At 32.1% G+C, this 138,986-nt stretch overlaps 4 protein-coding genes across 12 annotated transcripts; 1 reads left to right on the top strand and 3 right to left on the bottom strand.

Annotated features, from left to right (window-relative positions):
• The first annotated feature begins 4,683 nt into the window (after nucleotides 1-4,683).
• LOC127707649 (gastric triacylglycerol lipase-like) lies at nucleotides 4,684-11,488 on the top strand. Of its 2 annotated transcripts, none has more exons than XM_052212286.1 (6): nucleotides 4,684-4,911; nucleotides 5,388-5,631; nucleotides 6,431-6,586; nucleotides 8,961-9,032; nucleotides 10,288-10,359; nucleotides 11,104-11,488. In XM_052212286.1, exons 1-6 carry the CDS (start codon nucleotides 4,820-4,822, stop codon nucleotides 11,341-11,343), a joined length of 876 nt encoding a protein of 291 aa, XP_052068246.1. In that variant the 5' UTR covers nucleotides 4,684-4,819; the 3' UTR covers nucleotides 11,344-11,488. The 2 variants fall into 2 exon arrangements, with proteins under 2 accessions (XP_052068246.1, XP_052068247.1); XM_052212287.1 differs by having other exon boundaries at nucleotides 11,078-11,193.
• Nucleotides 11,489-17,198: 5,710 nt separating this feature from the next.
• LOC127707650 (histone H2A.V) lies at nucleotides 17,199-20,483 on the bottom strand. The gene is made up of 5 exons (XM_052212288.1): nucleotides 20,373-20,483; nucleotides 20,151-20,228; nucleotides 19,897-20,010; nucleotides 18,591-18,720; nucleotides 17,199-17,602 (listed from the first exon to the last, which is right to left on the bottom strand). The coding sequence occupies exons 1-5, from the start codon at nucleotides 20,373-20,375 to the stop codon at nucleotides 17,544-17,546; spliced, it is 384 nt and encodes a 127-aa protein (XP_052068248.1). The 5' UTR covers nucleotides 20,376-20,483; the 3' UTR covers nucleotides 17,199-17,543.
• Nucleotides 20,484-46,555: 26,072 nt separating this feature from the next.
• LOC127707677 (DNA damage-inducible transcript 4-like protein) lies at nucleotides 46,556-51,859 on the bottom strand. The gene is made up of 2 exons (XM_052212329.1): nucleotides 51,532-51,859; nucleotides 46,556-48,639 (listed from the first exon to the last, which is right to left on the bottom strand). Exons 1-2 carry the CDS (start codon nucleotides 51,701-51,703, stop codon nucleotides 48,164-48,166), a joined length of 648 nt encoding a protein of 215 aa, XP_052068289.1. The 5' UTR covers nucleotides 51,704-51,859; the 3' UTR covers nucleotides 46,556-48,163.
• A 2,191-nt stretch (nucleotides 51,860-54,050) lies between these two features.
• Nucleotides 54,051-135,800, bottom strand: LOC127709438 (collagen alpha-1(XIII) chain-like). 8 transcript variants are annotated; one of them, XM_052214981.1, is made up of 27 exons: nucleotides 135,213-135,798; nucleotides 133,313-133,394; nucleotides 117,591-117,616; nucleotides 113,182-113,217; nucleotides 110,672-110,695; nucleotides 106,539-106,574; nucleotides 105,654-105,722; nucleotides 103,826-103,897; nucleotides 103,531-103,560; nucleotides 100,315-100,440; nucleotides 99,699-99,725; nucleotides 98,029-98,055; nucleotides 94,409-94,480; nucleotides 93,186-93,302; nucleotides 92,642-92,704; nucleotides 90,673-90,762; nucleotides 86,212-86,265; nucleotides 84,153-84,185; nucleotides 82,355-82,390; nucleotides 82,092-82,127; nucleotides 80,158-80,202; nucleotides 79,458-79,520; nucleotides 77,703-77,780; nucleotides 76,122-76,175; nucleotides 75,814-75,891; nucleotides 73,751-73,810; nucleotides 54,051-57,790 (listed from the first exon to the last, which is right to left on the bottom strand). In XM_052214981.1, exons 1-27 carry the CDS (start codon nucleotides 135,474-135,476, stop codon nucleotides 57,788-57,790), a joined length of 1,701 nt encoding a protein of 566 aa, XP_052070941.1. In that variant the 5' UTR covers nucleotides 135,477-135,798; the 3' UTR covers nucleotides 54,051-57,787. The 8 variants fall into 8 exon arrangements, with proteins under 8 accessions (XP_052070941.1, XP_052070942.1, XP_052070944.1 ...); XM_052214982.1 differs by lacking the exon at nucleotides 113,182-113,217 and adding an exon at nucleotides 115,545-115,571 and having other exon boundaries at nucleotides 135,213-135,786; XM_052214984.1 differs by lacking the exon at nucleotides 98,029-98,055 and having other exon boundaries at nucleotides 135,213-135,800.
• Between the last annotated feature and the right edge of the window lie 3,186 nt (nucleotides 135,801-138,986).

Raw genomic sequence — 138,986 nt, 5'->3', positions numbered from 1 at the left:
ATTTGAATTCCTTAGCTCAATTTTAAGAACCAAGGCAGAAGCTGGTCGTATGTTAATTAGGAAAAGCACTAAAAACGAACAAAGATCACATGTGACCACACTGACATGGACACATCATTCCGACTAGGAGAAAATCACACCTTCATCGGCATTCTTGCTATCAATGACCTTTTCACTTGAAGCAAACAAGATACCTCGAGACCTCATGTTGTATTTCATAATTAAAGTACAGGTTTAATGATGGGATAGCAAAGGCATATATAGACTCCAACGTATTTGTGTGTACTATACCTGGGAACAGTATATCAATATATATGTTCCTGACTATACTTAGTAGTATGTATTTCTTTAGTTTTTTGGAAGATGTTGTGACGTCTTGTTTTTTTTAACTTGTGACTTTTTTTAATGTTTGCTTTTTGCGTTTTTGCTACTCGAAGCCATTCGCTTTATTAAATATTCCCTAATATTTATTGACAGTTTCATACGATATTCCCGCCATCTTTAAATTATTACGTAACAAACATCAGTTCTCATTGGTTGCCTAATGATGTGGGAAAGATTCTATTGGCTGGAATGAGATATAGAATTGGGAACATGTCCTGGAGAGGAGAAGATATTAAATACGGACAAAATTACAGTATGAGTACCCGACCAATGATTAATTTTGCCTTTACTGGTTTACCTTGCTATATAATGTCGAGTCAATTCGTGTTGATAAATTAAAAGAGGGGCAAAGATAAACAAGTTTCTGAGTGCTCATCTGATTATGTTTTAGATACACCATAAGGGCATAATCCCGAATGGGTGTATCTAATTAATATTAAGGCATTATTGTTAATGCAGAATGATAGTTTTCAATAATTTAGGAGGGGTGTCTTTCAGCGATTTGACCATATGTTATTGAAAAGCATGATAATTGCAGTGTATCTAATTTCATTTAACGACATCTTGGTGTAAATATGCATATACACCAATACTTAAAATACACATAACTGCCAGTGATCTTCAAGAAAATTGTCAGAATACGTGTATTCCATGTTATAAAACAAAACAAAAATTGATATAAAAACACAGCTACGTCAAGACCATATGATACACTCGAATTGTGCATTAGAATTATGGTGAGAAGATCTGAAATAGTTATGCATCTAATAACAACTTAGTAACATTGCTGTGTAAGAAAACATGCATTAGGATATCCATATGCAAATAGATATTGCGACAAAATTGACTGTTGAAAGTCCCATAACTTTATGGAACGACGAACTATAAAATGTTTAAATCCAAAGTGAGGTTAGATTCGCCAATATTAACAACAACGTAAAGTAAATAGTTAATCCAAACATGAGGGTGTGGATGGGGGTTTACAGAATAGAAAATAATAGGCAAAAAATATAAAGAATAGAAAAAATGGATAAAAAAAATAATGAATAGAGAATAATGCGGTGCTAAAAGAAAAGAGACTGATGGGCAAAAAGTATAAAGAATAGAGAAAATGGCATAAAAAATTAAAGAATACAGAAATGAAGGACTTCCCCCCCCCCCCTCAGGCCCTCAACCATTTTAGATCTAGAGTATGCCATGTAGAATATTACCATAAGTCCGATAACTGTGGAATGACAAATAATAAATTTTCAAAAATCAAACTGTATCTTATGTACTGTATGACGACACATAAGAATTTTAAAATCAAAAGAAAGTTTTCGTCTTTCAATCCTAATGTTCCGTTTTAGTTTCGTGTGAATTGCTAAAAGCAAATTTAAGTTATGTAGGAAGTATTCATGAACGAACTACAGTATACCACAATGCACCCATCTAAGACGGGCTGATAAGACCACACTTGTGAGTATATGGGGGTATGGATGGGGTTTACAGAATAGAGAACAATGAGCAAAACGCGCAGAATAAAAGACCAGAAAAATAAAGAATTAGAGAAAAATAGGCCAAAAAATTAAAGCATAGAGAATTATGGAGGGTTAAAATATAAAGAATGGAGATTAATGGACAAAATTTATAAAGAATAGAGAAAAATGGCCTAAAAAAATAAAGAAAACAAAAATGAAGGACCCCCATCCAGACCCTCGAATATGCACATAGGGGATAAATAAACTTTTCTCGTACTTAAACAACCATATAAACCACACTTTACTTTATTATGATACAGCGAAGCACTCCAAAGCTTTTTAGAAAGCTGAAACTTGTAAAGACTTAGGTTAAACTGTTTTTGATATGCATAACTCAAGATTTATAAATCCAAAGGCACTGTTATTGCGAGGTAGAATGATTATTTTCACACCGGTGATGATGTCTATGACGATGTTGTAGTTTCCAGATGATCAGTGCTATATTAGGTTAGTTTTATTAGAGGTGTATCAATTTATATCTGATATGTATCATTGGTAATTTTTATATTTTAAATGACGGATATCAATTTGCTTATCAATAGCTTGAAGCTAGACTAAAATGTTGCAGATCTTTTTTAATATCATTATTTTTTCACAATAATTTTGGTCAGAGGCGATTTAGGACTTAAAATTTTGTAAAAAAAAACCTCCACCGTTCGTCATAAACGAATTCTATTTTCTTATATCAGTATAAAAAGAAATACATGCACAAAAATTTGTTTGGGGTTCTTAATGCTTCATCTGACTGGACCTATAGGAAAGAGCTTTTGTTCGTAAGGATCAGCATAATATCATAGGATTCATCAAATTTGCCTTGTGAGAAAATTGATAAGCATCTGAACTTAACAACTTTAGGTTGAATTATCTCTGCGGTCGACAAATAGTTTTATCTTGTATATAGATAAGATTAAATAATTTTCTTCTTTAATATGAATAATACCATGACATCTGATTTTGTTTTTAATTAGTCATTAGCTCTATAGTTGATGTCATCAACTTCAAATTCTTTAATTTTCCATTAATAATTTGATAAATTATTGGAAATATATAGGATTCAACCCCAAAAACATATCTTAGATAGTTTTGGCTACTTTCTTTAGACCCCTTTCGGGGATATAGCTCCTAAAATATTTGTATATCTTTGCCTTTCAAATATTTGATTTGAGCCTTCCTGATAAAAGTAAATCCAGAAAAGTGCTTCGGACGCACCAAATTATTGTTTATAATACTTATTTGTCAAACATTTTTTTAAATCTTAACATTTTCATGTACTTCGATTTATTTTCATTTCATTTTTTTCGTTTTGCAAAAAAAAGTTCATTGAATAGTCCATACAGGCCGATATTGAAATACAACCGCTGATTAAGTGTATTCAGTCTCGTGTAAGACAAGATAAGTTCACTCTTTGATAGCTGGAGGTCATTGTTATTATGTAAGATTATGGTAACTGTCATCCAATGAAAATCTACACTATTGGTTATTCTCAAATTAAAATGGTAAAAGTTGCAACATAAGAGATTTTAAAACTTCTTTTATCATTTTGACTTCTAAAGATAATGTCTGTGCATATTAGAAACATTTTAGCTTGTACCTTTTATTTGACTATTGCAACACCGCTTTTCACAAATGGAATAATCTCGGGACAGAAGATAGACCCAGATGCATATAAAAACGTGGTAAGTGCTTCAACATCAGTGGCGGATCCAGAAGGGGGGGGGGGGGGGGGGGTCCGGGGGTTGGAACTCCCCCTTTTTTTGACGATCAATGCATTTGAATGGGGACATATAGTTGGAACCCCCCCTTTTTATCCTGGGTTGGGAATCCCCCTTTTTAAAATGGCTGGATCCGCCCCTGAACATTTTAGAAAAAAACAGTGAGATATAGAAAATGCAAAGTACAAGAAATTATTTCCAAATAGAATGCACGTAATGTTATATAAGAACCCTGGGGTATCTTAACGAAGGAAGCTTACTTCAAAAGAGCACTTCAATAAGTTGAATTTCTGATATACTTTTAGGACGAATGTTTCTCAAAAGAAATGATACCATATCAATGTGAACAAACCGTGTTACTGAAATGGCTTTATCATGTACCCTCGTGACAAAATGATAAAATCTAATGAAAACATGCACACTCTCTTGTGGAGAGTGGTCTCATTGGCAATCATACCACATCTTCTTTTTTATATTATACATGCATCTCTTTCGGTTATAATTAATAAATGATCAAAAATACGGCGTCTAATAAAATGTTAAAATATTTTGTAATTTTCACGTATTTTTATTTTCTTGAGTGTCATTAATATTCTTTGTATATAAGACTCTCAATTCGTTTTCTGTCTGTTCCACTTCAAGGTTATCATTTGATGATGTCTTATTTTAGTCACAGCTGATTACCAGCAAAGGATATCCTTTCGAAGAACATTTAGTCGAGACAGCAGATGGATACATACTTGGTTTACACAGGATACCTCCAAAACATAAACAAGGTATATCGTTGCAGCTCGGGTAGATTGTCAAGCATGCATGTCATACATATATGTTTTTCTCTCTCTCTCTCTCATTTGTTATGGCTATTTCAAAATTTAGTTTAAATTAATATTAGAAAAAAAGCATCACGGTAAGGGCTAAAGTAACGTATATCTATAATATAATAACAGCCGGCATCGATTTTCCTTATTTCATGTACTAGTACTATTATATATCATACCGACGATGTCTGCTCTTGTTTGTGTTTATACACACAAAACAAATTAATCCATAGACTGTTTATTATTACATTGAAATTCTATCGTTGAAGGAAATAACCAGAGTATACCTGTAATATTGCTCCAACATGGATTGTTGTCATGTTCAGCATGCTGGGTAGAAAATCTAGCCAACCAGAGCCTCGGTTTCATCTTGGCTGACAGAGGGATGGATGTCTGGATGGGAAACAGTAGAGGAAACACATACTCTAAACGACATAAAACATTAAAACCTACAGATGAAAAGTTCTGGGATTTTACGTAAGTTTAGGAAAAAATCAACAAACAAATGTATTTGACAAAGATTAGTTTTGAGACTATCTGGACCTATCAGCCCTGGTTGATTCTTTTTTTAAAAGTTCAAACAGTGCACGGTGAAAATTCCATTAAAATGTCCTTATAGAACATATATATTCAAATGATTCTTTTCCTCACTATTAATCCTGTTGTTAAAGTATACTTTTGTTTGCTCCATTTTAAAATGATGTCTTACAGTTTAATATTGTTTGAGAGCCCATTTAATGGAAATAAAACGTCTTCTTCTTCTATACAGTCTAGATTTTCATCGGACAATGCATGGTTTTCTTTTTCTTTATGAAATTTTAAACTAAAATATTGATAACAAATTCCACTAATGTTCCGATAAGGGTTGCAAAATCAAGAATTTGAAGAAAAAAATATTCTAACTTCATTTATGTTTTCATTTTCATACAAATTATATGATTGGAATTTTGTAGATGGGACGAAATGGCAAAATACGATCTTCCTTCCACAGTAGACTACATAGTGAAAACAACCAATGTCAGTCAGATATATTATGCCGGTCATTCCCAAGGAACAGAGATTGTATTTGCTGAATTAGGGCGAAATCAAACATTGGCTGCTAAAATAAAACATTTCTTTGCTCTTGCACCGGTAGCTACAATGGGAAATGCTACTGGACCCTTCAAGGCAGTGGCTCCATATGCTCAAGACATAGATGCAAGTTTCTTGTAAACTATCATCATGAATTGCAAACCCTGGAGAAAAGATTGACAATTAAACATTTTTGTATACTTAAATCACAATTGACAAGCAACATCACATAACTAAAAAAAATCACCTAACAGCTCAGACATGAAAATAATTTCAAGAAAAACAAACATAAAACAGTTACACTTGAGACCATGTATACTATCTGTATAAATGACTGCTTGCTTCTGTATTCAATACAATTATACGGGGACTTTCTATTATAATTTTGCAATGTACATTCTCATTTTGACGACTGACTTTTAGCAAAGTATTAATTTCTACTAAGGAATTGTTTATTATGAATAAAAAGAAGATTCATGGTATTCGTCAGTGACTTAGGAATCGATCGACAGATATAACAAACATTAAAAGGAACATTTCTCAATGACACAGGAATCGATCGACAGATATAACAAACATTAAAAGGAACATTTCTCAATGACACAGGAATCGATCGACAGATATAACAAACATTAAAAGGAACATTTCTCAATGACACAGGAATCGATCGACAGATATAACAAACATTAAAAGGAACATTTCTCAATGACTCAGGAATTGATCGACAGATGTAACAAACATTAAGAGGAAAATTTTTCAATGACACAGGAGTTGATCGAAAGATATAACAAACATTAAAAGGAACATTTCTCATTTTTTCTTAATCCTTGAAATACTGTTTTAAAATTCATACAGAGCTTATGATATATGTTTATTATGCACCGACTTTGTGAATAAAACTTTTATCTTTTATACACTTTTGTAGACACTTTTCCAGCTGCTAGGCAAAGGTGAATTTCTGCCATCCTCCGACTTTATTAGCTCGAATGCGCGTGAGTTCTGTGGAAATGATTATGGCAGTATTGTTTGTGAAAACTTAATTTTCTTACTTGCTGGGTATGACTCAAAAGAAATTAATCGGGTAAGCCAGATATACGGCATTTTTGTATTTCTCCCTATTTTTAGTATGAATAAAGGAGATGTTTATTTTTTTCATTGAAATAACACAAGTTTTATAACAAAATGATGTATCTTAATTGATTCCTGACTTATAATTATTATCGTTTTTTATATAGATTAGACCATTGGTTTTCCTGTTTGAATGGTTTTACACTAGTCATTTTTGGGGCCCTTTATAGCTTGCTGTTCGGTGTGAGCCAAGGCTCCGTGTTGAAGGTCGTACTTTGACCTATCATGAATGTATGACCGGACAATTTGGACTGTGCAATGAAATTAGTTTTTAAACAACATTTTATGAATTCAATTGTTTTAATGTATATTCTTGTTTTGCATTTATTTTATTATTCTGAACTTTGTCGTAAATTTAGGCATAAGTGTTTTACACGGATTATGTGTCATAATCTTGGACAAAGGACTTAAATTCATTTACTCTATTCATTTAATTATGTTTTCTCTGTAACAGTTTAGACAATAATTTACTTATACGTGTCGGACATTAATTACTCTTCTAATCTATTGTTATTTCTATTTGGCATATGTTAATCTTCTTAATCCTTTAATTGCTTGTGCTTATATATATTGTTATTGTTTGTATGTAACATTACATTTGGTTCGGAGTTTGTTGTTCGGTCTTGCCGGACTGCTTAAAATAAAGTTTAAGGAGCGGAATATTCCTTCTTGATTTCCATTTAGCCGGAACGCCATTTTACCCGGCTATATCTGGTGTTAGAACATCCGGGCAACGCATCTATCGGATACCTTGTTCTACCTGTGAAGCTGATCCCCCAGCAAACAGAAAAATGGATACGCGGAGAACCAGAAATTTTGACCGAGACTGGAGATACCAGATGGCTGATCATGGAACTACCTTTCAGACAAGAAATTTTCACCATATGGACAACTACCTATGTAAGTTTTGTGGAAAGACTGTGAACAATCAATTTCATTTTAGACAATGTATAGCAAAAACGTCATTTTGCTATAAGTGCAGAAGTTTTGGACATTACGCCAGAATGTGTAATTTTCACAGACAACCGGACGTGAAAGTTGTTAAGGTTAAATATCGAAATCCAAGTTACGTCGTGACGCAGAAAGAATGATAAAATTCAAAGATCAGAAAGCTATGTCAATTTTTCCTTGTTCGGAACTCAATACTATAGAACTGATGGACTTCTTTCCAACCTTAGAATATAACAAGGAATTCATAGATAACGTAAGACTCAGGCACGACCGAGTGAATTCCGAGAGAGTTAAATTCAAAATTAAAAGTGTACACTATGAAAAGAAATTTAAAGAATTAAATCAAAAGCATACCAGTGTTGTTAGCAATCTAGAAAAACTTCAAAAACAAGGTGCAGATGATAAAAAAGATATGGAAAAATTACGGGAACGCATTACTGATCTTGAAGAAGCTAATTTTCGGATTTACGATCAAAGATGTGAAGCAATTGACCAGCAATACCAATTACAACGCGACAAAGAACATATGCGGGATCGAATCACCAAACTAGAAGACGAATTGGACAATTTTCGGAAAAATACAAGAGAAGATAACTATTCAAACCAAAACTATCGTTACAGAGGACGCCACAACCACAGAAGAAACTTTCGGAACAATTTCAGATGAACAGTAAGACCCGGGTCGTGTCTTCAAGGGCCGCGGGAATATATGACCGGACAATTTGGACTGTGCAATGAAATTAGTTTTTAAACAACATTTTATGAATTCAATTGTTTTAATGTATATTCTTGTTTTGCATTTATTTTATTATTCTGAACTTTGTCGTAAATTTAGGCATAAGTGTTTTACACGGATTATGTGTCATAATCTTGGACAAAGGACTTAAATTCATTTACTCTATTCATTTAATTATGTTTTCTCTGTAACAGTTTAGACAATAATTTACTTATACGTGTCGGACATTAATTACTCTTCTAATCTATTGTTATTTCTATTTGGCATATGTTAATCTTCTTAATCCTTTAATTGCTTGTGCTTATATATATTGTTATTGTTTGTATGTTACATTACATTTGGTTTGGAGTTTGTTGTTCGGTCTTGCCGGACTGCTTAAATAAATTAAAGTTTAAGGAGCGAAATATTCCTTCTTGATTTCCATTTAGCCGGAACGCCATTTGACCCGGCTATATGAATGGTTTACTTTTACAAATTGTGACTTGGATGGAGAGTTGTCTCATTGGGACGCATACCACATCTTCTTATATCTATTATAATTATTATTGTGGCTTTTGAAGTTATAAAGATATCGCAAATAAAAAATGTAATAATGCATTCATTGATTAATTGCTCTGCTTTTTGTTATACCTTTTTCCAGACAAGAATTCCTGTCTATGTAGAAGAACACCCAGCTGGGACATCAGTTAAAAATTTTCTACATTATGCTCAGGTAAATGTTCTTCATTATTCACAGGTCAACTTTCTTCTTGATGCTCAGGTAAATTTTCTTCATTATGCTGAAGGTAATTTTTTCTAAATTACGCTCAGGGAAATTTTCTGCATAATGCTGAGGTAAATTTTCTTCTTGATGCCGAGGTAAATTTTTCTTCATTATGCTCATGTAAATTTTCTATATTATGCTAAGGTAAAACTTTCTTCTTGATGCTTTAAAGATAACTTTTGTTTATGATTATTTTGCTTTATTATAGCTAAGTAAAATATCTTTACTGTGTTAATAAAAATGTCATTTACTATGCTCGAGTAATTTTTCAAAGTAGCATTTTCATAGTCCATTGTGAGCTTTTGCTATCACTTGGCGTCCGTCGACTGTCGACAAGCGCCGGGTGTCCGCGGTCCTACATATACTTTTTTCAAAATTCTTCCTTGAGCCAATTTAAACTTTTGGCCTGAATCATCCTTAGGTAGTGAACTTTTTAAAAAGTTCTTTTATCAAGATAATCCTGTAAACGAACCATCATGACGACTGTGACTAAACAGCATATATGCGTAACGTGTAAGTAGAGCATAATATATTGAAAAAAAAACATTATACAAATGTAATACTATATAGAAACTGGCATCGATAAAACACTCAAAAGACCTATAACCGTCTTGTACGAAAATTGTCAGATGACCCCTTATAAAAGATTTTGCCCTGAATGACGATTTTTCTCCAATTGAACGTTTTGGCTCATTATTTTGAAAACTTTAGCTCTTCAACCTTGTACTTTATTTGTCCTTTTTAAAAACTTTTTTGATTCCAGCGTCATTGATGATTCTTTTGTAGACGAAAAGCGCGTCTGGCGTACAAAATTATAATCCTGGTATCTTTGATGAGTTTTTTAGTAGACGGATAGAAACTGAAAATACATTTGTAAGCAGCTATACAATGTCTACCTAATGCTTACATGATAGAAACCATCAATTGCCCCATTAAAGGAGTTATTGTTCTTTCGCGACAATTTTTAATAAATTCAAGCGTTTTTTTTTGTTGTCTTTTTTAGTGAACACAAACTGTAAATAAACAAAAATAGTCCGCAATACAAGATCTGAAATTGAATTAGTTTTTCCTAAAGGGTTAGCTTAGTTCATTATCTAGCTGCAATAATGCATGTTGGAATTGTTAAATGATGATATCAAATATGTCTTTTTACAGATTTTCATTGTCAATCATAGATAAGTTTTAGATTTCAACAAATTTTCAGGCTGTTTTGAGTGGAAAATTTCAGATGTTTGATTACGGTTCACCAACAGCCAACATGGGACATTATAATCAGGTAGGTCGAGATTGACATTTGTTTTAACCTGAAAGTATCTTGAATCTCCATGCAACAGCGGGATATAGCTATAGGTCTATTCTATGTCAAAAATACATGTTACTGAGGATATGGATTTTTCAATTATCACAATAAATGGAAAGTTCGGGTATACTGAGTGCCGCAACTGTTCATCCCTACCACAAAAAGTTCTGGTACTGCTGCTAATGGACTGCCAGCCGACGAATGTTCAACTAGCCAAGTAACCAGTTATTCGGTTCTGCTACAGCTGCTATTGGACTACCACTTGATTATAAGTAGCAAGCATTCGTAATATGCGTCTCTAGTAAAAACAATGAGATCTAGTTCCATATATTTTGATATACTACTTAACTACCAGCAAACAAAGTTAAATTCCGATGCATCATTTCCAGCTTATATACATGTAATTTTCAAAATCTCTTGTTTCGTGTTTGAATAAATCATAATGGTGTATATTCCTTAATAAGGCATCAACACAGCGACACAGAAAAACAATTAAGACATCGTGAGGTCAAAAGACGGTGTGTGTTTTTTATTCATTGTACATGTATATCATTATTTAATACCTTTTCTGTCGGTGATTGAAACATAGTGACTAAATTGTATATTCCGATGTAAATTTTTTGTGGAAAAGATAAAGGCTGCTAAGTGAGCTTTTATCATCTGAAGAATCTAGCTTTGAAATTTGTTATTTCAGACTACTCCTCCTTTGTATGATTTCAGACTACTCCTCCTTTGTATGATGCGAGTTTAATGAAGAATAGCGTATCGCTATATTCTGGTGGAAATGATATAATCGCTGATCCTACCGACGTCAAGCTCTTACTACAACAGCTCCCAAACATTTATCGTCACGTTAACATTACCACTTATGAGCATCTAGACTTCATTTGGGCCACAGAAGCCAAAAGACAATGCTATGATGACATCATTTTAACAATTGTATCTCGCGAAAACCTTTAACTTGCTATAGGTATATGAAAGGGATCATGGCAAGCTGAGTGAAAACCTTTTCCGTGTACGTGTTCAGTTATTCTTATATGTGTTAATATATGTCTAATAATACTCTCTTTCTTCGGCGGTTATATATATTTGAATACACTGAATAAAAAAACGTCCATCTACGTCGAATATCTTAAACTTAAACTATTGAAAGTGATAAATTGTATTTGAACGCTACAGTTCAGAGGGAACAACTCGCAAAGGAAAGCCAAGCGTTTACGATGAATGTTAATAAACTCCATTGTTAGGTGAGGACTATTGGATTTTCTGGAGATCAGCCGGGAAGATTTTGGAAATCTATAAAAATAGTCATATAGTACGGAAGCCGATAAGGGCCATTCAAAATTAAAAAATTATGTCGTAATTACGACATAGCATGTCGTAATAACGACATAACTATGTCGTAATTTCGACATAGCATGTCGTAATAACGACATCACTATGTCGTAATTACGACATCGCTATGTCGTAATAACGACATCCTTATGTCGTTATAACGACATCGCTATATATATATATAAAATAGTATGTATAATGATTGCCAAGAGACTATATGACACAGAAATTAACAACTATAGGTCATCATAATGCCTTCAAAAATGAGAAAAGCCCCCACATAGTCAGCTATTAAAGGCCCCGAAATGTCAAATGTTAAATAATTTCATTCAAACGAGAAAACTAACGGCTTTATTAATGTACGAAAAATGAAAAAAAAACCAAATATGTTACACAGCAACAAACGACAACCACTGAATTACAGGCTCCTGATCGCTATGTCATAATTTCAACAACCTTAGCGTTGTCACTTTTTGAGGCGATAGAAAATTCAAAATGGTCGTCAGTGAGGGAAAAGTTTGAAGCGTAAACATATTCATCTTTTTTTGGAGAATAATGAACACTAAATGCAATCAAGCTTAATTAAAGTTATTTACTTGCACATATACTAGAACTTTATTTTATAATCAAGTCAAATGAGACCCAGTTGCACAGGGGAGCGATTCGGGCTTCTTGGAGCCTCTAGTTATGTTTGGCATGTACAGATTCGTGTAAAATAATGACTGCATTTCCATTGCAGATTCTGAAGAAGATGAATTTTAAGCTTTTCCAAATAAAGACTGTTAAACTTTGGACTCCTAGTCCTCAGACCCATGGACCTCTGTACCTTCATTTGTACACAATGGCCTACTGATGCTTGATGCAAATTATAACTGCATTGCTACTGTTGGTTCTTTATGAGATTCTTACAGAGTCCTCCCCATTGAAGCCTGTATTAAACGTTGGACCCCAAGTTCTTTAAACCAATGTTCCCCAGGACAACTATTCCTACAAACTTAGTGGAGGGTTGGGATCCCGTTAACATGTTTGACCCCGCCACATTCTGTATGTATGTGCCTGTCCCAAGTCAGGAGCCTGTAATTCAGTAGTTGTTGCTTGTTGATGTGTTACATATTTGTTTTTCGTTTATTTTTTATACATAAATTAGGCCGTTAGTTTTCTCGTTTGAACTGTTTTACATTTCTTATTTTGGAGCCTTTTATAGCTGACTATGTGGCATGGGCTTTGCTCATTGTTGAAGGCTGTACGGTGACCTATAGTTGTTAATTTCTGTGGCATTTGGTTTCTTGTGGCAATCATACCACATCTTCTTTTTTTATATTTAATCCTCATCATTTAAGGATCATCCATTCTCTAAGATTGATCCAATATGTCCTGTAGTTCTTAATGAGCAGATTTTCAAATCTTTTTCCATTGGAGCCTATGTTAAACTTTAGACCCCTAATAATCGAGCCTAATGGGTCCCCTGATCTTCACCTATCACCTAAGGAACTTGTGTCTCGTACTCGAAGTGGTATGCGAGCGATTGCGATCGTTTGTTGTCCGTCGTCGTCTGTCGTAAGCGTGTTTTAAAAATCTCCTTTGAAACTACTGTACAAAATTCTTTAAAAGTTAGTTTGATTTTTCCTTGTTAAATGTTTCCTTCACAAAAGGCATGCTTTGATTTTTGACTCCTTAAAAACACAGCCGCTGTTATTAACTTGAAAATATAGGACATAATGGTCACACATTAGTTTTTTCATAATGTCTCGAATATCGTTACATTTATCTCAAATCTGTTGAGGGTTCATCATGACAAAATGGACCTATGCCGAAAATTTCATTTATCATTTTCAAAAATGAATATGTTTACGATAGGGTTTTGATACAAACTTTGCCCTCACTGGCGGCCATTTTTAACTTCGGATCAGCTCAAACGTAAAAACTCTTTTTAAGGACCTGGATACTATTTACATATTGTATATTTATACTAAGTTATTTATACTCAGTCATTTCAGCGATCGTGAGAAGCAGATTTTGAACATTGATTTTTTCAAAGTCCCTTCGCGGTCATATTATGTGGAAATAACGACATCGCTATGTCGTAATAACGACATATAGTGTTTCGATGCTCACAAAGTAGCAATGTTAAGGTTGTTGTTATAGATGATATGTCGTAATTACGATATAGCGATGTCGTTATTTCCACATAATATGTCGTTATTACGACATAGCGATGTTGTTATTTTCCCATAATATGTCGTTATTACGACATAGCGATGTCGTTAATACGACATACTATGTCGTAAATACGACATAATTTTTTTTTTGAATTACCCTTATCGGCTTCCGTAATATAGTCATAATGGTATGAACTGAAAATAGATAATCTTGCCCAATTAAGGATCAAAATAAAATGTTCTGCTCCATAAAAAAACAGGATATAATTGTGTACAAAATTGAAAATACATTTTCGCGCTGTATTTAATAAGCCTGCCTTGCAACCGGTTAATTGAATAGTTTTATCTTTTCTTCTTGACATTTCTGGAGTTTAGTATCCTTTTTGGTATTTCTTTTCTTGTTGGTGATGGGTTTTCATTCCTTCTATGAGCCCATGGAGTTCTTTTGGTTTGTGTAATATATTTCCATACAACTACAAACAAAAATAAATGGGGAATGTGTCCATGGGACACAGATGATGCCCCCGCTTGCATATAAAGTGATAAAGAGACATAACTAAAGAACGGTAAAATTGACGCTACCCAAATTTGGACTTGATTTGAGTTTTGTGGTAATAAGCATTGCGTACAAGTTTCATAACATTTGATTGAGGCAAACTTAAGTTAGAGAACGGATACGAAGAACGGTAAAAGTGACGCTACCCAAATTTTGACTTGATTTGAGTTTTGTGGTAATAAGCATTGCGTATAAGTTTCATAACATTTGATTGAGGCAAACTTAAGTTAGAGAACGGATACGAAAAATTCAGCAATTTTACCATTTGTAAAGGGGCATAACTCTAGAACGGTAAAAGTGACGCCACCAAATTTCAAATCTGATCTGTATTTTGTGGTAATAAGCATTGTGTATAAGTTTCATAACATTTGGTTGAGGCAAACTAAAGTTAGAGAACGGAAACCTTTGGGACGTACGGACAGACGGACAAGGGTAAAACTTTACATATTTTCTTTTGCAAGGCGCGCCATTGGCCAGATCCATGGACGATTAAATTAATTTCACATTCAAGCTCACTTGGCCCTTTAACGTGAGTTTTTATCATCACTTGGCGTCCGTCGTCCATTACAAAAATAATCTCTGAAAATCCTGGTCGATTAGGCCGATATGGCTAAAAATTGAATATACATTTTCATGAATTATTTTAGGATCTGTAGAGATAACTATACAGAATGGGTTTTGCTCATTATTAAAACCCTTACGATGACCTATAGTTGCTTAAATCCTGGTTCTTTGGTCTCTGGTGTATAGTTGTGTCATTGCCAATATACCTCGTCTATTTTTTTTTTATATTCACTATATTCATAAGCACGATCGATCATTAATAGTATCTGTTTATCTTTAAAGTAAATTGTTAGTTAAAAGTGACATTGGTATTGCTGGTAATTTTAACTCTTCCACTTCTAATTTTTAGTATATCCGTTTTTTTTTTTTTTACTTATCTGAACAGAAGTGACCAGATTATGTTACCCTTTTCATTTATCAGTACAACAATAATAATTTTGAAAGAATTGAAGAACTTAACAATTTTTGTAATTTAAGGTGACAAATGGTTCTAATCCTCCTCTTTCGGTTAACTTCAACTTAAATTGATACATGGGTTTCAAAGCAGAAAAAAATGTGAAAAATTACACAAACTGAAGCCAAGTAATGTTTAAAGATAATACCTATAGTATAGTATTTGAGATAATAAAAAAAGTTCTCTAAAAATTACTTAATAATCATTACTTCACAATAACTCTTATAAAGAGTCATCCAATGGTCTTTTCATATCAGTATGTTGCTGATTTTAATATTGCTGTTCATTTTTGCTGTTTGTACCTAGCTTCCCATCATAGTTTTCATGATAAGACAAATAAATGGGGAATGTATGTTCGGGTTAATACCTCTGATATTCGGAGCTCCCCTCGAAAGCTGAGAGGGTACAGTGGTATTCATGAACACTCCCTAACAGGATTAATGGAGATGGGTCACTAACATATGTACAAACCACAACCAAGGGCAAATCCCCAACCCAACACCACGGGAGTGCTAGGACACCGGGAAGTCTGTTGTTATGGTGGAGGAATGTGTCCATGGAACAGTCACACAGACGATGCCCCCGCTTGCTTAAAATATTATAAAGGGACATAACTCGAGAACGGTAAAAGTGACGCAACCCAAGATCTGAGCATTGTGTAAAAGTTTCATAACATTTGGTTAAGGCAAACTTAAGTTAGAGAAAGGAAACTAAAAATTCAGCAATTTTTCCATTTGTAAAGGGGCATAACTCTAGAAAGGTAAAAGTGACGCCACCAAAATTCAAACTTGATCTGTGTTTTGTGGTAATAATCATTGTGTATAAGATTCATAACATTTGGTGGAGGCAAACTAAAGTAAGAGAACGGAAACCAATTTTGGGATGTACGGACGGAAGAGACAGCCGTATAGACGGACAAGGGTAAAACTTAATGCCCCCTCTGCAAAGGGGGGGGGGGGACATAAAAACACAAAAATGTGTTACATTTCATCTTTCAAGGACATTAACTCCTATAAGGAGTCGTTTCCAATAGTTTTAATTAATTGAAGGTCAAGAATTGCTGATAAATTTTGCTGTGTTCAGTTAATTTTAGTTTTTAGAATAGACAAAAACTTGAAAAATTCGTAAAAATTAGTCATTTCAGGGCAATAACTCTCAGAAAGAAACATCTAATAATTTTAGTTGAAATGGACATTCTGAGCATTTTTGCCCCTGGAGGATTTTCTTTATTATGGTTGTCAAGATATTTGACAAGTAAGCATTTCAACCTTATGTTCTTTATGTAGAGGGCCTCAGTGTCCAAGTGGTTTAGCTACAGTTATCACTAGCTTGTCAAAACTCAGGTTATGAGTTCCAACCCCGCTTGTGACAGGTGAGTGCGTCCCATCTTAATTGCTAGTTTTCTACCTAAGGTTCGTATTTCACTCCAAGTTCTCCATCTTCCTCCACCAATAAAAACTGACCATGATATAGCCAAAAGTGCTGAAAGTGGTGTTAAATACTAACAATCAATCAATCATCTATTTGTAGCATGATGACCATGTAAATTGTTGGCAGGAACCAATGGTTGAACTTGGTCCAGATTTTTGAAACTTTAAAAGTTTACTGAGACAGAAGCCATGTGGTGACAATGAAAATAAAAAGATAAATAAGTTTTGGCCTGGAAACGGTTATAAAAGAACCAAAACTACTACTAATACTTAATGTCTCCCTTCATCAAAGAGACATAATAAAACAATAATACAAATAACTTCTCTTACAAGTTTATTTACAACACTAACTTTTGTATTATTGTGAGCTATAATTCCTTTCATATTTGCTTCACAGGTTAAAAACATAAACATTTACACAGACATTGAACTAACACCTGTTCTCCATTTATTAACTTAATGAGTCTGAGATGAATGCTAAAAATGTATCCAAACATGAATATGGGAAAATTAAAACCAAAATAAAACAATTTTTCTCAAAATATGAACTGTAAAATGGATCTTCCACTAACAGTGATAATGAATATATGCTGTCAAACATAAAAATGTTCTAAGAATACACTAACATTTAAAGAGATTAAAAGATCTGGTTAACGAAGAGTCTATGTCTTCTGTGATCCCTTTTTGCCGATGAGTGATTTGTGAATATGTGGAATGACACCTGCAAAGAAAGAAAAAATAATAGATTATAACATCAACTCAAATGAAAAAGGGGGCAGGAAGATCACTAGCAAATATAAATCTTATCAACAATAGAACTCTGAATTGATGTCGAACATCCATTTAATAATAATTCAATCATTTTTATGACAAGAACATATTGATCAATCCTGCTGACTTAAGATTAAGTTCCACTCTGGAAGACAATATTCACAAGTACACATTTTTATTATTTTAAATGGACAAATTTTTGCTCTAGTTCCTAAATGCTGCATAGTTAGCAGAAATTGAGAAGCTGCAAATAACAATTTCTAAAGTCTTTGATTTGACCAAGCTAGAGATCAAATTCACAACACTGTACTATTCATGAGCTTCTCTACCTGGTGAAGGGGAGACAAATCCTACTCTAATATATTACTGGATAAAATCTAAAGTCATGCACTTATTTGTTCAATTCTTTCTGTCACTTTTTAAACTTAAAACATACAACATAATTTCAATATTATATTTTTTATTTATACTTCATTACTTATAACCACATGAATTTAATAGTGAACCAATGATAAAACTTTTAATAATAATTACAGAAAAAATAATGTAATCATTTCTCACATTGTAAACTTGAGGTCATGGAAACTCTTAAATTAGAAATGAAACAACACTTTACTTTTATTCCAATGACTTCGTGTTTTGTGCAAATGACCTATTGATGTTTGCAAATCAACTGCTTTTGGTTTATGATGTCATTTTATTTTCAATGTTAAAAGTTGCATGGATATTTATTACCTTCATTGGAAGACTTACTTGAAATTTGCATAAAAAGAGAAAAATTAGTCCATTTACCAAAATATTCATGAGCGTCAAATTACAAACGTCAAATGTAGGTTTTTATGTGTACAAAGGGAGACAATTCAACTTATTTTTATGATTATCTTTGACAAAATGCTGCTAATTGTTTCTGACTGATATATAATCTACAGAATGCTTACCACCACCAGCGATCGTAGCTTTGATTAGAGAATCCAATTCTTCATCTCCACGGATGGCAAGCTGTAAATGACGAGGTGTGATACGCTTTACCTTCAAGTCCTTACTAGCATTACCTGCCAACTCAAGTACCTAAAATAAGAAAATACAAGTGTTATAAAATTGTATACAAAATACATATCATATGGGACAAAACTAATTTAATCTATTGAGTTCCATTCAAAAGTAGTCACTTACACAAGTAACAGGTAAAGATCCCTCGTAAAGGTAAAGAACAATACCTCCTAAAAAGCAGAATTTTATGCTTTTTTCTATCAACAAGTGTGACAAAATATTAATAGCTAAAGTGTATTGTGGTTTTTATAAATTTTATTGTAAAAACAGACCAATTTCCAACTTCCAATAATTAGAAGTTTGCAATACTGAATAGTGTATTTGGAATAATTGTAACCCATTTTAGAAGTTAGTTATCTAATATAACATGTAAATGCATGTGATGTGTTAATCCACATCTATAGCATTCTTGAGGAGGTATTTACTCTTTGAGGGAAGTCCCAATGAAGATAATCTATATAGATGAGAAAATAAACATTATAGGTTCCAAATTTAATGGTCTTGTTTATGATGATGTTGTAAATACAAAATCTTATTTACTTATCTGAAATTTTATAATTGCACAGTATTACCATCAAGTCAGATATGAAAGAAAAAAAAAATCACTTCAAATGAAAAAGTAGACAATTTATTTGTTAAGCAAGAATTCTGTGAGTGATTTCTCTCTGAAGACACAGAAGTAAGAATTTAGAGATAGACAAAGTCAAGTTTCTGAATGTTAGTAATTCTCCTGGAAATTATGAGGACCATTTTTTTTAAACCTCAAGATTACAGAAAATTTTAATAAAATTACAATTATCCCCAATTTTGAAAGATTGGGAAATACAGAGACAATAATTTGGTCTGCATGTAATTTTTCTCACTGCTATACATCATTAAACCTCAACTATAAATGTGTGGTAAGTGTATATATCTGTGATTAAAATCATAATACACCTTATCGCTATTTGTCCGCCATTACTGGACATCACACAAGTTCCCGTAAAATTTTGACGTCATAATAGAAAATATCTGACGCCACAATGGAAAAGTGATTGTTGATTGACGTCAAAAGTTCGAGCGGGACTGATTCTCGGGTCAAGCGGGATTAGCGATAAGGTGTATTATATAGTGTGTTCTGTATTTGTTATTTTAACCCCCCCCCCTTTTTTTGCCCCCGTTTATTTTACTGTTACGCTTCTTATTTAAACATACTTCAGCTGTGAGGTATTCGAGAATTGCAGCGCTGTAAACAGCTGCCGTAGCTCCTACTCGTCCATGACTGGTTGTCCTGTTCTTTAGATGACGATGAATACGACCAACTGGAAACTAGAAATAAACCGTAAAAACATTTAATTGCTTTAAATAAGCCGCTATATTTGAATTGCATCAGATTTTTAACAAAAATTCATTTCCAATTCATTATGCGGTTTGACTAGTTTCATTCAAAATTCTTTCAAATTTCTTACCTGTAAACCTGCTCTCTGGGAACGAGAAACAGCTTTTGCCTTGGCCTTTCCTGAATCTTTTCCCGCTTTACCGCCAGCCTAAAATACGAGAAATTAACGAATTTAGAAGCGAATCGTGCTGAAATCTACAGCTAAATTGTGCATCATACATCAATGAATAACTTTACATATGTGAGAAACGTTGATGTTGACAAATAATGTCTGATTTTAGTCGATTCTTACCATAATTTCTTCAAAGGATTACTGGGTCAACCGACGCTTTTGCACACGACCTTAAATTTTACAATATCATGTGATCAAATAAACCAATGAACAAGAGAGTCTTGTTAAAATGAAAACACATAATTTGTTTATTTCTTTGTTCTTGTGCAGTTTATACTCAAGAAAGCCATAATTCTCGCTTAAGCTTATAAATATTGGAATAAATGATATGCAATACATTCTGTATCAGGTGTAAAAATGAACCCGGAAAACAAGGAACTAAGGGAGATAACTAAAATGTCTAAACATCAATTAGGCCACGAAAAAATACATTCGTTTCAAAACATATCATAAATGAGCATCATCATATTGGTCCTACATTACACATATACCTTTTATGAAAGTATGCACTGCATTTTCTGATTTCATGAAAGTTTTGAAAATGTGTCTAGCAATTAAACTGATCTGAACTTGAAAACAGGGACAAAACAAAGCAAAACTGCAGTGTAGGGACGAGTAAAAATAACCGGGTATGCATACACGTACACTATGGGATATGGGATAGTCCGATTGCTCTGACGCCAAAGGTCTTTATGGGTGACTTGCTTGGTCCCACGGCAGTCAGAGCATCCTCGGACTAGGTATAAGAAAACGGTTAAGGTACACAGTTGTAAAGCAAAACATTGTCCTATGAAATACTATTGTTCCAGAGATTGTTCCCAAGACAATATCATCAGTTCATGACTTTGTACTGATCATGAAATTTTGTCCCATCTATGAAAAAATGTCCATAAAAGGACAAATTTCCATATGAAATTTTGTCGATACACAGACAATATTTCATAGATGAACAGTATGCATTTTTGTCTAATTAAAAGAGAAACGAAGGATACGTACCAAAGGGACCGTGATTCAAACTCAAGTCGAAAATAAACTGACAACACCATGGCTAAAAAGAAAAAGACAAACAGACAAAAAACAGTACACAAAACACAGCATAGAAAACCAAACTATGATCAACTAGAACCCCACCAAAAACTGGGGGTGATCTCAAGTGCTCCGGAAGGGCTCTGTCAATGAAATCATCGGATAGGAAATACAAACCTTGGAATACCGTATCAACTGGGAGATATATACTCCGTATGCAGGTGCTGCTGGGATGTTGCTACATAGAAATGGGATGTTCACAATTAGGAAGCTGAAATCATCTCTTGTCGTAAAGTTTTGTTTTCAACCGACCATCATTGTCAATTTCTAGATCGGTAAGTCCAGATATGAGGCAGACTTAACTGTATCTGTTGTATCCTTACAGGGAGGTTATCCAAGGTTATATATTGTGTATATTGAGACAATATTACATTGATGGATTGTCATGAAATGTTGTGTCATGAAAGGGAGGTTATCAGCATTTAGTATTAAGGTTAGTGGTATCATTTAAGTGTTTTGTCTAATCGATGATAACAAACAAACAAACAAAAATAATCAATTATGCAGGTTTGTTTGTTATTATCAATTAAACCAAACACTGTAATGATATCATTATTTAAAATATTAAATGTTTATAACCTCCCTTTCATGGGACAAAATTGCATGAAAATCCATCTATGAAATATTGTCTCAATAACAATATATAACCTTGGATAACCTCCCTCTAACAAGACAAATTTTCCTCTATTCATTTATGAAAGGTCATGAAATATTGTCTGTATATGGACAAAATTTCATATGGAAATATGTTCTATGACATTATTACATAGATATGGACAGCATTTCATGATACAAAGTCATGAAATATTGTCTTAGGGGACAATATTTCATAGGACAACATTTTGCTTTACATGTACATGTATATTATTTGAAAATTTCTAAGCGGTTTTGAATCTGGAAAAACCTTCAGTCTTAGTAAAGTATAAGTGAAGCATATAAGAAAAGATTATGATCGGGCGGCTATAATATCGATAATTAATCAGTATTATTATCACTCTAGGGAAAAGAAACATATTGCACTCAGAAGAAGATAATGATTTTACAAAGTTTTCGAATTGGAAAGCAACGTTTAACTCACTTTTTAAAAGAAATTATGCACGGCAAATATTTCCACCCTAAAGGAAAGAATGAGATTGAAATTTATTGTTAGTAGGAGATCAAACAAAAAAAACCCATCTTAAATCGAAGCAACCGATCTGCGTGTTTTAGAGGAATGACTGTTAATAGTGTACCTATTATTGTTCTAATCAATTTGTGTTCGGTATATTTCCTGAGACAATATTCAGAAAATTTATAAAGTAACGAAGACATCTGTTAACTTATTATACTAATGTCTGATTTTAGTCGACATATGCAGAAACGATTTCGAGCAGCCTGTTGACCTGGTAAACTTTCGGAATTGCGCTCAGAAGGAAAGGCCATGTCCGGTAAGATTTCGGGTGTGAAAACTCGTATTACCAAAGAATTACTATAAATACACTGCCAATCGCGTTGATAGTCATGATAATACTTGGAAATGATTATGTTGTGTATCAGCTCTTAAAAAAGACCAAATTAGTCAGCAAATGGATACCAGCTACATACTTATTGATCGATTGTTAATGCTAAACGCCACTTTCAACATACTTGCGTTTTTAAAACATGGCGGACACTTCTCAAGATTGATGGACGAAGCCGGAGTACCCAGAGAGAACCACCAATCTTCGGCTAGCCTCGGGTCCTGATTCACTGCTTATTGCCAATCTTCGGCTAGCCTGTGGTCCTGATTTACTCCTTATTGCCAATCATCGGCTAGCATGGGGTCCTGATTCACTGCTTATTACCAATCTTCGGCTAGCCTGGGGTCCTGATTCACTGTTTATTACCAATCTTCGGCTAGCCTGGGATCCTGATTCACTGCTTATTACCAATCTTCGGCTAGCCTGGAGTCCTGATTCACTGCTTATTACCAATCTTCGGCTATCCTGGAGTCCTGATTCACTGCTTATCACCAATCTTCGGCTATCCTGGAGTCCTGATTCACTGCTTATTACCAATCTTCGGCTAGCCTGAAGTCATGAATCACTGCTTATTGCCAATCTTCGGCTAGCCTGTGGTCCTGATTTACTCCTTATTGCCAATCATCGGCTAGCCTGGGGTCCTGATTCACTGCTTATTACCAATCTTCGGCTAGCCTGGGGTCCTGATTCACTGTTTATTACCAATCTTCGGCTAGCCTGGGATCCTGATTCACTGCTTATTACCAATCTTCGGCTAGCCTGGAGTCCTGATTCACTGCTTATTACCAATCTTCGGCTAGCCTGGAGTCCTGATTCACTGCTTATCACCAATCTTCGGCTAGCCTGGAGTCCTGATTCACTGCTTATTACCAATCTTCGGCTAGCCTGAAGTCCTGATTCACTGCGTATTACCAATCTTCGACTAGCCTGGAGTCCTGAATCACTGCTTATTACCAATCTTCGGCTAGCCTGGAGTCCTGATACACTGCTTATTACCAATCTTCGGCTAGCCGGGGGTCCTGATTCACTGTTTATTACCAATCTCCAGCTAGCCTGGGGTCCTGATTCACTGCTTATTACCAATCTTCGGCTAGCCTGGAGTCCTGATTCACTGCGTATTACCAATCTTCAGCTAGCCTGGGGTCCTGATTCACTCCTTATTAGTAGACTTACTAACGCGAACGGGAGGTTGAACAAGAATGCTAGGACAACTTTCGGTAAAAAATTTGGAAATCCTATTCAAATAAGTCGGATTAAAACCCCACCTTGTCACGAGAGGGATTCGAACTCGCACATTTAGTTTTGACAGGCTATTCATAAGTGTAGCATAGGCCATCATGGCTTTGAAGTTCTAATCCATATTTGTGCATATTTACATAGACATTAGTATTGTGAACTATATATTTCAGTGTGTATATAGAATACTTGACAAGCCCGACTACATTCTGAAGTATGAGACCGACGCTTTATGAATGAATAGTAATAATACTTTCAATCTTTCCAAAAATGTGTAGAAATCATGATTTATAGATTCCAAAACATCACTACGGAGTAAATTGATAGTTTCAGTCGTATTGACATTTTTTATGCTCCATTTAGGGGCATTATGTTTTTCGGTCTGTGCATCCGTCCGTTCGTCCGTCTGTCCCGCTTCAGGTTAAAGTGTATGGTCAAGGTAGTTTTTGATGAAGTTGAAGTCCAATCAACTTGAAAACTAGTACACATGTTCCCTATGATATGATCTTTCTAATTTTAATGCCAAATTAGAGTTTTGACCTCAATTTCACGGTCCACTGAACATAGAAAATGATACTGTCCCGCTTCAGTTAAAGTTTTTGGTCAAGGTAGTTTTTGATGAAGTTGAAGTCCAATCAACTTAAAACTTAGTACACATGTTCCCTATGATATGATCTTTCTAATTTTAATGCCAAATTAGAGTTTTGACCCCAATTTCACGGTCCACTGAACATAGAAAATGATAGTGCGAGTGGGGCATCCGTGTACTATGGACACATTCTTGTTTACAGACCTTATCCTATTTTAAGCTGTGTACAGTTATCTGTCTATTATAGTTTTCAAGTGCATAATACGGGGTAAAATCTTGATGAAAGTAAAATAACTCCTGAAAAGAGTCATTAACGATTAAAAAATAGATTTATTTAAAGATCTTGTATTGCCGATCATTATAGCTGTTTACAATTTCATTATAATATATTATACTTTTCAATATATTGGGCAAAAACGCACTAACCATATTTGATTACCGTTATGTAATAAGGACGTTCTCGCATTAACATAATTAACCGGTGTTGGTGAGTTAATGTTGGTTAGTTTTTATACGAGAAAAGTTAACATAACAGCTTGATATACGTGAGGCAAATGTGAAAGCAAGGAAGTATCATTAAACCAGAAACATTTGATTGATTGGTTATTGTTCAGATGCGTATCCGCAAAAAAAGGGGATCAAAACTAGACAACGTTAGGAGTGGGACAAGCAATAAGTTTATGCATTAACCGAATATGAAGCTCCAGAAGGGGAGGCCCACGGGGTATCTCAACGTACAAATTGGGGGACAGACGTCCGGCTGGGGTGTAAAAAAAACCACCCCATTCATATATTGATTCATGCTAAAATCCCTACCCATTCATATATATTTCATAGGAAAATCACAACCCATAAATATAGTTTTCCGAGCTAACATGACATCTTTTCATATTTAATTAAATGGTCTTTTGAAAAATCTCATTGCAAATTTATTTGCTGTAACTCGTTTAAAGCCTTTTCTGTAACGAAAAAGGAAAGTATGCTAGATACACTAACTGGAAATGTGAAGATATGATCGACGCTTTAAATTTTCTCATGGACTACATATATGTACGTTTCGGCGATAAAATGTATCGACAGGTAGTAGGTATTCCTATGGGCACTTACTGCGCCCCTTTAATATCAGATTTATTCCTGTATTGCTATGAATCTCAGTTTATGACCAAACTCAGTAAAGACACGTCATTGTTACATTTGGTTGATACATTCAACAATACCTACCGTTATCTTGATGATATTTTTTTTCGTTAAATAATCCAGAGTTCTCTAAATATACTACCGAAATTTACCCAAAGGAACTTATTTTAAATAAATCTAACATAAACAGCAGTAGTTGTCCTTTTCTAGATTTAGACATTTCAATTTTGAAAAGGAAACTCCATACTAAAATTTACGACAAAAGAGACGATTTTTCATTCCCTATTGTTAATTTTCCCTTTTTAGACGGCGATATTCCTTTGGCTCCATCATACGGTGTTTATATATCCCAGCTCGTTCGCTATGCCCGTGTGTGTAGTGATGTCATAGATTTTAACGAACGTAATCAATGCATCACTGGTAAATTATTAAGTTAGGGATTTCGTTACCATAAATTGCTTAAAACTTTTACTAAATTCTTTCATAGATGCAAAGATTAGATTAGTTTTGGTTATACCTGTAGAAAACTTATTAAAAACGGTAAATCACATCCTAAATTTTACGGTGATATTGTACTAAAAGCGCGGAAATCACTATGTGATCCGTATAAACTCATCGAACCGTTAAACAAACTTATTAGTAAAGGTTATCTTACCAATGTTGTAATTAGATCTTTGAATATAGTTTACATTGGCACAACTATCGATTTTGTCATCAGCAAATTAAAACATAACTAAATTTATATTCTTTTTAAACGGTTTTTTGAGATGTATAAATACACATCCACGTTCATTTTCTATAGAGAGATTACTCTATCTATATATTACATTATACATATTTATTAACAGGTTAACTCCTAACTATCCTACTGCCTGTCGATACTTTTATTTTGGCATTACACAAGTCGTGTCTTCTTTGTCCATGACATTAAGGGCATACGATACAGTTTTGATCCCACGGTGATTTTTTTACGAAAATTTGCATACAAGCTATTTTTCACCTAGTCAATTCAAATATGTAGTAAAGAATGTACCTTCATGTGCTGCTTTAAGAGATAAATGGGGTCGAAATTTAAGACATTTACTCAAAATTTCGTTTTTTTTAACATTTCTTTCCTTTGGATAGACATACCTAACATTTTTGTTTCAAAAGATAAACACAAGCGGATTTTTGTAAAAACATTTGGAAAATCTTCTTATTATAAGTATGCTCTATAACAAATCTTTGGAAACAACTAATTTTTATCAAAGTTTCATGATTTTAGAAAAAAAGCGGCATTTTTTGCTGTATATTTATCTAATTTAAAAATAATTCATCGGTGACTTTTTCATAAAAATTGGTACAAATAATCTTCATACGTAATCAAACCTAATGTCAGTTAAAAAAAGAGGGGTCCATGAACTCGTAATCAAGTTAAATCAGTCTGAATGATAAAAATCATTCGAAAAATGCATCTTTTCCCGATATCTCACAGTTTGACATGAGTTTTTATTATTAATTGTTTTTGGCTTTTAACTAGCTTTCAGTAACTGCGAGTACTCTCAAATCGTACTTTCGTTTTAATTTGACCTGTTGGTACAATGTATTTTTGTTATTTAATGTTTACTTATTCAGTGTTATATCTAGACTCACTATTTTTAATATATACCACCTTTGATAAGTGTTTAGTATGACGATAAATTTTCACTTTTGTTCTCGTGCTAGGAATAACAAAATCGTTTATTTTGTAAATATTATTTCCGTACTCCATGTATACCTTACAACAAAATTATTTTTATTTACCTGTGTACGTTATTTTATTTGGCGGCATTTTCTCCAAGGTTATGGTTGTCTTTCTGATATTGTTTTACATCTAACCCCCTTGTTTTGTTAATTTTGTATTTACATTGTGTCATAGATCAAATTTATTCGTTCAGTGTATGTTCACTTGTTTTTATTAATATGTCTTTTGATTGAGTTTAGCCATTTCAATTGATAATTTATTCTGTCAGTCTATGTTGTGATGTTACACTATTGTTTCAGGTAGGGTGAAGGTTGGCGCCTATTAAAACCGCTGCATTTGTTTGCACCTGTCCTAAGTCAGGAACCTGATGTTCAGTGGTTGTCGTTTGTTGATGTGGTTCATAATTGTTTCTCGTTTCTCGTTTTTTTTATATAGATTAGACCGTTGGTTTTCCTGTTTGAATGGTTTTACACTAGTCATTTTGTTTTTTTTTCATAGCTTGCTGTTCGGTGTGAGCCAAGGCTCATTGTTTAAGGCCGTACTTTGACCTATAATGGTTTACTTTTACAAATTGTGACCGTAGGATGGAGAGTTGTCTCATTGGCACTCATACCACATCTCTCAGTATATCTATCTTATTTAGACGTAAACCGTATACGATTACCCAGATTATTAGGTAAATAGATCAGAACTCAGTTTTTACAGACATCTTAACAGAAGATGAAAAGTTATGCCCATTGACATATAAATTTCTACCAATTGGTATATTATTTACCTCCGTGATATTGCACACGCCACTGATATATTTGACAATCCAAAAGAGTTACCCATACCAGCGGCACGCCCGGGACCTTGCATCTGTTGTTCAATATCCAGCAACAAATATAACAAGAATACGCATGGCGATGTTATGTTAATGCCGTGTAAATATATCCTGCTCTATACTGACATGCTAGCTCCGAAAGATGACATGTTTCTCTACACTGACACATTATCTAAACTCCAAATCGACCCGTCTTTGCTTTTACTCGTTAATGTCGTGTGTGTGGTTGAGCAGTAGTAACTTAAAGTTTTAACGCTTTGGTTTCGCTGGACGGGAATGTACATCATGACCTCCCCCAAATCGAACACTATATCATGAGTCCGCTGAAGTGGATAAGACAGGTTAAATGTATGTTCAGGTCAAGGAAGAGTAAATGGGCAATGTCACAGATTTTGATAAAATTTTGCATACAACTTTGGCTCATGGAACTATATATGAAAATCGAAAAAATACTTTTATTATCTGAAATATTACTGACTGAATTCTTTCAAAATAGGTGAATATGTGTATAGAAAGCACATAAAATCGGCGAAAATTTGTCTTAAATTTGTCTGAAAATCATCAAATCTCCAATTTCTAATACATAGATTTTTCTTAAAAAACTATTTGCTGTTGGTACATCAATTGCCATTTTAATGATATAAAAAAGTCATATGATCATCGACTTCGTTTTTTGTCTAATAATCAATCTGTTGCCTAGTGTGTTGTGAAAAACGTCAAAAATTGAAGTTTTACGGCCTGCAACGCAATGACGAACTACGATTATTTCGACGTTTTATGGTATTTTTTCACATAGAACACCACTTTGAATGATGAGTACCGTAAAAACGAAGTCGGTGACCCTATCATTGTTTTACATCATTAAAACGGAAATTTAGGTATCAACAACATAAAGGTTTTTAAGAAAAATCTATGTATTAGAAATTGGAGATTTGATGTTTACGACAAATTTAAGTAGGTTTTTTGACGATTTTATGTGCTTTCTATACAAATATTCACCTATTTGAAAGAATTCAATCAGTAATATTTCAGATAATTAAAAGATATAAATGCATTCTTTTTTCGATTTTCAGTTATAGTTTAACGAGCCAAAGTTGTATGCAAAATTTTAGAAAAATCTGTGACATAGCCCATTTACTGTAACTTGACCTTTAAAATATCTAATATGAGTAGGCTTTTTATGGTATGAGTACGAAAGTTTCCTGATTTCTATACTCCCAAAGTTGTGTATATATGTTGTGTTCAAGTTATCATGTTATACAAATTATGATTTGTACAAGTTATAATTTGTATTTTGACTTTGTAAAAATTGGAATTTGTCCAAAAAGTGCTTGTATAAATTAAAATTTGTACACAATTTTACTAGAATTCACTTTTAACTTGTACAATAATTTATAATATTTATGGATTCGGTTACGTACACATTGATACACACTATAGAATATTTATTTAATGACCACAAAATAAAACCTTATTTACAAAATACAAAAATAGTTCTCAGTATCATTTGTTTGAGCTTGTGAGTGAATTATGTAATCGCGAATTGCACATCTTTTGCTTTTTACATTTACATTTAGAAGTGCTGCACCCACCTTTGCCTTTACACAAAAGAAACCCCTGACCACCAGTTTTTAGAAGCCTTTTAACTGCTTCATATAGCGAAAGTTAAGCTCAGGAATCGTTGTGCGAATAAACATGTGTCTTTAACGGCTTCACTTTGATATCTATCCTGTTAAAATTCCTACAGTTGTTCCAATGCGGTACCAAAAATCTCCAGATGCAACAATTACGCCTAGGATATTTCGAAGATCAGTTGGGGTACGATCATACTGAGGAATAGGTATAATGACATTATCCCCCACAGCAAGTTCTGGTAATTTCCGTTTTGTTTTCTTGGTAAGATATTCGGCTTGGATCTGTTGGCCAGACAGCCCATGCTGGCAACTTATTAAAACAATTGACCCCAAAATAATGAACAGTTGAAAATTGTTCGAGAAGAGTTGAATACAAAAATGTGTTTCTCAAGGCAGTTAAAATTTATTAATGTTAAAAACTTATAAAAGACCATCAATTCTATCATGTTAAATTATCATATTTCCTTTGTACAAATCAAAAGTGAATTTTATTCAAATTTTGTACAAATTGTAATTTGTACAAGCTTTTTTTGGACAAATTGCAATTTGTACAAAGTTTACATACAAATTATAATGTGTACAAAATGATAACTTGTACACAACATATATTAATCTTTACATTTTAATCTTTTGCTTCAGTAAAAATGTGTTGCTGCTTTATAGGTTGTGTTTTTGAATTTCTCAAGTAATTCTTTCAAGTAACATTTACTATAAATGCTGCAATGTGAGTCATAATATCGTCTATCAGAATGACGAAAGAGAGTAACAGATTTAATTTTTACGTCTTACGGTCAGTAAAATTTAGTTTGAAATCTGTATAAACTTTGAAATTAAAACCATGTTTTAAATATAAGGTCATAATAAAAATAACACGAATAAGATTGCTAATAAGACAACTATCCACCACCATCCAAATGTTGATGTAAGCAACTTTTATAAGTTATCATCGGTTATTCGGGACTTTCAAAGGGGTTATGGGCTCATATACAATGTCAGTGTATACCATCCCTGACAGGGAATATGAACCCATACCCCCTGTGAACGCGAATAACAATTGCATTATACTCTGACTGGAGAGTCCTATTTGCTTTGCTCATCATGGACCCATTGATATTTTCTTATCTTGTAGTTAGCGTATCAAAATGTGAAACGAGAAAACCAACGACCTGATTTATACTAAAACAATAAACGAAAAACAATACTGACAGATAATACTGACTTACAATTCTGACAGACATTACTGACAGACAACACTGACAGACAATACTGACAGACAAAACTGACAGACAATACTGACAATACTGACAGACAACACTGACAGACAATACTAACAGACAACACTGACAGACAATACTGACAGACAACACACACGGGGTATCCCAATCTGAAACCACGGAGGGATCCGAATCCCGAGGTGCAATTAATGAAAAGTTTGTAACGGTTGGTGAGTAAAATCTGAAAGCGATTCCCACGAAGGAATTATGCTCCGTGGGAATCGGATACAGATTTTACCTACTCACCGGTACAAAATTTTTATTTATTGCCCATCGGGATTCGAATCCCTCCGTGGATTTCGGATCGGAATACGCGTAGTGCAAAAAACAACGATTTGTTTAGCATAGAATTGCCCGAACAATATTCTGTTTTCCGTAATGAGGTCCCTTCTTTTCAAAAATCTGCATTTCCCACATCTTTAGATGCCTCTCACTTTGGAGCTGGAATTTTCATTCGCGCTCGTTTATCACCCATGCATGGCGTTATCAAGTCGCAAACTGGTACTTGAACGAATTCAAGGTTCTGTTTCGCGTCAGATTTATCACGACACAGTTATGCAGGGTCTGATTCTCAACATTTTGTTATTTTTTCACTGCATGCAGTACTATACTCTTAAACTTTTTACTTTGTCCTGCTACTGGTGTTAGTGCTGATAGAATGCACCTAGCAACTTCAGTCGAACCACTGGTGGTGTTCGTCACAGTTTTTTACATCATTTTTGCGGGCGACTAAAAACGTAACTTATCTTTGGCGCTTACCATTATCTGTATTTTTACGTTTTACCCTAGAGAGAAATAAAATTTGCGTTACTAACACTTGACTGAAACCACATCTGAATCTTTGCAAACATTTATCGGAAAAGTTCAAAGTTGTCAAACAAGATGAGCCAACACTATACTTTCATATCAAATCGAAACTATTCTAATGAAAGCCTTGTATTTTGAAATAAACTTTAAAGGCTTATTATGTCACATTCCCCTTTTTTCTGTATATAGATACAATGAATAAGCGTTGATTCTTGAAAAAGAAACCATGAGCACGGTGGAAAAATCATGAGCGCAACAATTGCTTACCGGAACTTATAGCAAAATTACAGATACTGAAATCAAATGCACAGTTGAAATTGCACTGAGCTTTTATACCTTTATCATCTATCCAAACATCCGTCGAGTTATGCAAAGTTATTCTTCTGTCAATCTTTCAATACCCAGTGTGTACAAACTTTTTACAATGATATGGAATAACTGAATTAATTGACAATTTTAAAAGGTCAAAGGTACGGTACTAAATTGGCTGTTTCACAGATTTTGGTAAAACTGAAAATCGAAAAATAATGCATTTTATCTCTTTTATTTTCTGAAATATTACTTAACTAATGAATTTTTTCAACATTGATGAACATTTAGATAGCATATAAAATCAACAAATTTGTCTTTAAATTATCGAAACTCAAGTTTCAAATCCGTAATTTTTCATTTTGTTAATTGATAAATTTCCATTTTAATGATGTAAAAAAAATAGCGTTACCGACACAAACACACAAATTGTCTGCGCTATCATTCTTTTCCCAAAAATTTAATGACATTGAAATTATAATGTTTGAGTTATCTCGCTTTGCTTCTTGTGAGAGTTTTATTTTGCTAATCACACTGCATGAACTACATATCAAATAAAAAAAATTACAATAAATTGTTTCTTTTTTCTTGATGAAAATAATAAAAGTACTACTTATGATATACCCCCCACTAACGAAAAAAGAAGCAATAGTAAAAGTAAAAGACAAAAGAGGCGAAATAAAATTAATATTGTTCTGATACTCACATGTATATATGTTGCAGTGCGTAGTATGCTTAGTTTTGAAATTAAAAGTCACAGTGTCCTTTGATTAATTAAACAACGGTGGTTGGCGATTGAAAGGGTCCGGCTTTTTTATAAGACAGGGGTCACAAGCTTCCCCGGAAAAATAAGATGATTAGTCACCTAGTAAGGATATATTAATACAAAAATTCTGGATCATTCTGTTTCTAGTGTATCTTTCCTGAAAAAATTTCATTACTTAAACATTAGAAATATAGTATCGACCAGCTGACTTGCTTCTCTACTTAAACAACCAGACTTCTTGCCTATAGTGTAGACTATATTTCACTAACTGTTCTTAAAATATATTTACATATTGTTTTAATGTGTTAGTACACTATTTATTTATACAATAGCAAAGCATAGTGCTTCATATTGTATTGTTTTGTATGTATACATCATCATGTCATGCTGTCCATCAAGGGCCTTTGATTGGAATAATAAATATTCTCTTCTCTTCTCTTCTCTTCTCTATTGACAAAAGAAAATCAGGAAAGAATGCAACCGGACGTCGGATATACGTCAATCCAACGACACAAAAAAATCAAGAAGACATCTAGAGGTCAACATACGGTCTTCGCTACCAACAGACAATACTAGTGTCTGTACAATATGTCAAACCACTAATTAGTCTTGAACAGCTGTGAATGAATTTTACAAAGACTATGAAAGATCTTCCATTTACATTCTTCTTCTTCTTCTTGTTCCTTTTGTGCTCTCTTCTTCCAAATACAAAAATGAAAAACATCCCACTCGGTTAGTGGACATTTTATTTTTTAATTTATCTTTATAATTTTTATTTGTTTTTTTATATCTCCTGTCTAATATGTATTATATTATTAAAGTTGACACCAATATTTGTATATTTACTAGCAATATGTAGTGTGCCATCCATGTACGTATCCTGAAAAAAAAATCCTAGCAAGGTTTGGATTCATTTGGTAAAGTGATTTAGACAGGATTTTGAAAATACCTTCAACAATCTGAGTGTCTTATGATCATCTTGTTTAGATGGAAGCGTTACCTGATGTGGATGATTTTAGAAAGGGACCGAACACACTATTTCATCAATACTCAATTCCTTTAAGCCTAGTATTTCCAAAGAAAAGGTAAGAAAATTTATGCCAATCTTAGGATCTGAACATCATATTGGGTAATCAGACGGACTGTCAACTAAGGATCTGAACATCATATAAGTTATCAAACGGACTGTCAACTTAGGATCTGAACATCAAAATGGGTAATCAGACGGACTGTCAACTTAGGATCTGAACATCATATTGGGTAATCATAAGGGCTGTCAACTTAGGATCTGAACATCATATTGGGAAATCATAAGGGCTGTCAACTTAGGATCTGAACATCATATTGGGTAATCAGAAGGACTGTCAACTTAGGATCTGAACATCATATTGGGTAATCAGAAGGGCTGTCAACTTAGGATCTGAACATCATATTGGGTAATCAGAAGGGCTGTCAACTTAGGATCTGAACATCATGTTGGGTAATCAGACGGAGTGTCAACTTAGGATCTGAACATCATATTGGGTAATCAGAAGGGCTGTCAACTTAAGATCTGAACATCATATTGGGTAACCAGAAGGGCTGTAAACTTAGGATCTGAACATCATTTTGGGTAATCAGAAGGGCTGTCAACTTAGGATCTGAACATCATATTGGGTAATCAGACGGACTGTCAACTTAGGATCTGAACATCATATTGGGTAATCAGACGGACTGTCAACTTAGGATCTGAACATCATATTCGGTAATCAGACGGACTGTCAACTTAGGATCTGAACATCATATAAGTTATCAAACGGACTGTCAACTTAGGATCTGAACATCATATTGGGTAATCAGACGCACGGTCAACTTAGGATCTGAACATCATATTGGGTAATCAGAAGGACTGTCAACTTAGGATCTGAACATCGTTTTGGGTAATCAGACGGAATGTCAACTTAGGATCTGAACATCATATTGGGTAATCAGAAAAACTGTCAACTTAGGATCTGAATATCATATTAGGTAATCAGACGGACTGTCAACTTAGGATCTGAACATCATATTAGGTAATCAGACGGGCTGTCAACTTAGGATCTGAACATCATATAGGGTAATCAGACGGACTGTCAACTTAGGATCTGAACATCATATTGGGTAATCAGACGGACTGTCAACTTAGGATCTGAACATCATATTGGGTAATCAGACGGACTGTCAACTTAGGATCTGAACATCATATTGGGTAATCAGACGGGCTGTCAACTTACGATCTGAACATCATATTGGGTAATCAGAAGGACTGTCAACTTAGGGTCTGAACATCATATTGGGTAATCAGAAGGGCTGTCAACTTCCAGACACCAATGGTTAACCAATATTCAAATCTCAGAAATCCATTAGGAAGATACAAATCAAGGAAAACTGAAAACTGAAGGAATCCCATGAACTCCAAAAGGAGCGAGGCGGGGTACGTCGACAGAGTAGGCGTCTCATGTTATGTATGCATCACCCAACGTATACGAATTCACATTCAGTCAAAATGTCACAATTGGAAATAGGACACAATCGGTAAATAAGACGGCTATTCTGGTATCTAAAGATTTATGACCGGGAAAATATGTCGCTTGTGAGTTGAGACATAGACACATCGTATCAGTCAACCAATTCGTGATGGTTACCCTATATCTTATGTTGTGTCGATTTCAGTCGTTCTTCCTTATAACTCAGTCGGAGCAGTTTTTGTGCTGCACCCCTGCTTGTGAAATACATGTAGTGTAAAACACACAAGCGTAACGTGTTAATTGATATGTAAACGATAGGATAGAGGGTATGTTATTACTGAGAAACGAGAAATTGACAATTGGAAATTTGTAATCATCACGTTTGTCATAGTTCTAGTCTGAAAACTTCCGTCTGTGTGAATACTGATGAAAAGATCAAGACATCTTGCATTGGGAAATACGAGATGTAAGCACTCACTGAACACCACAGGATAAAGTGGCATTAAACACGAACAATCAGTCAATCAATTTTACGCTCGATTTAGAGCTTGATATTTTGTATTATAGAATAGAATATTTTTATTTCCCAAAATACAGGGCCCATAAAGGGCATAAAATCAGATACAATTGATTTACATAATTGGTAACAACAACAATAATAGTCACTTGAAAATATATATTTAGTATATAAGCATCGGTCAGAATCAGAGCCAAAAACCACATATATATTGTGAATAAAAGAATAAAATTACATTATATGCATTCATTCTCAAATCATTTACTTGACTTAGTGTCAATATGCATACCTGATCTCCTTAATTCAAAACAGTCACAAATATAACAGCCCAGTTTTTCCATAAGAGTTACATTTTCTTGAGTCAAGAGCCATAAAAATTTAGAAGATTTATTTAAATTTTTAAAAATTATAACAATTGTCAGATATGTATTGAAAAAAGTCTTCCCTTTGAGTATCATAAAGAGGACATTCTAACAAAAAATGAAGCTCATCTTCAACTTTACCAAGTGAGCAATTTGAACAAAGACGCTCAGATCTTTCTATATATTTTTTTGAATATCTGTCTGTCTCAATTTTTAAAGAGTGAGCACTTATTCTTAATTTACAAATTGACTGCCTTTTTTTAAAATCCTGTAGTTCTAAATATTTGTCTTTTTTAAAACAATTTTTTATAGAAAAATAAGTACCAAGCTTCCCTTTTTCAGAGTTAATTGTTTGATACTTCAGTCTATTCCAAAATGTTAAATAACTTTCACATAGTTTATTTTTAACATACTGACATAAAGAACCAATTGGTTGGTCAAAATTTGGTAAATCAATCTCTCTCTGAATATAATCTATACTAGAGTACCATGTATTTACCGTATTATACCTGTGTATTGTTGGAGACTATATGTTGACCTACATCTTCTAGTTGTTTGTTTGTGTTGTTGTTCTTTTATATTTATCGTGGTTGCAGTGGTGACCTCATTTCATTAGAGTATACAGAATAATAATAAGAATATTTATTGTTTCAATTAAGGGCCCTTGATGGGCAGCATGACACCTATACAAACAAAACAATACACTATGATTTCCTAAAACATCTTTACGTTGAAATGAATTTATACATGTTTGGTGGCGTAGGATCAGACTGAAAAGAGGATGACAAACTTCTGAAAGTATTAAACTACAATCTTCACTCACAACGATAACAATGTGCAACACAGCAGTGTAGTTAGAACAAAGAGTATTTTAATGCCATGAGAAAGTTACGCCTATAAAACCTAACAGAACATTATAGCTGTGATCTTTGTTTTGAGTAAATAAACTGTTGACAGACATATCCGCTAATATGATGATAATAAATTCCCAACTGTCAGTAATAATTATAATCCAATTGATATACTTTAGTGACAATGTATCATGTAATCATAACATTTTGGGTTGCTGGTCTAATTTACGTATATTCATACGGCAAATATGATTTAAAAGGAAGCCTCTTTCAAATGATTTATACAAAATTGTGTTCCATTTGCCCGAGTGCTTTCAGGAAGAGTTCGAAGACAAAATAGTAATGACAATAGCTCTTATTGGTCCTTTGGATAATTGAGCTTAAATATAAACACTTTAAATGAGGAAGTAGTAAAGTAATTTGAGAACCACAAGATATCGAACTAACCAAAAGTTTGAAAAATGGTAAAACTATATATAAATTTTTAATTGATGTATTAACAACTTTTTGCCTCCCCCAAACCGCAACATATCAGGCGTACGTTCGTCTGTTCGCCCGGTAGTATTATAAGCGCTCTCACGTGTTCAATTCGTGGTAGATTTTTATGAAATTTATATAAAATTTAAATTCTATAGGAAATTTCAGTGTAAGCGCTCTTACCTGGTGTGTGCTTCATTCACATAGGTAGTAAGATTGTGACAATGTTTGGTCTAGATCCACTCGGAAAAAATGAAGAAAGAAAATGGATACTGTAAGAACAGAAACCGTAATATGGTGCCCCCTTTATTTTCTTGTTGATCTTGACTTGTGGTGAAAATCATCACTCAAGGTAGCTGGGGTGTCTTCCTCCATCTTGGATTTTGAAATAGCAGATAACAATCGGTCTAGATCTTTAATGAAATGTGCAAATTTCAAGAGTAATATGTTATTCATGTGTACGACTTTTAATGTTTTCATAGAAAGTTATGTGTTTTATCATATTTTACGGCTGTATTTTACAAAAACAGACTTTTTTTGCTTGATTCATTTTTTTTCAACTTTGCCACATAAGTGGAGATAACTCAAAAAAGTTTTCTTTTTATCACACAAAATTGGGTTTTCCATGCATAATCTTTACAAAATCTGACAATTTTGCACAACCTGTAGCGTGAATTATATTTTTGAAAAAAAGCATGATATAAACTACATTTTGACAAATTATCAAAAAGCTCTATGGATTTTAATTTAGACCCCTCCCATCTGCCTTAAGGATAATAACTCCTATAATGCGTTGACTGGGGATTTCGGCCATGTTCACTTAATGGTAGTCTTGCCTAGCTGATCATTTTGCATTTTAAAAGTTTCAATCCACCTATGGCAGTGTTCAAGAATGTAGCGAAAATTCGCTAACAATGGGTAAACTCATTACTGAAGAGTAATCACTCCTATAAGGAGTAGATTTACATTTCGAACCATATCGATTTTTGTATAGATCTAGTCTCGATTGTATTTTTCTTTATATAATTAATAGGTTCAATATAACAGACAATAACTTCGAAATTTGCTAAATATGGACAGTTCAGGGGCAATAACTCAATAAGAGTGCATACGCTTTGTCTTGCCTACTTTATTGACCATGGTTGAATGTATGATGAAAGTCTTTACTCATATAAAAGAAAAAGGTTATACAAAACGTATTACATAAAATTAACATTACCAATGATCCATGTAAATGGTGTAAAGGTCGGATGAACCCTGACAGACAAACATGTACAACTTACAATCATTGCAAACACCAAATATAGTAAAATAATGATTTTAGTATCTGAGAAACAGAACTAACAAAGAAAACTTAACTTTGACCAATGAACCATAAGAATGAGGTCAAGCTTAGGTCAGATGAACTTTACCAAACAGCCATGACGGTACACCTTGCAATCATTCAATACACCACATATGGTTAACCTATTGCTTGTAGTATCTGAAATCGGACATAAGCATTGACCAATGAACTATCATGGGAATATGAGGTCAAGGTAAGATGAACCCTGCCAGACAGATTTCTAAAGCTTACAATCTTTCCATACACGAAGTATAGTTGACCTACTGTTTATAATGTCTGAGATATGTTGACCACCGATCCATGATATGAGGTCGATGTCAGTTGAACCCTGTCTGACGGACATATGTACACCTCCCACAGATCCCTTTACAAAATATAGTTATCCTAGAAAAAAAAATCGCACGACAAAAAAAATATTGTTGTTTTAAGCAGTCGCGGCACCACGAAAATGAGGTCACAAGGACAATGAAAATATGACAGACGGAAACTTCATTAAATAACGCATCTGTAAAAGCCATGTCTTCTACCATCTGAAATTAAAGCTTTATACACAAAAATACCATGATATTCGTATCTTTCATATTGTAAACATTGTGTGTCGAATTCTGCGACTTTCTTTGCAGATGAGACAAACATGGGATGTCTGATTTTTCTGATTATTTCAGGGAAGATAAATCTCGACCTGCTTATTATTTTTATTCTGTAAGTTTTGCTCTTTCTGCATCAATTTTTAGATATAAGTAAGAAATTGCAGTTTTCACCGTGACCCCTGTGTTCTATTTTTACCTATGGCAGTTTTTCATCCGATTGAAACAAAATGAGAATCTTTCAAAGGGGACATACCAAATTTCAAATCTTTGGCTCTGTGGTTCTATAGAATACATTTTTTATTTTTCTTTATCCAAAAATGAGCCTGTGTTGCTCACTTAGGTGAATGTGCATATTCAACAATGGACAATCGCAAACATTGTAGACGAGAATAGAATTCATGACAAAAATCTCTATTTTGTTGATCTTGTATTGCTGCTAATTTTTTCTTCAATTTTTGCCAAAACACACAAAAAAAAAGTAAAAAAATTGTCATTTAAGGGCAATCTACGGGCAAGCCGTTCTCGTCAAAACTATGTTTAAACCATTTTTCGAAAAAATTACACACTGAGAATAAAACAAAACACACTGAGATTAAAAAACCTAAAAACACACACTGAAAATAAAAAATTACACACTGAGATTTCATAAAGACGCACTGAGATTACAAAAAATGAAAAACACACACTGAGAATTGAAAATTACACACTGAGATCAAGGACGTATGTAAGTTATACGTCCTTGCTGAGATCTGAGACTACTATAACTGTGTTATAGTAGTCTCAGCTGAGATGAAATAAACTGAAAAACACACACTGAGAATTTGAAATTACACACTGAGAATTTAAAATTACACACTGAAATTTGTGCGCACTTTTTATGCGCACATATCTAATTAGCATACTTAATGTGAATATATTACAAGCATAAAAACAACTAGGGGACATAACTCGTTGTTCCTTCAATTTGGCGCCAAATGTTTTATAAAAAAAAACATTAGAAATACAACGTACAGAAAATTAAAGACCAATAGAACAAGAAAAATACCCATTTACTTTCATTACAAAATATAACCAAATGGTGAAAAACTTTATTCAAATTATAAGAAAATATTGAAAAATCTGCAATATGACAAACAATCAGCAATGAATTTTTACCCATGCAAGTGCCTATTATATTACATAAACGTAACAAAAATATCAAAGATTACCTTGCGAAGTCAGGGTAACAGTTGAAAGACCTCTGAAAAGGGACCCATGCTTAAACAGTTTTAAGCAAAAAATCCCGATACACTGTAATTAATAATCTGAATTATAGGCAACAAACTTATGAATATGAGTTGGCAAAAAACGTTGTTAAGTCTTGAAATTCATTACGAATGTTGGTTGAAGAAACCGCAATTCATTATAATGACGAGAGTTCGGGAAACCAAGATATTATTCTGTTGAATCATTCATCTCATGAATATTCATTGGTAATTTGCATATTAATCTCAGTGTGTATTTTTTAAATCTCATTGTGTAATTAACAATTCTCAGTGAGTGTTTTTCAATTTATTTCATCTCAGTGTGTCCTTTTATAATCTCAGTGTGTAATTTTAAATTCTCAGTGTGTGTTTTTCATTTTTTTAAATCTCAGTGTGTGTAATTTTAAAATCTCAGTGTGTCATTTTAGGTTTTTTAATCACAGTGTGTTTTTTTAACTCTCAGTGTGTATTTTTTCCGAAAAAAGGGTTTAAACATAGTTTTGACGAGAACGGCTTGCCATAGCAATCACTCCAATAAAGAATCTACTTACGATTTCACCAAAATTTGACTAGTTTGTAGATCTTGTCTTGCTGATCATGTTTTGCTATTTAAAGTGTCTATCTATCTTTTATAGGTTTCAAGATAATAGGCAAAATCATCATTATTGAGAAAGAACTCCAATAAGGAGTCGATTGCAATTTCGGCTATATTGACTTATTTGTAGATCTAGTCTTGCTGATCATTTTTGCTATTAAAAGTGGCTATCTATCTATTATGGCTAGCCTTTTTACTATTTATTTCAAATTCAATATATCTCATATAATAAATAAACAAGTCTAAATTGAAAACAACGTTCAAACCTATGATTGCGTTGGATAAAAACCGCAATTTTTATACGTGTGCATGCAAAACAAATTTCTTGGTAATATATATATATATAGTTTATATAAACTATATAAGATATCTCATAAACTGACTATGCGGTATGGGTTTTATTCATTGTTGAAGGCTGTACTGTGACCTCTAGTTGTTAATTTCTGTGTCATTTTGGCGCAAATACAAAATTTTGGTCTCTTGTGGAGAGTTGTCTCATTTGCAAACAAACATCTTCTTATTTCTATATTTATAAGATATCTTATAAACTATATAAGATATCTCATATAATATAAGTGCTTATAAATAGCAGCACATGACATACAAATCTATGGGAGTGTGGATTAATCAGTACAGAGATTAATTCAATTACACAAATAAAATTATAGATTGCCTAACAATGTAATTTTAACACACTATTTAGTATGTAAATATAAGAATGTTTAAAATATTTACAAAATGATGAAAATAAACGCAATATTTCGCTAGACTAACTAGCTTTATCAAGCGTGCATCTATCCAGGTGAAATCGGATGTAGATGATAAGAAACTTTTGCAGCTCAATGTATATGTTGCATTTGAATTTAGCTGCCTTGAAAATAATACATAATTTGGATGAAGTTCAAGATTTTTACAAAATTGGTAGTTGAAGTTAGCAACGTCCATTGGCCAATATTACAGGATAAAAAGGACGATGCTGTGTACTAAATTATTCTTTATCTTTCCTGTATCTTTTCTCATCTTTTTCGTTAAGACCATCAGGTTCTAAAGTGTGAAGTTGGTGGATCCAAAAATTTTCTCTTCTCCTTCTCGCCGTTGTGTCCCACTCGGTGTTGACTTCTATGATTTGGAAAGTAACATTATCAAAAGAATGTTTCGTTGAACGGAGATGTCTTGTGAGAGGACAGTTTTTGTTGGTTTTGTACCATGAACGATGGTTATTGAGCCGAATCTTAAATCTGCCCATTGTTTCTCCCACATACTGAATGCCACAAGTGTCACATGTTAATATATAAATTGAGTTCTCCGTTTTACAGTTGGAATTTGAGTAGATGGTATAATTTTGTTTAGTAACGGAGCTGATGAAAGAAAAGTATTGCTGATATCTCATATAATATATACGATATCTTATATAATCTAGTTTTTATAAGATATCTTATAAACTTTATAAGATATCTTATATAGTTTATAAGATATCTCATACATTTTATAAGATATCTAATTATATAATTTATAAGATATCGTATAAAGAAAATCATATGAGATAGCATATCAATCATATGATATACCTTATAAACCATATAAGATATCTTATAAACTATACAAGATATCTCATAAACTATATGAAATATTTTATAAAGTATATAAGATATATTTTAAACTACATGAGATATTTTATTAAATTTATTAGACATCTTGAAGTTAGAATAAATAGTAAAACACTTGCCATAATCTATAATAGTTTTCTAGATTATAAGAGGCAGAAAACTAAAAATGGGTTAAAATTGTCATTGAAGAGGAATAACTCCAATAAGGAGTGAACTGGCGATTTTGGCCAGTAGACTAATTTGTAGATCTTGTCTTGCTGATAATGTTTGCTTATTTAAGTTTCTATCTATCTATTAAAATTTTCAAGATAAAAGGCAATAAACTGCTTCGCCGAGCGCAGCTGGATACGACCGCAGAGGTCCAACCCTGAACAGTTGGGGCAAACATGGACACAATATTCAAGCTTGATACAGGTCTGAATTTGGATTGTAATTAAATATTTGACACGTTATAGGTTTCTGACACAGAATAAATGTGTCAAAGAACTTGAAATTGGTTGTATGATTTGAATTTATGTTCAATTGAAGATTTCTTGCTGTTGTGCAATACACTGTGCTGTTGCGCAATACTTAGTAAATAGATATAAGAAGATGTGGTATGAGTGCCAATGAGACAACTCTCCATCCAAGTCAAAATTTATAAAAGTAAACCATTATAGGTCAAAGTACGGTCTTTAACACGGAGCCTTGGCTCACACCGAACAGCAAGTTATAAAGGGCCCCAAAAATTACTAGTGTAAACCATTCCAACGGGAAAACCAACGGTCTAATCTATATAAAAAACGAGAAACGAGAAACACTTATGAACCACAACAACAAACGACTGAACATCAGATTCCTGACTTAGGACAGGTGCAAACAATTGCAGCGGGTTTAAACGTTCTAATGGTACCAAACCTTCACCCTTTTTCTGAAACAATAGTGTAACATCACAACATAGAAAGACACACTATAAAATATCAACTGAAATAGCTTAACTCAATCAAAGGACATATTAACACCAGTGAACATACACTGAACAAATAAATTTGACCTATGATAATATGTAAATACAAAATAAATAAAGTAAGGGAAGAATAATAAAAGTAACATGTCTTTTCAGACTATATACAAAGAATTAGCAAAATAAATTGTGACCCCCAATTTTTTTCTTTGGAAAATTGACAATTTCATAAATCTTGAGGAAAAAAAATTACCCCCCCCCCCCAAAAAAAAATAATGTTTTTTACCTCCCCCCTCCAAAAAAAATATTTGAAGAGAATTTTCTTTTGAGGAAAAAAAATTAGCCCCCCCTTCCAAAAAAATTAATTTTGAAGAAATTTTCTTTTTGTAAAATGTGGTACAAATTAAGAGACATCCATACACTTAAACACAAGTTATTGTCTGAAAACTAGAAAAATGCTTTTTTTAAACCCTTTATGGCCCCTTATTCCCGAACGGTTTGAGCAACTACCCCCAAAATGAATCCCAACCTTCTACTAGTGGTATTGAACCTTGTGGTACAATTTCAGAGCAATCAAAATACTTATACACAAGTTATTGTCCTGAAACTAGAAAAATGCTTGTTTTGGCCGCTAATTCCTAAATGGTTGGGACAATCACCACCAAAAACGATCCCAACCTTCCTTTAGTGGTATTGAACCTTTTGTTTAAATTTCATAGAGATCTATACACTTAAACTAAAGTTATTGTCCTGAAAACAAATGTCTTCGGACGATGAGACGACGTGATACCAATATACGACCGCAAAATTTTTTTGCGGTCGTATAAAAACATAAAAATATTGGTAAAAGTCATCATTCAAGGGCAATAACTCCTATTAGAAGTTGTCTTGTCAGTTTTGATGTTAATGGACAATACTTACATCTCATCATTTTGAGCAATTGTGTACCGGTAAGATTTTCGCTTTCTATAGTTTTCAAGATATTAGAACTTGCATTTTACCCCTATATTCTATTTTTAGCCATGTTGGCCATCTTGGTTGGCAGGCTGGATCATCGGTCACATTTTAAAAACTAGATACCCTAATGATAGTTGTGGCCAAGTTTGGTTAAATTTGGCCCAGTAGTTTCAGAGAAGATTTTTGTAAAAGTTAACGACAGACAACGGACACCAAGCAATGAGAAAAGCTCACTTGGCACTTTGGGCCAGTTGAGCTAAAAACTGAATAAGAATAATGAGTCTGTGTAAGGTGATATTTCTTCCTGTGGACAGTTACCAAGAACAACAGTGAACTAGCATAAAATCCAGCTCAGCATGTTGGTCTAGTACAAATCAGGGTTCATCTTGTTAAAATTAATATGTTCTCCACCTGAATATGCATTTAATATGCCACTGGACATTAAACAATTTTCCATCAGTATGCCCAAAATTTCTTTAAAATTTCTGTGAAGAAAGATCTTGACCTTCTAATGATTTTTGTTCTTATCATCTTTTGTTTTTGAGAACTAAGCCAAAACTGCTGTTTTTCCTCATCTGTTATATATCTGACAGACAGGGTTCACCTGACCTTGATTTCATTTCATTAATCAGTGAAGTTTTCGTGGTAAAGTCTGTATCTATATCTGTATAGTCAGATACTATAGGAAATAGTTAAAAAAAAAATTTGGTGTATGGAATGATTGTAAGGTGTACATGTCAGACTGGCAGGTGTTCACCTTGACCTCATTCTCATGGTTCATTGCATTGTACAATAGAATTGAGAATGGATAGGGGAATGTGTCAAAGAGACCATGTTTTTTTCTGGGGGGGTTTGTCACTATATTTGGTGTAAGGGTTGATTGTTAGGTGTACATATCTGTCTGGCAGAGTTCATATGACCTTGACCTCATTTTCATTGGACAATGTTTAGATTTTGTAGTTTGGTCTGTTTTTCAAGTTTCAAGTTCTATAAGCAATAGGACCACTATATTTGGTGTGTAATGAGTGAAAGGTGTACATGTCTGTCTGGCACGATTCATCCGACTGCGACATTATTTTCATGGATCATTGATAATGATTTGTGTATGGGATACTTATAGTTATTACAAAGTTTAAACATTAATTCAATCACGATAAGTAAAGCAGGTGAGACATTTCAGCATATGTACTCTTATTAATACATGTATGTAAACCAAACATCAATTCCCCATTTCTCTGGCTTTCACTAGACTTTTTCATTAGTATAATATTTGATCTGTCTTTACAGAACAGTATGTTTACTTTTTATCACAGTTTAATTATGAGTTAATTTACCTCTTGATAAATGCAGAGAGAAGGTTCACTGTAGCAGAATTTTTTTAAAAACATTAGGTCATAGCAAACTGCATATAAATTATGGAGAAGAAACAGTAATAAAACCGAGACCTTTTCTTTTTAAAAATAAATTTATTAAACAGAATGGATTCCAGTTTCTATCACAAGTTCTGACAAGTCAGAAAACAAATGCTTTACATATAAGACAGATTTGCCCATATGTACAAGACTACATAATACTAAAGTTCTCAACACAAACATTATAAAATATCAATTCAATATTAGCAATGGTGAGGTTTTGACTAGCAACACTGAAACACATGTTTACAAACGTTTACATTTTCCTAGCATCTATTTTGAATGAACTACATGTGTCGTAACTGTTCAATGTATATTAAACATGTCATGTGGTCAAATATTTAACAAAAGCATTTTAACTGACATGAAAGCACTTTAGCATACATTATTTCAATGATTTTTTTCGTATACATAGAATAACTATGGTTTTTTCAATTTTGAAACATCTTGCTCACTTCATCCATACTGTAAGAATTTCGTGTTTTCAAAAATAAACATTGCTCTTACAAAGAGCATAAAACAAACATATGTACCTTGAATTTGTATACGACCGTCTTTTTTAAGTTCAAGAAAACTCATAAGTGGCAGTATTTCTAAAATGAATGGTGCATACATTTTAATGTAAAAAACATAAAAAAAACAGGACATGACATTTATGAATATGAAATTCTTAAAATCTATTTCTACAGTAAATTGTGTGCAGAATTTTCCATTATTTAACACATAAGCCTTTTCTAAAAGAGGTGTACATCTCAGAATATGTTAGAAAATCTGGCATATAATTTAGCAAAAATTTGAAGGCTTATTCTGCTAATTTTGCACCATTTTATCATTTTACCAGCACTATATAAAGAAAATGCATTTTTCAAATTAAAATTATTTTTTACGTTTTTAATTTAAAATTATCAAACTTGGATTTCTTTAAATTATGATTTCAAGTATTTCTTTTTTGGAAAGGACTATAAACAAATGAAACATTTTATTTGATAAGGTAAAAATATACATTACATGTATATACAACTGGAATGTAACAGAAAATAAGCACTCTTTTTTAATCACTTTGTTTTAAATCTTTTTAATATCATACATATCCCCAAAAAATGTGTACATGTATATTGGGAAAACATGTCAATGTTCAAACACAGAAAATGAAGGTGAACTTCTCTAAACAACCACAGAAAATGAAGGTAAAGCTCTCTCATCAACCACATTTGCACTCAGTCCTCCTCAAGTGATGAAAATGATTTACTGACCTTACCAATCTATCACATGACAGCTAGAATTCTAAAAAATTGCACTAAACCCTAATGTCACGAGATCCTTCATATTATATATGTCAATATATTTATATAAAAATGTGTTCATGAAATTGATCAAAATTGCTCTATGAATTTTATTCTTTCAGAAAAAGCTTTTTCATCTATGAGATGACTGAGATTTTTAACTGATTAATTCTGTAAATCAGATTTAGATAACTAATACATAAAAATTTAGAGATGAAAAAAAAAATCAATAATTAATAAAATTGAAATTTACATGTACACTGGATATTATTCTGACATCTTCAATTGCTGACTGTTGTTATAAAATTGAACACAACACAACTCAATATTATATCAATACAGAAAATGGTTCTATTAATCTAGTTTTTTCTGTACAGTTTTTTCTTTTCCAAGCCGTAAGATGAACACAAGAGTTTCCATGATGAACTCCATGTAATTTCTTTCATACAACCACTAAGAGATATAAAAAGTTTTTTGAAGAAGCACCAACGTCTTGTCTCTTCCTTCAGTGTAAGATGCAATTCAAAAGTATCAACTGTATTTGGATCATAAGATAACTTGGCTAAACGTTTACACTGCTGCTTCTCTTCCAGATTTATATACAAAGTACACCCTCTAAGTCCACATGGCTCACAATATGACATTGACACTATGTCCTGCGCTACTTTCTTTATAAGTCCACATGGCACCAATATTTCACATTTTAATTGCTGTTCACGAACTTCTCTAAGAGTTTGCTGAAGTCTTTGAATCAGGAGGCTACACTGTTTTACGTCTAACGATGACAGAGAGTCGATGCTGCCATAATTTTCTGTTGTAACTTCTGGGATTTCATCTGAAAAAATAATGAATATACTCTTACAATTTTGCCTCCCAAATCAGAACTCATCAATCAAGATCACCTAGAAACCTCAGATCAAATTTACAAAACAGTCTTTAGGTCATTTGGTCTCTGGTGGAGAGTTGTCTCATTGGCAATCATACCACATCTTCTTATTTTTATATTTAGGACTCCCAAATCTCATACTTATATCACTGATTAAATGTTTTCTAGACATCATAAGAAAAATTGGCTGACCTTTTTTTGTAACTTCAAACATTAAAGAAATATGCAAAATTGTATGGGTTATAATCAAGGACTAAAACCTTGATGTTGTATTATTATCAAATTAAGCGACAAACATTCATATCAACATGTAAACAAATAGCAGGTTACACTGTATATGTAGTTCAGTGATTAACCGATATTGTTTGTTTGCTTGCAAGTATGATTACGCAACATATTTTTTGCATTTTCAGCAATTACTTTATATTGTTTGGATGAATACCAAAAGTCCTGGTTTTGTAAATGTCTAAAGACTGTGGATTCTTAAATGCACAAAATTGTATTCAACTATACAATTGGTCCTAGATGTCAAGAAAGACAAGAATCAATAAAAACCCATTTGACACACAGGCACTTGTCTCTGAGTTTTTTTTGTTTTCCTATATACCTTAATTATATTAAGGTATAAAGGGGGAAAAAAATTCAGAGACAAGTGCCAGCGATTTGACAGTATTTTCTGTTAGCAGATTAAAAAAAAATTATTCAATGTTTTTCAATATTTTTTTTGTATTTCCTGTGTATTTGTATTACATTATTAATGTATTTTATGTTGGCATGAAAAAAAAAATAATTGAAAAACATTGATTAAAAATGTATTATCTGCTTCTGGAGTCCCTGTGCTAAAAAGTGGTGATATATATGTAGGACTCAAATCTATGGTGGGTTCCAGATCTATGGTAAATTCCTAATCTATGGTAAATATGATGTCACAAACGCCAAAGAAATCATATATCTGTGGCAGTTTTTTGTTTTCTCCAAATCTATGGCAGATTTTGATATTACGTAATTTTCCGTGGAAAAAAGTAAATCATAATGTCACAATTAAATAATGTCATAAAAACGGTTTTGTAATATAGAAAGAAAAGAAAAGGCCACTTTTCAAGGACCCTAATCCATAGATTAAATGATGTTTCAGAATTTGAGTTTATGTTTACGAAAATCCCTGCAAATAAGATGATGTAATCATCTCATTCGGATGAAATAAGAATACTAGCGAACAAATCCATAGTCATTCGTAACAGGAAAATCGCTAGTGCAGGCAATTTCACGCGAATGAATATTTTATTGGTGTTTTGTGTTTGTTTCCGCTTTTTGTTTTCTTGTTCTCGCATTCCTGGTATTGCCCTCTCCCTCAATTGTACGAGTTTTTACTCTGCATTTTGGTTTGCTTTTTTCTTTTCTTTCATCATTTTTCGTTTTGCTATGCTTTTTTCTTGTTTTTTTTTTTTTTTTTTTTTTAATCCCAATGGTACTCTTTAATTTTTTTAACATAACCATAAGAATTTTGTCAGCTATATAACAGTGACTTCCTGTACTATTGTTGCAAATAAGCTTTATTGAGATTTGAAAACTAAAAAAATCTGTCATAGATTTCTAATAACTATTTACATTATTTTCAGCTACATTGTATATGTATGTCGAATAACTGTACTTTTGGAGAAATAAGGATTTTTAAATAAAGCCACGTGTTTGAAGCAAGTCATTGTTTATTATAGGACTTTGACTTTAATCCTCATCAGTTAAAAAAAGATTTATTTACGCTCAAATACATATATGGTAAAAAGTCAAACTGCTTTTTGCGTTGTCAATGGACTTGTCGGGGCCTTTTATAGCCAACCACACGGTATGGGTTTTTCTAGTTGTTGAAGGCTGTACGGTGGCTTTCCCTAAAAGCAGATTTTCCGCTATCTTTGGACATTTCAACTTTGAAATTTTTGGTCAGATATGTACTGACTGGTCCTTCATTTGCAGAAAATCTGCCATAGATTTGAAAACTAGACATTCGCCATAGAATTAGGAAACTAAAAATTTGCCATAGATTAGGATTCTAAAAAATCTGCCATAGATTGGGGATGGCACAACACCATATTTACCATGGATTAGGAATCTGCCATAGATCTGGAACCCACCATAGATTTGAGTCCTACATATATATATCAAACCATAGGATTCTGTGAAATCTGGGAACAGTATATCTAATATATTATTATGTTCCTGGTGAAATGGACATTAATGTAATAGAATCAGGAAGTTCATGAATATATGTACTTGGAACAGTTAAGGTTCTGACAGATGAGGATGAATTAATGTAATGGTCAAACTGTCAGACACAAGTGGGGTAAAGAAATAAGTCATCTTAAACTGGGACCTATCTAACATAATGTAATTCAAGATCCTTAGGGTCTTATACAATATACATGAAATCATTGAAATCCAATGTATGAGATAGTTGTCTTTTTCAACTTATTACCTGGTACTTTCTAAATCATCACTTTTAACACATTGCAATGAAATATTTCATCAAAATACACGATGCAAAGATGGCACAGAGAAATTTCTATTTTTAGCACATCAAATCTATATTTGGAAATGAGCCAATATATAAAAAGTTCTATATAATTTTGATTTTAATTGTAAAGCACGCATGCAGTTTTAAATAAACTGTATTTTCATCTTTCTGACTTGTTGCTTTGGTAATCATATATAGGAAATCAACTCTAAGCTCGGTTCTGTCCATCTTATGATAAAAAGTGAACTGAAAATCGATCACAAGTCACGAGTGATTGAAATACATATTATTACTCATAATACAAAATAACACAAATTGCATGTAAAACTTACTATGATGACAAGTCTTCACAGTGTCTCTTTCAAATATTCCTTTCTGTTCATTCTTTTCCACATCACTGAATATCAAATACTTTAGTTTCTGCAAAAGTTTGTCCACCTTTGTCTTGTTGATTGAATTTTGATCAATCAAATGACAACAACTGTCCCGAGATTCGAACTCCATTTGTTATTTACAAATGAAAATAATGTAAATTGCAAAACAAATTAGTCGTCCAAATTAACACCTAGCACTAATGAACTAAACTAAGCGATGCAAACGACAGGACGTGTGTTGATCGTCTGCACTTGTCATTTCTAAATCAGCTGTTTTTTTCCACTGTGATTTGAATATTCATGAGCTTGTTCCATTATATTTGGTATCATCCAAAGGTTAAGGTCACACAAGGGATTCACATTTTAACGTGAAGGCTTCTCGATGTTTCACGTCAAGGATTTCTATACAAATCCTTGGTCATCCTTGTTCACATTTAAAAAAGATAAAAATGAGAAACAAGCATTCTCCTTCTATATCAAGAGTTAATTTTAATTGGACGATCTTTAAAAAGATTCTAGGTCCCTGTGGAAATATGTCAATTTAGTTAGAAAGTACTGTTAAAAAAAAGTTACTTGTTTAGTTATTCAAGTTTTCATGCTGACTTATATAACACTGTGTAATAGTTGTCTCAGTTTTATGTTCTAATGTTTTTTTGTTTTACAATTTCTACCTATCTATAATAGTTTTCAAGACAATAGGCATAAATTTAAATAAAAGTTAAAAAAAAAATTGTCATTTAAGGGCAATTACTCCTGTAAGGATTAATCTGATAATTTTGGTGCAAATAGGAAGGAGGCTGATCTTGACATTCTAAGCATTTTTGTCCTGTCAGATTTTCCATCTCTATCAATTAAGATTTTCAAGGGATTAGACAATAGATGCATTTTATCCAGACATTCTATTTTAATTGGCAGGAACAAAAAACACAAACATTATGATTCTTTATACATTTTGTACTAGAAACCCTATAAAGGTCAGTTTAATTTTGTTTGAAAATTGTCCAATGTTTTCATAAGATTTGTGTAAACAATTCTTATAAATGTGCATTTGAGATCATTATTTGACTGTTTCAATTTAATTAGTGAAAATAACAATTTTGATACTGTCAAAATTACTTTTTTTAAACCTAAACTTTCATTGATGACCTTAGATATGAATCTATAAACCGGAATTTATCACATAATCTGTACTTGCCATAACCAACACTTTGCCACTGGTGGATAGGGAACTATTTACCCTTCAAAGGGAACGTTTTTTTGTAGGGTTTCCATTGGTAATTTTTAAATTTTCCTTTAAAAGGACTATGACAGTGTTAGTTATTTTTATTCTGTGTTCGATTCATTGGTTAAGGATATAGCCAAAGTTTAAATCCATTCATACAATATCATGAAAGTTATAAATTAGTATAAAGTTGAAAGTTTAACCTTTTTCGAAATTTGAGTTCATTCATAATAGACATCATTTATGGATAAGATTTTTTAGACTTTAGGGCAAAAAAAATCCTGTTGACAAATTGATTAAATCAAATAAATAAGATATTACCTTTGTTTATGTGGACATATAAGTTGGATAATTTGGAGTATTACAGGATTAATTCATATATTTTAGAAATGAGTATCTTAACACCTGATCTGATCTAGTGGCGCTGTTATTTATCCATTTTTTTTGTTTCCCAAACCAAGTAGTTTTTGGTGTTGTGCTCCAATATTTCACCAGCAGAACTGATTATGACCGAGTATATGAGACCTAACAACATGCATCAAACTTAGAAGAGGTCATACCAACTGGGTCAAACCAAACTCTTGAGAATTGGTATTTGCTACTTCTCTATTTAGCATGCTGCAATTAGGCGTTAGAGCAAAAATGGTCAGCTCATGCTAATGTGTTTTGGTAGGGTGACATTTCACTCAAGGGACTGTGACCTAGCTAGTTAAAAATATGGCTCAGCCTATAGGACAAAGCAGGGTTCATATTCATATCACATTAACCTGTTCTCGTCCTGATATACATTTAGATGTTAAACAACAATCATTATCATCTTTTAAAGTGGTCAAACTATAAATATAAAATTACATGGTTAACTTGATGTGAATCAATGAATCATGGATATAAGGTCTAGGTCAGGTGACTCCTGTCACGAAATGTACATATAATAAATGATTAAACAAAACATATTTAAAATGGAAGTTATGGTCAGGTATAAGCAGTCTGTATAAACCATAAAACTGAGGTTAGATGAACTCTTACAGATGGATATTGTGCAATGCTTCTGATTACAAATCACCTATTACTAACAGTACTTGACTTGGATCAACTAACCACAAAAATGAGGTCTAAGTCAGATGAACCCTGTAAGATGTGTACATGCAATAACTCTATAGATAAATATTTTTGACCAACTTTTTAAAGGAAATGTAAAGATGACCAATACACATTAAACTTAATGCTGTTCAATGGCACATGCAAACGAATAAAATTTTTACATGAAAATTTTTATTTGGTGTTAAGTAAACAATAACAATACATATAATGAAATAATTCTAATACATAAACAAATAAAACTATTAGTGTTTGTAAGTTACTATCAATTCTATGGATACCATTTTACTTTACATAAACCAAATTCTTTCGTTTTTCAGTTAATGTCATGTGCATGAAATCTTAATATGTGTATTATATTTTTCAAATTAATGAAGATAAAGTCAACTTAACTTTTCACCAATGTACTTTTTTAAGAAATTTATTCATGACAGACAGATAAGTGCTGGACAAAATATATAGACAATAGTTCCTGATCCTTTGAGAATGGTGAGCTTATAGTGCTTTTAGGAGTTAATTATATGAAAAATTGTTGTTGAGTACATGTACCAGTATACTAAATCCATACACTGTATCAAGTTATTCTTATGGTATGTTGAATTAAAGATGGTAATATTTCTTTTATTATTTCTTAAAATTGGCAATTGTTACATTTCTTTTAAGAAGGGCAATGCCTTTTAGTACACTTTAAGTTTAACAAAAATTCACAGATTCCAGGTTCAATTACAATACTGTTTAGCATTAAAGTTTAGATTTATTTAATTTCTAATGGTTGAAACAATTTGCTGTCTCGTCTCTTCTTAGTTAATAAAGACAATTAAATATTTAAATTAATGAATTTCACTTTCTGAAATACTGGTACATGTAATAAAGTAACTTAAAAACTCATCAGTAACAAATTCATTAAAATCTTCACAGGTCAAAATCTTTCAAATATATCCCTAAGATTTTACAAAAGGCATTAGAAACCACTGTTCAATCTTATCATTTCATGGCATCATCCAAGTATATTCAATTATTTCTGGCCCATTACGTTTGTGCGAACAATTTTCATATAATTTTCATTACTTCATATGAATGAATGTAAAAAAAAAAAAAAACCTGAATTTTATTTTGTTTATTGATTTCTAAAAGTAATCCTAATGTGAAATAATAAATGATTTGCCCTGGATGTTTCAACATGATATATCAAAGAAATAATGAATGATTTAATCTAAAATGTAACTTTTTTTTGCAATTTTCATCTCATTTATAAAAAAAACGGACAACATAGATTATATACAAAGAAATATATAGATGATATAAAATTCACATCTCAATATGGGATAATACAAAATTTACATATACATTTTATATATCACAACTCAGCTAGAGAGCTATTTGTCTAAAAATTCAATACATCTTTTTCTATTTCCTTCTACTAACATCCTTCCTTCTATGTAAACATAAAAAGCAAACATTACACTCGCTACACTCAAAGCAAAAATTTACCCCTTGATGTTAAAAAAAATTAAATTTAAACTAAGAATCTTATTATTCCCCCTTTTTCTATGCAAACGAATTAAAAATTGTATACGATTACCAGTTTACAAAAAAAAAAAAAAAAGTTGAATACTGTTTCATCACGTTAAAACGTATAATGTATAGCAGAAGATTTGAATGCACATTTTCACACATAAAAAAAAATATAAATAAATAAATGAAAAAATGTTATCATACATTAAAAAATCTAGAACCAAGACACTTATTATAAAAAGATCAGTACTTTGATTGCAACAACTAATATTATACTTGAAAATTAACTTTTATCTTATTATTACAAAAATTCAATCACTGATGTATTATTGATAATGAATTTTTGTAGTTGTCGCTTTGTTATACTCAAAATCTCTTGACATTCATACTAAATTATCCTGTTAAATACCATTTAGGAAGATTTGAACATTAATCAATTTCATCATATTGAACAAAAATTAAAAAAAGAATTATACAAAACAATATATCTACTTGCAGTTTACAAATTTTAAGAATTTTTGTTTTCCGTTCATATTATATACTAAATAATTGTGACTAACCCGAATCAAGGATTTGTACACTATACAAATCCTTGCCCAAATTAACTTTGCATTCTAACAAATAAAAATGTAGCTGAAAGCAAGTAAAAGAACATTATGGTAGTTTGGAGGCCAAGCAGGAAAATTTCCATGTATTTTATGTGTTAACAAATAAAATGCTGTTATCCAATGATAATTATCAAGGTTTGTTGATACTAAACAAGGACAATATTCCTAATAACCATACTGCTATTTGATATAAAATTACATATTTATTTACAACATAAAATAATCATTCATGCAGAAAGTGTGTATACATAAAACTAATGATACACAAAGTTATGGTCATATAAACTGTATAATTTGTTGTCTACAGTGGGTGGGTAGTACTAATTAAATGTGTTTAAGGAGAGATATCTGTTTTAGCCTTTTGACCCTGCTGTCCCTTTTCAAATGAAAGACAATTCCATATAATATATGTGGGAAAGACAGAAGAACTTGATTCACAACAGAAAAATGAAATATATTTGAGCAATATATTGTCAAAGCAATCATTTGGAAAGAGCAGATTTATTTCCAATCCAAGAAATCCCAAATTTAATAATTTACATTTCATTCTTTGTTTTATCATTTAGTCTTCATCCCCTGAAGGTCTGCATGTTTTACATTATTCCCTACACGTGTTCAAGGAAACAAGTTGTGTTAGTGTCTAAGGGACATGACATGAACAGGGACAAATATCTTTAACATCTAATATCATTGAAATCTTGAAGAGATTGCATGTGAATTTATTAATTTTAGTTTATTATGTCAAAATATTTTTTTTTGTTTCAGTTTTGAAGACCATATGAATTTTCATTTCTTTCAAATATATTTATCAAAATATTTAAATAGTTTTGATAGTTTTGTTCTAAAAAGTTGTGTTAGTTAAGATCTATACATGATCATTCATGAATAAAAGTCATGAGTGAAAACTAACTTTAACCATCGTCTACATGTATAGTTAATAAAAGTCATGAGTGAAAACTAACTTTTACCATTGTCTACATGTAGTTAATAAAGGTGTCAATGTATAAAATATAATATTATAGAGGACCACCCCCAAAGTTGTCATGATAATTAACTGGTAAATTAATCAGATGTATCCTTGGTCAATGTCTGACTTTTATAGTGTTGTAAAAGTCGTCTCAATAATGTCAAATTTCATCTTATATTGGTGTACAGAACACTCAAAAGGCAAAACACACATCTGGTCTTCAGTAATACCAAAAGGAAGTATTGTAAATAATAAATCTAATGAAATACATCAAATTACTTTACATAAAATCGTAAAATTGGTTTCTTGTTTCAGTTTAACAAGTAGCACCCAATATCATCTCAAGAGAACCAACAGTAACTAAATCCTGAGACTACTTTTACACATTGCGTTATTGACAATGTATAGTCTCAGCTAAATCTAACAGATTTTCATTAAAAACCAAATTAAAAAATTTCAACTTAAAAAGTTTATCCAGTGTTTGCTGAATATACCTTTAAAATATTTATATGATAGTGTGAAATTATAGACTTGTTTACAATAGGTTCTTCTTGAATCATAACTAAAAGATTCACAAATATTTTCATGAATTTCTATTCAAATCTAAAAGACACTCCAAAAATAACAGAAAATGTCATAAAAACAAAAACCTTAACAATTGTCTAATATGTATGACAAATGTGGTGACAGATGAATATTCTCCTCTAATGTCAATAACACGATGATAATAAGATTAACAGTTATATGATTATACAATGATTATAATTGTCTCTGGTTAATATTTCTGGTCACTGTCTCTTCAGTTCACTGGAAATAGAAAAAATAACAATTATTATACATAATATTCATTGCAATCTTTCAAACACTTTTTTAAATCGATGTTAAAAGATTTTTTTGTTTGAGAAGATCATAATTTCATTCCCAGTACATGTACAGCATTTTTAATATCATTTCAAATACGTGTAATAAGCTTATACATTAAATCAGCAAAAACAGAAAAAAAAGAACAACTAATAAATTGAACAATAGGGAGAAACAAAAAAAAGATGATTTGAGATATGGTTGAGTGAACCTCAGTACATAAGATTATTCAACAGTATAATACATATTACTTTTAATCAGATAAATCCTAAGGGTTTGTTCACCACAAGGTATAACTACACTGATGACAGTATAAATTATATTTAAGGTATATGACAAACAGAGAATATATGTTGTAATCCATCACTGATGACCGTTTATTGACCTAAAGATGTCTAGTTTTGGGACTTTTTGCTGCTTGTTGACCTAGAGATGTCCCTTTTACAGACTTCTCCCTGATTGGAGACTTAAGAACGTCTGTTTTTTTTTACTTTTTGCAGCTTTGTGACCTAAAGATGTCCTTTTTTGGGACTTCTGACAGCTTCATGACCTCAAGATGTCAATTTTTGGGACTTGTTGCAGCTAGAATGCACGTCTTTTATCCATATTAAGCTATATATACGAAAAAACATTAACACATATGTACCATTTTTTAAAACAAGATACATCATACAAGTGTTACTGCATATTAAAATCCATACCACAAAAAGTTGATCACTAAAATTAGAAGGAGGAACTCTGTTATAGTGGATTAGCATTCCTGGGTCTAACAAATAAAATGGGACAAAACAGAGCATATTTATCACTAACTGAAAACCACCTTGTCCAAGAAAGACAACATAAAGGCATTAACAAATTGCATTAAAAAGTAAAATAACAAAAATACCGAACTCCAAGGAAAATTCAAAACGGAAAGTCCTTTATCAAATGGCAAAATCAAAAGCTCAAACACATCACACAAATGAAATACAACTGTCATATTAAAATTAGAGAACATTATAAGCCTTAAAGCACTACCAGTTTTGTTACCATTGATTCATTGTAATCCTATTGTACCTGACCTTTGAGAGGTGCAAAGGCCTTTTGCCTCATAGAATATTTGTATACAATTTGATGTTAAAAGACTGAGTATCAACCTAAAAGACGATACCTTTTGTACATGGTATACATTCTCTTATACAAGTAATTAACATCATTTTTTTTATATTAATGACTTGCATCATAATACATAATGGCTTTATTTGTTTCATCATTTCAGCTGCGACATACATTTAGAAAGTACAAATAAAGAATGACTTTACATTACTGCAAGCTGTTACAGATATAGCTTGGTCACAAGACAGATATATCATCCTGTGACTATATACAACTTATGCTGTTTCTTTTGATATATAATCAATAATTGGAATGAGTAGAAGTCTTAACTATTTATTTAAAAAAAATATTTCCAAATGAAAGAGTGTTAGGATGGGGGTCCTTCATTTCTGTATTCTTTAATTTTTTAAGCCATTTTTCTCTATTCTTTATAGTTTAACACCCCATTATTCTCTATTTTTTATTTTTTCTGCCTATTTTCCACATCCATACCCTCTTGAAATAGTTGAATAATGCTGAGGACATTCTGGACATGTCATGGGTCATTTGTTTTCCCAATTAAATCAAATATGAATATTGTAATAAAATTACCAGAATAATTTAATAATTAATCAGCATTATTTCGCCTCATAAGAACAAAACTTACATGAAACATATTTTCTACTACATGTACATGATTATTTCAAATCATTTCATTTAATTTTTTCCAAAAACTTCCATGCCCCCAAAATTTTCCGTTGTTTATCTCTTTTCATGTTAAAGAGGAGACTAAAACCTCGTAAAAACAAAACATCAAAAGGTCATTGAAGTTTTTGTCTAGATAAGTATCAATATTAACTCTACATTTGTTTACCTATATTAAGAAGTGGCATTAATGATATGTGGCTATAAAAACAAGCCTTTAGGACAATCTGGCTAATAATGATGAACAAACAGTCTTCATGTAAAGTTACATAACACACCTGATATCTACCTTGTAGACTCAGATCAAAGGTGTTAATCAACAGATAACATTCAAACTTTTAATTTACTCTATGTATTTTTTACACCGTATAGTTGTTGTATTCAGACCTGACATAAAGATTGAAAACCTAATATTTATCTATTTTTCAGTGAAATGTGATGAAAATCATGTAAAACTATAGCTCTGATGTAAAACCAAGCATAAGCATGTTTATAGTCACAGTAACACAACATACATGCTATTTGTCACATACAAACAACAAGAAAGTTTATTCAGTATGTTTACTATGAAAGGAATGACTAATACTTAGTATAAATCTATAAAGTTATTAACAAAATATAACTATTACGTCAATTTGCACAGTTTTGCTTTACAAAAGATTTTTTTTATTATCTTGAATTGATAAGTCATTAAGGGTTGATTCTAAATTTCACTCTTTTTTACCCCAAAAAATAGCTAAAAAAGGGACTCTCTCTATTTTAACATCTAGAAAACTGTGCTGGGTAAATTGGAATTTCTATTCTTTTTTTTTTTTAAATATTTAGAATTATGTTGATATGGTATCAATGTAGTACCAATCTATATATTTTGTAAACTAAATGCTCTTAAAATTGCTGAGATCAGTAAAATTGTCCGATTTAAATATAAGTCAGAGACATTGGGACAATTATCTAAATATAAGGCATTCACCGGATTATGATAAACAGCTTATTAAATTTGGTCAATAACCCTACGAGGACTGTCATTATCTAACCTTGGTAAATAAAAGTACGTCAAAAAGTTCATGTTGACTTCAAACTACTTTGACAAGTGGTGAAGGTTTCTGTCCATTTTTCTAATATTGACATATTTTTTAAAACAATATTATTCCATTGTTATATGCATTATTTTTTTATACTCTAAGAGTCTAGACAGGTGTCTTTAAAGACGGCCAAAACAAAGTCAAAATTGCTCCAAGTCTAGGATACTTTACAAAGCATTCAACAGGGATAGCAGAAAATATTTCTGACAATGTCAACAAATTTCTAAATAAATAGAAATGTGAATTATCAAACCATTCAGCAATTTTTGTTCAAAAGTCAAAGACAAACTTGATTACAATGAAAATGTGGATATAAAACTACATTTGTGTATTATCAGTATTAAAGATGAATGAAAAGTTAATCTGTCAGAGACAGTCGAGGGCAAACACTTTTTTCCAAGTTTTCTTTTAATGCTAGCATTATATGGAAATCATGACTCTCCCAGACACAGCTCTTGGTATTGAAAATCCATGAGTCATTTACTGCAGGCATATAATACTGATAATGAATCAAGTTAACTGTGTTGGATACTCTTATCAGTTTACTTTGACAATACAAGTATATTCTTTTAAATTACAAATCTGTCATGGACTTTGATACCGTTAGATTATTGCTACACATGTAATTTAGAAAATGACAAAAATCATGTTTGCAATTTATATAACTTTTTTCTTTAAACCAACATGTTAATTTATAAGATGGATGTTAAAAGCAACTAACAATCAATACCTCAGATAAATGAAGGGAACAAAAAATATCTTAGTGACAGCAAGGAGGTGAATATTTAAATTTAGATATGCAATTCCTTGGTACCAGTGTAAAAGACAGTAGTCTTACTCAATATGAATTAAAAAAGATAAAAATTTGAATAAGAAAATACAATATCAGAAGACATATAGAGGGCAACATCATCATGTCATTTTCAACAATGACCTTAGTAATTGCAAAATTAATATGTCAGGCTCTTATATTTAACGGTCTAAAGTCTAAACATTATGAATCAATTAATTTAGAGAAACAACTTAATATTTAAAGATCTACATAGGAAACCTCCGAAACCACTAGTAAGACCACCAACACTTATAGTCAGTACTCCATCCTTCTCTAATTAAATCTTACAGAAGAACAACAAATGATACAGGTCAAAAGGTCCATTCAAAAAATAAAAGCATTTCATGCAATACCAATAACGAAAATAACAAAATCACAAGAAAATCCAAACTGTTGCATCAAATGCTAGCTCAAAGTGTTTGATCTTTTTATAATGAATCTATAACTGAAGACAATCAAATATCAGCTGCTGTACTTCTACTAAATAAATCCATATAGAAATTATGGCATTTATAGTGTAAGAAAAAAAACATGATTTATGCATAGTCTATAATAGTAAAGGAGTAGGTCCGGTAAGGGCCGATTTTGGCCTCAAAATTCAGGTTCATCTGATGAAAGATTTTGGACACTTTTTAAACACTTAAGTGGCTACTGCAGTCGATTCAATTAGTTTATGTGAAAGATTCGAACTGATTTAGTCATTAAAGACGCTCAAATTCAAGCGTAAGTATGAAAAATCTATCAAATATGTCATAATATGTCACTTTTCAGATGGTTTTTGTCAAAAATGAAAGTGGCCGCATCCGTGTTCATTCTCAACCTTTATATATGTTATGTATTATCATCAAATACAACTTACATTTAAATATTAAGAATGAACACAAATGCGGCCACTTCCATTTCAGACGGAAACCGTCTAAAAATTATCCAAAATGCCAACATTTCGAAGATTTCAGTAATTTAGCATGACTTAATGATGCTAGTACTCGATACATGTGCATTGTATTGTCATAAACAACCCATATTTAAGTAGCACAAGTATTCTTCTTTCCAATAAATAGCTAAAAATTTACATTTTAACAATTTTGTAAAACTGCTATATTTTGGGGCCAAAAAGGGGTCTTACTGGGCCTACTCCTTTGTACACAAAACTGCAAATATTAAAGTTTCTTAAAACAAATTGATGACACTTTTATTTCATTAGTGAGGAGATCATATGGTTCAATCTTTAAAATTAAAATGGCCAGTTACACTATCATTACATCCAACATTAAAACACCCTTTTAATAAATACCACCCCTCTTATCCAGATTACTGCCATGTTTAAGTCAATTTTTCATAGGAGCAGTGTATATAGTCAATAGATAGAAAACTTTTCAAGTTTAGTTTCCCCCCCAAAAAACTTTATGATGTCAAAACTTTTCCCTTGTAACTTTCCATTTGTATTCTGCCAAATGCTTCCCATACAGAAATTTGAAATGTTTCATCTTATGGTCTGTTTAATACATTTTATGTGAATTTTTATTGTATGATTGTAACTATAAAAATCCTTAGGTCAAAATGATCAAAAATATAGGTCATAAAATATACAAGCCAAATTTGGCTTAAATGTAAGAATAAAATTTCAATCAATGGCTGTTTTATTGTTGTTTTCAAGTGGGACATTTAAATAAGTAATAATGAAATAAATAAGACAAATCTCACATGTAGACAATAATTAACTGTCTATTCACATAACAGGTCAATAATTAACACTTATTTCAATGACAGAGGTATAAAATCCCAAATCTAAATATCATTAGACCTAAAATCATATGGACCATGACATCATGACATAATAAATTGCTGACTTGACAAAAATTAAACAAATGTCATAGAAAAACAAATAGCATTTGACATGTGAAATCGAAATTTATTTCTGTCATTTTTTCTCAATGCCCATCCCTGAGAGAATTTTAACTTTAGTGACGTTATATAATTCTCTTACAAGTAACCCTGCAGGAAAAAAGGAAGAATGGAGACATAAAGCTCATTTCCTTTTGATAATTTTATGTTCCTTTAATTAAAAAAATAATCTAAAATGTTTTTTTTTTCCATGCTTCCCATTTTGTGGTGATTAAATATAAGTTCTAGCTTTTAGCATACTGGTTCAATCATGCATGCTTTTAAACAAAAATCCACTTGATAATAAAACATAAAACATTTCTTTAGATATTTAATGTATATACAAGGCAGATCCACCAGCTAATTTTAAGGAAAATTTTGGGTTCAAATCTTATTTTGACAGAGTGTTTTGTTTTCAGCATTCATCTGCAAACATTCTTTTATATTGTATTAGTATATATATATATATATATATATATATATATATATATATATACAATGTATATCATTTAGAACAGTTTTTATTCCATTGCATTCTTGTATTCTTTATAAGAGATACAATATAATTGTTTGATTTCATCGAGCAGTAACTGTATGTAACATGTTTTGTTCTTCCACTGTCAGCAAGATTACAGGGAGAGGGTTGTGAATTCATTGAACTACTTAAATCCCAGCCAATGTGTTTGTGCCTGTTTAAAGTTACGAATCTTATCAATGTTTCTTGCAGGAACAATTTGTTTCTTTGTCTATCAAGACTGAAGTTTGGGCATATGTACACTATTGGAGATCTAGAGAGACCTTTGATGGTGACTTTGTTTAAATTGTGATTTTGGGTTGCTGTCTCATTGCTGTTTACCCACATCTTCCTCTTATTAGCACTAAATATACACAATAGTTAGTACCAAGTAAATTAATTTTTTAATCTGTTCCTATTGAAGACATTTGTATAAGCTTTTATAAAACTGACATTCAGAAATCCATTATTCATGAATAGAATATTTATTATTCCAATAATTCATGAATAAGTTGATGTCCAATAAACTATCTGTACTGTGATATGGCAATTTATGATAAAAGTCCATAAATAAATGTCCCTGACAAAAACCTTTATCAATTAAATATTTATCTGGCCTTGAACAATAAAACAATATGTAAATTTAAGCAAATTTACACAATTATCAAACAAAAACTTGTGATAAGGTCTCTGTACACCTGTTTAATAAACCTGTACTAAAAACTATAAATTTTTAAAATGTGAAACTGTCATCTGTTGTTTATTCAGTTGACAGTCTAGTACATTTTATGTTTTGATTAAAGATGTTGCCATTTCATTTTACCAGTACATTAATTTCTGTTTTAGTATGTACCAGACATATAATCTATATTTGGTGGTTTTCTCTAAAAAAAAATGATGGAATAGGACTTTGCAAACACTGATATAAGGTAGCAATACACAGTTAGGAAAAAAACTTAAAATTGACACTCATAATTTTTAACTACCCTCTTTCCCTTCCTTTCTAACAAATAAGACTTTATTTTTGTGTTATGCATGTGTATATTTATGGAAAAAGCATCTTCCATAGATTTTATTTCCAATAGTTATGATGGTGAATATAACCTCTTTTTGGTGTAACCATGGCAACAATCTGCATTTATTTGATACAAAATATTGCAAAAAGGGGGTGAAAATGCCACAAAAGTCTCAAAAATGTGGTCCAAAGGAGAATTTCAATACATTAGAGTGATACCTTTCCTGAAACTATAGACATTTATCTATCAAGAGGTCCAAAAAAAATCATATGCATTTCTGCTCGTTTTTCCATAAAATTGAATTGAAAAGATCGAGGGTCAAATCTTTGTTGAAAAACACTACAATAATTTCTGGACCTATGGGCGGTACGGATGTGAAAATAAGGACTGTCAAACAGAAAATGGCCTATAAAACATGCTAAAAACAATCTAAATGTTCATATAAACCCACTTGGAAGGCTATATTATTCTTCAACTATCTAAAAATCAATTTTATTGTACAAAAACTTTCTTATTTAAAAAATTCACCATGAAATGCAAAACTAAACTTCTAACTGTGTATTGCTACCTAAGAGATTAAAGCAAGATGCAAAAAGATTTGGCTAGATTTTTACAGGGGAACAAGAGCCCTGTTATGTACTCCCCAAGAAAGTCAACTCAGATATTACTATATAAATGGTAACTGTATACCATATTGAATACTGTAAATTCAGAAATTATTGCGAGGTTTTTATTAATGCGAATAATGCGACTAGGTGAGTCTCGATATAAAAAGAACTCGCATTCTGATATCTTGTACATAAATCTGTATTCAGAATTTCCTAAAATCACAATCATTAGTCTCGCATTTTTGGCCATTCCAAAAAAATCGTAATGATTATTGCATGCAATAATTTCTGAATTTACAGTACTTTCATATTTCTGATCTAGATAACATATTTGGTATTATTTTATCAATATTTTAACCAGTGTGCACATACAGAAATGTCTCTCCTGCTTTACTGACCATTGATTTTATGTTGAAAGTCATAAAGATAATGGTTTTACTACAAGTACTACATACACTTAAAATTTTTAAAGATCCAGGACAATGAGGTCAAGGTCAGATAAATCCCGTCAGACAGACATGTACACCTTACAATTATTCCATACACCGAATATAATTGACCTATTGCTTATGGTTATTGAAAAACAGACCAAAACACAAAATTTTTACATTGACCAATGAACCGGGAAAATGAGGTCAAGGTCAGATGATACCTGCCAGACAGAATAACACCTTGAGTTGACCTATTGCTTATTGTAATTGAAAAACAGACCAAAACACAAAATTTTACATTGACCAATGAATCATGAAAATGAGGTCAAGGTCAGATGATATCTGCCAGATAGACATGCACACCTTTAGTTGACCTATTGCTTACTGTAATTGAAAAACAGACCAAAACACAAAAACTTTACACCGACCAATGAACCACGAAAATGAGGTCAAGGTCAGATGAAACCTGCCAGACTGACATGTACCCCTTACAATCATTCCATACACCACATATAGTTGACCTACTGCTTATAGTATATGAAAAACATACCTAATCAAGTAACATTAACCTTGATCACTGATCCATGAAATGAGGTGAAGGTCAGGTGAACCATGTCTGACAGACATGTAGAGGTTACAAGGAACTAATATAGCAAATATAGTTATCCTATTACTCATAAGTGAGAAATTCACATGACAAAAAAAAAAATTTTTTTTTCAAGCTGTCACTGAACAGTAAAAATGAGGTCAAGGACAATGGACATAGGACAGATGGACATTTTGTAACATAAGGTATCTGCATACAAGGTATGAAACATCCAGGTCTTCCACCTTCTGAAATATAAAGCTTTCTACAAATAGTTTACACTGCTACAGCCATAGGCAAGACAAAAATAACCCTGGTCTCTGACTCACAAAGTAGGACTTGCTTGTGAAAAATGCAACTTTTTTTATTGGAATCTCTTACATTTCTGTGTACATAAGATATGATTTTAATTTAAGAAATAATTCATGGAAGCCATAGATTTGTTGTTCTTTACACATGGCCTGGGCCGTGATATTCAAATTTTATCCTAAGCGTTAGCGAGGGATAAAATTATCGAATAACACGGCCCAGGCCATGTGTAAATTTACAACAAATCTATGGCTTCCATGAATTATTTCGATTCTAATAGGACAAATACTGTCATTAAAAAACTGACGCGAGGGTGGGTATGCCGTGTGTGTGGCTGTTCTATTTTACCCACTGTTAGATAAATGTAAAAAAATCTAATAAATCTGTAGCTTGCATGAATCATTTCTTAAATAACCGCTAGAAAAAATGTGATTGATTCTTTTAATTCTCAAACCCAACATTTGCCATTTTTAATTTACATTATTTTCTCGTAAGCTACCGTCAAATTCACTGTTGACATTTTGTAACCAAGGAGCTGCCATGTTGACTTGCTGAAATCAGTAAATGTGCGAATAATGCAATAGAATAGAAAAAAAGTAACACCTACCTTAAAATTTTATTTTAATACAATACTATCTGAGTTTAGAAGGTAAACGCAATGGAAAACCCTTCATCTTTGTTGTTTTCATTCGTATGACGTCATGTTTTGAAATGACGTTAATGGGCCAAAAACATTAATGGAATTTCGCGGAATTTTAATTTGTTTTGATTTTGTACATTTTCCGGATCTCTAATACATTAGTTCTTTTTGTTATGCCTCAGAACAAGAATAAAGGTTCTGTAGGTTTTTTTTAATTGTAATTTTTAACACAGCGAAATCGACATAGCGTTTGCACATAGGTTACGATACATGTGGATTTACATGGGAGGTATATTTTAACAGCCATTATTTTGTACATCTCGGAGTCTGCGCTAAGTATAGATATATCGAGAATTTTATCACGGTGTTGTTTACAAAGCGAAAGAAGCACGTCATATTAGAATTTGTAATAATTCCTTTGCTTACATCATACTTTCCTTAAATTCTTCATTGATAAATTTAGAAATGATTAAGAAACTAAGGTTCTAACTGCCTGACACAAAGGTGGATTTGGCCATTCTTTTAAGTCCTTTTTGTTCATAAAGCTCATCAAGTATTTATACATCCTTTGATATCAAGAAATATTTTATTTTAGATTTCCTGATGAAGATAAATCCTGAAAAACTCTCTCATTGCACCAAACTTATAAATTGTGATTTTTTAAAAAGTATTAATTAGGTCTATACTACTGCAAGGTGACTGCTTGTCCTTGGGGGTATAATCATCTCAGGAGTCATTCCTTCGACTATGACATGCTCAATAACAGTCTATTCTTAAAATCTTCTTGATAAATTTTGAAATTAAGGTTCTGAACCTCAGGCAAAGTTGAACTTTGTTTGATTTGGCTTTTCTCCACAGGTCCTTTTTTCCCCTTTAGATCCTCAAGTATTCAAGAATTTATACATCCTAAGTTGTAACAATTTTGTGTTTGAGCATTCCTGGTGAAGATAAATCCAGAGAGGGCTTTGGAGGCACAACATTTATAGAGTGTTATTTTTGTTATAAGGTTATTAAGTGCAGGTGAAATGCCTGCTTAGTTAAAGAGCATCCAGTGTTTGTATATAAACAAATGATTGTTAATGTGTTCGAATAACTTCTACATCACTTGGTCTCTGAAGGAGAGTTGTCTCATTGCAATCATACCACATCTTCTTATTTTTATATCTATTAAATTTGATGTGTTTTATCAACAGAAATAATGTAAATCAAGGCTTGAATTCACTTCATTTGAACTCTGGTGGATAGTTGTCTCATTGGCAATCATACCACATCTCCTTATTCTTATATTGAAGATAAATATAATACAATATCCATTATAAATTGCTTTTAATATGATTTTTTTTACAAATCTATTTTTAGTTTTCATTCTCTCCATAAGACCTCCCTAAGTTTTCCCTACACATTAAATATGTACAAGTCCTGTGCTAGAGCTTTCAACTATAACAACTTTACAAACAAAACATAATAACTAGTTTACTGACAAACTGATATAGACTGCACTGAAAAAAGGGTCAAGATCAGATAAATTTGTATTTTTACTGATAAATGGACTTCTGCAGTCAATAATCAGGTGCAATTGAAATGGTCTATTATATGCAATTTGATGTATCCTACTTGGATATCTAAACATAAAAACCCAAATAGAATAGATGTGGAAAGTAGGTGGAGCTTAGCCATGGTACAACATGTTCATTTTGATGTTATTCCATGACTGATGCTCAATCCTTATTTCTGAAAGATATCCACCTCTCAACTTTTTAGGAAACTGAAAAAAACTAAAATATCATGAACATTTATTTGTTTTCATTTTATAATACTAGAGGCTCTAAAGAGCCTGTGTCGCTCACCTGCATCTTCAACTATGGTCACTTTTTAGTAAACACCATCATTAAATGGGAATAACTCTATTAAGAGTTTACTGACAATTTCAGTCATGTTGATATTTTGTAAATCTTATCCTGCTGACAATTTTTCTTTCTAAAGTTTCTATCTATCTATTATAGTTTTCATGTTAAAAGGCAAAAAGTGCAAAAAAAATGTAAAAATTATCATTAAAGGGCAATAACTCCAATAATGAGTTGACTAAAGATTGTGACTATAATGGCTTATTTGTTGATCTTGTCTTGCTGATCATTTTTGCTATTTAGAGTTTCTATCTATCTATTACAGTTTTCAAGATATTAGGCAAAAACACAAAATTTGGTAAAAATCGTCATCAAGGGCAATAACTCTAAAAAGGAGTCTCCTGACGATTTTGGTCTTGTTGATTTATAGGAGATCTTGTCTTGCTGATGATTTTTAATATTAAAAGTTTCTGTCTATCTTTTATATTTTTTGAGATAATAGGGAAAAAGTTTTAAAAATGGTAAAATTCGTCATTTAAGGGCAATAACTCCTATAAGAAGCTGTCTTACAGTTTTGATTCAAATAGACAAAAGTTAGAGCACAACATTCAGAACCTTTTTGCCTCTGTCAAAATTTCTATGTTTATAGTGGTTTTCAAAATAATAGGCAAAACTTGCATTTCACCTCTATGTTCTATTTCTAGCCATGTCGGTCAACAAGCAGGGTCATCGGACACATTTTTTAAACTAGATACCCCAATGATGATTGCGGTTTCAGAGGAGAAGATTTTTGTAAAAAGTAACGGAAGACGACGACGGACACCAAGTGATGAGAAAAGCTCACTTGGCCTTTTGACTATAAAACAATTGAAAAACACAATACATCTCAAGAAACATTGTGATTCTTTCTTTTTAATCCTGAATTTTCTATTTCAGTTTTGCCTTAAATTTGGAAAAAAGGACTAAAAGTTTCTTATTTCAGTTCTGACAAAATAAAAAAGTGTTCCATTTTGGAAATTCAATTACAACTTATTTAAGTGAAATCAAAATTGTGGCATAGAAATTAAAAATGTACTGGATATCACTTTAGATTTTGGTCGTCACAACTTGAGATAATTGAATATCTTCCTCTATTTTGACTTGTGAAATCTGAATATCAATTTCAATGTCAGGTGCAATTTGAAAGAGTACTTTTTCCATTAAATCTAGCAAAGCAGGAAAATCTGTAATTTTATTCAGTTTTAAGGATGCTTACAAATCTATGCAGATGATCATATATAGTTTGCAATACTGATCTGCATGAGCTTCTCTCATTGGATAAAACATAATGTGACCAGTGTCTTATATTAGTTAAAGCATTTGTATCACAAATCATATATACCATGTGTCTTAATGATTTACATAATTAAACAAACTCATCCTTCTGATTTGTTTGATTAAATATGTAAACTGATAAGAACCATGGTTTATACAGTCGAACCTCGTTGTGTCGAACTCGGTTGTGTCGAAAACTCGGATGAGTCGAAGAAATTTCTCGGTCCAGGTAAAATTCCCGTTTGATCAATGCATAATTACCTCTGATGAGTCGAACTCGGTTGATTCGAATACTCGGTTTAGTCGAGTACATTTTATAGTCCCGTCGAAGTAAAATTAATGTAAATTGACCCCGATGTCTCGAAGTTCGAAAGTAAGAATTTTCGAAAGATGCAGACCTAATGATAAAATTCAAATCGGATGTATTTCTTATGTCACCTAATCATTTTCAAAAGAGATTAAAGCTGAGTAAATATACATGTTTGTATAACAGTTAAAATGACATGTTTATGGTGACCGCTAATTAACACGTGACCGCTAATTAACACCTTTGTTAATCGTTCAAGCGGACTGTTAGTGTGTTGAACATTTTTCACCTGAGATAAAAACGAAACAAATTTAAATGACCTAAGCCGAGATTAAATGAATCGTTAGATTTAAACTCATTAATTACAATAAATAAAAGGATTAGGACAATTATAATAAATTCATGATAATTTAATGTAAAGCAGACGACCTCATCAGAGACCGTTCAAAACTTATTTCGTACCGCGAGTGATTTCATAATTTATAGTGACTGACCTTTGTAAATAAATGTGTAGACTATTAATTTTACTTGAGCATGATTTGTATCTGTACTTTTGTGTTTAATTATTACGAAGGACCAAAAATGGAGATTGAATACACAATCATAAAGTGTCATATCGAAAAAAAGGCACACTGTTCATTGTATCTAGTTTACACAAATCTCATACCATATTTCATGCATTCCAAATTGATGACGACACACTTGACCTCGGATGAGTCGAACCTCGGATGAGTCGAATACTTTGGTCCGGTCCCTTCGACTTCGACACAACGAGGTTCGACTGTATTTCATTTTTAGCTCACCTGGCCCAAAGGGCCAAGTGAGCTTTTCTCATCACTTGGCGTGCGTCTTCCATCGTCGTTAACTTTTACAAAAATCTTCTCCTCTGACACAACTGGGCCAAATTTAAACAAACTTGGCCACAATCATCATTGGGATATCTAGTTTAAAAATTTGTCCGATGACCCAGCCCGCCAACCAAGATGGCCGCCATGGCTTTAAATAGAACATAGGGGTAAAATGTAGATTTTGTCTATTATCTCTGAAACCAAAGCATTTAGAGCAAATCTGAAAAAAAATTAAAAATTAAAAAATAAAATTGTTCAGCATGTTAAGATCTATCTGCCCTGAAATTTTCAAACAAATCAGACCACCCGTTATTGGGTTGCTGCCCCTGAATTGGTAATTTTAAGGAAATTTTGCAGTTTTTGGTTATTATCTTGAATATTATTATAGATAGAGATAAACTGTAAGCAGTAATAATGTTCAGCAAAGTAAGATCTACAAATAAGTCAACATGACCAAAATGGTCAATTGACCCCTTAAGGAGTTATTGCCCTTTATAGTCAATTTTTAACAATTTTTTGTAAATTTTTGTAATCTTTTATTAAATCTTCTCTTCTGAAACTACAAAGACAAATTCAACCAAACTTGGCCACAATCATCTTTCGGGTATCTATTTTATAAAATGTGTCTGATGACCCCCACCTGCTAGCCAACATGGCCGCCATGGCTAAAAATAGAACATAGGGGAAAAATACAGTTTTTGGCTTATAACTTTGAAACTTAAGCGTTTAGAGCAAATCTGATATGGGTAAAATTGTTCAGCAGGTTAAGATCTATCTTCCCTGAAATTTTCAAAGGAATCAGAAAACCTGTTGTGGGGTTGCTGCCCCTGAATTGGTAATTTTAAGGAAATTTTGCAATTTTTGGTTATTATCGTGAATATTATTATAGATAGAGATAAACTGTAAACAGCAATAATGTTCAGCAAAGTAAGACCTACAAATAATTCAACAAGACCAAAATTGTCAATTGACCTCTTAAGGAGTTATTGCCCTTAATAGTCAATTTTTAACAATTTTTTCGTAAATTTTTGTTATCTTTTTACAAAAATCTTCTCCTCTGAAACTACATAGACAAATTTAAACAAAATTGGCCACAATCATCATTAGGGTATCGAGTTTAAAAAATTAATCCGATGACCCCGCCTGCCAACCAACATGGCCGATATGGCTAAAAATAGAACATAGGGGTAAAATGCAGTTTTTGGCTTATATCTGAAACGAAAGCAATAGTATAATGGTTGCATTATTTCATGCATCAATTTTAAACAAAAATATCAGGTGAGCGACACAGGCTCCTTGGAGCCTCTAGTTCAATTACCTCTCAAAATTATCAATCCAAAATGATAGTTATGTCCCAATAATAGACTATCAACAAGTAAGCCAAATATCTGTTCTATCCACTGTTTATACCACATTATGGATAAACCTTACTTCAGATGATTAAGATAGGGAATTTTCTTTTTCAAGGAATTAAATTAGCCGCAACACTTAATGCAAGTTCTATAATATTGATGAACAGAGGAAATAATGGCAAGAGCTGATGGCTTTGTCAAATATTGAAATTTGATCAGGTACCTTGTTTATTGTCTACAGCTACTGCCATCTAATATGTAACTTTATAATATTTGTTAATGTAGCAATGCTAGAAATAAACCCTTATATCTTTTGTCTAGTACTTCATGACAGTTAAACATGAAATATCTATATAATAAACAATTTATAATCGCTTTTGATGTTGCTGTTTTATAGTCCACCAAGTTCATTTCATTGTTTTTTTCTTAATCTGAACTATACTGATAATTATCTCAAGGTTTTGGACTACACTGTCACTGATAATACATTTCTCAAGGTTTTGGACTACACTGTCACTGATAATACCTTTCTCAAGGTTTTGGACTATACTGATACCTACTTCATGGTTATGGCTTGTATCACACTGTAGTTTCCCATCTTTATCAACAGGACAAGGTCCCTATAAAATACAAGCAATAGTTACATGCAGAGAAGCCATGCCTGCAGTTTACTGCAAAACCCTTTAAATTAAAAAAAAAAGAAGATTTTTCCAATCCAATAAATACATGTCAAAACTCCATACAATCTTTCTTTTTTTTTTACTGATAACTAAATTCCAGATTCAATAAGTAGTTTTGAGTTGAGTTGTTGCAGTAAATAATTTATTCAGCAGCGCAGAATGGATATAAAACATAACAAAAGTTTGAACTAAAGCAAGATAACAAATACTCAAACCTTGACAATCAGGGACATAATACAAAAGTAAAGATATGAGGTATGATAACAATTAATACCAGAACACTGGCAGTAAATGCAAGAAAATTGTCAGGTAGTTCCATTACAAATACTGTACACCAAATTTTTTCGTAGATACTTTTATATGTATAGTCCTTTCAGCCAATTTTGAGGCAATTTATTTTTCTCAACAAACTTTGTTTGTGTATTCATACAAAGGAAGATCAAAGTTTGACACATATTTTCATGTTATTTTTTCTACTTGAACAAAAGAGAAAATAAATTTCTCGTGAGTATAAGTTGGTTTACAGTAGTTAATAAAAATTTCCGTAACATTAATACTTTACCACTTTTAATATGATCTCAAGGATACATATATTCATGCACTTAAAAAATGTATAAACTTTGTTTGTGTGACATGCAGCATGTCAATAAATAGATTAAACTCTACAGTGCATTCATTATCTGAAGTTGTTTACACTTGAAATAGATTACAATGAAAGAACACTGTTTCAAACTGTTCTTAGCTGATTACAATTGAACAACACTACTGTCAAATAAAAGTGTTGAAGGGTCATTACTCCTGAATACATTATGATTCTGGACACATCCTACATAATACTGTGTGCTATCAGGGATTCTGTATTCCAACAAAGATTAGGCATACATTTATAGGCAAAAGAAATGATCCCAAGAATATAATCATATGGGATTCAGAGAAAATTTTAAAGAGTTTTAACTCATGAAACTGCTAAATAACTACCATATCATCAACTAAACATCTTGACTAAATATCAATCTTAGTATGATGAGACTATGATATTTCAGAGAAGTTCCATTCATAACGTATTACTTTTTGCATAGACATAACAGTGTTATTAAGGAATATTTCATTCTAAGATCTGCACATTTAAATGGCAGGATAATAAGTAATTAATTATCATACTAGAAAATCTGACCAAAGATAAGATTGATTGATTGATTGATTGTTGGTGTATAAGGCCACTTTCAGCACTCTTGGCTATATCATGGCAGCAAGTTTTTTAGGGGGGGAGAAGCCTGAGTGGTCAGAGAGAACACTGACCATTGGCAGGAAAACTGGCTATCCTAGTTACTTAAGATCAGAGTCAAACACATACTTTGACCAATCAGACATTGAGGCCCCTGATGAAAAATACTAGATTAATATTATTCACTAAACATCTTGACCAAATATCCATCTAAATATGAGAAGTATCCAAAAATATTTCAGAGAAGTTCCATTGATAAGATTAAACTATTTATATCAAATTTCCATTAAATGACAGGACTGAAGTTCTTTGAAGATTCACCTTTGTTTCTCTTCCCATTTTATAATCTGGATAACCAAACAGTAACCAGGAAACATAAGCAAAGAAAAAACAGTACTGGGGTATTTACCAATAATAAAGATACAAAAAATTGTCTCTCTTTCCTTGCAAGAGGAAATGTATCTAGCATTTGGTTACAGTGGGGAAATAAAAAAAATTTCAGTTTAAAAAAAAAGCATAAGAAATGCTTGAAAACTTAGAAATATAATATATTTGCTGGTTCTTCAAAGAGAACAAGCCCAACCAGTCAAACAAAGCATGCCACATTAAAGCCAGTATAATGCACAGATAGTTCAATATACCACAAAAATCATGGACTCATATAAACAACATGCCACAGATACTCCATTATTATTTAATCCAATAGATATCATGCTACCTTTAATCCATATCCACATCCAGGTAGAGGTAGACCGTTGTCTCCAACAGGACATGGGGCATCTAACCCAGGACTACCCTGTTTTTACAAATTGTATCCGAATGTAGACAAAAAATTATCAAACAGACTTTATGAAGAAAGAAATAGTTGACATTCTTTTTGAAGAAACAAATAGCCAACATTCTTATGAAAAAACAAATAGTCAAATAAATAGATAGAAAGACTAAAATAAAATATTATCAAATATTAGAAGTATTACTGGTAGTTAAGTATTATTTGAAATCAAAGACTCGAGAAGATGAACCTACCGAAGGTCCTCTGTCTCCTGTAGGTCCTTTCTTTCCTCTCTTTCCTCTTCTTCCCTGTTTATAAACAATATAAATATTATTATGACCTTTCAACAAAACTTGTACTGCATGATATAGAAAATAAAAAAAAAATTTATTATTTCATAAAATCTACCATCAAAGGGAGATAAGTCATTAAATTTAGTTAGTTTTACATCAAATTTCAGAACTGTATTTATTCAATGTATTGTAAACTTTTAGTGGGAGGGTGATTGAATTTTCCTTAAGAGCTGCTTTTTTTTATTGTATTTGTCAATTTCAACAGGTTAATACATAAATTGTCATGTGATATTATTAGATTATTACATGGCATTTTTCATATCAAATGTATTATCAGCCCTCGAGCCGAAGCATTTTTCATATCAGATGTATTATCAGCCCAAGGTCCAATATTAGCTCAAGAGCCGAAGGCTCGAGGGCTGATATTGACCGAGGGCTGATAATACATCTGATATGAAAAATGACATGTTATGATCTTTTTATCATATGCTTCAACAATGGAGAAAAATAACAGTTTAATATATTAATCCTTTTAAGTGGTTCTGAAGTAGAAGTTCAAAAAGTGAAAAGTTTACGGACTTCGGAAGCCAAATGTAATACATCCGATATGAAATATTTCTATCATATGCCTCAACAGAGGAGACAAACAACAGTATGATATATCTTTATATTGAGGATAAACAAAAATTCAACACAACACAATGCACATTGTTTGGAAAAGTCAACATTTGTAAAGTAACTTTCTAAATTATGATGGAAACTTTGAAAAATGCATTGGTTGTATCATTTTTTTTTTTTTTTTTTTTTTGCATTTTACATAATATATTTTCCTGTTTCTTACTAATTGTTTTGTACCCTACTTTGTTATGTTTTTCACTGAAAACGTACCATTGAGGTGTATTTTCTGGAATTTGCCGAGTAACGCCGGAATGCCATGCGATAACGTTACGGAAAGGCATGTGATAATAGCTGGAGGCATGGGATAAAATTTTCATATCAGCCCGCTAAACACCATTTCGGAAAATATGGAATTCAGGTAAATTTAATGCTATTATCATACTGTAAAAATTATAAGTTATTAACTCTAAGTATATGATAATATCTGTTATTTCAATTTTAAAAGAAGACCCTATTTGAGACATATATTAATGTTCGAAATAAAACTGGTGTCTTTCAGAGGCCTGCCTCATTTACAAAAAAATGCTACCAATTTAAGTGTGCCAGCTCATGATTATCATGGAATACCATCAACAGGAACACTGTCGAGAGTAGGGGAATTAAGTGAGGACAGTAACTGAAAAGGAACAGGTTTATGAGAATTATGATAAATTACAAGCATACTTTTAAAACTCTGTAATAGTATCAAAATAGACTGTGAAATAACTGACAAATAAAAAAGCAACATTTTTAGCATACAATTCATAACTGATGGGAAATGGTAACCTTGTTCCTGGCTTTGGAAAATTTAAACCAAATTATTTGGTATTAAATCTCCCTTTGCCTCGTAATTGTCAAGAAATAAAAATGGCAGTAATAAGTTACCCTTTCTCCTTTTTCTCCCTTTTCACAAGTACATACACCATCAACTGTTGCCATGGGTCCAGGAGGTCCTGGTGGCCCCTAAATTTAAACATAAAATATCAAAGTTTCAAGACATTTTTTTCTTTTTATCATAATTTGTAAACAGTAAATGACTATGTAATTATTTTTTTAAAGAAAATAATATGAAACTAAAAAATAGGAAATTTGCTTGCAATAAAAAAAAAGGTCAAATACAATGAAAAAATCAGAAAGAAAAAAAATACTCTCAACTTTAAATCTAGTATTTTAATCATCTATAGCACATAAAACATACAAATTCTCGAGAAAAGAAAATGAAAAAAGACATTGCTTAATTAAATATAAAAAAAAAACACAACCTTTCAAATTTACAAGCCAGGACAACTAAGATTTAAATTTTAGTATACACTATATGACATACAATCATATAATAACAATACTGATATAAGATATAGCCATTGTTAGTTATTTGATATACATCACATGAGAGTTGCAAGATGTGAATCACAAACATAAAAATCAAACAGATATACATGTATTACTAAACAAAAACAAAAACAGTAACGAGGACTAGGAGATAAAAGCTAAAATAGATAAATAAGCAATGCTTTCATCATGATATCTGTGACAACTTCTGGATGGTTAAAACCAAATATGTCATCAAGTTTTGCTTCAATAAAAATATAAAAATGCTGAAAGGCAAAAAAGGGTAAGCATTCCCTTGACAAAAACTGCATTGAACTTGTGCGACATACTGTAATAGTTATACTTGTAAAAACTTATACAATAGAAGGTTACGTAACATTAATTATCTAGCTTTAGATGCATTCTTTCAAAATACTCCCCCCCCCCCCCCCCCCCATCTTTTTTCCACAATAAAGAAATATTTCAATGATTGAAGACAACTGTTTCTAATGGGACACAATAATAATTCTGACTAGGAATGGAAAATTATTTAAGGCAAGTACTGGCTTTGTAAGAAAGGAAGAACTATAAAAAGAGCCGTGAGGCTGATGCCACAACCAATATTCATATTGAATGTGACCTATATTTTATGTTTCATAACATTGTGTTTAAATCTTAAATATTTTTGTAAGATTGTTCTTCAGTTAACAGCTAGAAATTTGTTTAAATCTAATTTTAAGGTAACTAAGGAGCATAAGTCTTAACATGTACACTTATTAAGAGTTATTCCCCATTTCTTTGGTTCCTGGATGATTTTTTTAAAACTTGAAAATAATGACAACTATAAAATACAGGTCAAGTTTGATTTTGATATTTTTCACGTGTACCTCCCAAACTCAAGGCAAAAATGCTACCACAAGACCACTGAGGGCAGTCCCCCTCTTTGAAGTGGGGTACAAAAATATTAACACTGATATCTTAAGCACTTATGCCTTGTAAACATCTAAAGGATATCATTCAATATATTGATAATACTCTTATTTTCTTAAATCAAAACTCCAAAACAGCGGCCTGATCATACTTTCTTCTTTGCTAATGCCTTTTGATTGTTTTTTTTTTATTCTTGATGGTTATAGAAAAGGAGATTCTCAAACATGAACAAACGTATGACAATGAAGGTCTAACATGAGAGTAGCTAGAACTTGTCCTTTGTCATAGTTCACTTTTATAAAAACACTGAGAACCAGATAATTAATTTTACATGGCCTAATTTGAACATACAACTTGAGATGCAGCATTTATATGAACATTCATGCTGTAACATTGACTCACCACAGGACCATGTTGTCCATCAGCGCCCGCTGGGCCAGAATCTCCTTGAGGCCCCTGCGCTCCCTACATCATACATAGCAAGCAAACAAATGAATTTAGCAACATAAAAAAACAAATACTACATGCAGCTCACATTTTATAAATATTAAGACTCAAAAATATTTCATTGGAGACTAACAAACATGGATTGTTATCAAGAATGCAAAGCTAATTCATTCTCTGTATGATAAATAGACAGATATATATCCATTTAAAAGATAAATTAAATTTCAAATGAATACTGCAAAACAAATTACTTTACCTACTTAAAAGAAATATTTCATTCTAATGCAATGTTTTGGTATCAATGGATATGACTGGATAAAGACAAATTTTATTAAATTCTGAAGCGTACCTATGATGTCAGATAGTTTAGATGTCGATGAAATGTTTTGTTCATTTTTGCTATTTTTATTTGTTTTACTGTTACCTTAGTTCTCTACTATTTACTAGGCAAATAAAATTTGCGACAATAAAACCTATGATTTACATAGGCAAAGCTTTAAATACAATATAGTTATTTTGTAATTCTCAATTCTCCATTCAGATAATATTGACCTTACTCAGTTACAATTTCAAATAGGAAAAAGATTAAGTTCTTCATTGGATATTGTAATTCATTCTAACATTGACCAAATTATTGAAAGGTTAAGTCACTTACAGGTAATCCAATTGGTCCAATGAGGCCTGTTTTGCCCTTTTCACCCTGTAATACATGTATGTATATATAAATTTCAGTTGCATTGGATCATGGGTAACTCCTTTATATCTCAGAAACTGGAACACAATGTGTAAAAATAATTTCTGAAAACAAATCTTTGTCAATACAATTTTCTACTCTTTTTAACCCTTTTTGAAATCTTATAATCTACAACATGTTTTGTTCAGAACATGGAATATTTGTTAACAAGATTAAATGTTACTGCTGGGACATAATAATTGTCAGAATTATAACAATGACACCATTACATCATCATGGTGGTCTTGACCCAACCTCAAGTGTATGATGTTGTGGATTCACATAGTAAAGCCAAAAGACTGGAAAATTGATGTTTGGTCATCATTCTATATACATGTTTCATAAAAGGAAAAACAGGTAAGCATGGAGCCAGAATAACGTGCCCAGAAATGTATACAAACACCAAAAGGGCAATAAAAAAATCATGAAAAGGACAAACAACACAATGGCCAATAAAACAGACAAAAATAAACAGCTGTGCCAAGAGTGCACGATACCCCTTATTGTGAATATTAAAATTGTTGCAAAAATAAAATGGGACATTTAGAAGGCATTTAATCAGAGGTAAATAGAATGGGTCAGTAAAAAAATATTCATGAGAATACCCAGTATTGTGTCAAATATGACTGTTAAAAGTCCCATAATTACAAAACCACACAATTTTTAAAATCAAAAGCCTGTCTACATTCACTAATCCCAACAATAGTTAAAAGTTTGTAGTTATTTGATCCAAGCATATTAGAGCAAGTGCATAACATTATAAAAAAAAAATGCTTTTATTTATCTGACAGTCAAAGTCTCTGGAATGACATATCAGATTTTTCTTAAAAATCAAAAGGTGTGTAATATTCACCAATTCCCAAAATTATGTAAAGTTTCCAGCAAATCAATCCATGCAAACTCAAGTTATGGTACAACATATGAAAAAAATTATCTTAATCTGCCAATTTTTAAAAGTCCTGTAAGTATGGAATGACAAACCCGAATAATAAGATAGTTTTTAGGAAATCCTTCCTGGAATACAGGAGTAAGAGCGTGATATGTGAAAAATTGTCTTAATTCAAATGGTTAAAGAACCGTAACTCTAGATCAAGCAACAGATCCAAAAATTTTCAAAATGGAAAAGATTTATTGTTTTTATAATTTCATAAATATAGTGATGAAAGCAGATATTTGATAATCTGTATGATTTATTCATACTTATTAAACTCAGCTATTTAGAGTGAGACATGTTGTATAAACATTTGTTTCTTGTTAATACCCAATGTTGAACTTCAGATGATTTCTTGTTAATACCTAATGTTGACCTTCAGAGGATTTCTTGTTAATACCCAATGTTGACCTTCAGATGATTTCTTGTTAATACCCAATGTTGACCTTCAGATGATTTCTTGTTAATACCCAATGTTGACCTTCAGATGATTTCTTGTTAATACCCAATGTTGACCTTCAGATGATTTCTTGTAATATCCAATGTTGACCTTCAGATGATTTCTTGTTAATACCCAAAGTTGACCTTCAGATGATTTTTTGTGTCATTGGGTTGCTGTTTCAGTAAGGTTTAACCACTTCTTCTTGAATTCATAAACATTACTCCATAAAAAACATAAACTGGAAACTGAACAATTCATGGTTAAACTGGTCGTTCTAGTCTCCACTAAGTTCAAACTTCCTATAGGAGACCACTGCTTGTAGCGCAACACATCTTGTTTTATCATCAGGCAACAAAACTGTGTCAAGTTTAATGTCTTTATTGTTTTGAGTGATTGTGTGTGTGTTTGTGATATACTGGTAATGTTTATATTTCTCTTTAAGTGTTCATTACAGGTACCTTTATACAACCTACTGTGACTTACTGTTTCACCTTTGGGTCCTGTTGGTCCCCTGTCTCCCTGAAATAAAAAAAGAACCAAAATTCACTTATAACTTCTGTTACTGTGAAACAAGTAGGTATTGTTTGTGTGAACAGTCATTTATTTTGTTAATAGGTAGTGTAACAATTATTTTTACTATTGCTCCTTATTCAGGTCAAATATTCCAATAAGTTTGTGTTGAGGAAGAACATAAAATTATTGTAACTATCTATTAAGACTCTTATATTTATAAGAAATATAAATACCTTGATTCCTGGAGGTCCTCTTAATCCCATAGGTCCCTGTAGAAACAATTAATCAGAATTAACAAAGTTGTTCATTTGGTCAAATTCTTACAGCATTTCAGATACAGTAATGTATAATTGTTCCCTTTGGTTATAGTTTCAGATACAGTAATGTATAATTGTTCCCTTTGGTTATAGTTTCAGATACAGTAATGTATAATTGTTCCCTTTGGTTATAGTTTCAGATACAGTAATGTATAATTGTTCCCTTTGGTTATAGTTTCAGATACAGTAATGTATAATTGTTCCCTTTGGTTAAAGTTTCAGATACAGTAATGTATAATTGTTCCCTTTGGTCATAGTGGCATTAAACAACTAGTGGTAGGGCCTCGAAATGGTTGACAAACTGAGATGTACAGACAGTAATGTAACTTTATAGAAAATATTGTCTATTGTAAGTAGTTCCTATCAAACTAACTTAATCAGAAAACTTATCATTGAAAATTGCTAATTAATTGAAAGTCACTGAACCATGGCCTAGGGGGCAGGGCCTCAAAATAGTCGTCAAACTGATATGTACTGATAGCAATGCAACTTCGCACAAAATATCATTGATCTATCACCAGTAGTTCCTATCAATCTAACTTGAGCAGAAAACTTAACATTTAAAATGGCTAATTAATTTAAAGTCACTGGACCATGGCCTAGGGGGCAGGGCCTCAAAATAGTTGTCAAACTGATATGTACTGGTAGTAATGCAACTTCATACAAAATATCATTGATTTATCACAAGCAATTCCTATCAAACTAACTTAAGCAGAAAACTTAACATTGAAAATGGCTAATTAATTCAAAGTCACTGGACCATGGCCTAGGGAGTAAGGCCCAAAATTGTTGTCAAACTGATATTCCTGATAGTAATGCATCTTCATACAAAATGTCAATGATCTATCACAAGTAGTTCCTATCAAACTAAATTAAGCAGAAAACTTAACAATTGTCGACACCATTGCTGCAGCAGTAACTGGAAAAGCAATCCCTATGTCTCGCTTTCCGCGTCTTTCGTCGCAGGGGAGACAATAAACCATGAAATCTGTCAGTCGGACATGTACCCCTTACAATTATTCCATACACCAAATATAGTTGACCTATTGCTTATAGCATTTGAGAAATAGACCAAACCGCAAAAACTAATCATTGTTCAAAGAAGCATGAAATTAAGGTCAAGGTCAGATGAAACCTGTCAGTCGAGCATGAACCCCTTACAATCATTCTATACACCAAATATAGTTAACCTATTGCTTACAGTATATGAGATATGGACTTGACCACGTAACTTTAATCTTGGTCACTGATCCATGGAATAAGGTAGAGGTCAGATGAACCCTACCTGAAGGACATGTAGACATTGCAAGGAACCCATATACCAAATATAGTTATCCTATTACTCATAATTAGTGAGTATTTCACTTAACAAAAAAACTGTAATTTTTTTTTCAAGCAGTCACTGAACCATAAAAATGAGGTCAAGGACAATGGACATATGCTTACAATTTCATTGGAATGGTTTCAGATAAAGTTTACATTTCTCATCAAAAAGTTTTCTGGCCTTTTTTGACTGTACTTTGTTCACTGCATATTTTCTTTTGCTCCTGCCTTTTTTGTTTGTTTTTTATTTGTGGGTTATGTTTCTGTTTAAGGTTTTATCATATGTAGATGTTGACAAAAAATTTACAGATACCAGGGAAATTTACATTAATGTATTAATTACTGAATAAAAATACATGTCAAAGGTTACAAGAAAGATGAAAAGACTTACCATTGGGCCTGGGGGACCGGGTGGTCCATGTAACTGAAAGAAACCAAGAAAATATCAGTTTTTTTTAAACATTATAAACATAAATTTATTTAATGAAAAGTATATGTTACATACAATTCTCTTTGTCAGTTATTAAAATGAAACTGCTGAGTAAAAAGACTATGCATTTGCTATTGACTTAAGGGACATAACTCTTTATTTCTTACTTAACATTATGTTTAGGATGCTTTCCAAAGTACATTCATTTATAACTTATAAGCAAATTCATAAAAAAATAAAATATGATTTTTATAATTTAATATCAAAACATAATCGAACGAAAAAATCCAAACAATATAGGTGATGCACTAGTCTCTTAACTAGAATAATCCAGTTTTTAAGTCCCGCTCCAGTGTTCCAGCTAGGATTTCAAAAGGGCAGGGTGCCAATCCTGAAAAAGGGCATTTAACGCGTGATATGATAATATGAAAAGGGCATGTTTTAATAAAGATTATAATCAAACATTTTTTGTTCATTGAATCACTGGTTTTATATATACAAGAACAACATCATAAGCCCAGAGAAAAACTATCTTTCTACTTTTTAGGCTGAAAACTTGTCAAGCAGCTTGTCACACAAGTTTTAAATCATTGCTTGGCACAGTTAAGCTTTATATGCAGTATTGTTTGAAAAATGTCCTGCTTCATTCTGTTTCTATGGTCTGACACACTTTACAAGTTTAACCTTTCTACCTTTTCTGTGCTTAATGGCAATACAGCACAAAACAGCTGTAAATGCACAATGTTAGGATATAGTGAACAGTGAAAATTTGGATTGAAAATACAAAAATACAGAAAAAGATGACCAAGGCACCCTACCAACCCTGCTACTAAGACCCTCTTTAACTTTTCCCATAACTCAAAACACCTAAACATATAAATTCTAAAGCCAGAAGTATGAAGACATATTTTATAATATCTTAGTAGGTTACTCAATGCTAGGAAAAAATAAGATTGAGTTATCTTTCTTTATTTGGGTGTGCTCCTTCTTTGGAGGATAATAAACAGTACATGTACGTAGAAGATCTAAATACGATCAACAATATGGCGGCCGATTTTGTTATTTTCGTATAAAAAATGAAGGCAGTCAATGAAAAATACGTCTTAATTTGCTATTTATTTCACGGAAAACAATAATAGCAATGTTTTTAACGAGTTGATTATGGTTTTCGACTTTCTGTCAATTACGTTTTCTCCATGAAACTACAGTAAACATTGCCCAAGTTGTATGAACATTTCTTCAAGTCCAAAGGCAAATGCCGACTGACCGATTCTATTTGAATGAATTAATGTTGATGATCATTAAATGACCCATCCGATAAACGGATTACCTATAACAACAGATTATGACACCTGTTGTAACCGTTGATTAGCTTGGGGTCGTAAACAAAGTCATATACTTGTTGCCAGGTAAATTTTTCGTAATTGGCTGATCATATCAATACGAACAAAATAATATACCAATCGATCTTCAAAAAAGGCAGGGCGCCCTGCAAACTGTAAAAAGGGCACAGGGCGGCACTCAGGAAAGGGCGGGGGGACCGCCCTGTGAAAACGACCTAGCTGGAACACTGCGCTCACTACGAACTCTACATTAATGGAGAAACAGTAGTGGATAGAGGGCGCTGAATTATTCAAGTTACTAGTCTCTGGGCATTTCTACCTGGGGAATGGGAGACAACTCCTACTTCACTGATTAATTTTATGAATGATAAATTTGTTATGCACTAAGCTTATTTGTTATCGCAAAAACATTATAATCATCACTTCTATTCTATTTTTTTTTTTCTGAATTTCTTGAGCTGTATTTTCCCATCAAATTAACGTCACTCTCTGTCAATGACCTTACTTCAAAAAATGTTTCATGCAGTATCTTATGAAATCCGTAAAAAGAACAAAATTGCCTAAGACATTTTTTATATATACAATGAAGAGGAAGATATCTGATTCCTGCATTTGGAAAGCCTAATATAGACAAAACACAATTTTCTATTTGTTAGTTTTGTGAAGACATATCTTACCATTAAACTTTTGCCATCATCCCCAAATGTTCCTCCAGAAATGCCAGGTTCACCCTATAAATAAAAGGACACTTTATTAGTCTCTATATATAAAACTTTCCATTAGTATTTTTTTCATTTCATTTTTTTTCGATTTAAAGGCTTATAATTTTAGAGCATAAATACTGAAAAGACAAAATTCAGGATTATTTTTGGTCAGAAACACTGTAATATTAGATTGTTAAGTGGCTAATATCTATTTTCAGAATCTGCAAACACTTCAATGGAAGTCAATTTGAAGCATTAAAACCTTCAATTGATAATGACAAGAATTTTAATACATTGTTTCATTTTGAATAATCTTATTTTGTACAAGCATGCATGCTTCATGCAACTGTTATTTCAGTTCCTGTAATTATATTTCTATACAGTCATTATAGAAAGAGATCATTGACCTTCAGCCCTTAAAATTAAACCTACACTATCAATAGTAATTACCGTCTTTTGGTGTGTATAGTATGCAGGTTTTCACCTGAGGAATGATTTCTGTAAAGGGGGGTGCGTATTATGTATAGCTACACTGTTCTTGAGACTTTTTTTCAGGCCGAATTCTGATCAAGAAACCAGGTGGTCTGGAGGAAAATATTTTTGTAGCATAAACTTGATTGTTGTTATGTTTTACATGTATATTTGTACCTTCTTGTATCTGATTTGTAATGTTATATGCAAATAAAAATCATTTAAATGCTGAAGTAGTTGTTTTTTGCATTTTCTTGTGTTCTCTGTTGCCGCCCGGAAGCTGCATTTGATCATGTTCAAATTAGAGATGAAGGATTCTGTCAATGGCTAAATTAGTGTAGGTGTTTTTCGAGTTTATTACTTACTTTGTATATGTGTTCTAACAAGGAATACAGAAGGTAAATGTATGAAAATTGAATGAAACACGCCCAATTGATGATAGCGACCACCATTGATTTTTTACTTTCGTAGTATCAGGTGATCACGTTCATGTGACTTTTAGCAGTTGTCAGGTTGAATAAAGTGATGATTTCAAACACGTTTTTACTTTGTTACATTTTTTAAAAAACCTTCATACACATGATACAAATCATAATTGCAGACATGTCAATGCCATTTTGTAAACTGTACGGATTTGATTAAGGAACAAAATTAATCTGTCAATTGATTTGCATTGACAACGATTAGACTTCCTAATTGATATTCAACAAGAGTGTGATAATCCGCATTAAACAATTTAATGAGTACCAACAAACAATAAATAAAATTAGCAGAGATTAATATTTATTTATTGTGTATTTAAGAATATTCGTAATGATTCCATATTCCATAGAAGATTCAATGACTACGATTTGCATTTTAAAAAACTTCCTGATTTAACACTTCCTGTTGTTCTCAATCAAACACATCCGTGGAAACAATAAAGAATCAAACATCGTTTGCTAAATCATTTATTCTGCAACAATATTTTCATTATCCTGTAATCAACCAGGACTGGAGTTCAATTTTTATCCGAAAAAGAAATCATTTTCAATGGATGTATTTTACAGAGTTTAAAGTTTGGATTTTTCCAGAAAGTCTCTGCGTGTAAAGCATAAGAAGGAATAAAAATAGGGTGTGTACTATGCATGAGTGCGTTTTATATATACCAAAAGACAGTATCATATAATGTAAAAACTTTAAGCCACAAACTGTTCAATTTGAAAATTTTACTATTTGCAGTTGAGAAATGTTGCATCCCATTGGATGCAGAGGTAAATTTATATATCTTGATTCATTATAGTCATTTTTTAAAAACTTTTACTGAGGTCAATCAATGATTTGATTCAATTGATTGCAATAACTCAAAATTCCCTTTGGACCAGTTAGACTAGAACTGTTATCACAATATATTGTTATTTGTTTATAATACTGTTTTAAATATCATAATAAACTTACATGATGCTATATGCTTTTCTTGTCCTTTTTAAAAAGGAAACATGCAAAACAGTGTTAACAGCATTATCAGTCTGTCTTGTCTTGTATCTAACGGTAACATTCATCATGCTTATTTTGCTCTGGCTTGTATGAACTGGCAACATGCAAACAAACAATATTGAAATTCATCCTTGATTATATTGATAGCTTTTTGTTAGAATAAAATAAGTTGATAAGATGGATCAATTCATTTTCAATAATGAACACACCAACTGTTACATATGTAATAAGAATGTGCAGATAAAGGCAAGAAGAACAAATGTGAAGTTCTTTACCACAATTATCTCCCTTGTAGTACACACTGCTAAGCTTTAACAGAATTATCTCCCTTACAGTACACACTATTAATTAGATAATGATGATGGATGGCTGCTGGTCGTACAGCCACAAATTAAATGCATATTCAGGACGATAACATGTTTTAAAAATGATATATAAGAATATTTATCCTACTTTGTACTAGGCGGACAAGCTGAGCCGTATTTTCAACATGCTAGTTCACAAGGTAAGAACATGTCACCCTACCCTCACACATTATTCTGACTCCATGCTGTCCAATCTTTGCTCTTACTCCTTACTTCAGCATGCTAAGTAGGGAAGCAGCAAATACCAATTCTAAAGTGTTTGGTTTGACTCAACCGGGGTTCCAACCCACGACCTCCAAGCGAACATGCTATCACCAGACCACCGAGGTGGTTCTCTATAAACTAGACAATGGACAATCAATAATTTTCAAAGTATGCATACAATGCTCATAGTATTTTACATTTAGTATTGAAAAGTTCAATTCACTTTTACCTTTAGATTCATTACCAAATCAGAAAAGAATTTCCATTCCAAATATTGTGGCCAAGGGACAGTTAGACTTGAAATAAATTGGTCTCTTTCAAGTTACTAACATCTGTGAATTATTTGAGTACTACTATGTCTGTGTCTAAATTAGTGCAGCTATATATTGGGGTGCAAAATATTACTAGAATTATCTCCCTTGTAGTTTACAACTAAAACTTTACAAGAATTGTCTCCCATGCAGTAAAAAACTACAAATTTTTATAATAGTTATCTCTGCGAATAGATGATTTCAATTCCAATAGAGTTCTAATTGTGCATAAACATAAATTGAATCTATAAAACAATCTTGGACAAGTTGTGCTTAAAAGCAGAAACCCCTGATTCAAGAGTCAAACTATGGTAAAGATCAATTGAAATCACTAATCTAAATATAGGTTGTTTCTGGAAATGAATTATTTTCATACAAGTCTCAAAATCATGAACGGGAAATTATAAATTCACACCACAGGACTAGTTTTCACATTGTTTTACACTATCACTTCACAGCTATATCTTATGTTCAGATTATCTCCTCTCAAGTCAGTATTTTTTGTTTGACCTAATGGCAGAAAGATGGGTACTAGAGGACTGAAAGAGCACTTTTAAGCACAATAATCCAGAAAACTAATTTTTGTGCAAAGTTAAATTGTGTAATGATGGCAAATCTTTACCTACTATTCAGACAGGAATTATTGTAAATTCTCATTTTTTAGTGTTTTGAAACTATCAATTAATATCATGCTGTTTTAATGCATAACAAAGTTAAACTCCATGCCATGCATATTATAAATCATCTATTTATCATTAAATCTGTAACATACTGTTACTCAAACTTATCAACAACAAAAAACCAACATAGCAAAAACTTTCAAATTTTTATAATTTGATTTCAGCGTTTTGCTATTTCGATTAATTTTTTGAAGATTTTGTACTTTTGTATACCTCAAACAGCATGTATTATCATGTTATCCTAATAAAAAGTCTATGGTATTAATAAATATTATATCAATTATTGTCTCTTTGAAAAAGATCCACCTCATTTTAAGGTTTAATCTATTATGTCAGAATGCTGTACATAAATTGACACAAAGGGAAACACTTTTAAATAAGATAACAAACTGTCTTATACTTTAAATGAAATTTTATTTTGCCATAGTTAAAATTTTGTTTGTTTTGCATTAGCAGATAGTATAAAAATAAGGAGATGAGGTATGATTGCCAATGAGACAACTATCCACCAAAGTTCAAATAAAGTGGATGTAAGCAATTATAGGCAACCGTACGGCCTTCAACAATGAGAAAAACCCATAGTATGTTTAAGATAAAAATCACTACAATCTGAATACAATAACACAATATACTGGAAACTGTTCAAGTATATAAACTTTTGACTTTTTATTCACTTAGGTTCATAATTTTCAAACAATTTTGTTGTGTATTACTGCTCTCAGCTCAACATTCGTTTAAACCATCTGTGTTCCTGATTTCGTTTGTGATCTGCAAATATCTGCTATATTTACAATTCTAGGTTGTACCACTGATCCAATATCAATATAAATGCAAAAAGAGTATAACCACCCTTAGTATTTATGTTTATAGATTTTTATGGGACATCCATGTGTTTGAATTTCTATTGATAATTTACATATAACTTACTGGAGGTCCAGGTAATCCTGGAGGCCCTATAAGACCATCTAAACCTGGTGGTCCAACTGGTCCTAAATCACCTTTTATACCTTTCAGTCCCTACAAAATAAGAAATATTGTTTAAGTACATGTTTGTTATAAAGATTAATGTACCTGTTTAAACCCAACAAATACAGATATTCAGGTTCTTTCCCAAGTCAGCAACTTTGTCATTGGTTGTCTTATGTCATATGTTTCTTTTTGGTATTAGGAAAATTAGAGTTTCTGTAAAATATTTTCATTACCAGGTAGTTTTTTTTTATAGACTTGGGACAATTTAGACCTTTACACATTGTATAGACACCTGTCTCTTGTGAGGAACTATATTGATCTCTAGATGTCTATTGGTTATTTGGGCTGTTGGTTGCTGTCTAAATGATATGTACCCCATATCTCCCTCTTATTTGGGCTGCTGGTTGCTGTCTAAATGATATGTACCCAATATATCCCTCTTATTTGGGCTGTTGGTTGCTGTCTAAATGATATGTACCCAATATCTCCCTCTTATTTGGGCTGCTGGTTGCTGTCTAAATGATATGTACCCCATATCTCCCTCTTATTTGGGCTGCTGGTTGCTGTCTAAATGATATGTACCCCATATCTCCCTCTTATTTGGGCTGCTGGTTGCTGTCTAAATGATATGTACCCCATATCTCCCTCTTATTTGGGCTGCTGGTTTCTGTCTAAATGATATGTACCCCATATCTCCCTCTTATTTGGGCTGCTGGTTGCGGTCTTAATGATATGTACCCCATATCTCGATCCCTCTTATTTGGGCTGCAGGTTGCTGTCTAAATGATATGTACCCCATATCTCCCTCTTATTTGGGCTGCTGGTTGCTGTCTAAATGATATGTACCCCATATCTCCCTCTTATTTGGGCTGTTGGTTGCTGTCTAAATGACATGTACCCCATATCTCACTCTTATTTGGACTGCTGGTTGCTGTTTAAATGATATGTACCCCATATCTCACTCTTATTTTGGCTGTTGGTTGCTGTCTAAATGATATGTACCCTATATCTCATTCTTATTTGGGCTGTTGGTTGCTGTCTAAATGATATGTACCCCATATCTCCCTCTAATTTGGGCTGCTGGTTGCTGTCTAAATGATATGTACCCCATAACTCCCTCTTATTTGGGCTGCTGGTTGCTGTCTAAATGATATGTACCCCATAACTCCCTCTTATTTGGGCTGCTGGTTGCTGTCTAAATGATATGTACCCCATATCTCCCTCTTATTTGGGCTGTTGGTTGCTGTCTAAATGATATGTACCCCAGATCTCCCTCTTATTTGGGCTGCTGGTTACTGTCTAAATGATATGTACCCCATATCTCCCTCTTATTTGGGCTGATGGTTGCTGTTTAAATGATATGTACCCCATATCTCACTCTTATTTGGGCTGTTGGTTGCTGTCTAAATGATATGTACCCCATATCTCATTCTTATTTGGGCTGTTGGTTGCTGTCTAAATGATATGTACCCAATATCTCCCTCTTATTTGGGCTGCTGGTTGCTGTCTAAATGATATGTACCCCATAACTCCCTCTTATTTGGGCTGCTGGTTGCTGTCTAAATGATATGTACCCCATATCTCCCTCTTATTTGGGCTGTTGGTTGCTGTCTAAATGATATGTACCCCATATCTCCCTCTAATTTGGGCTGCTGGTTGCTGTCTAAATGATATGTACCCCATATCTCACTCTTATTTGGGCTGCTGGTTGCTGTCTAAATGATATGTACCCCATATCTCCCTCTTTTTTGGGCTGCTGTCTAAATGATATGTACCCCATATCTCCCTCTTTCTATATATACATAAACAATTTGAAAGTCTTGACAGAAATGATCTGAAGTATATTAGCTGGTATTGTGGTGATAATTTGGGTCTTGATATTACAAGTTAGCCTTCTGATGTACCATATAATAGACAGTAAACTTACAGATAAACCTCTAGGACCTGGCTTGCCTATACTTCCTGACACCCCAGGTGTTCCTCTGTCTCCCTGTCAATATACCAATACCAATATGAATAAATAAATAAATATGAATAAATAAATTTAATAATTAAATGTATTTAAGGCATTTTATTGTAAAAGTCAATAATTTAAAAAGACTTTTTATTCATAATATTAATAAAGAATAAATAAATTTTATTAATAGACATCCAATCACAAATTACTGGATTGAAATTCACCAGCTAAAGCAGTGAGACAGGTATGACTTTGAACCAAAATTTTGTAAAAACCTAAAAAAATATGTAAAAATGGAATTTTTACTTCCCATTACACTGACCCTTAGAACTCTTAAATCTATTCACCCTACCACCAAGAAAAAAAGAAAGGAAAAAAAAGCCTCCAATGAATGATAATGAAAAAACAGAAAAAAAGTTAAAGACTTTTGCTTTCAAGAGTTTAACCAACCAATAACTATTCCCTTGCTGATATGACAAATTGTTTTTTTCTTTGCTGAATGGTAAACCTTTACCTGTTCCCCTTTAGGTCCTTGTTTTCCCAAGTCTCCTTTGTCTCCTGATGCTCCCACCTGTCCAGGTAAACCATTAGCTCCTGGTCTCCCAGTCTTGCCCCTCCTACCTCGCTTACCCTGAATAATTACAAAAAAATTGAAAAAATGAACTCCATTGCTCTAAATGTCAATTGAAAGCTAATTACACTTTGAACAATTACAAAGCTAATCAACAACAACATAAAAATAAGAAGATGTGGTATGAATGCCAATGTGACAACTCTCCCAAATGTTCCTTCAAATGGATCACAAAAACTAAAAAAAGAGTTTTACTTCTTTATGAAAAAGTGTCTTAAAGAAGTTGGCAAACAAGATTTTCTTTTATACCTTAATGCATAACTTTTATAACAATCAATTTTACATGAAATGTAGGTCAAAATTACCCTTATGAATATAAAGGTCTTCTACAGAGGGTGCAGTAATTTGTTGATGATGATGGATGGCTGCTTAAAGTCCAGCAGCAAATTAATATGCATATTCAGGACGAGAACATGTTAATGTAATATGAATATTAACCCTGCTTTGTACTAGACTGACACGCTGAGCCAGATTTTTAACGTGCTAGTTAACAAGGAAACAGTCCGCAGGAAGAAATGTCACCTTACCCGGTCACATTATTCTGACTCCGTGCTGACCAGTCTTTGCTTTTACTCCTTAATGCTGCATGCTTAGCAAGAAAAGCAGCAAATACCAATTTTAAAGTCTTTGGTTTGACCCGGCCAGAACCACAACCACAACCTCCCACACTCGAGGCGAACACTCTACCATGAGACCACCGAGGCGGTTTGGTAATTTATTGAATATCATTTTCTACTGAGTAACTGTTTCTATCAATCACATCAGCTGTCATGTTGAATGGTTACAGGATCAAATCATTTTGAAAATTAAGACTTCCAAGGACTGATTATGGTACATGAATATCTGTTTCTTTAATGAAATTTTTTTTTTTAGGTTTTGGACATGAATGCAAAATGAGTTTCAAATAGTAGCAAAATAATTTGCATGAAGATTGTCACATATTGAACTTTCAATAACAGAACATTATGGATAGATAAAGTCTTCTGGACAATTCCAGAGAAATAAAGGATATAGGTGGTATATCAATTTTGCAAAGCATATGCTATCTTAAGACACAGATTGAAACATACATATGTATAATATATGAAATACAGATATATTATTACCTTTTTACCTCTGCTGCCTTTTTGACCTTTCTCTCCTTGAGATCCATGGTTACCAGGTAAACCAATCTCTCCCTACAGAATCAAAACAAAGTGAAATTAAATATACATGCATCAAAAAGTCTAGAATTACTATGCATTGTAAGTTGACGTTGTTTGCAGTTCTATTTAGGTCATCATAGGTTTCAACCTTTTAATATTTTTTGTGTAACTGGCCTTCCAAATGCTTCACACATACATGACACGATTATTCCAAAACCAAAGGTTATTTGGATCTTATTAAGTACTCTTTTCTATTTATAGCTCTTAACTACACACATTAAAAAAAAAATTCAATATTGTGTCATAAATATTACATTTTGTTGAATTAAAAATATCCCTGTGTATCTATAATTGAATATGATATTACAACTACCAGTCACAGTAGTTATCATTTAAGCTTATCCCACCATGGTGATACAAAAATGTTATTAATCATTATTACTTCAGAGTATTTGGTTGTTCTATCTATGCCCTTTGGGTTTTAATGCTATCAAATGTTTCACAGGGATTTTTTTGACAATTAATACAAGTTTTTGGTCATGTGCCTACCTGACTACAGTTATTGGAGGAATATGTGATATGTGCAGGGCAGCATTTGTATATTTGTATGTAAAAGTCACCAAAACTATACAAATACACTAATAAATCCATAAAAGCATGAAACATAGTGATATAATTCTGTAAAAAAAAATTACCATGGTTATTAACAATCAGTCTCCCTATGATAGTGAAGCTTGCAAAAAATACCAGCCCTTTGTATATTATGATAATCTTTGGCAATCATTAATGATAAACTCATAGAGTATATAACTTCAGTTTCATACAATGGAATACTCCCAACAAAAGGTAAAAATAACCTTATCTACATTAAATGTTAAATAAATAATCAAGGTTTCTGAGAAACATATTTCAAATTTACAAACGTAAAACACAATGTAGATACACAAATATAATTACCATGACGATCACAAACCTTTCTCTTCCTTGTTTCATATATAATGTTGATATTAAATAAAAATCATCATCAAAACAACAGAAATATAATATGTTATAAAATTTCAATTCAAATAACTCTGAAAAAGTGAAAAAAACCAAACAATTCTGGCTCTAATCCTGAATAAAATCTACTGATATCCTACTAGACAATGTAGTTATCATATACATGCTTTTTTGTACCTGGAAAATATAAAAATAAATCTCATAATTCAAATTCCACTAAAAACAGCAAAAGCATTTAAAAAAGATTAAATATATACAATGCATTTCTGACTAAAATTTCAAAATTACCTTATTGTACAGATTTAAAACTTGCAACTTCCATGTGATAAAAAATGGATATGTTATTCTAAAGCTATACAAAATGTCTGCTCTGTGTAAGTTATAAAGTATAGTAGTGAATATACATAATGAAACCTCTGCAACTTGTAAAATTAAACAGCTACAACAAGAATTCTTCAAAGCTTTTTAATTATCTAAAATATCAAGTTCAGTGGTTTCATAAGCATTGGAAAATTTGGAAAAAAGTATTAAATATAAAATTTGCAGAAGTTTCATGGAGCAAAATTAATTTTCTTGATTATATATGAATCATGACTGCAGCAAGTTATCCCAACACCACAGCAACTGAGTACCCTTGGTCCACGTTTACAAATTTTATCAGATCGTCTGTTCCTATCATTATCCCCAGTCTGAGGTGTCACAGTTGATGGTTCCTTCAACCTTTCTGTTCTCACTTCCAATCGACATGTTCTGGACTTGTTCTTTTAGGGGAGATAATAATGATTACTTTTTTCCATTTTTGTCAAGCCCTCAGTCTTAAATAATTTCATTGAAGTATGTATGCCTTTTCTCAAATGTTAATTCATGTTCAAAGAATTCCAACATCAATCCACTATTCATATATTTTTCAGATGACTGGAGTATTAATATACAGCTAATAAAGAGGCCTTTCATTTCTTTACTGCAGTCATGAAAGATGTATGTTATATAGTATCATATTTTACTGCAGTCAGCAATCCAACAAAAATATAAGATTTTGGTAATGACTGCAGCAGTCCCACCACCACCACAAACACTGAGTACCCTTGGTCCACGACAAGCCCTATTTGATCGTCGGTTTCTGTCTGAATTATCGTCTTCATCATCTTGGGTTTGTCCCTTAACCTCAGGGGCTGTAGTTGTTATTGCTCCCTTATACCTTGATAACACTTCAATTCTACATCGTCTAGATTGCTTCAAGGGGAGATAATATAACTTCACTACTATTTTTTTCAATTTAATATGAAGCAGAACTTATGTTTCTAAAACACTTGACACCTTGTAGCATCTATGAAGGGTGGGGGAATACATCTATCAAATCCCTGCTTTCTTTGACATTATATCCTCTGTCCCAAGTATGTGGGTAGACATTGCTGCAGTCATGGTTTGTTTGAGTATCATTGCTGCAGTCAGTCAAATATACAAAGCAATGATACATCCACAAACTGACTGCAGCAATGATAAAATATTTAAAGTGAACTGTGATACAATTGCAGAGAGTCCATTAAAGTCAATAATTTTGAAGCAAAGTTTCCAAAGGAAAATTCCTAGACTAAATCCAGAAACTAATTTTAGTGAAAGACAAGAATCATTTCTGTTGTATCACGTTAAATAATTTTGTAACTAAATAATTTAAAGCTAGTAAATCAATAAAGTTCCACAATTTTTGGTTTCAGTTCAATTCCATTTCAGGCTCACCCTTTGCCCTTTCGGGCCCTGAGGGCCCTGAATAAAACCAGCTGGAAAACCATTATTCATTCCAGATTTTTGTGGGGTTGTACCGGTTTTACCACCTAACAGGGTACCACCATGACCTCTAGGGCCTCTTCTACCCTATAACATATATCTAGTATTATGTATATTTTTATAATGCAACAATGATTTAAATGGAAAAGAACACTAGAAAATGATTGCAAAATGCACAACTTTAAACAATTTTATAACACTGCAATAACATAATAATATTTGTTAAATGTAACAAAAAATGTAAAAGAATTCCTTAAAACAGGTAATAGCACTACTAAACCAAGCAAGAGAGTACATGTATTTTAAAGTAAATTGAAAAGTTACTGTTTTATTTAAAGTACATAAAGAAAACAAGGATTAACAGCCTATTTTATTCAAGAAATGAAAAAAGAATCCAAAATACTGTAAACCAAATAATTTTCACGAGCGATTTATTTTCGCCACTTTCGCAAGTAGAAAAAAAAAGCGAATATAAATCGTCACTAATATGTAAAACTTGGGATTTTTCCTTATTTATCTACATCACGTAAATTTGAGAATCACGAAATTAAATCACCGCGAAATGGGCTAGAAAGGGCTAAAAGCGAAAAAAAGTATCTGCGAAATAAAGTTGGTTTACAGTAGTCTTCCTTGTGCTAAATGACAACAGCAGTGCATGATCCCATCCGCCAGATTTCAAACAAAATGATAAAGGTCAGTTGTAAGGTGTTATTGAAATCCCATATAACCCTTTAACACCAAAAACATATTTTCTGATCTAAGGAATTCTCTTTAAAACTGATACATGTACAACTTACTTTTCGACCAGGTAGACCATCTTTACCCTGGAAGTTATCATAACATATTGTATTCAAAATTACATTTTATTAGGTACAATCATTATAAAGGAAATGTACTCAAGTAAAATATTTCAAATATTATGAATATTCTCAGAGACATAAGTCTGAAAGAAGGCATAAACTAATTGCCTTTTTTCTATTAAAATGGCAAAGCTGGCAAATACATTTTTGATTGAAAAACAAAAAGCTCTCGCTAACCAAACAAAAATGGTGTTATTTACATAGATAATTGAGATGCAACATATTTAAGAAGTTCTTGCATGCAATCAATATTTGCAAATTAAAAAAACATCTCAAAAGAGACAAAAATCTGTTTTATTCCATAAAAGCACTTAAGATGTCATAATAGTTGACATTTCAAGGTTAACTACTAAAAAAGTACTAATTTTTGGTTTAATAGTATTCTCTTTACTTATATATTTCGGTGTTGAACTCTTAAAGTACTAATTTTTGGTTCTTCATAACTAAACTTAACAAATCTATATATATATTTATATAAAGTATTCTGTTAACTTATATATGCAGGTATAAAGTGAAATCCTAGTACAAATATCATTGAAAACAGTGCTTTGCTTTTGCGCCACAAACCATATATCGAAGTATACACTCAGGTAAATAGTATAAATAATAGATGTACATTGAGACTTCTAATAACAATTTTACAAAATATTTTTGATCGCATAATAAAACATATTCATGAATCACATTCATCATAATACATTAAACACCTAATAGTTTTTTAAATGCTAAGATTGTTTTTTCTGCAAGCCTAAATTGTGATTAACTGTGTTCATTCAATGTTTTATAAGGTTTTTGCTGTCCAAATCTGTTGTGGTGCTAGCTCTGGAACTTTTTTATGTTCAATTATACAATTTGTCTCTGTTTTTCAATACATTTATATATGTTATTATGTGTGGTCACAAAATACACAGACGTATTTCCTCCTCTTTTTGTGTCGTATTTTCTCCTCTATTTGTGTCATATTTCCTCCTCTATTTGTGTCCGAATGAATTATATCCATCTTGTCACATCACAAATGTGAACTAAATACAATTGTATACCTTTACCTGACTCTCAGATTGGTATGAGAAATGAGTATGAGCTCACTTACTTATCCAAAAGGGGAGTTGATACTCTACAAAATTTCTTACACGAGCTTTGTATTCAGGATACAACTTTTTATTAAAACATTTCTGTTATATGTTACCTGTATTTTGCGAAAAAGCAGTATTTAATTTTGGCTCAAATGAAATATAACCTTGTGGCGCAAATGAAATACCTTATTTTTCAAAAATTGGTGCAAATGCGTTGAAAAAATAGGCCAGTTATCACACCTTCTAGTCTATACAATTTCAGAATGACCAAGACATTATTCAAATATATTGAATACAAAATTACAACAAATATAACTTGCTGACACTTCATAATATCTCACATTCTCAGCAATACCTGTTACCATAGACATTGGCAGATACAGAAAAGTCGAAAGTACATCACTATTCAACCTTTATAATAAACTCAATTTGTTAACATTAATGTGTGATCTGTAATGATACCAATATCATTTTATCTTAAGCAATTGATAACTGAAATATCCATCGCAAGAGATAAATAATAAATGGACTTACAGCTGGTCCTCTTGGTCCTGGTGGTCCCTGAAATGATAAAAGACCAGAATTCTGATATTAATTTTAGTCTACATTACTATCAAACTTCAGATTGATGATTTTATGAAATGACTGTACCTGAAAGTCATCAAAAGTCATTTTGATTTTCAAACAGTTGCTGTATTACATATTTGTTTTTCGTTCATTATTTTGTACATAAATTAGGCCGTTAGTTTTCTCGTTTGAACTGTTTTACATTTGTCATTTCGGGGCCTTTTATAGCTGACTATGCAGTATGGGCTTTGCTCATTGTTGAAGGCCATCAATGACCTATAGTTGTTAATTTCTGTGTCATTTGGTCTATTGTGGAGAGTTGTCTCATTGGCATTGATACCACATCTTCTTTTTACATCTATGTCGGGAAAATTTCCAAAACAAACCTTCTTACTTATACTTATTACAAATGTATTGGTATACAACTAAGTACTTGACTTCCTTGTTCTCCTTTTTCTCGTTACATGCTGTTCTCTTTGATACTCATTTGTTATCTTTGGGATACACACACAAAAATGTAATCCTAATAATTCATGTATTCCCATTTTCCAATCTGTTTATCCGTTATATTAATTACACTTACTGCTGGTCCTGGTGGCCCAGGTAAAGCATCAAATCCTGGAATCCCTTCTTCTCCGTTCTCCCCTTTTGGACCAGGAGGTCCCGATTCTCCACGGTCACCTTTCTTTCCTGGATCTCCGGGCTCTCCCTAACAACAGACAAACTGACTATTCAATAACCAGAGTAATGTCATCCTATTCAATGTTTCAATACTGATTTTGATACATTGTTAAGCTACATGTTAATCTTTACATAAATTTCAATAAACAACCATTGTTATGCACATGGCCATTCCATTACTTTATGAAAAATCTAACTATTAGTATATCTTGTGATGTTTGTTGTTTTAATTGATGCAGACTTTAACCAAACAAATAATAGCTGTATAGAAGAGAAATGTTAAAATATATAAATCTAATCAACAGGGTAAGACTCCTTCATCAAGATACACAGATAATACTACACAATAATTTTCATTTTTTTTCACCAAAATGATTATGAATTATTGTTTTTTTCAAGTGTACTTAGTTATGAAGAGATTAACCAGTACAGGTCTTAATACCTTTTCCTATAAATCTTCACATTAAATTATCATCTTGTAATTCACTAGGATATAAATATTTCATTTCATCATCTTACATCATTTACAATAAAGTGGCAGTATTTACCTTACACATATACATCTAAACATAAACAAATCATGATGGAAATTAAATGAGTAACAATCAATTAACTATAAGTATAGACGATTATTGACCCTTTTGAAACTGTTTCATTGATGTCAAGTCTGTGGCACCCAGGTAGGTCATGATCAGACAACTCAGGAATCAATTACCACACAGGATAACATGTTTTAATGTAAAATCCTTAATATTATGAAGTTTTCATTTATTACAGTGCCTTTAAAAAACACAAAAATATAGATATAGTAACACTGTATGGTCGTTATGACTGAACATAATTGATAAATCAAATCCAAGCAATGAAACATCAGGTTCAAATAGCAGATAAAAACAGTTATCTGTACAGTAAAAAAATGTTTGGATACATTTATGATTACTATTATAAGAGCATACATTTTTTCAATAATCTTCTATCATTTGACTTTAAAGCAATTATGGGTCATGCTGTTTTGAGGTAACTGATTAAGTATTGGTAATTTTTTTAAAGGGTACATGTTACAATGATGTTTATTATACCTCAGTTATCATTTTCTATATAAAATAAGTACACAATATTTTCACTATTTTTCAAATTTGAATTTCGGTGAAACTATTTGACCGCAAGCGTCATTATATTTTGCGGAATTTCAAATGCAGCTACGGGATTGGATAATGTTGAGAATACTGCAGGAGTTACGTCACTTTTTACCTATTGTATCTAGGGTTGACGTCAGTGCGGGACGTAGCATGAGCATTCAGAATATATATGAAGTAAACGTGAAACAGTATGGTTGTGTTTCTGCTTTTTATATCATGATAGTTGATTTAGCCCCGACATTTATCATTTATTGTCTGTTGTCTCTTTCGGTATAATAAAACACTTACTGACTGGTTATACGTGGAATAGTAAGTTTATTGTCCCCTCGGATACAACTATTGCCCTCGGCTACACCTCAGGGCAATAGTTGCACCTCAGGGACAATAAACTTACTATTCCACTCATACCCAGTCAATAAGTATAAAATGTATCAATGTACTATAAATGGCAGACAAATTTGAATTCATTAAAAGTATGGATTTACAAACCTTTAAGAAATCCAGTTCAAGTTCTTGTTCTGGTGAAAGTGTTATAGGAGTACCGGGAGGTCCTCTAGCACCCTGTGTAAAACATGCAAACATGCAGTCAACATGCAAAACAGCAAGCAGTAACACTCAATACATTTAATGACAATATCCAAAGTAGATTTCCTATAGAATCAATGCCAAACTTACAAAAGGAGAAAATAATTGATTAGGCAACTTTTCTGCGACTCTTTTCACAAAAAATCTAAAGAGTAAAAATACTCATAAGTCATACACATTTCAGTATAACTTACGATCAATTTTAATCGTTAAGATTTTTTATGAAAAGAGTCGCTGGTCTCTTGAATTTGAAATTTTCAAAAAGTTTAATAAAAAGCAAAAATATCCATCATATGTTTGCCAGACATAGTTTGTCAGATATGATAAATAATATATCTGAATTGTGCCTTACACATTTGCTTCAATCCTTCAAACCCATGCGCTTGCAAGGAAAACTCAGAAAACTGCATAAAATGGCATAATTTTCAGATCTTCCCTTTCATATTTAGAAATTAGCAACACCGATGCCAACAAAAACACTTTGCCCCAAGATTTCTGATACAAAGATGTTGATGTGAGTGAAATATCATCTTAGGTGAATATGTTGCCCATATTTGGTTTAACCAAAATATATAGATGAAAAATGGCTAGTTATTGTCAAACATGTCTATTATGACATATTGGGGAGTTACATTTACATCATAAATAACACCTGTGCACTAAAATGACCAGATTATACCAACCTTTTCATTTATGGATAAAATTATCATTACTTTCCTTTTTTTTTCAAATTTCAGAGGAAAAACAATGACTCTTATCATAACTCCTTCTTAGCTATGTTCAAATCAACTTTTTTTTCATAAATCTTCAGCAGGATTGTTCATAGTTGAAAGTTTTTATAGTTAAAGATGTTGAAATATATGAGAGCAACAATGTAGAAAAGGGGTTTAAAGAAATTGTTAAAACTGTTGAAGATCAATTTTGTCGGGAGAGTTGCCACCTTAGTTCCTTCAAAAATTAAAATAATAGTCCAGCAACAGTGGTAGTGCCCTACTGATAATTTATTAGTGCTAGAAATAGCTCTTCATTTACTTTACTAATAATACCTAGCCACAAATAAAAGTAACCTCTGTCATGGAGTTTAAGTGAATCCAAATGAAAAAAAATAAAAATGTTTCTTTTATCTTGTATGGATTAAAATTAAGAAGGAAATCTCAACTTTGGATTGAAGTAAACAATATTTCTATTTGTTCACTATGAAAAAATATATGAACTAATTTAACCAAACTACACAAGTACATCTAGGAGACAATCAGTCCATTCAGCACTATGTTTTATCCCCCATGTTACAATCATGTAGATCAAGAATGTCAGCAGTATCATGCAATTCTTAGAAAAAGACAAATTACAATAGGAAAATTAAAACATACAAAATAAAAGATACTTCAACAAACCTTTATTGTTATGACTTCAAAATCTGAACCCTATTGAAAACATAAAAGCTGTTAACAAAAAATAAATATGGTAAATCACTATTATCGAATTCATATTTAAAAAATAGATAAAATTAAATCTACAAAAAAAAAATTATTTATTTTTGTATATTTGCTTACAATGAAATCCTTTTTAAAATCGTTTTACATCGATGTTCTAAACAAGTGTATTTAAGCAAACTTTCGCAATTAAATTTTCTTTCTTTTTAACAAAATGTAAAACAAAAACAACATTCATGCTGACATGCAGATCTACCTTTAATGATATTAAATTGCCGTATTCTGAATCTAGGCTATCTTGGAATCGTCGTAAAGATCTCTTTATTCCCTGTGTAGATATAATAATGAATAATCATACAAGGTATCTCAGAATCAAAGTAAAAATCTCTTCATTACATATGCTAAAACCTATAAAAGTATAAATTAAGATCACAAATTCTACATGTATATCCTAAATACAAATTTTCTTGATATCATCCTAATTCCATTTCCAATTTAAGAAATAATTAAAGAACCTTAGTGAGCGCGCTCACATACCCCACGTCCCCACATTGTCATTGGAGAAATAAAATAAGTGTAAGAAAAAAAAATTGAATCATAATTTCCTGTCAATATGCACATCTACATAGTATGTCCTTATTATCTACAAAGTTTCATGAAATTCTGTTGTGTGGTTTCAGAGGAGTTGCGATGACAAACTGTTGCAGAAGTACATTGAAGCAAATAAGTTCAAAGGGGCGTAACTCCTAGAAAAAAAATTGAATCGTTATTTTCTGTCGATATGCACATCTACATAGTATGTCCTTATTATCTACAAAGTTTCATGAAATTCTGTGGTGTGGTTTCAGAGGAGTTGTGATGACAAATTGTTGCAGTAGTACATTGAAGCAAATAAGTTCAAAGGGGCGTAACTCCTAGAAAAAAAATTGAATCGTAATTTCCTGTCGATATGCACATCTACATAGTATGTCCTTATTATCTACAAAGTTTCATGATATTCTGTGGTGTGGTTTCAGAGGAGTTGCGATGACAAAAGGTTGCAGTAGTATATTGGGCAAATAAGTTCAAAGGGGCGTAACTCCTGGGAAAAAAAATGATTCGTAAATTCCTGTCGATATGCACATCTATATAGTATGTCCTTATTATCTGAAAAGGTTTCATGAAATTCTGTTGTGTGGTTTGAGAGGAGTTGCGATGACAAGAAACAGGACTGACGGACTGACGGACGGGTCAAAAACATTATACCCTTCGCAAAAAATTTGCGTGGGGTATAAAAAGGTGGAGGTCTTTAAACATTCTAAACGTCTGCTATCTTGTTATCATAACATTTGACTGTTATAAACAATGAGGCCAATACAGAAAAATACTTATTAATATCACACTATATGATGGAAACAATAAAATGTATTGTTCCAAATCTTCTGGTCTTTAACTTTTCTATATTTGAATTTGAGCCTAAAAGCTTATCTGTCCAGGATGGAGTAGGGCCTTTGAGATAGGAAGTCTCACATAAGTGTTTTATGTCATCAAAATCTAATGAGCAATAATTCTTTGTGTAATCAGGGCTTTTCATCAAAAAAGTTCAATCGTACAATGGAACTGGATCTAAATTGACTCCATGGAATAAGAAATTACAATGTTCTTGTTGCTCTATTTGGGAATACTGATGTTGATGTTTAAATACCAATATGTTTGGTATGGCTGTTAAGCCAATACTTTCTTATGTTACAGTTACAAAAAAGTGCCTGGTGAGATTTATCTCATTATATAATCCAAAAATCTTTGACTTTACCAATAAAATGTGATAGTTGAGGACCATGGAAATTTGGAATTAAAGTCCAGAAAATAAAGATGGAACTCAACCAATTACAGATTTCTCTGTCTTTCAATAGCAATGGGCTTAAATTTTCACAAGTTGACCAGTTTGAAGGGATGAATTTAAATTGCAATTTGGAAAAACATTTTGGCTCATTGGTATTGGTAGAGCAAAGCCAACCAGCAATATATGCTGTAATAAGTATACCTTGTCACTGTAAGTTACTACTAAAGTGTATTTATCTTTTAATGACAAAATGATTTCTCACCTTTTCACCTTGGAGTCCATTAAATCCAGGTAATCCAGTATCACCCTTCTCTCCTTTCTCTCCTCTACCCTAAAATAACAAGGGAGGCAACTAAGATTATAAGTAGTTGGGTTAGAACTAAGAGGGATAACTTATATTATAAATAGTAAGGACTAAGGGAGATAACTAAGATTATAAGTAGGTAAGGTCAGAACTAAGGGAGATAACTTGAATATAAGTAGTTTATAATAGAGCTAAGGGAGGTAAATAAGATTATAAGGAGGTTAGGTTTTAACTAAGGGAGATAACTAAGATTATAAGTAGGTTAGATTTGAACTAAGGTAGATAGCCAAGATTATGTGATGGTTAGTTCGAGTTAAAAGTCTTTCAGATCTATATGGTGTGGATACTTAAATATTGAAAATCATATGGTACCAACAAAAAACAAAAAAAGAACACTTGAAAGCATACTATACTGTGTGAGCTTTGATAACTGCTGAAGGCCCTAGTGTGACCTGTACTTATTCACATCTTTGTCCTTTGGTCTTTGATTATTAGGTATCTCATTGGCAATTATAGCACATATCCTTATGTTTATATGTGATCTCAAGGATAACCAATCAACTCAAGCCATTATGTCAAAGCCTAAATCATCCTGATGCTTGAAAAGTTATAATTTATTTCTACAGTGACTACAAGTTGTTTAGTTTTATCACCATACCTTTGTTTGCTTGTTGTCATTGGTTTGGATTCAATATAATCTTTTCTTTTGTTCATAACTTGTAAGACGGACACTGTTTATATTATAAAATGACAATGAAAATAACAATAATTTGAAATTCCTGTTTTTATATTCAATTTTATCTGAGTAGAACAGGAATTCAAGGAGGTAACTGATGGACTTACTGGTTCTCCTTTTGGTCCAGCTGGTCCTTGTGGTCCCTGAAATTGATAACTTCTGTATTACTTTTATAACAAGATATAAGAACACACAATGTCAATATTTATCTATCTAAAATAAATTCGAACAGGACATTTGTTCATTTTTTTTAATTTCAATGAGGATTATAATGGATGGTTGTTAAAAATTAGAAGCAGTAAATATAAATTTTCAAGTTTATAGAAACTTGCCAACCCAGCAGGGATCAACCCAAAAAATCCCTTCTCGTTTCCTGTTCCACATATCGCAATTCCTAGAAGTATGGTAAAATTGAATAAGAATCATAGACATTCACAATTTTGTTAGTTCATATTGCCAAAGCTTTAGTTTCAAGTTGTTCGCAATTCAGGTGGTTTTTTTTTATTCCATACTACTGTCTTGTTTGTGTATTGTTCTCTTGATTTTGATATTTTATTCAGTTAACCTAATTGGTTGAGATTCATCAACCAATTTATTCATGGCGGACACCTACAGTGTTTCAATAAGTTAAGTTCGCACAGGCTTTTTTGTTAACTTATTGCTAAGTGGTATTGACCCCATTAAGTTTCTCATAGTCAACAAATATTATCATTCAAAAAAAAAAAAAAAAAAAAAAAAAAACAGAATCTTTTGGAGATGTTGTGTTATGTCTGGGAACCTCCTTTGTATAAAAACTTTGCCATCAGCAATGCCAGATTTTTCATTAATATCATTAAGGAAGCACTGAACTAATTCAGTTCTTCCAAAGGTTGATAATGAACAAAAAAAATCATTCCAATATATATTATTTATTAGCAACATTAAAACACTTCCTCCTGACTGACACCTGTTTAGTTGCCAGACAACAAATTAATTGTAAAAACATATAACAGGTGCATTAAAGGTATTAGCACCTGTGGAATATTTCAATTAATTTTCACATACATCATTCAGCTTACTCTTTTTTTAGTTTTACAAACAGCATTTTTTTTTTTTTTCATTTTTCAAAGCTCTGATTAACAACAACGTCAAGAACAGACCTACAGTATTGAGACATCTAAAGAAGTAACCACAAATACTACTATTTTAAAAAATAAAATTATTGTTAATACTGTGGAAATGAATAAATGGCTCTAGGATCATTCAGCAAACATAAATGGCTTGTTAATGTGTAAAGATCTTTGGAAAAGATCTTTTAAATTTGACATTTTTAAAGTCATACTTGTCTGGTTCATTAGGTCCAAAGCAACATATATTGAGGACCTTCAAGGGACATATCTGTAAAAAATTTAGTCTCAATTGGTTCACTGGTTTTTTTTAGAAATAAAGATCTTTAAATTTTTTACCAGTCAGCCCCTTGAATACATCTTTGGACTTTTCATCACAACTAAAGTAACAACACATAGTAATATTCCTTCAAAGGAACATTCAAGCAAGGTTTAGTTTCTTGTCACTTCACGTGGTCTTGTTCATATCCAGAATGACCTGTACGAAATATTCCACACAGAATGAACACGGAATATAGTAGGAATATTGCATTGAATTCCTATCTGAAAAGAGTGATATTCTATTTAGACAGTAGTAGGAATCTACCCAGAAAAAAGCCTGAAAATTTAAATTACCAGGAATATTCAAATAAGCAGGAATAATTTGGCAGGAAAATAAAATTCCTACTAGAAAACCTGGTAGGAATTTTTCAAAATTCCACCCAAAAAAAAAAATTTCTATTAGGAATCTAAAAATATACAAAATGTAAGTGTATATTCACAAATACACAACTGGGTCAATCATTTAAGTTTGAATCTCAACAACAAAGAACAAAGGAAATGCATGGAATATATTCATTTTAAAACTAGAGGCTCTAAAGAGCCTGTGTCGCTCACCTTGGTCTATGTGCATATTAAACAATGGACACAGATGGATTCATGACAAAATTGTGTTTTGGTGATGGTGATGTGTTTGTAGATCTTACTTTACTGAACATTCTTGCTCCTTACTATTATCTCTATCTATAATGAACTTGGCCCAGTAGTTACAGTGGAAAATATTTTGTAAAAATTTACAAAAATTTACAAAATTTATGAAAATTGTAAAAAATTGACTATAAAGGGCAATAACTCCTTAAGGTGTCAATTGACAATTTTGGTCATGTTGACTTATTTGTAGATCTAACTTTGCTGTACATTATTGCTGTTTACAGTTTATCTCTATCTATAATAATATTCAAGATAATAACCAAAAGCTGCAAAATTTTCTTAAAATTACCAATTCAGGGGCAGCAACCCAACAACATGTTGCCTGATTGGTCTGAAAATTTCAGGGCAGATAGATCTTGACCTAATGAACAATTTTATACCATCAGATTTGCTCTAAATGCTTTGGTTTCAGAGATATGAGCCAAAAACTGCATTTTACCCTATGTATTATTTTTTTGCCATGTCGGCCATCTTGGTTTGCGGGCAGGGTCATCGGACACATTTTTTAAACTAGATACCCTTATGATGATTGTGGACAATTTTGGTTAAATTTGTCTTAGTAGTTTCAGAGGAGAAGATTTTTGTAAAAGATTACAAAAATTTACGAAAAATGGTTAAAAATTGACTATAAAGGGCAATAACTCCTTAAGGGGTCAACTGACCATTTTGGTCAAGTTGACTTATTTGTAGATCATACTTTGCTGAACATTATTGCTTTTTACAGTTTATCTCTATCTATAATAATATTCAAGATAATAACCAAAAACGGCAAAATTTCCTTAAAATTACCAATTCAGGGGCAGCAACCCAACAACGGGTTGTCCGATTCATCTGAAAATTTCAGGGCAGATAGATCTTGACCTGATAAACAATTTGTCAGATTTGCTCTAAATGCTTTGGTTTCAGAGATATAAGCCAAAATCTACATTTTACCCCTATGTTCTATTTTTAGCCATGGCGGCCATCTTGGTTGGTTGGCGGGGTCATCGGACACATTTTTTAAACTAGATACCCCAATGATGATTGTGGCCAAGTTTGGTCAAATTTGGCCCAGTAGTTTCAGAGGAGAAGATTTTTGTAAAAGTTTACGGACAACGGACGACGGACGCAAAGTGATGAGAAAAGCTCACTTGACCTTTCAGGTCAGGTGAGCTAAAAAATGGACTTTTGAAAAGTATAAGGAAACTGCAATATATGCAAGCTAGAAATTGTGTTATACATGTACATGTTAATTAGCAAAAATGTTATTTAGATGAAATTAAGAGTTATGAACAAATAATGAGTAAAATTATGCACTATTGTTGAATTAATTGATTACTAAATATATTTGGCAGACAGATCAAAAATTTCATCTTAAAAGTATAACAAGAGGCTGTCAGAGTGAATACCTTCAGTCTACATGAGCCATATTTTCTTACATTTCAATATTGTAGTTGTTTGACCCTTGCAGCATTGTGTTCCAACACAACTTTTCATTCTTTTTCCCTCCAACTTTTGAATTTGTGAACTGGAACTTGGTTGCATTTAACACAGCAAAATTTGTGTCATTAGCAAACAGAAATCAGTTTTAGATACCGGTAATTAAAAAGATTCTAGGTAGAAAGATTTTCTGGTAGGAATAAATTAATTCTGGTAGGAATAAATTAATTCTGGTAGGAATCTTGTAGTAGGGAAAAGAATAATCTAATCATATTTTCTGTCCAAATTCCCACTTAAGATTTTCAAAACAGAAAAAATCCATACAGACTTTTAAAATTCCAGCTAGATAGTAGGAGTTTGTTAGTAAGAATATAAAAAAATCCAGTCAGAATTTTGTTCATTTTCCCTGTTCTCCTACTTTCTATATAGAATCTTTGATTCTAGGTAGATTCCTACTAGTGTCTAGGTGGAATCCTACTACTTATTTCGTATGGGGAGGTCTTCCATTTTCCATGTTAAGATTGAGGTCTTCTTTCATGTCAAGAATAACTCTTCTACTATAACCTCAAGATCAAGGTTATTGTTTTCTAAATAGGTATTTTAATAGGATAGTATATATAAATGCCACTGATGTATTGAATATCTGTCATAATGTTTTATATTCTTTGTTTTATTATTAAGGTAATTTAGAATCATAAAGATTGGGATTCAGCCATTACAGGAAAACATATATATACTATACTTACTGGTACTCCTTCACCCATTTGTCCCTAAAATTATAAAAAAAAAAAAATTCATAAAGTAAAAGTTCAAAACATTATGTGTATATCAAAAATATACAATTTTCACAAAAGCAAACCTGTGACATGATTCTCAGGTTAGGTGGAACTGACATGCCCCCACACCCCTCCTCTCCCCAAAATAATCCAATTACATTCTATATATGCATTTCTCAAGCTTGGCACACTGAACCAGTCACCAGTCATTGCTGTTGGCTTCTGGCAATTCTTTGCTTACTGTAAACCACTAGGCCTTCAAAGTTTTACAAGACCCAAATTAAATTGTTCATTGCTTGGTGTGAATATGTTCTCTATGAAACAAAAGACCAGAGATTATAAAACATGAAATTTCTTAGTGGAAAAAACAAACTCACTCACAACAACAAATGAGAATTATGACTTTCAGAATGGCTGAAAATTATCTCATTTGCAACCATACTACATCTTCTCCTTTTGAGTTAACCATGAAGCCTCAGTTTGTGAGTATTCAAACCTTTTAGAGCAAATATTCAGAATAAAACTCATATGAAATACTGATGACAAAACCCTGATAAAAAACAATTCTATATGATACCTTTCAAAAAATACATTCTTATCATGAAAGCATTGATATAATATCTACATTTATAAATGACATGGACGTTAAATAAAATTTATCAATGGTTCATGCATTTTGTTAAGTGTAAATTAAGGTGATCAACATATTGTTTGAAGATATGATACAAATGATCCTCATTATCCAACAAATAAGCTTTTCATATGGTAACTTAGTATATACTTAACCTTGGTGACAAAATAATTAAAGTATACCAGCATGCATGCTTACAATCTAAATAAAACATTTCATCAGATACTTAAATAAATATATATTTCTCTACAACATAAAATAAAACAATAAATGATTATATTTCTAAAGTACACCACTATTTTGGGAGATAACGTAATAAATATTTCTGAACATTAACAGGATTTCAGTAAACCTACATCACATGTTTGACAATTCAGTTCCCAGTATCATGAGTAAAGTGATTGAAAATTAAACTGAACTGGTCAAGATATACAACTTATTTTCCTCATATGTTACAACTCATTACGGTCAAGCTGCTGACTAAATACATGAAATATAAAGTCATTCTGTTCAGTAGTTCCTGAGAAAAGTGTGACAGAAATATTTGTTGCACCAAAAGATGCAGGGACAATCTGATTACAATAAATTGGGATATAATATTGCAGAAGGCAATCTATATATAGTTATATATAAATATATGTGTGTGTATAAAGGGTGCAAAAGTTGATGAAATAAGTGAAGCATGCATAATAGATTATAAAGATCAACTGACCAAGGCTTATTCAAGTTCACCAAAGTTTCAAAAAGCTAATCATCACATATTGAAAACTCTGGACCTAAAGTAACACAGGGTCCAATGTATTAAAAGTGAATTTTCTGTTCAAACCTAAAGAAACTTCAACCAGTTCTAAAAAAAACTTTATCATAAATGTAGAAATTTTTCAACAAGTGTAACAATTATTCAGATCTAACATTTTCAAGAAATTTGGAAACAAAATTCAATTATCGTAAATCTGTATTGTAAAGTTAAGGTCATTAGATATTTTGGAATCATTTTTTTCGGTAGGATCTGGTTTAGTTTCAACACGACCAAATTACTAGTTGCTACAAATAATTCTGTCTTTAATACAACTTTCATCTTAAACATGCTATCAATCAAGAGCTTTGTACACACCAATGCTAAAAAGCTTTTAATTTTAGAAAACTGTTACATGTGAATTCAGACTGTTTCTGTAATTACATGTTTATTACAAGCAAGACAAAAATTGTATAGGGATTCCAAGTCATCATCTCTATGGTATGAAAAGATTCAGCTCAGCAAGGTATTTTTTTACTTTATTTTTTGGGGGGAGGGGTTATAAAGGTGGTTGGATTTGGAAAAAAAAGGGAAATTTCCCCAGCCCATTAAATCTCAATGTGTTTATTCTTTTGGTTGTGAAGCATTTTAAGATTATTGATTTTTTTGCTCTATTTTTGCCATCAATTTTGTTTACTTTCTTTCACTATTAAACAAACATAAACTTCAAAAAATCAATTAGACAATGATAAACAGGAATATTTTAGTCTGAACTTATCTTCATTATAAGCTTCTATAATACAAAACTCAATGAAAACAAAATTTCAATTATAGCCCTCCTATTCCCATATACATATCTCTTTGAACATTTTCTAAATTTTCTTTAAAGTTTCTTATTCATACTTTTTTTTTCTTATACTAAGCTTTATTCTCAAGTGATATGCATGTATGATAAATGTATATAACTTATTGAATGCAGTCATTTGCAGTTGTGAATCAACATTCTTAATGGTAAAATCATTTGCCATGCATATAAATTGTATGCAAATTGGTTTGTCATGTGTGATTACAGATTTTTGGATAAAGACCAAGGTGCTAAAATAAAACACCAACCGGGAATCCATTGAAACCTCGGTCTCCTGTCTTGCCCTGAAATATATAGTATTTCTTAAAAATAAGTTCAAATTCTGAAGACTTGATTTTACTTTTTTAAAAACTTCCATGCTAAGTAAAGGACCAAAAGTTTATATTTACTGTATGCTTGCTTGCCAAAAAAAAAGTTGAAGTAAGTACACAGGTTCATGTCTATCTACTACCTATAGACCATAGCCATAGAATCCCCAAGGTTAAACATCTACTACCTATAGACCATAGCCATAGAATCCCCAAGGTTAAACATCTACTACCTATAGACCATAGCCATAGAATCCCCAATGTTAAACATCTACTACCTATAGACCATAGCCATAGAATCCCCAAGGTTAAACATCTACTACCTATAGACCATAGCCATAGAATCCCCAAGGTTAAAATTCAAATAAAAAGTTACTCTATACAGGACATGACTTATAGCAGTTTTTAAAAAAAAAAGTATATAATTTTTTTTACATTTTAGGCATTTACTTGTAGTTTAGTAAAGGTTGCCTGCCAGAATAAATTTCGTTTCAACACAAATTATGTTGATTTTTTGTTTGTACCTTTTACTAACCGAAAAGAAAAATTAGATGGCATCATTGCTTTAACGTTAGTAGGTCCTCTTTCTGAAATTCTCATGAAAATGATGCCTACCAATCATAAAATACCTCCAACAAACAACAGGCTGCCATATATTATTTCCCACTTTACAGTTTTAAATTCTGATTGATTGATTGTTGCTTTCTTAACTTCCAGTGGCAAATATTTCATGCATGATCAGGATGATTTAAATTCTGAGTCAGACATTAAACATAAAGATTTATTTAACCCTAAAAAATAAATGAATGGAAATTCTTCAACACTGAGAGATAATAAAGGCATGCTTTAGAATCTACTGCCAAATATTTCTGGAAGGGAAATCTTCTTTACTATATATTAATCAAAGATAAGGTCAGGTGATTAATATTTTAGTGCAGTAATTTGGAAAATTTCAAATAAAGTTGTGAATTTAATAAGACATCTGTATGTAATGATGATATTCTAACATGATATAGCTTTTAAGATGATAATCACCTGATGAACTTCCTATCAACACAATCAATTGACAAAAATCTAATCATGTTCTATAATTTGTAAAGATGAAACAAGATATGATATCTGTGGCATATTGTAAAACACAAACTGGCACACTTAATGGAACTGGTTCAGGTTGGAACTAAGGATGTTGATCCCGAATAAAACCAAAAATCTGTCCATGTATTATAATTTAATGTTCATTAATCATCTGATTTGCCCTCATAAATAACCAGCAAACAAAATCTTGATGTAGTTATAAAAAACTGCCATAACACAGAAATTGTGATGGGTCTTTTGTTATTATCTGACATTGTTTTAACATACTCCATTACCATAGACATCCCATTAATTCGAATATGCCAATTTTAGGTGGGCCATCAGACACAAAACAGAATGATACATTTATTAACAAACTTTCTTTTGTAAATATTTACCAAGTCACTAAGGATGTGCAACATCTGCTTAATACTGGTAATGTTTATATAACACTAGGTCTGTTTTTTGGAGAAAAAACTGATTTTAATCCAAAAATCTTCCAACACTCTACATCTTGCAACATTACATAAAAATAAACACAATAATTTGTATGTTTACAAAATGCTAAAAGAAAACAACTATCTTAATCTGTTTACTAAATAAACTTAAGGTAAACTAATTTGTTCATGATTTGCATAGGATGAAATGTAAATATTTTTCAATTGATTTTTTTTTAAAGAATGTGGAAGTTATTAGCAACATGAAAGCATGCTAGGCCTTCTCAAAATTAATCTCAGAATCAATACATCCAGTGTTTTACAGTTCAAAAAGTCTTGCATGTATGACAAAGTATGGATTGCCCTATAGTCCTAAAGTATATGAATGTTATCTTTTAGAAACCTTTATAGTCACACAAGACAGTAAAAAGTAAAGTTTTAAATACTTGTCCCCTTTCTGCCTTTTAACTACTCTATGTGACCGACTTCTTTGTGGATTATTTGTACATTTCTGACCAACAACATCTATGAAAATTGTGATAAGGCTAGTATTTTGTGTAAAGTTTTAGCACTCTGCAATAGGAGCAGCATAGTTGTACAATGAATGTCAAGAGATCTTGACAAGTGTAAGTGAAGCTATAATTATATAGGTTAAGCTATATTTGTCCTATACAGGAGCATATTAAGGAGTTCTGTTTAAATATATGGAAGCTGTTTTAGTTTAATACATTATTTATATACATGTTGTGTTTAAAATATAAGTGCTATAAATTAATTGAATAAAAACTGTACCGGAAAGCCGCTGTTTCCTTGGATACCCTGTAGTACAGTAGACAGACATAAAACATAGATCTATACATATATCAGGTTCTAATCTTATAACTAGAAGATTAACTAAATTATTCACTATTCCTGTAATTCATAAGATGAAATAAATTATTCATTCAAGGTTAACTAAGATAAAATAAACTTTCTTTGAAGATAGAATGCCTGATATTTTGAATACATTACATTTTTCATACAACCAGATATTGTTATACACAAATTCATGCAATGTGAGCTTTTAATTGGGTATTTTAAATGGCATGTTATTTTACTCAAAGGTATGTTAACAACCATTGTTTGGCCCATGAAATTGCAGATATCAGCGATTGCCTTACCAAAAGAGATATTTTACCCTCGTAACATCTTTGTATAAGCCATTGTCTTACCAAAAGAGATATTTTACCATCAGTAACATCTGTGTTTAAGGCATTGCCTTACCAAAAGAGATAGTTTAGCCTCAGTAACATCTTTGTATAAGGCATTGCCTTACCAAAAGAGATATTTTACCCTCAGTAACATCTTTGTATAAGGCATTGCCTTACCAAAAGAGATATTTTACCCTCAGTAACATCTGTGTATAAGCCATTGCCTGACCAAAAGAGATATTTTACCCTCAGTAACATCTTTGTATAATCCATTGTCTTACCAAAAGAGATATTTTACCATCAGTAACATCTGTGTATAAGGCATTGCCTTACCAAAAGAGATATTTTACCATCAGTAACATCTTTGTATAAGCCATTGTCTTACCAAAAGAGGTATTTTACCATCAGTAACATCTGTGTATAAGGCATTGCCTTACCAAAAGAGATAGTTTACCCTCAGTAACATCTTTGTATAAGCCATTGCCTTATCAAAAGAGATATTTTACCCTCAGTAACATCTTTGTATAAGCCATTGCCTTATCAAAAGAGATATTTTACCCTCAGTAACATCTGTGTATAAGCCATTGCCTTATCAAAAGAGATATTTTGCCCTCAGTAACATCTGTGTATAAGCCATTGCCTTACCAAAAGAGATATTTTGCCCTCAGTAACATCTGTGTATAAGCCATTGCCTTATCAAAAGAGATATTTTACACTCAGTAACATCTGTGTATAAGCCATTGCCTTATCAAAAGAGATATTTTGCCCTCAGTAACATCTGTGTATAAGCCATTGCCTTACCAAAAGAGATATTTTGCCCTCAGTAACATCTGTGTATAAGCCATTGCCTTACCAAAAGAGATATTTTACCCTCAGTAACATCTGTGTATAAGCCATTGCCTTATCAAAAGAGATATTTTACCCTCAGTAACATCTTTGTATAAGGCATTGCCTTACCAAAAGAGATATTTTACACTCAGTAACATCTTTGTATAAGGCATTGCCTTACCAAAAGAGATATTTTACCCTCAGTAACATCTGTGTATAAGGCAACTTGTATCAAATGATCTTTTAGAGTAAGGCTTTGACTGACATCTAAATATTATTGACAAGCTCTCAAAATGAGGCTATTTTGACAGTTCTTTTTTTAAAGCTAACAGTCTGAACATTTTGATTTTCAAATTCATGGGCCAAAATGTGGCTTCATCATACCATTTCCATAATATTCCCAAACAGGCTTTATTGATATGTAAGAGTTATGATTTATTGTTGATCACTTTTCCTCACAGACGTGCAGATTTTTTTAATAATATTTGTATTACTATAATAAATAATAATCATTTTAAGTTAATCTAAGGTCAACATTATTACACTTTATGTATCATTGTCATTATTCTTACAATTGTGTCAGCTGAATACATCTTTATCTAAGTATAATCCTATAAGCTGTATTTACTTTTGGAAATAAATCATTTTATGTGCATTGACTGCTACTAATCATAAAATTATTTAAAATACTTTAAATTGTATGAAGAAACTTAGAACTGTTAATCATTCATTTTCTTCTCTAAAATAACAGGAACATGTACTATAATCATGTAACTTTACAAAGACAACAATTAAGAGCAGTAAAAGTCTTTATACATACTTGGTCTCCTTTCTGTCCAGGCGCACCTGTAATAAAAAAAGTTATTATGTATTACAAAATATAGCTATGTGAGCCTAGTCCAACTACGAGTACGACCCCTGATATTTGGCTGAGGAAATACTCATACCCCCCAATATATGGATAAGGGGGTACTAATCTCCAGATATCACCTATTACATTAGTCCTACTACAATAGTGGAATCTTGTTTTTAATCAACACTTGCAAATCATGCCCTTTTTCATGGAGCTATACATGTAGATCATACTTCAAAATTATATAAGCTTCATATTCTTTCCCAATTTGCATGAAAAGCAGAATAATTTTTATTTTGTGTCTTCTAACAGCAAATTTACAAAATTTTTATTTTGTGTCTTCTAATAGCAAATTTCTCTTACAGCAAATTTACAAAATTTGTATTTGTGTCTTCTAACAGCAAATTTTTTTATTTGTGTCTTCTAACACCAAATTTACCAAATTTTTATTTTGTTACTTCTAACAGCAAATTTACAAAAACTTCACATGACATGTTCGCCTTATCTCACAATGTTTATATTTTTTTAAAAAAAAATAATAAATGTTTCTTGTTAAAAATGATGGTTTTCAGCAAAATATAAAAAAAATTACATAAAAATAAGAAGATGTGGTATGAGTTCCAACGAGACAATGTATGACAGAAAAAAATCTTTATGTCATATATTATAAAATAAAGTAAGATAAAAAAATTAAAATTCTAGAAAAGTCAGTTCAAATTTTGATAATTATCTCTAGTGAAAACTTACTATTCATTAATGAGAAATGCAATAACTGTATCTTAACCTTATTTTATGTAATATTCTTCTTATATAATTTAAATGTGTCATTTTTTTTAACACAAATGAGTTAGTCTTACGTCAAACTAACTGATTTAGTTTGTGCTTGTTGTCATTCAGGGAAATTTTTGCAATGTAGATTGGGTTTTTCAATGCTAAAAGGAGGTTTTTGATTCAATTTATTCCAATTTTTTAAAAGACTCTATGATTAAGAGCATGCTTGACATACTGTACAGATACCTGTCTACATATCTGACAACTTCTCAAAATTTCCAGAGGGTATTTTATGCATAATTCATCTCTTAAACTAGTCTTAAGTATATTACATCTAATGTTCTATGGTTTTGAATGAGTACCCTATTTTATGTATGTCATTACAACTCCTGTGACTGTCTGTTTTGGGGTAGTCAGTTTATATATTGGAAGATTTCAAGAGTCAAACCAACAACTGAACTCTCATGTGAGAAATCTTCCATAAATGGGGAAAGCTGGCAATTATCAGTCAAGTGTTGCAGACTATATGTTGACCTTTAAATATATCTTTATTCGGGCCTAATTGACTTCTACACCACATCTCCTTTTATTCTTACTTGTTTTTTTACAAAATACCATAAATGTCATAACAAGAAATTTATAACTGTATACAGTAAAATACCATAAGGGTAAGGCATGTGGAAGAGGTTACATTTTCATATATGAGGGTTGTAAAGGGTTATTTTCGTGCAATGTGTTTTGCCAGTTTTATTTTCACGTGCAGCAGTGAAAAAGGTTCGTTATTCACCATGTTTCGTGAAATCGGTAAAAAGATCAACGTGCAAGAAATCTTTAATTGTTTGTTCATCGTAAAATGGCACTTTTTTTTTGCGTTCTTCCGTGCAGATACCCCCCCCCCTTTACACCCCTCATATATATATATGAATTCTCCTCTTATTGTAAAAATCCTAACCCAAAGCCCAGTTAGACAATTTACAAGATCAGATCAAACATGCATGTGTTAATATAAGGTATAGGCTACGTTCATACTATACAGAAAAAGTGTTTGTGCCGCTAGCAGAGTCCAGGAACATATATATTGATATACTGTTCCCAGCAGAGTCGTAGGCCCCCCCCGAGTAAAATTCCATACAGCATACCGTATTTAACGTCTCTGGTCATAAGAAAATAAGAATCGGGTGGTAATCATTAAAACCATAAGCGTCTTTTCCTATCTCAATTCCCCTTTATGGAAACCTCTGCTATGGGGCTGTTCAACATGGGTTACAACAACAAACACGAGCCAAATACAGTTCGTACGTAAAAATTTAAGACCGGATGTCTTTATTATAAAATCTAAATCGTTCCCGGATATTCTTTGATCCGAATATTTTGGAGAAAAAAATAATTATAAAAAATCAAGGACGTATGTTAGTTATAAGACCTTGAAAAATGAAAAAGACAACACCGGCTAACTTCTAGACAAATAGACTATACTGCGAAAAGGTAGGTTTTTTTCTTTGCTTCAGTATCACTTTCAGAATCCCCTTTAAGTTCCGTCATCTCCTACGCCAATAAGGGTCCTCGCTCAGTAACTGCTGGAACTATTATACTACTGTTAGTATTATAGTCCCAGGTAACTGTTAGGTCACTAACGTTAAAAACAGACGTTAACTGTTCAATCCTAATGATATCCAAACTTCATTAAACTACCGGAATCCATCGCTTACTCTTTAAAACTTGTCAAAATTCAGGATTAAAACAATACATTATAAACACCATAATAATTTACTCTCAGCGTGTAAAATCGTTAGAGGTTATTATGATAACATAATATAATTGAGATATAACATTTACTATACATTACAGTTCATTATAAAAATATTCCGAATGCTTTTACATTATAAAAATAGCATGTACCAAATTATTTACCAACACTGATACACTTCAAAATTGTTACCATATTTCAAGTATGCTTTAATCGTAGAGAAACTTATTTCTCACCCAAAATGATGCCAACAGTAAAATAACGAACTTCATTTTTTGTTAAAGAAAAATGTTTGCATGCGCTAAAGGAATTTGGCTTAAATGTTTCCAATAATATACCAGACTTAAAATTTTGTACACCAGACGCGCGTTTCGTCTACAAAAGACGCTCGAATAAAAAAAAAACTTGAAAGGCCAATTAAAGATCATTAAAGTACGAAGTTGGAGAGGTCTAATGCAGTCCTGTTTTTTTTTTCTCGAATAGTTGGTCCTATAACTCAATATGGATTATGTACGGACGGCAACGAACATTAAATTACATATGAAAATGCAGAGTACATTTCAGTCAGTCACGCGATATAATGAAAATGTTCCTAGATTCATTTTCATACTGACACCCCTATCTATGGCACGCCGTCGACATCAATTCAACGTTTTATGTCATTCTTTGGTGTGATATTTGTCGTACGCATTTCTTGGTCTATAAGTCTGAAACTATCTCTTACAGAAAAAGTTCTTTTTTTGTGTATGCCATTCATTCATAGAAACACATGTTTAATATGTGAAATCATTGAAAATTGTAGCAGTAGTATTGACTTTTAATTAACTAATACGAAACATGTATCTGTCAGTAACCATTAGTAAGTATCATCCTCTGATGGTAGAACTTCAACTCTTCAATAAATCATAACTGTAGTAAAACGACTACATCTTATCTCGTATCTTGATTATACCTCATTACATAAACTACAAACTTCAAGTACAGCAATACTAAAACACTTCAAACAGAAATGCGCATCTTAAGCATGTGACAAACATCAGTGTCTTGTCTTACAGAAAAGAGAAAATCTTGTCACATCTTCTAAATTCTCATTCCCATCCAATGACTGGGGATTTGATTAAAGTATTTATCCGTCCGACTGAGTCGCGTAGGAGGTCCATATTCGAGACAAATATATAAGTCATACATGTTTTTCGATCGAATAAAAATAAGATGATATTTTATTGGTTTTTAATACAAAATTATAGGATTGCAACCAAAACTATCATTTAAACAACACACACATACATATCTATCAACACTTACATATATATCTATATATCACCCCCCCCCCCCCCCAAGATTAGAATAAGAAAAAGTTATAATATGTTTAAAAGCGAAATCAGAACTTATTGACCTATTACCATCGTCGACTTGGCAAGACATCCTTTTTGTACCCCAACCCACTTGATGTATATATGTCTATGTATGTTATAAGGGGGTTACCATTGATTGTATTTTTGTTTTGGTGATGTTGCTCAATCTAATGTTATCTGTTCAAAATATTGTGGGCGTACAAAATTTAGGTCATCGTGACCTCGTGATCGAAAATGAAAGAGGAATAGCATTCATCGTGTTGAACGTGTCCTATAAGGCTATTCAAAAATGAATTTACTGTTCTTCGAATTTGCTCGCACCAAAATTTCTTAAACATAGAAAATATTTCCCGCCATTCCCTGAAAAGTTTTTAAATTATCGCTCCATCTAAATTAATCAAAACTTTTAATTCTTAAACGTCTTCGCTCGCCAAACAATTCACATAAATTTAAAAAAAAAATGGTGTTAAGAAATTATTTTTCGCTCCTAATCTCTGAAGAATAAACTAAAAAAAATCACTTCCTCTCTTGCTAAAACATTCATTCCTAGAAGACAAGTAAAACAGTTTGTTCGCTAACTCGCTCAAATCTTTGTACATTAAAGTCCGAAGAACAAGTATTTGCTTTGGAGTGGTCTTCAATTTCAAAGTGAAAAATTAACTAAAAACGGCGATGGTGTGTTGTTGTATTACTACGGCTATATATACAACATGCTGTATAGCGTAGTGGTTCAACTTTATTCCACTGTGAACACAATTTAAAAAAAAATGGTTAATACATCTGACACGAACTCTGTGGTACTTTTTATATTGTTTTTATATCATTTAAACGGAATTGCTATTGAAAAAGAAAAATCTATTTTTTTTAGATAAATCTATAGATTGCGTTAAGAAAGGACAAAGTTCACTTTTTACCAAATATGTCCTTGAGTTTCAACTTTATCATAAAACATCAAAACGGCCATAACTTGGTTCTTAACTTGATCTATTTCAAAAGCCTTGTTGTTCGGTAAAATGTGCTCTACCGTTTTAAGGTTTTTCATTCGGTAATATTTGATAAAATAAAAGAGACTTGCATACAACTTAATGTTATAAACTATGATACATTTCTCATGCAATTACTCATTTGTTACTTGCAACTTGACCTTAGTCCATATGCCTTTTGTGGTAAAGTAATGCATTGCAAGGGAGATATTTTTTCTTTTTGAGACAAAACACAAATATCTATTATAATTATATTAAAAATGTGTGAAGATCGAAAGAAGTAAATTTTTTTACTAGTTGTTACTTGTTATTTACATCCTCGTCCTTTGGTCTATAGCCGGATATTTGTCTCATTGGCAATCATACCACATTCACTGATCCCAAGACATGCTTTTTTTACCATGTTTAACTACTAAACAATAGCCCTTTCTCAGTCAGTATTACTAATTATGTTGACATTAATCATTTAAAAAGTGTCCCATGCGTTAATGCACGGTGAATTACCTGTCTGATTGACATTATTGCGTACATAAGGTGTAAATAGAAGGAAATGATGCTAGACGTTACAATATTTTGGCACTGTTGCTACATATTAGCAGATGGTATTTAGAAGTATTGTTGCTTTTGTATCATTTCCACTAAATTCTTAGTCAAAGAAGTCATTAATCAAATAACAGTAATAATCGACAGAATATTATTTCCATTGTTTCACCTGAATCCCTTTCATGTAAATGATTTTATGAATTATTATATAATTTCACTAATTAGATGGTGACTTTATTATGCTATATATAAGAACGTCGATTTCAACTCAAGAAGGAAGACTCGTTCAAACTATGAAATAATACAAAGTACATTGAAGTATAACTGAGTTACAAGTGTTTTATCCTGAAGATGTATTATAGTAACATTTAATAGCTAATCAAATGCATAAATATGAATTGTCTATTAAGGCAAAAATAAAATGGAATTTTTCATACTCTCGTCATTTACACCTCCGATAAATCAAGTTTTCTTTAACGAATATTTCTTTTTACAATATTTGGTTCAATGAAGACAACTCCTTTTGCATTTTGATTTTCAGATAGGTGTTCCAGAGCTATCGGAATATAAATGCAAAAATGATGACTATAAACATGTCCTTGACTAATCCAGGTTGCTTCGAGGGATATTTCCAAATTTTTGCATAATTATATTTATATTTGTTATATTTGTTAAGACTAGCTCCCTTTATCTATTTAGACGATTTTATAATTTGTCGTTTTAGAGTCATATATAGTGGAGTCAATTTGAAGCGTGTCTGTGATAACTCACATTTGCTTTATCGGATATAAACCAAATTTGAAAATCTGAAACTGACATCATCAAGATGTTGGTATATTTTATTGACAATATAATGTTTGATTAAGGTGTTTTTCCACTAACATTCGACATTTATATGGGAACCAACTATTAACCCCTTCTCACAAACTTATTCCCGTATTTGTATGAGGCAGACTTAATAACTAAACTTTTCAACAACAAAACATGACTTCGAATTCCCCATTGCAAGAAAAAATAAATGTGTAGTATACGTTAATAAGACAGCAACCCAACGGCGACACACAAAATTAACCAAATAGACATGCGGAGGTCAACACGGTCTTTATCAATATACAAGTGTCCACACATATATGTCAAGCTTATAAAAGTATGCACTTTGCACCTTTCTCAACTCCAGAAACTTTGATCTCCCATACAAGTTATATGTACCTCGTTTAAAATTGTCTACATTTTCCAACACTTCTCTACTTTCGGAAAAACCCACTCATTCCTTTATCTATATATTCTTCTACGTGATGATAAAAAGAGGCTTTAGACAGTGTTAGACCGTCACGGTGAAGTTTCTCAATATGTGGAATTACAGTATTCATGCACCACGTGGAATGTTACGGTGCCGTCGAAGTCATTGATCAAGATACTATATAGAGTACACAAAATTACATTTATGATTTATTTTTGTATTTTTGACAAATTGCAATTTTTCAATGTCATGAATCTATAGTGCATACTAAAAGGGCAACAATTAAACTGATGTTACCCAGTCTAACTGCAGTTAAGAAAACTATTAACTGCTTGGTGCATCTCTTAGATCTAGCGAACTGACACTGGGTGCAGAAGTTAATTCACGTATCTCTTATCTCCATGGTTTAAATAAAAAATAAATTAGACAATAATCGCTACTTATCTTGTTCACACCAGCCAGACATTATCTTTTAATGTTCCTGCATATTTGACTTGATGCTTTCTTGATGAGGAAATCACTGACTAAATCGATAGTGGAATGAACACTGAAGATTTCATGTTTATTCATTTTCCCACTGCTGCATGCTTACTTTAGTTTAGCATAATATAGAATTAAAGTTTTTTGAATGATCATAGATTGGGATGAAATAGAAAAATAGAGATTTAAAAAAAAAATGCAATACTAAGCATGTTTCTGTAACGTGGATTATTTTATCGCACAAGATTTGAAATTTATTCTTAAACACTTCATGGAATATAATATGCATGTAAATCTGAATGTTCGCACTACATTGAATGTGTACTACATGTGTACGTACCTCGATCAGACTTATACAGGTGTGCTACTAGCCGGCGCAATTTAAAAAATAAAGGCACCTTGCACCTCGAATTGACTTATGCAGGTGTGCTATCAGGCGGTGCCATTTTAGGACAGGTTGTCAGCGGATAAAATATTTGTTATGGTAGTTGATAATGAGGCACATACCGATATCCATGACCGGTAATGTTTATTTTCTAACAGCAAATTGAGCATGAAAGAATCCTGATTATAACATCTCACAGACGACAAAATAAGCAATGAGGAATAGCCTCGCTTTAAGAATCAACTATAGTAACCAATCATGATGCAATATCCAAATGTCCCTTTGGCCTAGCTTTTAACTGTTTTGATTTCAGCGTAGACGCGCGTCTGTCTTACTAAACTATAAGCTTGTATCTTTGATAACTCTGTAAGGCTTATTGAGATGCAAAGCCAATGAGTAGAAATGTTCACACCTGAGTCTAATAGGCAGAGGCAACTTGAAACTTTAGACATAAAAGAGAGAGAAAAGAACTGAAGTGACGATTTTTGTTGGAAATGGTAATTTAAAAAAGAGCTGAAAACTATGAATTTAATATATAGAGGATTATACGCTTTGCGCTTTCTTGGCAAGGGTTAAGGTAGAATTTTGATGTCCAGAACACAAAGAACCATCACAATCTTTTCTAGTTCGAACTTTCTGGTTATTCGCGCTTGCACAGTAAAGACTTTATTTACACTACAAATACATGTAATATCATGATTTAAATTGCAGAAATTAGAAAGTGTGATCAAGGTGCACAGTACACATTCCATGTAGTGCGAATATTTAGTTACATGCGTTTTCATATTCTAATAAAGTGTTTAAGAATAAGCGTTTGTGGGAAAAGTCCAAATCTATTTGACCTGTATAGTTGTTTCCGTCCCCTATATATTATTCTGTAATTGAAAGTTGTTTCACAGGCAATCATACTATAACCCGCTTTAATAAGCGTGCTGTATATATAGTCAGTCGGTCTGTTTTTCCTTCTGTCTCAACTTTTCTATTCGGAACTGCTCCTAAACCGCTTGACATAATTTGTTCCACTTTCATAGAATCTTACTCAAATGATGTTCATTTATACTTTTACATTTTCATTTCTTCGTCTTAAAGATTTTTGGGTTTACTTTGGTATGACATTGACTTCGTCATATCTGCACACCATGCATATAGTATACATTTGTATGGGCTTTTCCTACTATATCCCAAATTATGATTTAATGACACCTTCTCAGAATCTTAACTATTAATGATATATATATTGCCATAGTGCAGCCGAGTGCGCACCTCCAATTTTGCTTTTATTGGTCCGAATTATTATTTGGGTTTTCCGCAAATCATGAACTTTGAAAAGGCCGGATGTCATTTGGTGAGCTTTGCTCGCAATACCTCTAGTTGTTATGCTTAAATCCATCATGTTAAATGATAAGTCATTTCTACCTCATGAATAGATTACCTTAGCTGTATTTGGCAAAACTTTTAGGAATTTTTGGTCCTCAATGCTCTTCAACTTCGTACTTTATTTGGCCTTTTTAACATTTTTTGATTCGAACGTCACTGGTGAGTCTTTTGTAGACGAAACGCGCGTCTGGCGCAAATATAAAATTTCAATCCTGGTATCTATATATGATGAGTTTATTCACTGGTGTTATACATACAGGAAATGGCATACAGTTCGCTTACTGTAGATGAACTGAGTTATTAGTTCATTCGAATTTAAGTAAATCAACCTGGTTGTGTTTGCTGCAGAAAACCTCAGAAAGTACAGAAATGTAGAATACGAATGTATATGCTTAATTATAACAGCAATGAAACGGAAGTAAAGTCCAGTAACACATGTGAAAGTGTAAAACCCGAATTATATTTTATTTCACTTCAAAGTTGTGTAGTAAATATGCTTAATTCACAATCAAATACTGGGTAACAACATTTGTAATTGTATCAAAGACCAGATGGCTTCGCCGTCTATGAAAAACCTAAAAATCTAGAATTGTGCACTTATAATTCACACCAAAAACGAAAGTGATGTATTTAAAAAAAGGTCATCAAAGGGCTTTTCCAACTAACCAGACGATTCATCAATCGATTCTTTGTGTACTTTTAAAAAAAGTGGTTTTTTTTTATTTCGAAATAGTTTGACTCCATGGGTGGCAAACGTATAAATACTTAAGAATGGGTGCAATGAGGATACGGAACACGCTCGAAGACCAATTCGTCCATAACATTCGAGTTTAATTACATTAGAAGCCTAAAAATTACCTGTAAGACTTAAAAGATCATATTCAAAGCTTGGTATATATTAAAAACACACGGGACAAGGCAGTAGAATTTACGTTTTGCGTCCAATTGCAATAAAACTTGTTACAATACTTAGCTATAACACCTAAACATATTCAATATAAAATGTCAACTGCCAGAGTTTGAAAGGATACAGAGAGAATGAATGCATGGTAAATCTTTGCATACAATTTTCCTGAGAACCATGATTATGGTGACAACTTGAATCTCATCGCAAGAGAACAAAGAGCAAAGGAGATGACATATAAGATAAGATAAGATAAGATATTTCATTTTCCACATTAGGTCCCCAGGGAGGCATACACATATAACAAATATAATCTTAACAACATACAGTATTTTACATGACATTCATATAATACAGCGAAATATGGGGGATGTTTAATTCTCTTTCCTCTAAATGTAAGAAGGAAGATATATCTTTTGAAAAATTATATTCAGGTTTACCCTGTGAGAAACTTCATATAAAATTTTGTAAATTTATACTTGGGGTACACAAGAAAACAACAAATGCTGCAGTGTTATCTGAACTTGGAAGATTTCCAATATATTTTAATATTATAAAAGGAATGTTATTGTACTGGTATAGATTAGAGAATTTAGGTAATAATTTTCCTCTATTAAAAGAGGCATATACACAATCAAAGACACTACATCACATGAATATAACATCATGGTATGGTTCAATAAATGTTGTTTTTAAAATACTTGGTATTGACTATACAAATGCCATAAATGCTCCATTTTGTGAATCCTTATACAAATTTAAGAAATATATACAAACCAAGCTATCAATATTGTTTATTAGCTGTTGGAAAAAACAAATAGATAAATTTTCAGACAGTAAACTGAAAACCTACCTTTTATATAAAACAAATTTTGGTTTTGAAAAATATCTAACATTGATCAAGAATTTTGAACTTAGAAGAAGTTTTACTAAATTACGTGCATCTTCTCATAGATTACAAATAGAATTAGGTAGATATCAGGGTATTCCCCGAATTAACAGAATATGTAATAAATGTTCTTCCAATACTGTCGAAGATGAGGCTCATTTTCTATTTGATTGTAACAAATTTGAGGATGATAGAAATTGTATGTTAGCTAGTATTGCACAATATAATTCTTATTTTAATCATATGAACAGTCAAAGCAAAATTATCTGGTTATTTAGTGTAGAAAATGTTGAGTTACTTAAAATAATATGTAATTTTATATACAAACATCTTCCTTAGTGAAGATTAGTTAAAGGAAATCTATGTGTGTATATACATTTGATTGGACATAGAAAATTATATTCATCTGAATATCACAAACATACTAGCCGATTAAAAAAAAAAATAATTGTTAAGATATATTATTTATTCAAATGTTCTCTTATATCCTTGAGGCATCGTCCCCTGGTATCAACTGCATTCAAGTTACCTATGATGCTTCCTTGTTTGCTTTTGATACAGGTAGGAAAGAGACATTTACACACATTTTACATGCCTATGGCCCATAAGGTATCGCCCCCTGGTGTCAGCTGCCTTTAGGAAACCATAATGCTTTCCTATTTGCTGCTGACACAGGATGAGTCATGGACATGTTTAATTTCTACTTTCTTTTTGGCTAATTATTATATATTTAATTGATCCAACTTTTTGTGTACTATACATATGTGGATATCTATTTTTCTTTTTTTCTTTTTGGGCTGCTTGTTTGTTATCTATATCAACCACACTTGCAATAAAATGCATTAGTATTAAAAAAAACAACATACTATAGATTCTTTATCTACGTATTCTTTAAGAACTTAAATAGTTCTCGTTTAACTTTTTTTTTTTTTTATCTCATTGTTTGTATTGTATTATGAAAAAATTATTGATGTTGTAATGTTTATGCCCTTTGGGGCCCATAATTGGAAATAAAATATCTTATCTTATCTTATCTTATAATACACCTAAAATATTGATATAGAAGAGTGATACAAGCTATTATATGTCAAATTAAAAAAAAAGTATTTAAGAGTTGCTACTCCAGAGTTGTGGCAAATGTCCTCTCACTTGATTTTATTTACAGTTCATAAATGGAAAAAACAAGATAACAAGAATGTAGACTGAACAACATAGTTTAATCCAATAACACATATAACATTGAACTATGCCAATCGTTTGACTGCAGTGGGGGGTGGGGGATTAGAATTATATACAGTGTTTAGTGGGTGTTCTCCATGTAAATTGTACAGTCAATGATGTTTAAAATAATCGTGTCAGGCTGCGGGACACTCTATCTTATATACAATGAATTAAAAGTAATATATAACATGTAAAAGGAAAACGCAAAGAAAAAAAAACAAAGAAGTAGATATAGGGTCAAAGTTCGATGCATATTCTGTTTATGGGGGTTTTCATATAATATCTATATGAACTTTTAATATTTCATTTCAATGTAAAAAAAAAATGTTTTTCTGTTACAAATGACAATGTATTGTTTTGTGTGTATACATGTCATGCTGCCCATCAAGGACCCTTGATTGGAATAATAAATATTCTGTTTATTCTTATTCTTATAATCCTGAACTAGATTCATTTAAGAAGCAAATTACCCTAATTTTAAAAAAGAGAACGATTTCGATAGTAATACCAAGTAAAAACCAGGAAATTATAAGATTTCATATCACTGAAACAAAAATTTGGCAAATGTAAGAAACTTGTTAAGATAGAATATAGATACAACACATGGCAGATGTTTAGATCCATCTGTTGGAGATTAATCAACGTTTTATAAAGTAAGTATATTTAATACGACGTCAAATTTATTAACTGTTACAAATACAATAAAAAATCTGTAGTATGACGTCAATTGATTTTCCGAACACCAACAAGTGCGATGACCATTCTTCGAAAAAAAAGGTACGAAAAAAATGAAACGGATCAGATAGAATAAAAACATCATGTATATTGAGATGGTAAATTGTCCCATTTCTCTCAAGTTTTATCAATCCGCTGAGAATACCTTATCATACCTCCAAATTGTAATTTATTCAATAATACAGTTTACATATTTTTAGTAATGCGATGACCGCCGACCCATATTGTATACAACGCGTTCTCAATTATATAAGAATATCTCCAAATCGTAACGCACACACATCCATAAAAAGGGATCAAACGTTTAAGTTTACACATAGCTTTTCGTGAACCTTTGAAAATCAGAGAGAGAAAAGGAAAATACAATAAAAAAAAATGCGTCTTTAAAATCCTGGAAACCATTTTTCCTTTTCATTAGGGGAAGTGGTGTGGTGTCGGATTTGTTTGAAGTTAATGACTTTTCTTGCCTCTCCCTTCATTCTTCATCCAAATCTCACCACAATACTTGTACCTTATTTATTCCGAAGATATCTTCCGTAAGTTTAATTATAATTTCGCAAGCAGATACCCCTATCATTTCAAATTGATTTGTCGATTTTTCATTGTAAATATAATCCCATTTTATATGTTTTTGTAGACGGAAAATTAGTTTTTTTGGACAGAATTGAAATTCAATCTGAATGAGATAGATGTTATTGCATCTGATTTTTATCACAGAGCTGTTGAACATTGGCAAGCTCATTTTTCAAAGTCAGATTTCATCATTAAACATCCCTGTATAGATAGCCTATCAAAGATCGTATGCTCTCTATCTTAAAGTAGACAAATTACATTTATTTGTGGAATACGTTGCCTTTTCTCCTCCCTGTATACTTGTAATCTTTAGAACAAAGGATAATTTCTTACATGCATTGGATGTGTTACACCACTGTTCCAGGTTAAGGGGAGGGTTGGGCGTCCACAAACATGTTTAACCTCACCACATTCTGTATGTGCATGTTATTCAGTGGTTGTCGTTTGTTGCTGTACATCATATTTGTGTTTCGCTTATTGTTCTTTTTTTTAAAAAAACCAGGTCGCTAGTTTTTGTTTTTGTTTTGGAATGTTTTACATTTGTCATGTCGAGGCCTTTAATATAGCTCCATTTCGTTGAACTAGTATATATTATTGTTTAGGGGCCAGCAGAAGCCCGCCTCAGGGTACGGGATTTTCTCGCTGCTTTGAAGACCCATTGTTGGCCTTGGACTGTTTTCTGCTCTTGTTCGGGTTGTTGTCTCTGACACATTCCCCGTTTCCATTCTCTGTTCCATGCGGACATCATTGTTGAAGGTCGCACGGTGACATATAGTTGCTAACTTCTACGTTATTTGGTCTCTGGTGGAGCGTTGTCTCATTGGCAATAGCGTTGTCTCATTGGCAATCAACCACACTATGATATTCTTATCTTTATCTTAAAAGGATTCATTCTAGGGTTATTTGGACTGTTATATAATATATTTGTATTCAATAATCAGGGAACAAAAATTCAGATATTGTAATATATACATTCGTTCTTTGTTTACTTGTTGGTAATTTAGTGCAGGTAATTGAGGAAGGTGGATTAGTGTATACGAAGGACATCCACGGAAGACAAGCACACACACACCAAGCAAATAGAGAACAGACGAAACTCGTTATTTCCACTGGTACCTGGGGACAGGATAGAGATATAATATACTACTGTCCGCTGTGGATAGTAAATTTGGAATTGATAGATACAGAAAAACACGAAAATAATTGAAATTAATAGAAAACCAAAAAAATTACGGATTTTGCGGAAAAAAAGGGGGGAGGGCAAAACAAATTGTTCTGTTCCCAAGTACCTATGATTATTTCCGGTATTTGATTTTTTGAAGAATCTAACCTTTACGGGAAATTTCAAAGTTAAATTCTATTTAATTACACACATTCGCTCAGACCAATTATACGGAGGGGAAGAAAGAAAAATTGCAATGGAAAAATCCACATTATTGTTTTCACATGTTTTGGTGCCTGGAGATGTGCCCTGTTTTAAAAAAAAATTGGACATCTACATATGGAAGGAAATAATATCAAAAGAGGACCTGCAACATAGAATTGAAATTGCAGTCCAGAGGAAAATATTCACATTCCCAAATTATTTTTGTTCAAATCCAGAAATTGCGCTCCTTCAGGAAGATGGATGGTCTAAACTGAAATCGGTCGATTTAATTTCTTGAATAATTTGCCAAAACATAGTTTATATTATGCTTTTTACAAAAAAAAATATATAAAAAGTATTTGTCACGAAGCTTTTCTTCAAGCTGGAGGTTGTGCAAAATGTCAGATTATATATGGAAAAACCAATTGTGAATGATAGAAAGAAAACTATAAATGATCAAATTTTTAAGATTAAATACATATTAAGTGCTTTAAGAAAATACAAAGAAAAATTGCGGTAATAGGACTCATTTACTTGCTACAATACAAAATAGGTAAATTCACTTCACACTACTTTATAAAAGTTTTAATTGAAGTCAGCTTCCTTGAAAAGATAAACTATTGATATTAATCAGACTTTAAGCAACCAACAAACCGATGCGCTTGTTGAGCTAGAATGCAGGACCATGACCGAATTTTATCTCAACAAACGTTATGATAGATATGGTTTGTTTACGTTGAAGTTAAATGTTTACTGGTATTGTGTTACTTCTTACTTTGTGGGAGAGTGGTTTTCTATTTTATTGCAATTATAGCCTGTCATTTTTAAATACTCATAAACTTAAGGGAAACCGTAAACTATCTTCAGTATATCAATCAAATAATACCAATTTACATATAGTTTGTAAACATTACATCGTCAAGTACTGAAAACTGAAACTAGTAATAATTAGTTTTGTATATAAAGTGGTTTTCCTCCAGTGATATGAATAGCTTTCCCATGCCCTCAGTTTCTATGTATTCAATACAAACCCACAATTACAAAAGCGTATTGTCACCCTAAAATTTAAATATGTTGTAAAATGAGAAGCCATCACTTGGGGGAATGTAGAATCTCTTACCTGGTGGACAAATACAATTACTTTGGCGTCTGAATCGTTCATGTTCTTCACTGTTATGTAAATATCCTACATGTTTTAATTTCTGAAGAAGAAGAAAAAAATAAATTGATAAACTGAATAGATTCTAATTTAAATCATGAGATTGCGATATGGGCGCAGTCGTAAACGAGACAGCAAATACACAACTAAAACAACACTCTAAAGTTAAACAAAATCCGACCCACTTCCTATAACTCTTCGTTGGAAACGGTCCAACCCTATAATAAATCAAATAAAATGTCATCTCAATAAAATACGGCTGCTGACTTTAACATCCCGAATCAAATCAAATCAAATCATTTTATTGGTGTAAAATTCAAATATTGGATTGTTACCAAGACAAACATGACAATATTTACAAACATACAACATTTGAATTAAAGCAATATTCATATTATATAAGTATCTCGTATATTTAGATATTTTGGAGGAGGTGATACTTTTGCAAATTTGAAAGTAAAAGTACAATATTCTTAATGCTATTGTTATAAAATATAACATAACAAATATATATGAAAAATAGAAAATAATCACAAATTTGTATTACATAATTAGTTTTTCTTGTCAGCTAGGCTATTTCTGGTCCGAGATGACGTCCCACGGCCCAGCTTGTCAGGCTGGCAAAATAGCCGGTGGACGTCAGAGTAATCTCGGACTAGGCTATTTCTTAGTACGAATAGCAAAACGGACAAACGCCGTCAGCAAAGTGTTACTACTGACCCTTTAAGTCCTGGAAAGTTTATGTGAGGTGAATGTCTTCAATTAATACGGCAACCAGACATCTCTGTCGACCAAAAAGGCATCTATAGTTTGGAAAAAAAAGTAATGAAGTGGATATATACGAGACAAAGCTCCTTTGACGAACTAAGAAATAGAAAATATTTGAATGGATACTCGCTCTCGTTGTTGTTCAGCATCTGGGTATACTAAGAAATGACCAATATATCAAAATCACAGCACTTTTATTTAGTTTCCTTTAACTTGACAGTTGCTGAAAGTCTATAAACCAAAAAGCTTTTTATTTAACGATAATCCGAACGACCCGTAAAGAAAGTTGTGCTCTTTTTACTATCGGCAATAATTTCTACATGTATGTTTCCTTAGGCCTACTATACCACTGACAAAGTCTTCCTATACTTATCTGGTGTTGCCTATAAAAAGGACTGGTCAGTAATGGGTTTTGTTCTCCCAAAAATAGAATATGATATAGCAATTTGTATATAAAAAAAATCGGACCGACTTCGCCAATAACCGTTTATGAATTTATAAATTAATCAGAAATAAAGTTCCTACTCTCAAAGGCAAAGTTGACATTAGATGAATTTGGCTGTTCTTTTTTGTTCGTCCCTTTTAGATAGAACATAGATCCTCAAGTACTCAAGTATTAACACATGTATGGCTTTCAAATGTTCATTTTGACCGTTCCTGGTGCTGAGTCCTGATGACGGTAAATCCAGTAAATCAATTCATTCCCACCAAATTTATATAGAGTTATTTTCATTTAAAAGACATGTAATATTTACCACTGGACGTAAAGCAAACAACCATCAATCAATCAATAAAAAGGATTTATTACATTTAATTAGTTATTCATTCGATTATATAAGTATATGTTTTTTTTCTCAAATAAGACTAATATATATGTTAGTCTCGTAACAGTCTCTGTTCGTGTAGTAAAATAAGTTGGTTGCATATATGCGTTTATTATTTCAATTTCGATATACTAGTATTCTTATTTACGAAATCTGATGATATTGATATGAAAATGTCAAAATTATTTCCTTATCTTCTGCATTATAAGTATGAAATAGATCCCATAAATATCTAGATTGTAAAAGCTTTTTAAGATTCCCTTACTTACCTTATTTAATAATTCCTCTACTTTTCTCTCTACTATCACATTTATTTCATTTTTATAGTTTGAGCATTCATTTTCTAAATATTCCACTCTAGAATTTAAATTAACAACATGTTGATGATATGAAACTAATGACCATACTAAAAATCCAAGTAATACAATTACAAAACTTGTGGCAACAGTGGCTACTATCCACAAAGTACATTTAATCCTGCCACCGGATTTCTTTTTAACGCTTCCTTGAAGGAATTTGGCATGTTTTTCCATTATAAATTCCTAACAAAATAGAATAAAATCTGCGTTTTAAGTCATATCTATAACACTACAATAGCACCCCACGTGTGAATGACTCTAACAAATACTAACAAGTGAAGCGAGGCAGTTGGATTATGGTACAAAACTTTATCTGCAGACGATGGTTAAGTCGCGTGCAGGAGATACGCAATATACATCATTATGTATATCATATCGCCACTAATCGGAATAATTTATTTCACTAAAATGTGCATTAAATGAATAAATGTCAAGTCTATTTATTTGTTATAAAGATCCATCATCACACTGTAATACCATAGTATTTACATCAACGATTGCCGCTTGGGTGTCGCGAGATCAAAGTTTTATACAGCGATCCTTTAAAGAAGAAAGTATATTGACAGCAGACGATTTGCCGCTTGGGTGTCGAGATATCAAACTTTTATACAGTAAGAACAACGGAATCCTAAGAAAGTAGATTGACAGCAGACAACACTGATTTCAAATAAATAAGCTTAATGGATAAGATAGTTCACTGACTGACTGATTGATTCTTAGTTACATAACGTCCGTGGCAAATATTTCATGCATATATCGAGCACCTGAAATGAATGGTGCGAGAACTGTTAAAATGACATAGACACAGACACATTTATAAAACCCCAACATAAATGTATTATTTCAGATCGAAAAACCAATGGGAACGACGTTAGTCTTACTTCTAGAAGGCCTTGTCATTTTACTTATGCCTTACTTAAAGTTTAAAAATCATAAGAGCTGGTATTTTATAGCAATAACTGTTTTTTTCCAACGTGCCTGTGGTCAGAATTTTTTTTGTGAAAATCGCAATTTTGGAAAGCTATCAAATCACACACCAAAAGACAGTTATAGTTCTATACAAAAGTATGCAGCTTCAAAAAAACTTAGTTATCTGATTTACAAGGTATGCAGATAAATCTTAAGAGATTTACAGGTGTGTTTTTATATTTTATACTCTAAATCATGTTTTTACATTCAAACTTCAATGAACAACAATCATGAAAAACTGTCATACTTTTTTCGTTCTAACAACACTATTTCTGTGTTGATCGTTTTATATCAGAATGATTGATCATAAACCAGAAAGAATCCTCATTTGAACCTATAAATATGTATGTGCCTTGTTTTCATCAGTTCAGAATGTTGTTGTGATGTCAAACCATTACACTAATGACCAGTATATACAAATAGATAATGAAGTACCGACTTTGTCTATCATGGTGATTGAACCTTCCAACGTAATCATATTTGACGAGAGATGTGCATAGAATCGTTGTAACAAGTGTCTAAAATTTGCTAACATGGGAACCAAGAGAACATTGGTAAAATTGAACAATGCTGAACGGCCAAGACTAGTTCTTAGACGTACAAAATGTTGATTTCAGAGGACGATGTCTCCACCGTACCTCGAGTTACCAAATCTCTAGAAAAGTAGTGCTATATAGGACAAAGTACAGTAATGATACATATAAAAATAAAGAACAAAAGCAATAAATATCATTGAATTTTTTACGATATTATGTCATTATTACGTCAGCCATTGGCGGTAATAGCTGCCAAGAAGGATTTACAAGCCTAAGTGATGGGATTAACATACAGTTCAGTTGGTACTGTTAAATGCATCTACATGACGACTAATTTGTTTTCATTCATCCTTTTTCTGTAGTTATTCCACATCTTTCATTCTTTTTGTATCACTAATCTATTATCCGTTTGCCTAAACGCCATTTATCATATCAGATATCAACCCACTTATATATTGTCAATGGAGCATGTTACCAAACATCCGCTATGGTATTGCAGTTGCCATCGCCATAATTGAAATAAATAAATAAATAATTAAATAAATAAATCAGTCAATATATAGCAACTAAATAATGATTCAAGGGTGGATCTGGAAGATTTAAAGATGAAGGACATTCTTTAGTCAGAGTTATGCAAATTTATGCCCATGTAGAAAGAAGTTGGACTAGAGAGAATTGGATGAAACGGCTATGAAAAAGGCTTTTAGAAGATTTGATGATGTGCTCCTTATTTCTCAAAATAGGACTACGAAAAGGACCAAATTTGTTTCCCCTTCTCGTATTCATCACCCTGATCGAACACCCGATTACTAATATAAATCTTTTCTCTAATGTGTGGTTAGTTACTGTGCCAATAAATGTCAATGTGGTTTCTAGATAAACATTATTATCATAAATAAGTATTTTGTTTGAAATACAGTTATTATTTTGAAAACAATTAAAGATTGCATCTGCGGTGAGGAAAAATTTGATAAACGTATGTATAAGAATAATGATTGATTGATTGTTGGTTGCTTAACGCCCAGAGGCGATTAAAATAAGATGATATGTGTGGTATGCTTGCCTTTGAGACAACTATAAACCACAACTACTTTCTTTGAAACGCGAACTTCTTTTTTCATAAAAATCCAATGAACTGTTAAAAGCTTTTTTTAGCCGTGTGTAACTACAACTTCTATTCAGGGTGTGATGACAACCAATGATGTACTAAAACATGGTGCAATGACAACTAATGTTGTACTAAAACATGGTGCAATGACAACTAATGTTGCACTAAAACATGGTGCAATGACAACTAATGTTGTACTAAAACATGGTGCAATGACCACTCATGTTGTACTAAAACATAGTGCAATGACAACTCATGTTGTACTAAAACATGGTGCAATGACAGCTCATGTTGTACTTAAACATGGTGCAATGACAACTCATGGTGTACTAAAATAGTGCAATGACAACTCATGGTGTACTAAAACATAGTACAATAACAACTCATGGTGTACTAAATCGTGGTGCAATGACAACTCATGATGAACTAAAACATGGTACAATGACAACTCGTGGTGTACTAAAACATGGTGCAATATCAACTAATGTTGTACTAAAACATGGTGAAATGACAATTAATGTTGTACGAAAACATGGTGTAATGACAACTTATCATGTACTAAAACATGGTGCAATGCCAACTCATGTTGTACTTAAACATGGTGCAATGACAACTCATGTTGTACTAAAACATGGTGCAATGACAGCTCATGTTAACTTAAACATGGTGCAATGACAACTCATGGTGTACTAAAACATAGTGCAATGACAACTCATGGTGTACTATAACAACTGATTTTTATAGTTCGTTCTTATGTTGTACTGTTACACCACTGTCCCAGGTTAGGGGAAGGGTTGGGATCCCGCTAACATGTTTAACCCCGCCACATTCTGTATGTATGTGCCTGTCCCAAGTCAGGAGCCTGTAATTCAGTGGTTGTCGTTTGTTGATGAGTTACATATTTGTTTTTCGTTCATTTTTTTATACATAAATTATGCCGTTAGTTTTCTCGTTTGAATTGTTTTACATTTGTCATTTCAGGGCCTTTTATAGCTGACTTTGCGGTATGGGCTTTGCTCATTGTTGAAGGCCGTACGGTGACCTATAGTTGTCAATTTCTGTGTCATTTGG

This window comes from Mytilus californianus, unplaced genomic scaffold (assembly GCF_021869535.1).
Source record: "Mytilus californianus isolate M0D057914Y unplaced genomic scaffold, xbMytCali1.0.p SCAF_7, whole genome shotgun sequence".
Lineage (NCBI taxonomy): Eukaryota > Metazoa > Mollusca > Bivalvia > Mytilida > Mytilidae > Mytilus > Mytilus californianus.
Note: the sequence above shows the minus strand (reverse complement) of the source record. Positions and strands in the feature narration are given on the sequence as shown.

What these genes read in the sequence shown, in the direction of transcription:
- LOC127707649 (XM_052212286.1), top strand. Translation starts at nt 4,820, where the DNA reads ATGGATGTCTGGATGGGAAACAGTAGAGGAAACACATACTCTAAACGA. An exon ending in CATATGCTCAAGACATAGAT is followed by an intron (nt 5,632 to 6,430) that starts GCAAGTTTCTTG and finishes ACACTTTTGTAG; the next exon opens with ACACTTTTCCAGCTGCTAGG. An exon ending in ACATGGGACATTATAATCAG is followed by an intron (nt 10,360 to 11,103) that starts GTAGGTCGAGAT and finishes GTATGATTTCAG; the next exon opens with ACTACTCCTCCTTTGTATGA.
- LOC127707650 (XM_052212288.1), bottom strand. An exon ending in TCGAATACCTCACAGCTGAA is followed by an intron (nt 18,721 to 19,896) that starts GTATGTTTAAAT and finishes TTCTTATTTTAG; the next exon opens with GTACTTGAGTTGGCAGGTAA. An exon ending in AGCTACGATCGCTGGTGGTG is followed by an intron (nt 17,603 to 18,590) that starts GTAAGCATTCTG and finishes CTTTCTTTGCAG; the next exon opens with GTGTCATTCCACATATTCAC.
- LOC127707677 (XM_052212329.1), bottom strand. Translation starts at nt 51,703, where the DNA reads ATGGAGTTCGAATCTCGGGACAGTTGTTGTCATTTGATTGATCAAAAT. An exon ending in TGTGAAGACTTGTCATCATA is followed by an intron (nt 48,640 to 51,531) that starts GTAAGTTTTACA and finishes TTATTTTTTCAG; the next exon opens with ATGAAATCCCAGAAGTTACA.
- LOC127709438 (XM_052214981.1), bottom strand. Translation starts at nt 135,476, where the DNA reads ATGGAAAAACATGCCAAATTCCTTCAAGGAAGCGTTAAAAAGAAATCC. An exon ending in CAGGATTACCTGGACCTCCA is followed by an intron (nt 86,266 to 90,672) that starts GTAAGTTATATG and finishes TTTTATTTATAG; the next exon opens with GGTGAACCTGGCATTTCTGG. An exon ending in CAGGAGACAGAGGACCTTCG is followed by an intron (nt 75,892 to 76,121) that starts GTAGGTTCATCT and finishes TTGTAAAAACAG; the next exon opens with GGTAGTCCTGGGTTAGATGC.